Source organism: Mesoplodon bidens (genome assembly GCF_964165515.1).
Source record: "Mesoplodon bidens genome assembly, chromosome: 7".
Lineage (NCBI taxonomy): Eukaryota > Metazoa > Chordata > Mammalia > Artiodactyla > Ziphiidae > Mesoplodon > Mesoplodon bidens.
Window position 1 is genome coordinate 75,278,731 of NC_138164.1, and position 144,179 is coordinate 75,422,909.

Here is a 144,179-nt window from a genome sequence, read left to right on the forward strand (position 1 = left end):
TACTGGCATCTCTAGTTGCGGCGCGCAGGCTCTAGAGTGTGCGGGCTCAGTAACTGTGACCTGTGGGCTTAGTTGCGGTATGTGGGATTTTAGTTCCCAACTAGGGATCGAACCCAGGCCTCCTGCATTGGGATCATGGAGTCTTAACCACTGGACCACCAGGGAAGTCTCTAGATATCTTTTCAAATTAATGTTTTTGTTTTCTTTGGGTAAATACTCAGAAGTAGAATTGCAGGATCATATCATATGGTGATTCTATTTTTAATTTTGGGGGAGTTGTTTTAATTACAGGTGAACCGCCCTTTCACTCAGGTGAGATGCCATGTCCCAGTGCCTACAGAGCAAGGTTCCAAAGCAATTTTTAAAGTGGAAGGTAAACAGGAATCACCTCACTCTAAACTCTGTATTTATAGATCAGTTTTAAATTTGATTTCACCAAAACTAATGAAAACTAAAGAAAATGCGATTGTCCATGAAGGTTGTCTCCTTGGCTGTATTTTGTCGGAGTAGGGCAGGGTCTCTTCAGGCCAATAAATTGCAAGGACAGAATCTTTCTTCTCTGAGCAATTCAGAAAACACAATGTTTTGATGTTAAGATACTGACTTTATAGTATGCCTGCTTACCACACAAAGATGACAATTACCAGGATTATGGTCCTGGGATCCAGCTATCTTCCAAATTGATTGGAGTTGATTTTTTAAAATATTTTTGAGGAAAAACTTGTGATAATGTACAGTTGACTATAATCATCCTTTCATTTTTTTGACACATTCAAAGTCCAGCTTTACTTATTCACTTAGTTCTAGGGTCTTTTATCCTATTTGCAATATGCAAGCTACACTAAGATATTTTGTTCCAGCATAAAGAAATTTTTAAATTGTCTGTGTTGGTTAGAGATTTAGTTTTGCTGTGGAAGAATGACCTGTGTCTTAGGAAATGGAATAGATTTGTTGTTAAAATTTTGGTCTTTGTGAAAGCCAGAGAGCATTCATTGAGCATTATTTCACATCCCCTTGGACCACACCATGGATCTCTTACCCTTTGGCTCTTCTTCCCTTTATCTTTTTCACCCTGTGTATGAACCAGAGTCTGCAATAACTTCACCACTTGATCATCTGAAAACCTCTTTCACTTATTCACGAATAGCCTTACTATAAGAAAAAAAGGCATTCTGCATGAAATCTTGTAGTAGTGAGATGCCTGCAAATGTCTGACAGCCTTTCTCAGGGTGGTCTGAGATTTAGAGAGCAGAGAATAAGCACTGAATCATAAATATTGTCAATGCAGTTTAGGAAAATATAGGGTTGACCTTTATTATGGATAGGGCTTGCAGAATATGAATTAGGGCTTCCCTGGTGGCACAGTAGTTGAGAGTCTGCCTGCTAATGCAGGGGACATGGGTTCGAGCCCTGGTCTGGGAAGATCCCACATGCCGCGGAGCAACTAGGCCCATGAGCCACAACTACTGAGCCTGCGCGTCTGAAGCCTGTGCCCTGCAACAAGAGAGGCCGTGATAGTGAAAGGCTCATGCACCGCGATGAAGAGTGGCCCCTGCTTGCCACAACTAGAGAAAGCCCTCGCACAGAAACGAAGACCCAACACAGCCAAAAATATTAATTAATTAATTAAAAAAAAAAAAAAAGACGTGCTGCAGCATGAGCGAGCAAGAACAAGTAACAGGGCTTCCCTGGTGGCGCAGTGGTTGAGAGTCCGCCTGCCGATGCAGGGGACACGGGTTCGTGCCCTGGTCCGGGAAGATCCCACATGTCGCGGAGCGGCTGGGCCCGTGAGCCATGGCCACTGAGCCTGCGCGTCCGGAGCCTGTGCTCCCCAATGGGAGAGACCAAAACAGTGAGAGGCCCGCATACCGCCAATAAAAAAATTAAAAAAAAAAAGAACAAGTAACAGGTGCCCTTGCTCGCTCCCCAAGTGTGGAGAGCAAGCTGGTTCCTTAAAAAAAAAAAAAGAATATGAACTATACTGCTATTGTTATGAGTTATACTGCCCTTTATCACTCTAGCTGGTCAAGAAGAGGTACCAGTCTCAGCTCACTGAAGGAAAAACATGAAATAATTTTAGCCTTTCCAACAACTGCCTCCAATTATAAAATTGTTGAAAACTGATTTTTTGTTACTTTGTCTTGTTTGCAAGTCTTGGACAGTACTGTAGAAGAAGGCCAGGAATGCTTTTAGCCACTGGCCATTTACCGATGCCTTCATCTGTAGGCATATGGACATACTACACTAGCGCTGGGAGAGCACAGTACCACAGGCCTCCCTTTGGGATTGTCTGGTTCTTTGTGATGCTGGTGATCTCTGCTGATGTGGTTGTTTCCTGGTCTGTATGCACTTGGTCTGCATGTGTTTCCTTAGTGTTGTCTTCCCTTGAAGGGAGGCAAGCTTCAAAAGCTAGATCAAGTAGGTTTAGTTACCACTCTAAGAAGTCTGAATTTTGTTTTTAAGTTTAATGAGAAAGCTTTGAAGGATTTTAATAATAACATGATCTGATTGACTCCATAGAGTTTTCTTCCTAAAGTAACAACAGGAGCAACAGTGGAGGAAGAGCCCCACTAGGGGTCTGTTGCTACGATTAGATGAATATTGGTGGAGCAGCTGGATTCATGATATATTTTGATTTCAGAGCCAATAGAACTTACTGGTGGATTAGATGCAAGATGTGAAAGAAAAGGAAGAATGAAGGGCCAGAGGTACACCAAAAATCTACAAGACAGTTGTTAAAACCATTGCAGAAGGTGGGAGAATATCTTGGTGCTCAACTGGGGACAATGATGTGAATAAGAAGCAGATGATATAATCAGAGGTTAGTAACTTCAAAAGAGAACACCCAGTGATTTATGATGTCACAGCAAAGGTCCATCCTTCCTTTCTGACCCCATGAGTCCCTATGTGAATCATTCCTACTTCCCCATGAAGTAGATTTTTCTCTGGTTTTAGGACAAGGGGTATCATCAAGTAAAAACAGGTGTCAGGTAAGATGGAATAGAGGAAGGGCTGTCAGAAGGAAGATCAAAAACCTGGAGAGATTTATTCATAATCTAATGATAGGGAAAGTACACAGGGACTGAGGATGTAAATGAGGATAGAGGATGAGAGTGTTGGAAGAAAAAGCATGAGTGGTCCCCTGATCCTAACACTATTATATACAAGCTATCATGGAAAATAGGCTGAATGTACATGTTAATTATAAGGGATGAGAAACACTGGATAGGAAAACATGGTTTAAAGGCCAAATAAATATAACTTACCAGCGCCAAGGTACCACCTGGAATGTTAGCATCATGGTACACACACCCTATATTGATAGGAGGACATGGGTGGCAGCCCTCTCTCTGTTTTACACTTTAACTTGGTGGATCTTTTCTAATTTCTACATTTACTGTTGAGTAGAGTAATTGTGACATCAGGAGGAAATCATCCAATCATGGTTTTCTGCTTTTCTTTTAGAATTTCTTCTCACTACTTTTATTAGTCTTTTACACTTTTCACACTATACTCCTGTCTCACTTCTCACCTGCTTTATGTGTTATGGTTTATTGTACAATATACTAACATTCTCACATCTTAAGTTTGAAACTAATTTTGGACAGTTTTTGGACCCAGGGTTTTAGAAATACTCAATTGGAATGTATTTGTTGTCATGAATCTCAGCCATCATGACATTAACTTTTCACTTTTTTGGGAAGAGAATGTTGCTATCTCGATGACCAGATCATCCTATCACCTTGTGACATCATTAGTGGAATCATGTCTATATCTGTACAGTGAGCATCTAGGCGATCCCTCTTTTATGAAAGATAATGCAACATCTTCAGGGAAAATGTGAAATTTGACACTAGATATTATTTCTTCTCTATTAAATCTTAATTATTGGTATGTTTATTAAGAAACTAAGTATACTGCTTTATTAGTACACAAGTCACACTTTGTTTTCAAACCTTGCTGTGACCCATTTGATAGGATTTAGACTTTGAAGTTACAAGATTGCCTCTTCTAGGATGTGAGAGGAGAAGGGAAAAAAAGATTCTATAAGAACAATTTAACTTCATGAATGGAGAAGATAGTGAGATCCTGTCATGTTAGAGACTCTGAATACTGAGCAGATCAAATGTGTTAAATACTTTTACTGAGAGATTGATTTTCCAATACTAAAATTTCCTATACAGTTTTTAGCTTTGCAGGAAAGACTGAAAGGGGTTGGCATAAATCAAACAATGTTGCTTTGTTAAGTGTGCTTTGTAAGATGCAAATATCTTCTAAGATGCTAATAATTAGAAACTGTGATAGCAGCATTCTTTTATATGCTTAATTAAGAAGATGAAATAATGACTCTGTGTCTATATTTTTACAAAGGTGAAAGGCTTGCTGAACCAGCTAACTGGACTATTTACAATGGATTGCCAAGATAAAGATTGTAGATGCCACCTATTAAGGCAGCGACAACCTTCACATTTAAGGTAATACTGCTCCTTCTTAGAACTTCTTACATTTAATTACCTATTCAATATTTGCCTTCTCATTGTTGTAGGCTTCCTAAAGGCAAGGACCATATCTTCAGAATTTTTCACAATGTCTGGAATGCTATAGCCTGGTTGAATGAACAAATAATCTAATTTTAATTTGGGAATATTAATCAAGTTGGGAAACTGTGTTAATTAATACACTGATCTCTTCTATTAGGCAACATATAATTAGCTATAAAAATTGAGATAGGAGTAGGAAAAAAAATTTCACAAATAACTTAGTCATTTTTTTTTAAACATGTATAGATGGGAGAGAACCAGAAGAATTGAGTAATTCCCCCAGATGGCCAAAACCCTCACCTTAAATACCATCTTTAGCTAAAGACAACAGGGGGAAGTAGTTTGGGACTTCAAAGGGGAGGAAAGTAATTCACATGGAGATAGAAAGCAGATGTGTAGTAAAAAAAAAAAGTTTGCTTAGCCAGGCAGAGACAATGGGACACAGAGAGGAATTTTAACAGATTTTTACAGGTTCCTTCCAGTGTACCAAACCTATTCATCCTATAGTTATCTGCTTGATAGCTCCATTCCTGCAACAGGTCCCCTAACTACATTCTTTTAGGCAGTTAGGAGGAAGATCAAAGTTTATTCCTGAGTCTTTGGGGCCTTGACTGTTTTCATCTAGAAATAGTACCCATGCCAAAGAGACATTTTGAGGTGGCAAACTTTGCTCTACTACAGTCTTGCCTTTGAAACTTCTTTTAAGAGATTTCACAGTCCAGAAGTTGGGTTGATAGATTGCTTTATCTCACTGAGCCAGTTTCTTAGTTCTGACAACAGGTCAGGTCCGTTACTCATTTCAGGAGGCAGTGATGCAAGTGGGCTCTCAAAGTTAGCCCTATAGGGTGTAAGCAATCAGGTATTTAAAAAGATGCATTTCTACGGAGACAAAAGATAAACAAAGGTTAATGGTTGGAGCAAATTGTAAACCCAGTGTCTCAGTCATGAGAGTTGCCAGTGGAGAAGATTTCTAGATCTTAAGGTTGAAGCATCTTTTGTAGTTTGAAATGTCTCTGATGATGTCATCAGGTGTTCAGGTAAACTTTCTGAGTGGCTTACAAAGTGACAGGCACAGAGATTGTCTAAACATGGGCTATTGTGATGATCTCTCTTAAGTTTATATCAAGTTGTTCAGCTTTAGTTCTAAATGATTCCAAGTCAAAAGGGGGAGAAAAATTGGAAATATTAGTTTGAACAGTTGTTGCCAAATATTTGAGGAGACTAGAAGAATTCAGAACCCAGTCCAGTTTTTAGGTGGAAGAGCAAAACTTCAAAGATGATTGATAGAACTCAAATCTAATATTCATAACTGTGTATTAGAGTTTTTGCTGAAACGCAATTTTTCTCTTTAAAATCACTCTCATTTCTACCAATGAAAGCCAAATTAAAACTAATTTGTTTGCAAAATAAGTTTAGTTTCATTAAAATTGGCCGATTATTTACTTAAGTCCAGCAAGAATAGCAATTGAGCACATAGGCTCTTTTTTTGGCCACACAGCACAGCATGCAGGATCTTAGTTCCCCAGCCAGGGATCAAACCTGTGCCCCCTGCAGTGGAAGCATGGAGTCTTAACCACTGGACCACCAGGGAAGTCCCAGACTGAATTTTTAATAGCTCTCAAGGCCAGCAAACCAGGCCAAGTATTTGCCATCACACTTGCATGTAATACCTATAGATTTGGGTGAATTTCTCTCTTCTTGAGGTTCCCAAAATATCCTGAGGTTCTTGCATCTGCCAGGAAGTGACCATTCTTACCTGGTAAGGCTGCTGGGAACACTGTAAGTAAGCAAGGTACCAGGCTGGTTTTCTAAGGGGCTTTATAGCTTCATAAAGTCGATCTTAGTTCCTTAAAGCTGTCTGGTCATATCTTATTCAATGCATATTCTCAAATATTGCCTTCCAGTCAAAGCCTTGTTAATGTAAACAATGTTTCCAATTGTGCCCTGTTACAAGGAGAGCAGATTATTAGTGACTTTATGTAAATACAAAGGTATTATACAAAAGTATGATTTACTAAGTTGCTGTATGTCATTACACAAGAGGAAAGGTTTCCTCATATCTGAAAATGAAAGATTAAAAAACCAGTAATATTTCAAACAAAAAGTCATAAAAATTAAAATAATATTCATCAGTTCATTCAATCATTAATGTAATTGATTCTTGTTGATCTTGATCTGTTGTTAGCAGTTTTAGGAAGCCATCAGTTTTTCAATTAGAGTTCTGTAATTTGTTACCCAGTTCAGTAGTATGGTCTGAAAGTTATCAGAAACCTATATTTCTTCTACAAAATTTCTGAAGGAAAAACCATTAAATACATTTATCAACAGTTGCAGTGCAAGAAAAAGAAATTAGACTCTCCTGGCAACTTTTTAGGAGCAAACCTTATCTAAGATTATCAGGGCCTCAGACAATGCAGTGAAGATTGGGGGTATAACTGTTATTGAAAAAAGTTCATGTGCCTGATACACGGTGAGGCCAAATAAACTGAAACGTCAGAGTTTTGGAGCAGAGAAAGGTTTATTGTAGGGCCAAGCAAGGAGAATGGATGGCTCATGCTCAAAAACACCAAACTCCCCAATTGTTTGGAGGGAGAAGTTTTTATAGGTAAAATTTGGGGTGAGGGCTGCAGGGTATGTGGCTTTGTTCCCATTGGTTGGTGGTGAGGTAACAGGGCAGTGCTGCAGGAATCTTGCTCTTAGCCTGAAGTTGCCATCCTCTACCTGGGTGGGGGCCTGAGTTTTTCAGAAGAACTCAAAGATATTGCTATATATATTCCCTCAAGAGGAACCAGGACACTGCCCCAAGGCTGCACTGTTGTTTCTTGACTGCTCCTCCCTAGTTTCTGTGTTACTTCCCTTCCCTGACTAGCAACTGTTTGAACTTGCCCTTTGGAACTCAGGGAAGGTCAAGGAGGCTGAATGAAGCCAAACAAGAAATGAGCGACACAGAAAGGATTTGTACCGGGGAACCCCACAGGGTCCTTCTCAGTTTCATAACCAGACATGTACTATCCTGTTCATATTCCACCCAGTAGGCACCTTTGCTCCGGCTGCAAAATTGCTTTTGGTTGGATAGGAGGAATCCAGTCATGAATTGCTAAAGATTTCCTCCAGGGTAAAAGGGATGGATAATGGTGTCCTATTTACAAGTACTGCCTTGTAAACCTTTTAATCACTTTTAAAAAGAAATGCTGAGGTAAATGTGACAGGAGGGGAGCTTAGGGCGGATGACATTTGTTGAGAAACCACCATCAGTTAGGGTGCAAGGCACTTTCAGTGGTTAATCTTATTAATTTGAACCTACAACATTCTAGTGAGATAGGGAAAAACCCCAGTTACAGAAGAAGAAACTGACAGTTTCAGAAATTTGGAGACTTGTTTGGGTAAAGGAAGACAAAAGGGCCCAATCCCATCAGTTTTTTTTTTTTTAAAGACACATTTATTCAGCATCATGATCAGACTATTACATTTAGCAATCAACAGCATGGGTGCAAAAAAAAAATCTACATTAAAACCCTTTGTTGGAATGCTTTACACTTTCCACAGAACAGAAACTAAAATAACCTGTTATGCAATTAGTCACAAATACAGTCCTCGAGTCTTTTTACCCATACACATGAGTATTGTCTAAAACATGTCTTCTTTGTAGCAGCTAGACCCTGCCACCACTGTGCTTGGTTGAGTTCACAAATCTGTTGAAACCTGTAGTTTCCCTGTCACTTCTCTGGCTCTCCTCTCCTGCTAAGCTTTGTTTCCTGGCAGTAATCAAAACCTTCTGCCACTGCCATAGCTACTGCTGCTGCTGGAACCACCATAGCCACCTTGATTTCGGGGTTTGGCAAAGTACTGGCCTCTACCACCATAGGGGCCAGAACTTTTGCCTCCAAAGTTTCCTCCTTTCATGGGTCCAAAAGTTGAAGATTGATTGTTGTAACTGCCAAAATCATTGTAGCTTCCACCACCTCCAAAACTGCTTCCATCATTACCAAATCCATTATAGCCATCCCCACTGCCACCATATCCACCACCACCGCGGCTGCCACCAAAGCCACCTTGACCACTGAAGTTTCCTCCATGACCAAACTTGTCATTCCCACCAAAACCACCTCCATGACCACCACCAAAGTTTCCAGAACCACTTCGATCTCTTTGGCTGGATGAGGCACTAGCCATCTCTTGCTTAGATAGGGCTTTCCTTACTTCACAGTTGTGGCCATTCACAGTTTGGTATTTCTGAATGACAATCTTGTCTACAGAGTCATGGTCATCAAAGGTTACGAAAGCAAAGCCTCTCTTTTTGCCACTACCTCGATCAGTCATGATTTCAATCACTTCAGTTTTCCCATACTGTTCAAAATAATCTCTCTCTTTTTTTTTTTTGCGGTACGCAGGCCTCTCACTGTTGTGGCCTCTCCCGTTGCGGAGCACAGGCTCCGGACGCACAGGCTCAGCGGCCATGGCTCATGGGCCCAGCTGCGCCACGCATGTGGGATCCTCCCGGACCGGGGCACGAACCCGTGTCCCCTGCATCGGCAGGCGGACTCTCAACCACTGCGCCACCAGGGAAGCCCCCTTCAGTGTCTTCTTTAATGCCACCAACAAAAATCTTTTTCACAGTTAAGTGGGCACCAGGTCTTTGAGAATCTTCTCTTGAGATGGCCCTCTTTGGTTCCACAGCTCTTCCATCCACCTTGTGTGGCCTTGCATTCATGGCTGCATCCACCTCCTCCTCAGTGGCATATGTGACAAGCCCGAAGCCTCTGGAGCATTTGGTGTTTGGATCCCTCATTACCACACAATCTGTGAGCATTCCCCACTGCTCAAAATGGCTCCTCAGACTCGCATCCGTTGTTTCAAAGCTCAAACCTCCTATGAAGAGCTTCCGCAGCTGTTCGGGCTCTTTGGGTGACTCTTACTTAGACATGACGGCAGTGGAGGCGGGGGGGAGACGTCAACGACGCTTACTCGGCGTCCACGAGCACAAAGGAGTAATATATGGAACGTATCTCCCATCAGTTTTGAGGCTGTATGTGGTTAAGAAACTAATGTGTTATCCCAGAGCAGCCAGGACCAGAAATGCTGCCCAAGTGTGACCAGTTATAAATTAGTCAGAATCTGGCAGCAGGGCAATAAACAGGGAAGAAAAAGCTGTAGTTAAATGCATCTGGCAACTCCTGGAATGAGGGTGGTAAGTAGAGTTCTTTAGGGAACAAGTAGGGACATTTTCAGTAGTCCCCCCGAAACGCAGACTTTGTCCAGGATCAATGGACGTTGCCTGCCAGCAAGCAGAATGTGTCCTCCTCCTGCAGGGCTTCCTCTCTCCCCTCGAGCCCCCCTGAGGATCGCAGGAGCCAGGAGTTTGGGGCCGGTTTCCATTCGCCTCTGGACCCACCTGGAGAGCAGAGGCAGGGCTTTGAGGAAGGTCAGCGGAGGCCACGGTCTGCCGCAACCTGGGCGTTCCCCGCGTTCCCGTGCGCGCTCTCTCTGTTCGCCCTCATTCCCGAGGCTCGCTCCGGTAGCCAGCGCCTCCTGCTCAGTCCCGAGAAAGCCATGGCCAAGTCCAGGGGTCGTCTGTACCTTTGGATATGCTTGGTTGCAGCTCTGGCATCTTTCCTGGGTGGATTTATGGTGGGTAAGTGTACCGACCCCTTCCCCGGATCCCTCCAGCCTCCCCGGAGAAAAGCGGGAGGGCCTGGGGCTGAAGAGCTGGGCTGCGCGCTGGGCGCCGGGCCGGCTGAGCTCCGCCAATTTCAGCCAAACCGGAAACTGAGTGGAATGCATTTCGGCCTTCCTAATGAAGTGTGCCAGAAATTCAAATTTATTGAATGCTCGCTGAGTTCAGGGTACTGTTAAGGGCAGTTGTTAAGACGATTTAGAGTTGCCACTATCCGCAGGGGTCAAAAAGATGATTTCATTTCCAAGACCATTAATGAGTGAAAACTTTCAACTGCCCTTCTGTAATCATTTATTACATAAATATTTGTCGAATGCTCCCTGTGTGTCAGGCACTGTGCTATGAACTTAACCCTTATGGGAGAACAAGAAAGATAAGGACCCGTGCCTTGATGCATAACTCATGGGAAAATGAAAAGAATAGCCCTCACCTAAAACTCGTTTAACCAACTCAAAGTTACACATCAGAATTTGAAGGTTTTCTGCATTTGGTATGAATTTTTTGTAAAGCTCACCATGATCTGCTTCTTAGGTAAGGGCATTTTTTTCCCCCCTTCTTCCCCTTTGGCTTCTAGTTTTTATAAAAGTCAAAAGCAATTTCTCGTGTATGTAGTATGCATATGTGTATGTATTCTCCTCCCAGGCTGGCTTAGTAAGCCTCTCAAAGAAACAGCCACTTCAGGGGACACTCACCAAAATCTAAGGTGGAAACTGGTGTCTGAGATGAAAGCTGAAAATATTAAATCATTTCTTCGGTAAGTTTGTTTTGTATACTTGATCTTAAAAATAGTGTTTAAAATATTGCAGAGTGAGAACTGTATGAAAACTGATTTTATTCATGTGGGTAACCTTTGTGTGAAATTATATGATATCACATTAATTCATGGTAGTTTAAATGTTCCTTTATCCCACTCTTAGAGTAAAATCTACTTGAATGTTGAAGGAGCCTTTCTTCCCCAACTTCATCTGCAGAAAAAGTATCTGGTTGCTTTATTAAGAGATGTTTCAACTTCACGTACTTTGGACTGCAACTCAATGTTATTCTTTGTTCCCCGTGCCTGGGTTTAATCAGGAATTTTATTTAAATGTCATATTCTGCCAGGAAGAGTAAGATGGTTGTAAACTCTGATTTAGAGGAAAGGAGATTAAAGTTTCAGATTCTGTCCACTACAAATTAAACCTTTATCCTGTGTTGCAAATTTAAGTAACACAAATAGGACAAAGTGAAAGCAAAAGGATCAGTGCAAACCCACCAGTTTCTTAGCAAGAGGAGGAGTGACATTCATTCAGGGGAGTGAGTAGGAATTCCTTGAAGGCAGTTATGACATTTATTTCTATATTCCGACTCTTTCAAAGGAGTATCATTAAAAAAATTTATTGAATTATAATTTACATAAAATAAACTGCATCCATATAAAGCCTATGATTTGAGAGTATTGACAGATGCACAGTATACTCAGCAAACCACCTCCTCAATTAAGATACAGAAAATTTACATCATGCCTTTGCAGTTTATTCCTCCCTTCAACTCCCTTCCTTTGGACTCCTTTATATTTTCTAGAACATTATATAAATAGAATCATGCTTTTTTGTGTCTTTCACTCAGCATAATGAATGATTTGGAATTCATCCAGGTTGTTGCATGTATCTGTAGTTTATTGCTTTTTATTGCTGAGTAGTATTCTATTGAATGGAGAGACTCCAATATGTAGTTGATGGATCTCGGGTTGTTTTTAGTTTTTGATTATTGTGAACAAAGTTGCTATGAGCATATGTTTACATATGAGTTCATTTCTTTTTGAATGTTGGATGATAAGCATGTGTTTAACTTTTTAAGAAAATGACAAACAGGTTCCAAAAGTGGTTGTACCATTTTACATTCCTAACTTAGTATTGTCAGTTATTTTCATTTTAACCATTTTAGTGGGTGTGTACTAGTATCTCATTGCGGTTTTAATTTGCATTTTCTTTTTTTTTAACATCTTTATTAGAGTATAATTGCTTTACAATGGTGTGTTAGTTTCTGCTGTATAACAAAGTGAATCAGCTATACATATACATATATCCCCATATCTCCTCCCTCTTGCGTCTCCCTCCCTCCCACCCTCCCTATCCCACCCCTCTTCTCATGCACTTATTGGACATTTGTATGTCTTGTTTTATAGGGTCTCTGTTCACTTTTTAAAAAATTTTTAAATTGTTTTGATTTATTATCGAGTATAGGAGTTCTTTCTTTATACATTCTTTTGTCAGACATTTTTGTGAATATTTTTCTTCTGTTCTATGGTTGGCTTTTTTTGTTTTCCTAGTGGAGTTTTTGAAGGGCAGAGATATTTAATTTTGATAAATTCCAGTTGAACAATTTTTGTCTTATGTTTCATACTCTGTGTCCTATCTAGGCCTATGAGAAGTTGTGAAATTTTTCTTATATTATTTTTTTTTAGAAGTTTTGTAATTTTAGCTTGCACATTTAGGTCAATGATCCACTTCAAGTTAATTTTTGTGTGCGGTATAATGTAAGTTGATGATTTTTTAAATACAATGATTTAATTATTCCTGCAAGATTTGTTTAAAAACTTTTCTCTCCCTGTTGAATTCCTTGGTACTTGGTCCAAAATCACTTGACCATAAATCCGTGGCCTGTTTTTTTGATTTTATATTTTCTTCTATTGATCTATTAATCTATATATCTCAGCACCACACTGTCTGGTTTAGTCTACCTTAATAGTAAGTCTGAAAATCAGGTAGAGTTAATCCTACAAATTTTTCTTTTTAAAAATTGCTTTGACTGTTTTAAGTCATTTGCATATCCAAATAAATTTTAGAATCAACTTCTCAATTCCTACCAAAAAAAAAGCCTGCTGGAACTTTGATTAAAATTGCATTGAATCTGTAGATAAATTTGGAAGAGTCTTTCAGTCTCTTCATTCATCATAGGGATGTACTACAGTTTAACTTTTCACCCACTGAGGGACATTTGTTTTGCTTCCACTTGTTGGTGGTTATGAATGAAGCTGCCATTAACATTCATGTACAGCTTTTATGTAGTCATAGGTTTTCATTTTTCTGGGATAAATACCTCAGAGTGAAAATTGCTTGTTTGTAGGAAAAGTACACTTTTAGTTGTTGAAGAATCTGCCAAACTATAGTATGGCTATATCATTTTATATTTTTCATTGGAATTATTACTCTTTTTTTTTTTTCTTTGGTGCACGTGCCTCTCACTGCTGTGGCCCCTCCCACTGCAGAGCACAGGCTCCGGACGTGCAGGCTCAGCGGCCATGGCTCACGGGCCCAGCCGCTCTGCGGCATGTGGGATCCTCCCGGACCGGGGCACGAACCTGCGTCCCCTGCATCGGCAGGTTTTAATTTACATTCCTTAGTACCTAATGATATTGAACATCTTTTCCTGTGCTTATTTACCATCTGTATACCATCTTCAGTGAAATGTCTATTCATGCCTTTGACCTATTCTCTATTTGGATACTTTTTTTTTTTTTTTTTTTACTGAGCTTTGAGGGTTCTTTATATTTTCTATATACAAGTCTTTTGTTGGCTTTGTGGTGTACAGATATTTTTCCTAGTCTGTTATTTGTCTTTTCACACCTTAACTGGGTTGTTTGCACATCAGAAGTGTTTAATTTTAATAAGGTCTAATTTATCAATTTTTCATTCTATAGATCACGCTCTTGGGTTCATGTCTAAGAACTTTTTGTCTAGCCCTAGATCCCTTTTCTCCTCTTTTTACCCCCAAATTTTATAGTTTACATTTTACAATATATTTTGTGATTCATTTTAGAGTTAATTTTTGCATAAGGTGTAATGCTTGGTTGAGGGTCATTCTTTTTTTACCTGTAGATGTCCAGTTGCTCAAGCCCCATTTGTTGAAAGGCTATCCATTGCTTTTGCTCCTTTGTCAGTAATCAGTTGGGCATATCTGTGTGAGTCTCTTTGAGTTCTCTGATGCTCTGCTGATCTATGTGTCTACTCCCTGCCAGTACCACATTGTCTTGATTACTGAAGTTATGTAGTAAGCCTTAACAATGCATAGGATGATTCCTCCCACTTTATTTTCTATATTTTCTATATTTTATATGAATCACTATTCATATAAAATATAGAATAAATATATCTATATCTAGAAAAATCCTTGATGAGATTTTGATAAGAATTGCTTTAATCTTACAGAGCAATTTAGGGGCACTTCGCATTTTTACTATGTCTCAACTTTCCATCCATGATTATGGTAAGTCTCTACAATTATTTAGGTCTTCCTTTAACAACATTTTGCAATTTTCAGGATGCAGATCTTGTATATGTATTGTTACCTTTATATTGAAGTATTTCGTTTTCTTTGCAGCAGATGTAAAATCATTTGTGTTTAATTTCAGTTTTCACATGTTTGTTGCTAGTATATAGGAATACTGTTGATTTTGCATTCTGTGGCTTGTCTAAACTCATGTGTTAGTTCTAGGAGTTTTTGTAGATTCATTAGGATTTACTTTCTGTGTAGAAAATCAGGCCATCTTCAAATAGGGACCATTTTATTTCTCTGTTTTCAAACTGTATACCATATATATATATATATATATATATATATATATATATATATAGTCCTTGTTGTGCTGATTGTAATTCCAGCACTGCATTGAATAAAAGTGATGAGAGCAAACATTCTTTCCGTATGTCTGATCTTAGTGGGAAAGCATTCAGAGTTTCCCCATTAAGTGTGATGTTGTATGTAGATTTTTTGTAGATATTCTTTACTGAGTTAAAGAAATGTCCCTCTATTCCAAGATTGCTAAGAGGTTTGTTGTTTTTGTTAAAATCATGAATGGGTATTAAATATTGTGTCAACTGGAAAAAACAAAAGCACAACATGAGAGAGCTGTGAGTTCAGTGTTATTTAGGGACTTACAGAGGACGATACCCAGGATACATTCTCTCAGATAGATCTGCAGAACTTCTCCCAAGAGGTGAAGGTGGAGATGGGTGGAGGTCCATATATATATGATTTTAGTGAAGGTGGTGCATGCAATCAAGCACACATCTTGGTACATGGTTGCTACTAGTAACAAGAAGGTTGCTGATAGTTACAAGGAGCAGATATCTCCGTTAATAATTTTAGTGCTTTTCTGTGTATGAGAAGATACAAGAAATTGGGTAAATAAAATTTTCTCCTGAAAATATCTAACTATCTGAAGGCCTGTTCTGCCAGTTTTTCCCAGAGCATAGAGTATCTCATTCCTGATCTCCACCCTGAATTCCTTTCAGAGTGTGTTGGAGGTCAGCAAATGCAGTGGCTAACGAGCTAATCCTTGTAGAGCCAGATGGCCAGTGACACACTTTAGTTGGAAGTTGTAAAATGGTTTTGCTCCCAAAATCTTGGCTCCCTGTACATCAAAGCTGAGATGAGATACAGAGGCAGAGTTTTGGAGGAAAAAGAAAGGGTGACTTTATTCTTTGCCAGGCCAAGAGGGGAACACAGCAGGCTAGCACCTCAGGAACTGTGTCCCTCTCCCTGGGGAATAGGGAGAGCTCTTATTGTCAGGGCTCCTGGTCAGGGGTATGCTATAAGGATCAAGGCAGTAACAGTCCCGCATTCTTCTTTCTTCTGCAGAGTTTCAAAAGGGTGAGGTTGCTGACAAGATTAGGGTGAGTGCAGGGCCTCAGGTGGTTTCCTGGCTGCTCCTCCTTTGATTTGCAGCTGTTGGAATCTGCCCTTCGGAAGCCGTAGGGCCCCGCTCAGTTTCAGTTTTTCTACAACAATTTATATGATCATATAACTTCTCTTGTTTTCTGCTTTAGCTGATTAGTATGTTGATTCCTTTATTTCTTCACTGACATTTTTGGGGGTATCAAATTCTGTCAAGACTAGTGTTACAGGCTTCCTTGGTGGCACAGTGGTTGAGAGTCCGCCTGCTGATGCGGGGGACACGAGTTCGTGCCCCGGTCCGGGAGGATCCCACATGCCGCGGAGCGGCTGGGCCTGTGAGCCATGGCTGCTGGGCCTGCGTGTCCGGAGCCTGTGCTCCACAACGGGAGAGGCCACAACAGTGAGAGGCCCGTGTACCAAGAATAGTGTTACAATATCCTCCAGGAATGTGAAATTGTCTATTTTTCCCATTAATTCTGTTAATTTTTGCATTATGTATTATGAAACTCATTTATTAGGCATATACACATTAATATTATGTCTTCAAGACAGAACTAACCTTTTATCTTTGTGAAATGTTCTTTATCTTTGGTAATAATGTCTATATTTAAGCATATTTTATTTGGTATAAATTAAGCCACATCAGCTTTCTTACACTTACATTTGCATGATATGTATTCTTCCATCCAGTTACTTTTAAAATGTACCTTCTATAGAGAGCATGTAGTCGCCACTTGCTATTTTATTAATTTTGGAATTTGAGCATTTAGTCTGGTAACATATAATGTAACTTGATATGGTTAAACTTAGGCCAACCCCTTTACTGTTCTCTGTTTGCTCCCTTTATTTCTGTTCCTCTACTTCTCATTTTCTGCTTTTTTTTTTTTTTTTTTTTTTGGTAGTGGGGAGAGTATTTGAAATTTTATTTCATTTCAATTTATCTTTTGGCTATACCTCTTTGCATTGATTCTTTTTTCTTTTCTAGTAGTTACTCTAGAGGTTACGTTATACTTGTCTGACATTTCACTATATTTTTAAAGTTACTACTGTACCATTTAACATGAAACGCAGAAAACTCACATTTCTGAATGTCCATTTACCATCTTTCTATCATCCTTTATATGATAGTTGTTGAAAGTATCATATACACATACAATGTAAACCTCACAAAACAATGTTATAAATTTTTCTTTGAACAGTTATACCTATTGAAAGCCAATTAAGAGTTAAATATCTGAGAAATGTAAAATACTATTTTTTATTGTTTCCAGTATCTTTATTTGTTTCTGAAAATTTATGTTATCCTGTGGTATATCTATTTAGTCTGAATAACTTTCTTAAGCATTTCCTGTAATGTTGGATCTGGTGTTGACAAATTCTCTTAGTTTTCCTTTGTCTATAAAACATTTATTTCATCTTAATTCTTGAAGAAAATTTTTCTTGGATATAGAATTCTGAGATCACCTTGTCTTCTCTCCTTTCAGAGCTTTAAATATTTTTTTTTTTACTGTCATCTGGCTGGTAGTGGCATCAGATGAGCAGGCCACAGTTATTTAAGTTATATAACATATATCATTTTTGTCTTTAATTTTCAGCAGTTTAATATGTGCCTAGGCATAGTTTTATTCAAATTCATTCTATTTAAGTCTCTCTGAGCTTTTATTCCTTTATTTTTGACCACACCACATGGCATGCGGGATCATAGTTCCCCAACCAGGGATTGAACCCATACCCCCTGCAGTGGAAGCGTAGAGTCTTAACCACTGGACCACAAGGGAAGCCCTCTCTGAGCTTTTTGACTTTGTCTTTCACTACTTTTTGTTCATTCTTTTTTTTTGAAATATTTATTTATTTGTTTATTTATTTGGCTGCTCCTTGTCTCAGTTGCGGCATGCAGGATCTTTTAGTTGCAGCATGCGGACTTCTTAGTTGCGCACGCGAACTCCCAGTTGCTGCATGCATGTGAGATCTAGTTCCCCAACCAGGGATCGAACCTGGTCCCCCCACACTGGGAGTGTGGAGTCCTACCCACTAGACCACCAGGGAAGTCCCCTGTTCATTATTTCTTGAAAATTTTCTGCAGCATTCTTTCTCTTCTCTCCTTTTGAGACTCCAATTAAACCCTAGAATCAAATGAACAAGGTGAAGTTCATATGGTATAGTATATTTCCTCCCCATCTGTCCTGTGATTTGATGTGATCACAAAGTTCCATCTTACTTTTGATGGATGAACTATAGCAAGCTGAAGTAGAGGAATGAAAACAGCTATACTCTTTCTTAGAAATTTGAGCTGATTTATGACTGAGGCACACAGGTATCAGGAAAGCTTAATCAAAATGTCTGTTTTGAGGGCTTGTTTGGAGATATAGGAAAAGAATCTATAGGCAGTAGGGTGGATGTCATTTGAAGAAAGACTCATTCTATATTTCTCATGCAATACATGAAAATAGCCAATTGTCTTATCAAGTAAGACAGAATGCTTATATTTTAAAATGTGGAGAATTCCCTGGTGGTCCAGTGGTTAGGACTCAGTGCTTTCACTGCCATGGCCCGGGTTCAATCCCTGGTCAGGGAACTAAGATCCTGCAAGCTGCTCAGAGTGGCCAAAAAAATAAATAAAATAAAACAAAATAAAAATGTGTAAAAGACCAGGTAAAATGTAAACACTGTTGAACTCTGTCTGCAGCATATCATAAAGTGTCCAGAAGAAATTACCTAGAAAGTTATCAATACATGAGGTGCCAGAAGCAAAACTTGGTGATGCTCTTGACCAAACATTAAAATTTATGTCTGTTTATTTTCCCTCTCCTTTGCTTTAATGTATAATATAGCATAAGGTGATAAGTTATGTATGAATAGTTTGCATGATGTTATCTTGTTAGAGTTGGCTTTTCTTTTCTTTACATCCAACTGAAGACAGAAGTTACATACCAAGAATTATGACAAGAATTGAGGTAGAGTGAAATGCATTGAATTAGGAGCCCAAGACTTTAGTGAGTGAAGAGGGAGTGAGCCACATTTTTGACAGCACCTAGAAGGCATAGTAGGTGGTGACTTTTGGTATGAGTTTTAAAAGAGTTGTTATTTTTGAGAGAAGATAAAGGAAAAATATTTGAAAGAGACCATGGAAAGTAAGAAGGACTCCTCCTCAATGATCATCTGGGCCTGAGGTATGTGGAAGCATGAGCAGGGTCCCCCGAAGAAACCAGTTAAGGCAAGGAAGTCAAGTAAACATTCAGGAACGGGCTGAGGAAATAGAATTGGTTGATTATAGAATAGAGATGTATGACCAGTGAAAGAGTCTCCCAGGGAAAGGAAGGTTTCAAGATTGGTTTAAAGGGATTAATGTAGTGGGAAAAAGTTGATTTCCCCCCAGCCACTTCCTTTTTGACAGAGCCTCAACTGCTCATGTTCACACTCCTTAAGGGGGACCTGTGTTCAGTGAGGGATACCTTCTATTCAGCCCAATAATCTGGTCTATAATCCAATCATTATAACTTCCTTCTGACAAGGGTTAGTTGGAGAAGGGGTATATGACCCTATTATGCTTGATGAAATGGGAGAAAAATTAAGCTGAGATCCTCTACAAAAAGTTTTCCTTTGTTAAAAGAAACACAAAAGAGGAAATAGCTGTTCTTGTTTGTACTTGCTTCTCCTAAATGTTGCAGCATGAATATATGATGCCTGGAGCTGCAGTGTCCCACTTGGGACCATAAGGAGAAACTCAGTAAAGTTATTCCCTGTTGCTTTTTGTTTTTTGCACTTCTGTCTTTCATTTCAGTGGGTTGCCTAAAAGATGGGAGGCAAAACTTCATGGTTAATCCTCCATCTTAAATGAAGGAAATATACTTATTTTTTCCTAATTGTAAGAATATTATTTGCTCACTACAGAAAATAAAACAATAATGAATTATATGAAATAGAATTTTATTTTTTAAATAAATTTATTTATTTATTTGTTTTTATTTTTGGCTGTGTTGGGTCTTCATTGCTGAGCACAGGCTTTCTCTAGTTGCGGCAAGTGGGGGCTACTCTCTTCACTGCGGTGTGTGGTCTTCTCATTGTCGTGGCTTCTCTTGTTGTAGAGCAACGGCTCTAGGCCTGTGGGCTTCAGTAGTTGTGGCACGTGGGCTCAGTAGTTGTGGCTTGTGGGCTGTAGAGCACAGGCTCAGTAGTTGTGGCGCACAGGCTTAGTTGCTCCGTGGCATGTGGGATCTTCCCGGACCAGGGATCGAACCCATGTCCCCTGCATTGGCAGGTGGATTCTTAACCACTGCACCACGAGGGAAGCCCTGAAGTAGAATTTTAAATATCCCTAGCCTCAATGGTTTTACTATGAATGTAAAATAACTTCTGTCAAAAAAAATAAATAAAATAAAATAACTTCTGTCTACAAACACATTAATATTTTTTTACAAATATTGTACAATATTAAATATCAGTAACTTGCAGCTTTGATTTAATGATATAGAAGTGGAAAGCTTCACAGAGGAGAATATGCTTGAAGAGTCCTAATGGATGATTAATAGCTTACAGGTGGGGAAAGTGAATGACTAGGAGTGGTGATACAGGGAGATTCATGTAAATAGGATGATATTTATGTCTGAGAGAAGATCTTGTGCAAAGGCTAACAATGGTGGTCATTTTAGGAGACCAATTAGCATATTAAATGATATAGGGTGAAGAAGTTTATAAGGTGAGTGGTGGGAAATGAAGCTGGAAAGGTGAAACAGTGGATTAGTTGAAAAAGGGCACAAATGCCATGCCTCATGTGAACTTTATAATGTAGAAGATAGAAGGGTTTTAAAAGCAGTTGATCAAAATGATCAGATGAATGATTTAAAAATAACACAATTTCTCAAGGTCAGACAACTGCAATTTTCAGATGCTAGCCCTGGCATTTAATACTTAGGAAATTATGGACAAGGTATTTAACTACTCTCTGTTTCCTTATTTGCAAAACGGGACAATGGCAGAAGGGTGGTGAGGATTGAATGAGAAAGCCCATGTGAAATACCTGGTCCAGTTCCTGGCATATAGTAAGTTTTCAATAAGTACTGGTTTTTCTTTACTGTCTGTCTTTTTTGGTTGTACTATGGTTGATTAAAAAAACAATCTACAAAAGTATCATTACCCTATTTATGGAGGGAGAGGGTTTGGGAAACTTTTAAAATATTGTTTACCGCAAGCAAAGTGAATTTCATTCAGAACTATGTTTGTGAAGTCATTTCACTGTTCCAAATCACTTAGACTCAGAACCTAGAGAACATTGCTCAAATTCAGTTCAACAAACCTGTATTGTGTAATTCCTGGGTAACAGGCAAGTACTGAGCATTAGGGAATATACAAATAAAAATGCATGGACTCTAGCTTCAATGAGATAAATAGACAACTGCATACACTAGGATGAAAACAGCAGTAGAAGTGTATGTTAACAAGACTGCCCAACTGGTCTCTGGCAAACATTATGATCTTTTTTTCAGAATGTCCTCATTTCCTGTTAAGCAGCAAGAAGTTAGCACCACTGATGCAGAGGCATGCCATCCTTCCAGCATTTTTTCTCATACCTGAACCTCTGCTGATTGCATGTGTTCACGACGAGATGTGTTCTTTTCTGTGGGAACATAGTGTGAAAACTGCAGTTACACACAAATATTTTAAAACTGGCATATCTAGAAAGCTCTAGCTGGGTTTTTTATATCTCTGTTATAGAAATGATAACTTAATGCCTAAAATATGAGTTATGCATCTAGAATAGTTCTTAGGCACATTTTCTGAATATAGTCTTTAACTCCTCCTTTTATTTTCATTTTAGTTCTTTTACAGAGCTACCTCATCTGGCAGGAACAGAACAAAATTTGCTGCTGGCCAAGAAAATCCAAACCCAGTGGAAGAAATCTGGACTGGATTCAGCCAAGTTGGTTCATTATGATGTTCTCCTATCTTACCCTAATGAGACAAATGCCAACTACATATCAATCATGGATGAACATGGAAATGAGGTGATTGTTTTACAATATTGTGTTACTTTCAGGTGTATAGCAAAGTGATTCAGTTTTTTTTAATATATATATGTATTTTTTAAGATTATTTTCCATTACAGGTTATTATAAGATATTGAATATTGTTCCCTGTGTTATACAATAAATCTTTGTTGCTTATCTATTTTATATATAGTAGTGTGTATCTGTTAATCCCATACTCCTATTTTATCCCTCCCCCTCTTCCCTCTTTGGTAATCATAAGTTTATTTTCTATGTCTATGAGTCTTTCTCTTTTGTATATAGATTCACTTATATTATTTTTTAGATTCCACATATAGGTGATATCATATATTTGTCTTTCTCTTTCTGGCTTACTTCACGTAGCATGATATTCTCTAGGTCTACCCATGTTGCTGCAAATGGCAATTTCATTCTTTTTTATGGCTGAGTAATATTCCATTGTATATACAAACCACATCTTATTAAAACAACCATCTGTTGATGGGCACTTGGGTTGTTTCCATGTCTTGGCTATTGTAAATAATGAACATTTGGGTGTATGTACCTTTTTGAATTAGAGTTTTTGTCTTTTTTGGATATATGCCCAGGAGTAGGATTGCTGAATCATATGGTAGCTCTATTTTTAGTTTTTTAAGGAACCTCCATACTGTTCTCCATAGTGGCTGTACCAATTTATATTCCCACTAATATAGGGGGAATTGTAGTGTAGTGTAGGGGGGGTTCCCTTTTCTCCACACCTTTTCCAGAATTTTTTTTTAATTTTTAATTTTTTTTGAAGTATAGTTGATTTACAGTGCTGTGCCAATCTCTGCTTTACAGCAAAGTGACTCGGTTATACGCATAGAGACATTCTTTTTTTTTAATATCCTTTTCCATTATGTTTTTTTCATATGTTGTTTGTAGACTTCTTGATGATAGCCATTCTTACCAATGTGAGGTGATACCTCACTCATCGTGGTTTCCACTTACATTTCTCTGATGGTTAGCAATGTTGAGGATCTTTTCATGCGTCTGTTCAACATCTGTATGTCTTCTTTGGAGAAGTGTCTATTTAGGTCTTTTGCCCACAAAATGCATTATTCCTTAATAGCAATCTGAAATAATTCTAACTTCATGTGTTTCAATTCTTGCTAGATTTTCAATACATCATACCATGAGCCACCACCAGATGGATATGAGAATGTTAAAAATATTGTACCACCCTATAACGCCTTTTCACCACAGGGCACACCAGAGGTAAAATAAAAGACATTTTTTACTCAACTCTTTAAAACGTTTTTAAAAAATCCTACGTAGAGGGCTAAAACCAAGATTAGGTGGATAATACATGCTAATTCATACTTTGAGGTTTGATGCTATATACAGCCTTCCTAAAACTAATTTTTAAAAAAGAAAAAGAAAAAAAATAAAGAAAAAAAAAGAAAAAGAAAAAAATAAAGAAAATAAATACAAGAAAATTGGACCCTGATAAGCAGATGCCACTCTTTGAAATAATTAAAAAACTGCTTTAATTCAGTAAGGGCAATAGATAGTTTTCAAGCTTTTTTCTTTTGTTCATAGTCTGACTATGTTATAGATTTATAGATCTGAATTTATAAATCATACCACAGAAATTCTTAAATTAATACCATGGTTGGAAATCAAACATACTTAGGATTTTAAAAATTACTTTTAGTTATCCTATTTCCCATGGCTCAGGATATGCTAATAATTTCCTCAAGACAGAGCACACTGTCTAAAATGTTTTACGTATTGTCTTTTTTTTTTTTTTTTAACTTTCAGGATACAGAATTTTTTTTTTTTTTTTTTTTTTTTGCGATACGCGGGCCTCTCACTGCTGTGGCCTCTCCCATTGCGGAGCACAGGCTCCAGATGCGCAGGCTCAGTGTCCATGGCTCACGTGCCTAGCCGCTCCGCGGCATGTGGGATCTTCCCGGACCGGGGCATGAACCCGTGTCCCCCGCATCAGCAGGCAGACTCTCAACCACTGTGCCAGCAGGGAAGCCCTGAAATATTTTTAAAGACTTCTACAGAATTAGCATGGATCTGTTTATTAAGCCCAAGACAGGAAAGATAACTTTTGATGTTGCAGTATTGCGGAGCAAACTTATTGTTTGGTTTTCTCTTTAATTATAGCAGTATTGTGTATTTTTTACTTTGTTTTATTTTTGTTTTCCTACAGGGGGAGCTTGTATATGTGAACTACGCTCGTACTGAAGACTTTTTCAAACTAGAAAGAGAGATGAACATCAACTGCACTGGAAAAATTGTTATTGCAAGATATGGGAAAATCTTCAGAGGAAATAAAGTATTGTGTTATTTGCTTTTCTAGAAGGAAAGAGATAGGATATAACCTGTGAATATAAATGATCAGCTTGCATTATGGTTTCCAAAATTGCTCTCTCTCTCTCTCTCTCTCTCTCTCTCTCTATATATATATATATATATATATATATATATATATATACATATATATGTAAATTTGCTATTTTCATGGCTGCACAGAAAATCCTGGTTTATTTTTGAGGTTTTTTTTTGTTTGTTTTTTTGCTACCTCACATATCTAGAAAGGGAAATTATTCTTAATAGTTTTATTACCAAAGCAATGTTACTTTTTATTTAATTGAAGAAATTTTATATAACCTAAAAAATGAAAATCTCCCATGTATCACTCAGTTTCATTGCCCAGACATAATCAATCTTAACAGGTCTTTCCAGGCCTATGAAATATGAATATATTATATGAATATAAGTATATGTCTCCATATACTCATATTAAATAATTTTTTTTACAAGGAGGGCATTAGATACTATATATTGTATAACTTTATTTTTTCACTCAATAATAACTCAAGGGTATTCTTCCATGTCAACACACTGAGAGATGTATAATAAAGTGGTTAAGAGTATAGGTAGCTAGATCCATACAACCTGGCGTCTGATCTGGTCTGGGCCCCCTATTCTCTAGATCTTTTCCTGTGAGCAAGTTAGTTAACCACTCTGTACCAGTGTTTCCTCATATATGAAATAGGAATGCTAATAATAACACTAATCTCTTAGAATCCACAGTAGGATTAATCGACTTTAAGTTTGAAAGCGCTTAGGGTAGTTACTGGTACTTAGTAATTTCTTGGTAACTGCTTATCAAGTAAATACCTCATTACTTTAGATGGCTATGTAGTATTTCACAGAATTGATAAGCAGTTTATTTAACCATTGCTCTGTTGACAGATCCTTGGCTTGTCTTAAATTTGTTACTATTACAAATAATTATATTGTTAGCATCTTTGTCCATATGTACTTGAACATTCGTGTGAAGATTTTTGTAATATAGATTCATTCCTAGAAGCTGAATGACTAAATCATAATGCACAGTTGACTCTTGAACGACACAGATTTGGATTGTATGGGTCCACATATACGTGGATATTTTTCAATAATAAGTTGTACAATACTACATGGTTGGACGTTGGTTAAACCCGCAGATGCAGAGGAATGGCGGCTACAGAGGGCCAACTATAAGTTATTCTTGGATTAACCCTGCATTGTTCAAGGGTCAATTGTATATTATTTCAAAAGTTTGATGGGCATCATTGAGTTGTGCCAGATTTTGCTCTTTCTAATATTATAAAAGAGTGTTTTCTGAATACTGGAAAGTGTTTAAGTTGACTGATAGTTATCTATCTTTCGCTATAATACTTTTGGTAATAAAGAATTCAGTATCTTACAGGAGAGATTTCCCTATTTGTGGTCAGTTTGAATTGTTAGAAAAAATGCTTACAAAACACTATGGGCAATGTTTCACACACTATGACTGTTCTGTGTAGAATTTTATGTTTTATGTTATATTATGTTATGTTATTTATTTTTTGACCACACGGCGTGGCTTGTGGTATCTTAGCTCCCCAACCAGGGATTGAACCCGGGCCCTCTACAGTGAGACTGCGGAGTGTTAACAGTGGACCGCCAGGGACTTCACCTGTGTAGAATTTTAAATTAGTTTAGTTCCACAAATATTTTCATCATGCTTACTCAATGATGTACTAAATATTGGAGGGTAGATAGTTAAAAGTGAGTAAGACAGGGTCCTGTTCTCAAAAACAGCCTCAATGTAGTAGGGGAGAAAGATGTTTAAAACGTATTTTATAATGCTTTAATCCATCTTGTAATATAATTATATACAAAATATAGAAGACGTACCAAGAAGGGAGACATTAATTTTGCAGTTTTAGTGATAATAGGAATGCTTCACAGAAAAGGCAATAACTTGTTTGGAGTTATGTTGAATAATGAGAGTTGTTAATCTACCAAGACAGAAATTGTATTCAAGGCAAAGAGAACTGAATGTGTAAGAGTGTGATGATAAAACAGTGTGTAAATTTCCTTATGTCATTAAATTGATTTTATCTTAGATTGGTAAATCAGTCATTTTCCATTTCTACATTATGGATTGCACATTGCCCCTGTAGGTTAAAAATGCCATGTTAGCAAGAGCCAAAGGAATCATCTTGTACTCAGATCCAGCTGACTACTCTGCCCCTGGGGTACAGTCATACCCAAAAGGATGGAGCCTTCCTGGAACTGCAGCCCAGAGAGGGAATGTGTTAAACTTGAATGGTGCTGGTGACCCGCTCACTCCAGGCTATCCAGCTAAAGGTAATAGATAAGCCTGTTATGGTCCACTCATTTTTGCAAAAATATTACTTGCCCTTATAGAAGGCATAAAAGCAAGCAGGCATCTATAGAATAACATTAAAACTGTGTGCAATTATATTTTGGATTGCTATTGCTAGGAATTCAAAAGCATTTCCCTTTTATTTCAGTTTTAAATTTTCATGAAGTGTGGACATGGAGAGGGGAAGGGGTCAGTTCAATTCTCTCTCTAACTTTAGTAGAGGTTCAGAAACACAGATTCTTATGTCCAAAGTAATATTACTCTTACCAAACCAGAACTTAGGGTTTCTGAATTGTCTAATGATTTTATTCTTCTGTAGGTCACATATTTCTATTTTTTAAATACAATGGGTTTTTTGTGTTATTTAATATATGAAATGTGAAAAGTTTTGACATCTGCATAACCATATCCACGAACAAGATAATGAACATATCATTACCCAAAAAAGTTTCCTCTCATCTTTTTGTAAAGCCTTCCTCTCAACCCTACCCCCTCCCTGCCAATCCCTAGGAAATCATTGATTTGCTTTCTGTCAGTATAGTTATTTTGAGATTCACTTATATAGATGTCTGTGTCAGTATTTCATTTCTTTTTTTTTTCTCAATGGTATTCCATTGAATGGATACTCTACAGTTTGTTTATTCATTTAATTTTTATTGGAAATTTGGATTGCTTTAAGTTTTGGAGATATTACACATAAAGTTGCTATGAACAGTTGTATGCAAGTCTTTATATGTACATATGTTTTTATTTCTCTTGAGTAAATACATAGAAATGGCACGGCTGGATAATATGATAGATGATTTTCAAATTGTTTTCCAAATTGGTTGTACCATTTTATATTGCAGCAGCAGTGTATGAGTGTTCCAGCTGCTACACTGTTGTCAACACTTAGTATGGTCAATCTTGTTAACTTTACGTTCTAATAGATATGTACATCCTCCAAGTTACAATTCTTTTTCAAAGTTTTGGTTGCTATTCTAGGTCCTTCCCATGTGAATTTTAGAACCAACTTATCAATTTCTACCAAAAAGTCTCCTGGGAGGTTGATTTGAGATTGAATTAAACCTATAGATCAGTTTGAGCAGAATTGACATTTTAAAAATATTGAATCTTCTGATCCATGAATATGGCACAACTCTCCATTTACTTAGGTATTCTTTACTTTCTCTCAGCATGTTTGTAGTTTCACTGTACAGACCATGCATGTCTATTTTCACATTTATCCATAATAGTTTCAAAGTTTTATGCTGTTTTAAATTACATTTTAAATTTCAATTTCCAGTTGGTCATTGCTAGTAAATAGAAATGTTATTTTATTTTTAGAAGAAATATATTGATCTTGTATTATGAAAACTTGTTAAGCTAATTCATTCTACTAGGTTTTTGTGGATTCTATCAGAGTTTTTGCATAGATGATCATGTCATCAGCAGATAAAGACAGTTTTATTTCTTTGTTTCTAATCTGGGTACCTTTTCTTTTCTTTTCTTATTGTAGCATCTAGTACCTCTAGAACATTGCTGAAAAAACCTGTTAGAGCAGATATCCTTGCCATGTCCCTGCCCCAAAGACTGTCCTAGTCTTTCTCTGTTAAGTATGATAGTAGCTGTATATTTTTTATAGATTCTTTTTATCAGATTGAGGAAGTTCACTTCTAAAGTGCTACGAGTTTTTATTTTTTGTTGTTGTTTTTTGTTTTTGTTTTTGTGGTACGTGGGCCTCTCACTGCTGTGGCCTCTCCCATTGCAGAGCACAGGCTCCGGATGCGCAGGCCCAGTGGCCATGGCTCACGGGCCCAGCCGCTCCGCAGCATGTGGGATCCTCCCGGACCAGGGCATGAACCTGTGTCCCCTGCATCGGCAGGCGGACTCTCTACCACTGCGCCACCAGGGAAGCCCAGTACTACGAGCTTTTATCTTAGCACATTTATCTCATTTCACTAGCAATATGTATTGGATTTTGTCAAGTGCTTTTTAAAATTTTTTTTATCTTTGGCTGTGTTGGGTCTTCGTTGCTATGCATGAGCTTTCTCTAGTTGTGGCGAGGTGGGGTTACTCTTCCTTGTGGTGTATGGGCTTCTCATTGCAGTGGCTTCTCTTGTTGCGGAGCATGGGCTGTAGGCATGCAGGCTTCAGTAGTTGTGGCTCTCGGGCTCTAGAGCACAAGATCAGTAGTTGTGGCACACGGGCTTAGTTGCTCTGTGGCATGTGGGATCTTCCTGGGCCAGGGCTTGAACCCACATCCCCTGCATTGGCAGGTGGGTTCTTAACCACTGTGCCACCAGGGAAGCCCCTTGTCAAATGCTTTTACTGCATCTGTTGAAATGATCTTAAGCTGTTCATATTTATGTTTTTTCAATTACACAGATTGATTTTTTTTGCCCATGCTGCACAGCTTGCAGGATGTTCTGCGACCAGGTATTGAACCTGGGCCATGGCAGTGAAAGCCCAGAATCCTAACCACTAAGTTACCAGGGGACTCCCCAGATTGATTTTTGAATGTTAAACCACAACATCCTGGGACAGTCTCTATTTGGTCACAATGTATTATTCTTTTTATAATGTTGGTATATTATTGGATTTTTGCTAAAATTTTGTTAAGAATCTGTCTTTAGTAATAAGGGATATTGTTTATCCCTTATTGCTATCAATTTATTTCCTTGTAATATCTCTGTCTCATTTTGGTAATAGTAGCGTTGGTTTCATGGAATGAGTTAAGAACTATTTCATCTTCTTCATTTTTCTGCAAGTGTTTATATAGAATGGGTTTGATTTTTGTCTGTGAATGTTTGTAGAATCCTTCAGTGAATCCATATGGGCCTGGTGTTTTTTTCGTAGGAATGTTTTTAACTACAAATTCAATTTCTTTAATAGATATATGGCTCTTTAGGTTATCTATTTATTCTTGAGTGAGATTTGGTAGTTTGTGTTGTTTAAGAATTTTGTCCATTTCATCTAAGTTATCAAATTTATGGGTTTAGAGTTGTTCATAATACGTTCTCTCTCTTTCTCTTTCTCTTTCTCTCTCTCTTTTCTGCAGGTACGGGAGTGCTATTCTCGTCTTTATTCCTGATATTAGCAAGTTATATCTTTTTTCTTCTTCTCCTGATTTGTCTTGCTAGAGATTTATCAATTTTATTAATCCTCTCAGAGAATCAGCTTTGGATTTCATTGATAATCTCCATAATTTTTCTGTTTCCTATTTCTTAGATTTCTGCTCTGATGTTTAGTATATCCTTTCTCCTGCTTATTTTTGCTTTATTTGCTCTTCTTTTTTACTTTCTTAAGTGGAATCTGATGTCACTTGTTTGAAACCTCCCTTTTTTCTTCTTCTTTTTAAAAAATATTTATTTATTTATTTATTTGGCTGCTCTGGGTCTTAGTTGCAGCATGCAGGATCTTCGTTGTGGCATATGGGATCTAGTTCCCTGACAGGGATCAAACCTGGGCCCACTGCATTGGGAGCTCGGAGTCTTAACTACTGGACTACCAGGGAAGTCCTGAAACCTCCCTTTTTTCTAAGATAGTGGTAATAATGCTCTAGAGAACTCTATTTTGGCTGAAAGCCGAAGTCCCAATTAGGATTTAAGCCTGACAATACTTTTCATCTTCCTTTAAGGAGAATATTGTTACTGTTTGAGTAAGAACCTTATCACTTATTCACAATATCTCATAAATACCCTTTAATTTTTTTTTTTACAATTCTTTCTAGTTTCAGAATCTGGGATGCATTTTCCAGGTATCTGGTTAACTGAAGCTTCTTTAAGAAGGATTTGAGATATCCTTGAGGAAATAAAATATTCTTGTAAAATTCAAGAGAATTATATGAAATGTCAAAACAAGTTGGGGAGTCTGTAATCCCTATAACTGATTTTACATTAAAGTGTAAATGATTTAATTTCTTACTGTCAAATTAAATAGACCATATTAGATAAACCAATAATTGACTTTTGGGGAACTTTAAATTTTGAATATAATTTCAAACATATAGCTAATCTGCAATAGTAATAAAATAAATTCCTTTATACCCCTTGCTCAGATTCTTCAATCGTTTTCCTCTTATGCAATTGATTTTTGCAGAGTACACCTTCAGACTTGATGTTGAAGAAGGAGTGGGAATCCCTCAAATCCCTGTACATCCCATTGGATATAATGATGCAGAAATATTATTACGGTATAGTTTTCTAGCTGGATTTGAGAATAAGATCATTTACACTAGTATGCCCATTTTCTCTTCTAAAATGAATAAGTTTTGTATCAGAATGACTCCTGAAATTGGAAAAACAGACCACATCTTTTTTTTTCCATAAGAGAAGAGCAGTCAGTTTAATGACTAAGAAATAATAAGAAAACATTACTTTGTTTGCTACAAATGAAAGTCTCAGAAGCAAAACTATGTCCAAAGATAAAAATACTGATTTGAGATTTTTCAAGTAGTTAGATTTTCTTAGATCTTCATTTGATATTTGTATTTGACCTGCATTTTAAAAGTGTGGTAATGTCCACCACTTACCAGATGTGTGAACTTATACCAGTTACTCAGTCTTTCTCTGACTCAGTTTCCTTCTCTGTAAAATGAAGACAGAAATAGTTTCTTCCTGACAGAGTTATTATGAGAAGTAGATGAGATCATGTATATAAAGTGTCTATAATATGATATTCAATTAATGTTTGTTATTATTGTATTGTATAACTGTGTTGCTTTTCAAATCACCTAACTTCTATTTTTGTTTAATGTATGTACCAATACAATTTGATCATTGCTTTGTGAGTGGCTACTATGTAATCAGCAGCTTTTCTACAAATTTCTTCTCTTTAACACAGTCATGAATTTCACATGTTCAGGATTTCTTGGACCTAATACTTCCCTATGTAAATAATTAAAGTCAAAAGTAGAAAGGCTGATGCTTCCCATTTCCCCTCACTATCTTGGTTGGTTTTTTTCTCCTTAGCTCTTTTTGTTTTTTTTCCCATGCTGTGGGGCTTGCAGGATTTTAGTTCCCCGACCTGGGACTGAACCCAGGCCCAGGCAGTGAAAGTGCCGAGTCCTAACCACTGGACTGCCAGGGAATTCCTCTCCTTGGCTCTTATCAGTAATATATTAAACATTTTCCTTATTTATCTCAGTTATGGCTCTCTCACTAGAATGTAAGCTCCACAAGGCAAGGAAATTTTACAGTACCTGGCACTTAATAAATCCTCAATATATACTTGTTAAATGAATGAGTGAAATATCTCATCACCACATTTTATGATTTCTTCTAAGAAATTGTGATGCTCAGCATTTATCTGTCATTTTTGTGTTCTCTTGACAGCTATTTGGGAGGAACTACTCCACCAGATGAGAGCTGGAAGGGAAGTCTTAAGGTGAATTATAATATCGGGCCTGGCTTCATAGGGCACGATTCTTTCAGGTAATTTTATGTTACTTTAGTATCCTAGAGAAGGTTTACATGTTTAATGGAAAAAGTCAAGATAAATATTCTGCCAGATATATTTTGCTTATCTTCTTTTTCTCATTTTTCATAATGAATAATTATTTTATATTGCTTAAGAATTACTTATGGAATGATGTAGTAAATTCTTCTTGCAACAGTGATATCACAACATTTGTTTTGTAAATCTCAAAAATTACATTTGAGTTATAGGTTTAATATTTTAACTTCCCTCTTCACCTAACCTTTTTAAGTTTTTCAGATAACTGTCAAAACGCTATGCATGTGAAGCACTAGGTTAACTTGAGGGAAGGAGTAAAAGAGAAGAGAGAAAGGAGCCAACATTTGTTGATCACTTCCTGTGTGGGTGGGTTAGATGAGTTAAAATGGGTAAGCAAGTAACTACTGTAAGGCTCAATACACTTAGCATTTTGGGTATTATTGTTATTAACCCATGAGAGCACTTCGAGCAGTGATCACAGAATATGTGTTCATTGAGCTTAATTCTACAGAAAAAATAAGTTTTCCACTGTATCAAGATAGGCAGGAAATGCTAGAGGCAGAGAACAGCTTATACAGAGTTACAGAACATCATGACATGATCAGAACTTTAAGTACTTTGATTTGCTTGAAATGTAGAGAGGAAGGAAAACTTAACACTGATAAATCAGAGAAAACAGAGCTGTTTTTATTAAGCTAAAATGATTAAATCAGTCTTGTTTGCTAACAATTTACTTTAACAATGTGAAATTTTATTCTTAGAATGTTTTTTAATTTCTGTAAGTTTTTTTTTATTTCTGAACTTTTAAAGTATTAGAAGTTCAATTTTATTTTATGAGGATTTTAGAAATATTTTTATATAAGTGCTTATTTATCTCTATCTCTCAATTAGAATGGAGTTCTTTTAATATAAAAGACTTTATTGTCTAATTATTAATACTCTCTAGAGGCACACAATGAAAGATATAGGCCTTTCTGATTTATAAACAGAAACATACAAACAGAGAAATCAATAAACATATAGCTTCAGTCACAGTTCAAGAGTAAACTCAGAAACAGAACATTTACTTGGTCAAGATATCAAAAAACTGTTCACCTTCACCATGGGCACAAAATCCTATTTGATTTTAACTAAAAATGGGCAGATACACAAATTTTTTTAAAAATTGCTAAAAACAAGACTATGTATGTAATTTCTCACCCAAAAGAGATCTTGATAATCTATGGATCCATTTACAGAGATTACCAAATGACAAGGCATGAAACCTTAAATTCTTAAACATTGCTACCACAAATAGGGAATAACTTACCTACTGTAAGCAAACTAGAAACATAAACAAAGCACAGAATCAGTAGAAAAAAATTAAGTTATAGATACAGAGTTTCAGCAAAGTTAAGATTATATTGCTGCTTGGGATTTATATCTGAGAGCCAAAAGAAGACATGTCTGTTTTTAAGCTGCCCATTCTTGGTTCTTCAAGCAGAGTCCATGTACATCTCAGTGGGACTTCCAAAAATGATAAAGGATTTTTTTTAAGTAAAACCATAATTCTCATACAAATATAAATTGAACATGTATAAAAATTTTATTTAATGCATTAAGTAATAAGGGGACCAGAAAGGAGTTAAAACTACTTTGAAGGAGAATTCAAAGATGATACAAAAAAATGAGCTCCTTAGGAATGCTGAAATGAGTGTGCTTAATAGCTGAAAAACTGATTTCTTCCACATTGGGGGAGGGAAGTCAATTGAACGTTCACTAGAGAAATTGTGCATTTCAGTGGGCATGAATTATTTGTATTACTACATTACTACAAGTTAAGTTCTGTCACTACAGAGTTGTAAAATAGTCTAGTCAAAGATAATGATAGGCAGAGGTAACTCTCATGGTTGAGCTAAGGTTGTTCTCAGTTTTTCCATACAGGAGTATATTCATTCAATTCACAATTATTTACTGAACATATACTATACCCCTGGTACCATTCTGGGTACTGGGGATTCAGCAGTGTACAAAACAGGCAAAAATCCCTGCCCTGTGGAGCCTACATTCTGAAGTTTAGTTTATTTGGAACATGATGAGTTTGAGGTGATAACAGGACAAACAAATACAGTTGACCCTCAAACAACACAGGGGTTAGGGGCACCAGCCCCCCGCCTGTCAAAAATCTGCATATTACTTTACAGTTAGCCCTCCATATCTGAGGTTTCACATCTGTGTATCCAAACAGCTGCGGATCATGTAGTATTGTAGTGCATATTTAGTAAAAAATATCCACGTGTAAGGACACTTATGCAGTTCAAACCCATGATGTTCAAGGGTCAACTGTAGATAATTCTTTTTTTTTCTTTGTGCATAATCTCTATTTCAAATATTTGTTAAAATACCATTAGGTTAGATCAAGAACAAAGACAAGGGCAAAGACCATCCCCTGCAGAAACTTAAGAACTACGTACAGAACTTTAAGGAATAGAGGACAACACTTTAGCTGAAACCTGCCTGCTGACCAGAGAAGGGTGTTCTGAATGGACTCAGCAAAGAAAAGGAAATCAGGCTGTTACCAAGTCTAAGCTCTACTGCTCGCTGTACGATCAGCCAATAATTGAGAGATGAGCTGCTGGGGCAAGGAATAACTACTTTATTCAGAAAGCCAACAGACCAAGAAGATGGCGTGCCCCAAAGAACCATCTTGCCTGAGTTAGAATTCAGGCTCCTTTCATACTAAAAGGGGAGGGAGTAAAGTCAAACATTTCTTGGTTCCTGTCAGCCTGCAGAGGGGATGTGTTAATTTCTTCCTCCCTGCAGTCATTCACTGGTGGACCTGGTCAGGTTGTTTCCTTTGAGCTTAAAAAAAGGTACTTTAGTTGTTTTTTTGTTTTTTTTTTTTTTTGTTTTTGTTTTGTGGTACGCGGGCCTCTCACTGTTGTGGTCTCTCCTGTCGCGGAGCACAGGCTCCGAACGCGCAGGCTCAGCGGCCATGACTCACGGGCCCAGCCGCTCCGCGGCATGTGGGATCTTCCTGGACCAGGGCACGAACCCGTGTCCCCTGCATTGGCAGGCGGACTCAACCACTGCACCACCAGGGAAGCCCAAGGTATTTTAACTTAATGTTCATTACCTGGGAAGCAGGGTTCCCAGAGCTGGGCCATTATCTATAATTTAAGCTTATAGGCAACATCCCCTAATGAATAACTTGTAATAAAGTACAAGAAGTTCTTCTCTATTACAAGGCAGGGAAGGAAATGTGCCCGTGTGAATCAAACTTCAATTGCCATCAGGGCAAGTCGTGTAATGGTCACAGATGGGAGGCACTGTGTTTGGAAGGTTCAGATACAGCACAGGGGTTCTATGTGTTTTTACGGCTACACCCCTGGCTGAGGTGCCTTTAGGTCATTGTCACTCAAATCCCTGGCCAGGGCTTCCCTGGTGGTGCAGTGGTTGAGAGTCCGCCTGCCGATGTAGGGGACACGGGTTCGTGCCCCGGTACGGGAAGATCCCACATGCCGTGGAGCGGCTGGGCCTGTGAGCCATGGCCTCTGAGCCTGCACGTCCGGAGCCTGTGCTCCGCAATGGGAGAGGCCACGACAGTGAGAGGCCCGCGTACCGCAAAAAAAAAAAAAAAAAAAAAAAAAAAATTCCTGGCCAGCCAAACTCCCACAGCAAAGAGTCCCAAACTGAGGATCAAATTCCTCTGGAAGTCATTCCTATTGGTGGTGAAGCAGTAGACGCCCCAAAGCCAATCTCCCAAGTTGTCCGGAATTTCAGAATTTCGGGAACTTTATTTGCTGAGCCCACATCGTTCACACCAACCCCACTGGAAGCCATAGCAGCACCTCTCTAGATATTTCTTTTAGGTACTTCTGGAGTCAATGATACTAAAAACCAGGAAGATATAAGGATTAAAGATGTAGATGAGCTTCTTTGAGGATCTGAACAGATAGCCAGTTTATTTTCATGTTTAGATTAAAATAGATTTTTTTCCTCATTCCTCATTGTTACAGTATCCTTTACTTAATTTTCTTCATTTAATGACAACATCAATGAAGCTGGCTTTCTTACTAATAGATCTTAGGCTCATATACTTAGAAACACATGCTAAAGAGTATTTTTGCTATTAATTTTTATCATTCAGTAGTAAAAATAAATCTTTTACTTACTGTCGTAAAATGCAAGACAACACCCATTGATTAGTTTTCCCCCAAAGGCACTTTTAGTTGGATACTGCACATGAATTACATATGCATTCAGAAGCACAGTGTACTTTTAGGGGGAGAAAAACCAGAATTTGCACTTAACAATATACAGGATTTGACTTGTTTGTTCTTCCATTCAGAAATGAAGTACTAAGTAGGTTTCCTGCCCACCTCCTGTTAAGCCCACCATAGATTAAAAACTTTTGTTCCTTTGTGAAAAAGAGGCTCAACACTTTCCCATGTCATTTTGGATTTATAAAATGTGAATGGCATTTTTTTCTGACTTTCTGAGCTTGATTGTACTTTCCCGTGAATTCTAATTTGGTGAATTATAATTGATGAATGAATATTTAAAAGGCAGGCCCAAATCAGAATCAACAGTGATGACCTGGAAAAGTTTCATTGTATAGTTGTCTTGTACATTTTAGCAGGTGCTTCTCAAATTGCCATTTAACAATAGAATTTATCATGTTTCTTATAGGCAGCATTCAGTCAGCTCTTTAACAATGTACTGATAGACTATTTCAATAATCTTGGGAAATGTTACTGAATAGCAGGAATTAATATAAATATAAAACACATTAAAAATAAGCTTCTTTGACCTTTAATAGATAATGGGCTGTCTCCCTTATTTTTGTAATTGTATAGAGTGTATTTAAAAATTTTAGAATGAATACCCAAGACATGTTTAATAATAGAATATTTTGAACTTTAAATAAATATCAACAGTAGAGCTATGAGGGAGGAAAAATATAAAATATTGATATTTGGTTTTTAGAATTTGGCTTTAAGGAGCATGCTTAAGTACACAGGAGTGACCTGTCATGATGTCTGCAACTTCCTTGCAAGTGATTCAACAATATTACAATTATTGAATTTATGTGGTGGGTATTTGGGAATTTATTGTCCTACTATACAGTTTTCTGTACTTTTGAGATTTCTCATAATAAAACATTGAAAGAAAGCTGTTAGACATAATGTTCTATGTGAAGTAATTTGTTCCCTTTGAAATTCTAGGAAGGTTAGAATGCGTGTTCATAACATCAATAAAATCACAAGGATTTACAATGTAATTGGAACTATCAGAGGATCTGTGGAACCTGGTGAGTTGGTGGATTATTTTAGACATTTTGTTTTTACAAAGATTACAAGAGTAAGAGAAGATAAATTTTAGTCAACAATTGATTTTTTTCTGGCTGATGTGAAACAACTAAATTTGGAATAAAAAAGTATAATTCTAAAAGAAGACTCTACCTTATGGTGTTGATTATTTTCTATGGGGAAACTCAAGCGAGAGGAAGTTTAATTTAAAAACATAAATAACTACTCTTTATAATGTATTCAAAGTTGTAGTTCTTTTGAACTCATTTTTTCCCCAGACAGGTATGTTATTCTGGGAGGTCATCGGGACTCCTGGGTATTTGGAGGTATTGACCCAACCAGTGGGGCTTCTGTTTTGCAAGAAGTTGTTCAGAGTTTTGGCAAACTGATGAGTAGAGGTAAGTAATGTTTCCTTGGTAGGTGATGACAAAAAGTGACTCGCTGAATTTTCCTTTGTTTTTAGGCAGGTGTACCTAACTATGTATGTTAACAATGATTACAGGCTGGAGACCAAGAAGAACTATCATTTTTGCCAGCTGGGATGCAGAAGAATTTGGACTTCTGGGTTCCACAGAATGGGCTGAGGTAAATAAGACAGAGAAGTTCTTATTTTCTTGGTCAACAGGGAACAAATATATGTATCTCTGGATAATCGCAGATAGGTTCCATTACCTAATATGGTTTTAATTTGGATAAATACCCAAGAGAATTTAGGAATTAGAGTTTGCTTTTACTATCATATCAGATTGGCAAAACAGAATATCCTCTTAATTATTGGGCTACAAACAAATTTATTTATTATTGTCAAAATATTTTAGTTTCTATTTGTATTTGTTTTGTAAAAAATCTGTTAAGTTCCAAAAGTAGTTAAAACTAGCAGGCTGTTTGTGACAAATGAATTAACTTATGTAAAAACTGATACAGATACTTGGAGTTAATTTTCAAGCTTCTGAAGTTTCCTTGGAGTTCTTCCATCTAAGAGAACATAAGATGTTCTGTTAAGGTGACTATACTTTGATTGTAACTTCACATTTATAGATTCCATGTATAACTGTAACCATAGGTATATTTTACCATTCACAAAAGTTCCTGATTGTTGAGTATAGTATGATAATTTTGTAAATTGAATTACAATTTCAAGGGTTTATTTTTCCTTCAGTTATGATTAATTTTTATTTGCCACTGGGTCTTAACGCTTAGTCTTTAAGGGTCTCTCCTAGGCCCCCTCTTTTATCTTCTTCCCTTAGCCTCTCTGTTGAGTATCTCTAAGTTCTTAAATGTGCAAGGTAAGCTTGTGAATTTTTATAAAGGCAACTGCGCCATAAAGCACTTTCCCTCCACCATCCTCTATTTATCTTTTATAAGTCCAGATATTATAGAATTGTTTTAAAGTATGTCTTATAATTCTTGCCATTGTGTCTAGTTTTTAAATGCTTTCCTTCTGACTCCTTTCCTCTTACTTTACTTTAAAATAATAATATGAAATAAATAAATATGGGAGTAAAATCACACATATACGTCACTTGTATCACTTATGCTTTATTCCATTTATATTGCGAGGTTTTACTATTATGTTGGTATTATGAATATGTATTTTGGAATAGACTGCTAATTTAGATGAATCAAATTTCATTAAGGTCATTTACTTTTAGAAATATGTAATTTCTTATGAATACATGTATATATAAATACATGTCTCTGTTCCTATAATTTCTGCAGCTTAAAATAAATACAAGATATAATATGCCTTGCATTAATTTAAATACATGTGGGTTAAAAGACAATTTCAATACTGTTTCCAGTTTTCTACCAGATTCTTGATCACATTCACATTCGGATTCTTAACCATTGAGCCACCAGGGAAGTCCCACCTTCCTTAAATATAGTTAAGGAACCTTTATTTCTACTGTAAGTCTGTTATAATGGGAACTCTGACTCTATCTACAGCAGAGTCAGTTGTGATCTGGCCTGTGTGGGCAACTGTAGAGGCAAGAATCCTCATTTGTGTGATAATCACTCACAGCTTTAAATGATTTTATTGTAACATGTTCTTATAAGGTACAAAGCTAGAGAGAGAGAGAAGTAAAGTGGTCTCTCAGCATATTCTCATCTGAGTGTGATGACATTCGTTTTTCTCTGATTTATTTTTCTTGGATGTGTGTGTGTGTGTGTGTGTGTGTGTGCGTGTGTGTGTGAATCAGAGAAAGAGAGAGAGAACATCTTTTTTTTATTGTCCATCCTTCTTTCCCTCTTATTTTTTCTCTATTCTCCTGCTTTTTTGTTCTTTTTCTTCATCATATCTTTAAAAAAAATATTTAGATACATGGAAATTTCCAACTACTCACTTTTAAAATGATAAATTTACATGGGTGTCCAATTTCAGTGGATCTCACACTTTAATGTATGTAAGGGTTGCCAGGGATACCTTTTAAAAATTATAGATTTCCAGGCCTTACTTTGAGCAATTCTTATTCAGTAGATCTGGGGTGGGACTGAGATTCCGTGAGGTTCACCCTTCATATTCTGCTGCAGGGGATCAAGGAACCACATTTTCAAAATGCTGTTGCCTCAGGGCTCACTGCTATTGCTATAAACAGTAGCTACAGCATCATAATATTTTTCTTACTTGTTTTAACTGAATTAATGTTGTCAACCAATCAGATAAATTCTCAGAAATTATTGTCAAAGGCATAGGTATTTGATTTATAAAGGTATTTGCAGACCACTCTTATACTAAATTATTTTTTTTACATTCTCACAATTGTAAATGCTGTGAGTTAAGTAACAACTTTTGCTTCAACTATAGGAGAATGTAAAATCACTTCAGGAGAGAAGCGTTGCTTATATCAACTCAGATTCTTCTATAGAAGGTAAATTTTATTTTGGGTTGTTATTAAATAGTATACCATCATTTAAGTCTGTAAATTCAGCTTGTAAACTTTCTAAGATTATCCTCTCCTATGAGACACCTCGATATACCTCAATTTTCCATTTTTACCAGAGAGAAACTCATTATGATTCAAATGAATCAATATGATTCATAACTAAGCTATTGATCCTAATTCCTTTAGTATATTTACCATTTGCCTATCTTGGATTACTAGTTAAAACTCTAGTACTTAATTACATCCTTCATGTGGAGATAGTAAAAGGATTGGTCTACAGAATATTCCATACAGAAATACTTCCTGTATGTACTGGAGCAAATCTGAAGTGAATACAAACTACAGACTTCCTTTTGACCCTGACATGTGACATTTATATCTATAGGCTTTCACTGTATTATTCTAGACAAATGTCAAAGCACACTTACTAGCTACTGACATGCTGTAGTCTAACGTCTTGATATATACTATTGAATTGAATGAATGAGGGAATTCCCTGGTGGTCCAGTGGTTAGGACTCAGCGCTTTCACTGACGTGGGCCTGGGTTGTATCCCTGGTCGGGGAACTAGGATTCTGCAAGCAGAACGGCACAGCCAGGGAAAAAAGAAAAAAAGGCTGAATTGAATGAATGAAGAAAGAATACTGTGGCCTTATCACTTCCTTTGCTAAAGTCTCCCTAAGTGATACTGCCTTACTGAAGGATGAGAGCTGCTGTCTTAGCAGCAAAATCCAACTATGCCCTCCAATGTCCTAAGTGTTTACCGCAGCCTCTCTCACCCCTGAATAATTATTTCCACACTATTTTTAATTCTCTGGGAATGATACCTTCAATTTGAATATCTTATTTATAATTAGAAAATAAAGTTAGAATTAAATAGATTGGAGTTTCATTTGGAAGTACTAAAATACTCTGCCTTATTTATTTTTCAGGCAATTATACTCTCAGAGTTGACTGTACACCCCTTCTTTACCAATTGGTGTATAAACTGACAAAAGAGGTATATAAGTAGTTCTGTCTTAATGTTTTCTGATGAATAGTAAGTGAATAACTTGTTTTCTAAATTAGTGATATTTATTTTTAAACTGGCGACACATAGCTGATTTGTATTGATATAATAACTAAGCAGAACAAAATCTTTAATATAATATTTACTTATGTGACATAACTATGAAAATAGCACTAGTTTTTGTCCTAATAATAGTTCTTAATAATTGTATACATTTATTATAAAGTATGGGGTCTGTCATTTCGTCTGGCATAGGCATTTTTATATAACAGAAAGAACGCTGAGCTGGAATGGAAAAGCCTTGGTTTCAAAGATTGCCTTGGCTACTCATTCATTCGTTCATTCAACAAGTGTTTATTACGTGGTTACTATGTATCAGGCCCTATAAAATGAATGAATTCTAGCAGCAGCAATGATAAAAGGAAAAGATTACTGAATCCAAATACTTTGTAATCTAGAGAGGATACAGACCTATAAACGAGGAACTATATATATTTCACTGGAATATTGGAAATATTGGATACTATATACAATGGAGAACAATTGTGGAACAGAGAAGCTAAAATCCTGTGGCAGCTGGGGAAGTGGGAAAACATTAGAGGATGTTTCCTGAAGAATTAATGGTTGGGCTGTAATATGGAGGGATGTGAAGGTAAGGGAGACACTTTCTCAGCAGAGGATGCAGTACCTAAAAAAAGATGTGGAGGTATGAAAGAACGTATTTCTTGACCTGTAGGTAACTTAGTGTGACCTAAGCATAAGGTGTTGGTGAAAGGCTGGTACAAAATGGGGCATGACAAATAGGTCAAGGGGTTCAGAAATTTGGTGATGGAGAAGTTCAAGAATCTTTAACAAGGTTGTGCATTATCATATTTATTCATTTAGAAAGATTACTCTGTATCAGTGTAGTGAATAGGTTTAAGCTGCAGTAAATCTAAAAGCAAAATGGAAATAATTCCACATGCTTACTTAGCACACAGGAATTTTATAAATATTACTTATTGATATATAAAATACTCTGAAAACTCCAATGTACTCTGAATCTCTAAAAATTATGTAATCTGTTCATTAAACATCTGTGTATATCATTAAATAATTACTTGTTATAGGATTTAACTATAGACGTATTTCTTTCAAGTAGGTATCACGTAGATGACAATGTGAAGTAGGTATCAATTTTCTGTAGGTACTATTTCCCAATCTTCCTTAATCTTGCCCTTTCCTTTTCACTGTTAGTGTCTTTAACATCTTATTCTCCCAAATGAGAGTCCTCTCATTATTCCCATCATAACTGTCTCACTGTATTGGGTAGCTTATGTCCTTGATCCTTTCATTGGAATGTCCCATAAAAACATCTCATCTGAAAGCAAGTTGTAAAGACAATATTGGGAGAACCCTCCTCAAGATATGCATTCATATTCTGTCCTACAGAGGTGGCTCCTGCCTTTGATGTGAGGGATAATAATAATTTCAGGGCCAATAAGCAGAAGTTTCATTCTATCCCCACTTTGTACAAAAGCAGATGCTTATCTGTGGCCAAAAAAAAAAAAACCCAGTAGAAAAAGGAGACTTTTATCCTCCTAAACTGTTTATTACCATTTTATCAACCCCTAGTGTGTGTTGGCACGGTCAAACCATGCTGGGGAGTGTGGTGGAGAGGGCTGAGCTTAGAGAGAAGGGAACCTACCTGCCTGATAGAAGCAGGAAATGGACAAGGTGTTGAAATAATGGGGGAGAACCAGCAATTATGACAGTGCATATAGCTGAAACAGAAAATTCTGATCTTAGCTGTACAGGCCATAGGGACACAGTTCTGGCTGGTGCTAGACCTGGATGGTATGATTCCGGAAAATGAAGAGGATTTTGCAGGGAATTCAGTTCAAGCAGTTTGTAGGAACTGGAGCAGGATCTCAGCTGTTGCAAATTGGCAGAAGCAGAGTACAGAGTAGAACCCAGTCATTTGGCTGGAAATGAGCAGAACATCCCTGAAGCTTCCACAAGCTGGTGGGAAGGGGGTGCCTTTGTGGGGTGCTGAGACTGTTTTTAAGCTGAGGACCTTGTATGCTATGATGAGGGAATAACCAACTCTGTATAAAGGCCTGAGAAGATATCAGAGAAGATATTGTTTGGATTAAGATGGGTACCATTTTCCCCATTTCCACATATGGGAAACTAGGGTTTAAAGAAAGGAAGCAATACACCAAAAGTTATAATGCTTTCAGCATTTCATAAGTAGGGTCTGTCTTTGGTCCATTTTTGAACAAAGCAGAGCTGTAAACCAACAAACAAATAAAATGCAGCCAATATGTATGATGATTTTTTTTTGCCACCACATGCTTCTGCTTTTCTTTTTTTCTTTTTCTTTTCTTTTTTTTTTTTTTTTTTTTTTTTACGCGGGCCTCTCACTGTTGTGGCCTCTCCCGTTGCGGAGCACAGGCTCCGGATGCACAGGCTTAGCGGCCATGGCTCACGGGCCCAGCCGCTCTGCGGCATGTGGGATCTTCCTGGACCGGGGCATGAACCCGTGTCCCCTGCATCGGCAGGCGGACTCTCAACCACTGCACCACCAGGGAAGCCCTTCTTCTGCTTTTCTTAGAGTGGAGAAAGAAAAGGAAAGTATAAGTTTGTAAGTATATGTTTAATGAGGGTAATAAAAAATGTTTATGTATATACATAAGTTCTTAAAATTCCCAACTAGAAACCTGAGGTTATGTAGTTTTATTAAAACCCATCAAATTCCAACATTGTTTAAACACTGACTTTCTAAAATAACAGTTCCTCCTCATCCCACCTGCACTACAAAGCCAGGACTCATATTGACAATTTCAAGCTCAGCTTCATAATGTCTGTCTCCTGCCCTAAGGCCTCACTGTAGGTCATCTTGGACAAAAGCAATTTACTAAAGTAAATATTATATATATAAAGTTTTCTCCCAGTGACTTTCCACTGAAAGAAATCTAAGCTGCCCAACATTGAAGTGATGACACTTGTTAAAAATCTGAAATGCTATTGAAAAGTTTACCAGTATAAGCAAGAAATTTTTTCCTAAGGACATGGCAAAATTACAAGTAAGTGGGAATTATAAATGAACAAGAATTTGGGCTGGATTTTTTTCTTGCAATTTGCAAAAACATATTTTTCTGTAAAGAATATGATACACAAATGTTCATGGAGATAAACGTAGAAGTCGATATTAACTAACATGTGGTTTTATATTAGCGTAAATTTAGTTGTTCTACCTCTTATTCCCAATATTTGATTTATCTTTCCAGATCTCCAGCCCGGATGATGGTTTTGAGAGTAAATCTCTTTATGATAGCTGGTTAGAAAAAGACCCTTCATCTGAAAATAAAACTTTGCCTAGGTAAATTACTTGTATGTACATTTTCTACCACACTATCAGTTGAGTTCCCCTTTGCCCCTTGTTTCTCCAGACAGGCAATTCTCAGATGTCTCAACAATTTGAGAGTATTTTTAGTAAAAATTATTAGCCATTATTTTGCATTCTTGCATAAAATTACATTAAGATATGTATTAAATACATTAATAAATACAATTCAAATGAACTAAAAAAAACAAATGATGGGGCTTCCCTGGTGGCACAGTGGTTGAGAGTCCGCCTGCCGATGCAGGGGATGCGGGTTCGTGCCCCGGTCCGGGAAGATCCCACATGCCGCGGAGAGGCTGGGCTCCTGAGCCATGGCCGCTGAGCCTGCGCGTCCGGAGCCTGTGCTCTGCAACGGGAGAGGCCACAACAGTGAGAGGCCCGTGTACCGCAAAAACAAAAAAAACAAAAAAAACAAAAAAAACAAATGATGGATTATTTCTTTCTAAATTTATTAAGGTGCATTATCAGTAACTACCAAGTTATGTCTTTACCTTTAATTAGTTTAGATTTTATGTAAGAATTAACTTTTACTTCTCATTTATACAATAGCAGCTTTCTTGTATTTATTTTCTATTTATATTTGTTTTCTACTCCTATACTATTTCTAAAACCAGCTGGTGGTAGCAATTTATAGTTTCATTCCATATTGCAAATAAGTCTTGTGAAAGTTTAAATGTATCTCCACTATGTATTTCTTTTTTATTACAGGAATTTTTTCAAAAATATTTATTTATTTATTTACTTACTTAATTTTTGGCTGCATTGGGTCTTAGTTGCAACACATGGGATCTTTCGTTGTGGCACGCAGGCTTCTCTCTCTAGTTGTGGCGCACAAGCTCCAGAGCGGGTGGGCTCTGTAGTTGTGGCATGTGAGCTTTCTAGTTGTGGCTTGCATGCTCAGTAGTTGCGGCACATGGACTTAGTTGCTCTGCAGCATGTGGGATCTTAGTTCCCTGACCAAGGATGGAACCCACATCCCCTGCATTGGAAGGCGGATTCTTAACCACTGGACCACCAGGGAAGTCCCTCCATTATGTTTTAAATACTTATTCATAAAAACACTAGAGTAGAAAAAAAGATTTAGAAAACATCCCAAGGTCTCAATCTCAAAAACAAGTCTAATAGTTTGGAAGTATATAGTTAGGTTTTTAATGCATATGTAATTTTACGTTCTGTTTTGCTGACTTATTTTTGAATGAAAATCTTCTATGACATTATTTTTTTTTAAGTTTTTATTTATTTATTTATTTTTGGTTGCATTGGGTCTTTGTTGCTGCGTGTGGACTTTCTCTAGTTGCAGCAAGTGGGGGCTACTCTTCGTTGTGGTGCGTGGGATTCTCATTGTGGCGGCTTCTCTTGTTGCGGAGCACGGGCTCTAGGTGTGCAGGCTTCAGTAGTTGTGGCACGAGGCCTCGGTAGTTGTGGCTCACAGGCTCTAAAGCGCAGGCTCAGTAGTTGTGGCTCACGGGTTTAGTTGCTGCGCGGCATGTGGGATCTTCCCGGACCAGGGATCGAACCCGTGTCCCCTGCAATGGCAGGAGGATTTCCAACCACTGCACCACCAGGGAAATCCGTCATTACATTTTATATGTATATATTTATATATTATTTATATATATGTATGTATGTAGTGGCTTCTTAATTATATGCAAAGCAATATATTATAATTAGATTTATTTCTGAAATAAACTAAGGCACTTTTAGAGTCTTCATGATCTTAAATGTAGACTTTCTCATGGCAGTTATCTTACTAGACTATAGTTCTCTGAGGGCAGAGACCGTATCTTATTTGTTTTTCCCTCAAAGCAAATACCATAAATGCTGAAGATACGGAAGATATCATAGTTACCAGGCTGCCATATTTAGTGTCACTGCCCAACTCTGGTTTTAATCCGTTCAGATTTATAGGTTTATCACACATATAAATAGGTGTGATAGGAAAGTGTTTTGAGGGTGGTATACCTTTTCTTAATTTTTATAAATGTGCCATACAGTTCCTTGCAGTTCTTGGGACAGGATTCATGGTGCCATCTATTTAATTTTATATTATTTATTTATGCATTTATTTCTTCGTGTGTGTGTGTATGTGTATCATATTTTACATTTAGAATCAACAAGCTGGGATCTGGAAGTGATTTTGAAGCTTATTTTCAGAGACTTGGAATTGCTTCAGGAAGAGTCCGGTACACTAAGAATAGGGTAAGCCATTTTATTATTTTGGATACATAGCACTTCATCCACATTCTCTCTGTTAGGAATTCTGTCATTTAGTTGTTGGGTACCAGGCACCGAGTGGACATGTGGCCTGGGAAGAATTTCAGGGATAGAGATAGCCTGCAGGTCCCTTTGTAGACGGACTAGGAAATAATTTGTGTTATTTTGTGAATGTTCACTGCCAGGGTTATTCAGTGAAGTGGTAGTTGATAGAGTAATGCCAGGTACTTAGCTGGTTATCACTACCAAGAGGTTTGCATCCTTTTCCTGATGCGGGCTTTGTTGGAAAATCTAATTCTTCTTTTCTGATCTGCATTGCCTGCATTGCACCATTGCCACTCAAACACATTGATGATATGTGAGTACATGGGTTTCGAACCTATACTGTATTTGTCTGTCTGTTATAAATTATGTCATAAACCATACTGAAGATTACATCAGGAAACTAAGATTTGTCACAGATTTTAATAATTTTCTAGTCATAATTGCAGTATGCCAACATCTTGCTTGTCTAGAATACATATCCCTTGCAAATTTGACTATCCAGAATACAACTAACCAAGAAGTAAGCAAAAACAGCTTCAGAATAACCCATAATAAATGCATAAATCTGTATACTAATACTCATAACACTTCATACATAAAAGATGCGCTTTACCTCTGTCAAAGCCTGCTCACTTTTATACTGTCATCATTCTGAACAAAGTTATCTAATTTCTAAGACAATGCAGATTAAAAGCAGAATATCAGATAGAGGGAGAGAGACTGATACAGGGATGACTTTTAGTGATATTAAAAGCAATAAGAATGATAGCTTTATGGCAAAGTAGCAGATAGGTAAAAACTAAAGTTAGGAAAGGCAGACCTAAGAAGTAAAAACTATTCATGTGGAGTACCACCCTGTAATAATTTATGTTTATAATGGTAATCCTTAATTTTGTAACAAAGGTTAAATGGCTTGTGGTTATATACTGTTTGGAAAGGGAGGGAAGGGGCTGAAATGTTGACCTTTAAACAACAGGGGTGCCAACCCTCCCAGCAGTTGAAAACCCACACATAGCTTTACGATCGGGATCATGCAGTTCTGTAGTACATATTTATTGAAAAAAAATCATGTATAAGTGAACCCCTGTAGTTCAAGCCTGTGTTGTTAAAGTGTCAGCTGAATAATCCTTCAGCTATGATAATACTTAGCTGCTCAGAACCTTTCATTCTCAATCAGTTGATGGATAATTTTAAACTGTGCTGGTATGCAATTTGAGTATGTACTCCTTAATTTAATTGTCAGCAAAGCAATAGGGAAAAGTTTCAAGAAGCAGTGTTTTGAACAAAGATTATATGAATTATAAAATGAATAATGGTAAAATTTTAAATTGGTGAAAATTTGGTGGTGGGTTTTAGTTAATTAGACTTAATTTTTTCACTCATTGTGATAAAACTCAGGGTGCCATATGGTTATGTTTTTTAATACAATCATTTTATGATTCCATAAAATATTATAATTTGAATAGTTAATGTTTGTATATTCTCGGTCCCCCCCCACCTTTTTTTTTTCAGAAAACAGATAATTACAGCAGCTATCCAGTATACCATACAATTTATGACACATTTGAATTGGTAGAGAATTTTTATGACCCCACATTTAAAAAACAGCTTGCTGTAGCTCAATTACGAGGAGCACTGGTTTATGAGCTTGCAGACTCTAAAATCATTCCTTTCAACATTCAAGACTATGCAAAAACTTTGGAAAACTATGCAACAGGTATCTACAGTTTATCCAAGAAATATGACCAACAATTAAGAGATCATCAAGTATCATTTGGTAAGAAATGGCTGGACAGATATTTTATAATCATCAAGTTAGAGTTTTAAGATATCACCTCCTATTGTCATCCATGCATACCATTTCATGCTAGAAGTTACCCCTGCCTCATTTCTTAATCCTGACTTATAGAAAAAAAACTTTAAACACCTATTAAAGAATGTGATTTAGTTTGATATTTGTAGGATGAATCCATTTTGCTAAGTTAGTGCTACAAACATTGGGTTGGTAAATATTTTCCCCATATTGCTGCCTTTAAAGATGTTTTGTTATAAGAACAATACTATTAAAATGTAACAATATTACACAAAGTTTGGAAAGTAGAGAAAGCCACCACTTCCACTACATTTATGTAGTATTACATTATTATCATCATTACTGCAGCATTTACCTATTAATGTTTTTCTACATGGAGGATTTTTTACATGGTTTTAAGCATTTTTTCCTTTTATATCTGGCCATTTTGTGGTTGTTATTCCACATCATGTATCTCCTGCAAAGCAGAAGTGAAATGTGATGTAGTGTAGTGTAGGAGCATTAAGCATTGGGTCTGGAAGCAGTTTCCTGGTTCAAATCCTGGCTCTAATATTTAGTCATTGTGTGACCTTGAGAAAATTACTTAACCCCTCTATGTGTCAGTTTTATTATGAGTGAAATAGTAAAATAAAATGTTTCCAAGATTGCTGTGGAGATTTCATTTGGTTGGTACATGGAAACAATGGTGACTGTCACTTAGTGCTCATAACGTTAGCTGTTATTACTGTTTTATTGCAACCATTTTCTTTTATTATTCTGGGAGTACATATTCTTAGTATATATCAAAGTTATCAAATATGTACTGAGTGTCTACTGTGTACCAAGTGCTGTGTTATTTCCTGGGAGATATAAGGAAGATTAAGAAATAGTCATTGTCCTCAGAGAGCTTAAATTCTCATGGGGAAGGAGAAGACAAAATTCAGGGGATAAGCTATTAAAGGGGTGCACAGAGAGTACTATAGAGGTGCTGAGAATGAGTAGCGGGTGGTCAGTAAAGGCTTTGGAATATAATTACATAAGAATTAGTAACCTTCAGAAAGTTACAATGAGCAGCAGGCACTAAGATCTAGAAACTGAAGCAAAGAATATTTAGAAAATTGTGCTTAGATCTATATGAATAGTTGTCCCAATAGTTGTCCCAATGAATAAATAAATTAATGCTGGGTTTCTGATAAATTGAGTTAAAAGGATTTTTTATGTCTTAAACTCTTGAAATTTGTTATTTCCTTAGGAACCAATTTTGCCATCTTCAATTTTATACATTATTTCTTTGTTACAATATTTTCTAATAATTTCCATGGATCTGAAAGAAGACTCAGTAGAAAAATAGTTTCAACATCTATTTAGTCACAGCAATCTGGAATGGGGGGGTTGGAAAATGAACCTTTGAAATATGAAGCACTCATGCTTACTAATTTCCCTACTACTTTTCTATTTTTTGAAATAGATTCCTTATTTTCTGCTGTGAAAAACTTCTCAAAGTCTGCTTCAGATTTTCATAGAAGACTTTCACAAGTTGATCTGAATAAGTAAGTTTCAAATGTAAAGCTCCCTACTGTTTTGAAAAGCAGTCTGGTTACTGGAATGAACTGGGTACACTTATAGAAGCAATCAACTCTGAATCATTGCTACTCAAATTATGGTCTGCCAGCCAGTAGCATCAACATCACCTGGGAACTTATTAGAAAGGCAGAATATCAGACCCCATCCAAGACCTGCTTTATTAGAATTCTGCACTTTAACAAGACTCTCCAGGTAATTTGTATTCACATTAAAGTTTGAGGGGCATAGATGTTGAATGGTAGACTAAAAACTCATCCCATGGCAAGGGCCAAGGAGACATGTCTTTAGAAGTTTGCGTGATAAGAATTCTGACTATTTCTGGTAATTCATAGTTCTATGGGTTTAAGTGCATTTGTAGCATATTTTACTACAGTCACAATATTCCTGTGAACGGTGTAGAAATTCTTTCTTTACTAATAATTTTTTTGCATTTCATTTATCCTCGTGCCATTGTTAGGTTGAAAAATAATTTAAAACTTATACTCAAAGCATTATTTAACAAGCATAATTTGTTCCACCTTACAGTCCATGTCACATTTCTTAATTTTTTTCAGATTTATCAGAATAAGCTTTCACACCTCCCATCCGGGCAGAAAGCTGTATCAGTCATTGTGAGGGGCCCCTCTTTCCCCTAGGTTGTAGGACAGCCTAGGGAATTTTTGCAGCACCCCAAAAGAGAGTTGGCAGATTCCAAGTGTTGAAGGGACTCTCTGCCCATAGGAGCAGCTCTCTCCCTCCTTGCAGACTCCTGCAACTTCCCTTCATTCTGTCTTGTTTAGCCTTTACTCTGCTCCTTTCTTCCACAGTAGAATTAACTGGTTTATCAAGAACAACTTGGTAGTCCACCCTGTCTACCTTTGCAGGAGGCCTGTCTCTCCTCCTACAAAGAATTACAAATGTCTTTCACTTCTTTCTGGTCTGTGATCTTGAAAAACAAAACAAACCATTTCCCAATCAGTCTCTCTGCTTATTATAAATAATAGAAAGATGCCCCTGCTGTTATATGTAGCTTACCATATGAGCCTTACTGTGTGTTTTATATGCATTTTCTTTAAAAAATCTATGAGTTTAGCAGGTTATTTCCTCATGCCTTATCCTTATTTAATATTTTAAAATGTGGTTGCATGGTAAGGGTTTTAATTATCTATTTCTTATTCTCAAAGCCCCACTGCAGTGAGAATTATGAATGACCAACTGATGTTCCTGGAAAGGGCATTCATCGATCCCCTTGGTTTACCAGGGAGGCCATTCTATAGGTAAGGAGGCAACAGCTGTTCCACTAAATGACACCAAATATGTCACTGTGACCAAAACCAGCATACCCAAGGTGTGCTTCAAACTCCTGCTATCAGAGAAGTGGAAAGTGGATATGTATACTGAAGGAAATATGGGTGAGATTATGCATAACAGTATAATTTGTACTATCAGAAAAGTTAATTTCATATTGTGTATTGCTTTGCTGCAGATGTAAATGGCAGATGATAGTTGAAAAAGAACTCTTGTTAACAAAATCGAAAAGACACAGAATCTTAAAGGGGATCTGAGAGCTCATGTAGTTCAATTTTCTACATGAATCTTTTCTGTAGGATCTCAGAAAAGTAGTTATCCAGCCACTGTTTGAATCTTCCAGTGAATGGAAGCTTACTACCACATGAGGAAGTTCGTTCTGTTTTAGGAAAGGTCTACTTAATAGAAAGTTTTCTTCATAAAGATATATTTCCCTGTAATTTTCTCCCTCTGACCCTGTTCTGCTCTCCAAAGTAAAAAAGAATTAGTCTAGATCTATTTCCATATAACATTTCAGGTTTTTGAAGATGGATGCCATAGTTTCCCCTAAAGAAATATCGTTCTTTTTTATCTCTATCTATCTCAGGTTTTCTTTCAGTATCTTGGCTGCTTTTGGATAGCCTCCAGTTTTTTGAGGTACATTTTAAGCTGTGGTTTCTTGGTAAAAATTAGAAAAGTCCTAGCATTTAGAGTCAGAAAATCTATGTTCTAGTTCACTTGCACATGTGTGATTTAGAGCAAGTCATATCTAGGGTTTGCTCATCTGAATTAGGATGGTGATAATTGCTATTTTACAAGGCTGTTTATCATCAAATGACATATACAAAAGATATTTCTATGTTACCTTTCTTATAAATATTAGTAATAATTTAACTGATTACAAGCCCAGGCATTTAGAGCCTAGCTCTGCCAAATACTAAGTGTGACCTGGGCAAATTTACTTCTCTAAGACTCAGGTTCCTCAGCTGTAGATGGAGATTACAGTGCTTTTACCCCATAGGTTTGTAGATTTAAGGCATGCAGAAGATTTAGCTCAGAGGGGGTATACTCAGTAAATGGCTGCTATTTTTATAATAGTTTACATAATGTAGGGATAAATGTTTATCAATACAAATGAAATAGCAGCCATCAGTTAAGTATTTACATAAATCAAATCCAAGGTTGAAAGCTAATCTACACGTTAATCCTCTCTTGCCTATCATTAGTCCATCTTTTTTTTATTTTTTAAAGGTTTTTTTTTTTAAATATTTTTTTTGGATGCATTGGGTCTTAGTTGCGGCACACGGGATCTTTTGTTGCAGTGCACAGGCTCTTCGTTGCAGTGTGTCGGATTCTCTCTACTTGTGGCGTGTGGGCTCCAGAGCTGACGGGCTCAGTAGTTGAGGCGCGGGCTTAGTTGCCCCGCGGCATGTGGGATCTTAGTTCCCCAACCAAGGGACCGAACCGGCGTCCCCTGCATTGGAAGATGTATTCTTAACCACTGGACCACCAGGGAAGTCCTTATTTTTTAATTTATATGATTTATAAGCAAAACATCTCTTTTTCAAATTCAAGCTCTATACAATTATATAGAATAAAAAGGGACAGTGCTAACACCCGGACATTTCTATTATTTCCTTCAGGGAAAATCAGTGATGAGTTTGATGTTAAATTTTGAATGCAGTTATGTACACATGTATAGTTATTTATTTATTATTTATTCATTTCTGTTTACATAAATGGGACCATATATCACTTTGCAACTATTTTTGGTAAAAATTTATCTCAGAGATCTATGTCAGTATATATAACTTTATTTTTTACTTATTTATTCCTTTGGCTGTGTCGGGTCTTCGTTGTTGCACGCGGGCTTTTCTCTAGTTGCAGCGAGCAGGGGCTACTCTTTGTTGTCGTGCATGGGTTTGTTGTGGAGCACAGGCTCTAGGAATTCCGGCTTCAGTAGCTGTGGCTCACAGACTCTAGAGCACGGGCTCAGTAGTTGTGGCACACGGGCTTAGTTGCTCCACAGCATGTGGGATCTTCCCAGACCAGGGCGCAAACCCGTGTCCCCTGCATTGGCAGGCGGATTCTTAACCACTGTGCCACCAGGGAAGTCCAATATATATTTTAGCTCTTCTCATCTGCTGCATAGTGTTCCACTGTATGGCTTTCATGTGTAATTTTTTTAGTCCTTATTGAGTTTTTAATTAGATTTTGCCCCCCAATTATTTAGTATTATGAAAAGTACTGCTATAAAATGTCCCTGAGCCCTACTTGAACATTTGTTTTAATATCTCTATAATCAGTACCTGAGCTTTCAGGGTCAAAAGGTAAACACACTTTTTGGAACTATTAATTGAACATGAAGACTATATTCTAAAGCCAGGGAGAGGTGGTTCAAGATGACAATGTAGGAAGATACTGAACTCACCTCTCCCAGACATACCAAATCTACAGCTACAGATCGGACAATTTCTTCTGAAAAAGACCTGACAATTACCTGAGGAACTCCTTCACATCAGGCAAAGGAGAAAAAGGCCACCACGTGGATGTGGGTAGGTGAGGCTGAGGCCCAATCTTCCCACAAAGCCCACTCCTGGGGCAGCAGCCCACAGCAAAGGGTTTGTACCCAAATCAGCCACCTCAACTTTTAGGACTTGTGCCTGAGAGGTAAGCCTCCCAAATATCTGGCTTTGAGAACCAACAAAGCTGCTGCATCCCTAAGACCAAAGGGATGTACAGAACTGAGAAACTGCTCAGGCTGAAAGGACTCGCTGGAACTCATCTGCACAGGGCCCAGCACAGAAGCAGTCCTTAAAAGCACCCAGATTTTATGTGAAAGAGATTCATTTGCTGATCTTAAAGCACCGGCTGGAGGGGCAGGGGCCTGTTGGGATACTCTCCGAGATGGGGGCCGGTGGGTGCCTATTTCCGCTCTTGCTCTGCCTTGCTAAAGCTCGTGGGCACTATCTTTCTTTCCCTCCTCTTCCCTGAAGGTGATGATCTTCATGCATTCCCTCTGCTGATCTCCAGAGCACCAGTATCTCTGGAGGGGAGCTTTTATTTGCAGCTGGTACTCTGCCTTTTGCATCTGGTGTCCTGGTTTTTGTAGCTGTCGCCAGGAGACACTCCTTGATTGCTCGGCTCAGGGTAGGGGGTAGGAGGGCTTGCATTCCTGCATCCCATGAGGCTGTAACAACTGGAGAGACAGTTCTTGGCAGACTACCATCCCCAAGGTACAAGCAGACTGAAAACACCCCCAGTCTTTCTGAGAAAGAGGCTCATTTGCTTGTCCAGGAGCTTTGGCCTAAGGAGAGGGCTTTTGTTCTGGCGCACTTCTCAAAGCCTACGGAGTGCTCTCGGGGAATGGAGGCTGGTGGAAGCACTCTTTGCGCTCTCCCTCTCCCTCACTCCAGCTTGACCTTATCTCTCAGAAGGGAGCTTATACCCTTTTCTGGAACCGTGATTTTTGAAGTTGCTGCCGGGGATACCTCTACATTGCCTGGCTCTGGTGACCAGAGGGGATTATGCTTGCGGGTGTCATAGGAATAGATATTAAACAGCTACCACTGTCAGGCACAGCAAGAGAGAGGCAGCAGAACCAAGGGCTGTCTTCCAGGGAAAGAAGCCTTATAAGCTTATAATCACAGCTACAGGCTGAGAGGCAGGATTCTGATTAAACACATTACCCATCTAAGGGCTGACTGTAAACTGTACCAGAGACGTAGGAGGGCAGGTGCTGTCTTCATGCTCTCCCTTTGCCACGCTCCAGAGAACGAGCATCTCTCAGGGAAACTCTTACACATTTGATACCTCAGCTTTTGCGGCTGCTGCCCAGGGGATACCCCTTCATCCCCTGCCTCTGGTGGCCAGGTGGGATTGCTTTCCTGGGTCCCACAGGGTTACAATGATCTGAGAGTCAGTGCTTGGGAGGCTGCCACCTTCAGGCCACTGCACAGATAGCAGGCGGAAACACCCCCCACCTTTCCATAGAAGAGGCCTATTTGCCTGTCCTGGAGCTTCAGCCTGAGGGGCAGCCTTCACGCTTGGCACACATCTAGAGGCCTGTGGAGCTCCTCTCAGGGAACACGGGCCGGGGAATGCCATCTTTACATTCTCCCTCTGCTTTGCTACAGCTTGCTAGTATATTACCAGAAAGGAGCTTATACACTTTTCTGGAGCCCCGACTTTTGACTGCTACCCAGGGGACACCTTCATATGACCTGGCTCTAGTGGACACCAGACCTACTCTTGTGTTCCACAGGATGGTATATATTTGCATACTTTAAAAGCTGCTGCCTGAGGGCCTGGCTTCCAATCATCCTGAATCTAAGTGCTGACTGAGATATTCCCCTTTGGTACACTGACAGGTCTTGGCACACACTCAGCTATTGGGAGCTATTAAAAATTGGTGGCTTGGAGAATCACAGAGGTTTGAGAGACAACCAAGAGCTAGGGAAAGGTTGAACAATAAGGTTTATCACATGAGGCTACTCCATCAAGACTGTTGGTTTCTATGCATTAGATGAAACAGCCACATCTTCCAGAGAGTCAAGCAAAATAAGGAAACATGGGAATACGTTACAAACAAAGAAAAAAAGACAAAACCTCAGGAAAAAAAACATTTAAACAAATATAAGTAATCTACCTGATAAAGTGTTCGAAGTAGTGGTCATAAAAGATGCAACTGAATGTGAGAGAAGAATGGATGAACACAGTGAAAACTTTGAGAAACTTGTAGAAAATATAACAAAGTACCAAATAGAAGTCATGGTGTTAAAGAAAGAATACAATAACTGAACTGAAAAATACACTAGAGTGGTTCACTAGCAGACTAGAAGAAGCAGAAGAATCAGTGACCTGGAACACAGGTAGTGGAACTCACATAAACAGAGCAACAAAAAGCAAAAAGGATTTTTAAAAGTGATGACAGCTTAAGGGACCTCTGGGACAACATCAAGTGAAACAACATTTATGTTATAGAGGTCCCAAAAGAAAAGAGAAGGAGGCTGAAAACTTCCCCAACATGGGTAAGGAAACAGACACCCAGATCCAGGAAGCTGAGACAATTCCAAGTAAGATGAACCAAAAGATACCCATCTAAGACAAATTATAATTAAAATGGCAAGGAAGGTAGAAATAAGGAGAGAATCTTAAAAGCAGCAAGAGAAAAACAACTTATGAACAAGAGAATCCTCTTGAGACCATTAGCAGATATTCCAGCAGAAATTTATCAGGCCAGAAGGCTGTGGCATGATGTACTCAAAGTGCTGAAAGAAGAAAATTCCCAACCAAAGTGAATAAAAATCATATAATCATCTCAATAGAGAAAAAACATCTGGCAAAATTCAACATCCACTTATGATAAAAAGTTTCAACGGGACTTCCCTGGTGGTCCAGTGGTTAAGACTCCGTGTTCCTACTGCAGGGGGCATGGGTTCGATCCCTGGTTGGGGAACTAAGATCCCACATGCTGCAGAGTGAATTAAAAAAAAAAAAGTCTCAACAAACTGGATACAGAGGCAGTGTATCTCAACATAACATAGGCCATATATGACAGACCCACAGCTGCCATCATGCTCAATGGTGAAAAACCCAAAACATTTCCTTTAAGATCAGGAACAAGACAAGTATGCCTACTCTCACCACTTTTATTCAACATAGTACTGGAAGTCCTAGCCACAGCAATTAGGACAAGTAAATCAAAGACAACCAAACCAGGAAGAAGTAAAACTGTCACTATTGCAGATGACATGGTACTATATGTAGAAAATCCTAATGATTCCACAAAAAAACTATTAGAATAAATTAATTCAGTAAAGCTGTAGGACACATAAGCAATATACAGGGACCTATGGCATTTCTACACACTAATGATCAGAAAGAAATTAGGAAAACACCCCATTTACAATTTCATCAGGTTTACTTGATTGCTGTATCAATAATATTGTACTATACTCTCCCTTTACAATTCTCCAGAAGACGGCATGTATAGTAAGGAATACCTATGACCTGTATCTCTAATCTCAGCTTATATATGTCAGAATACTAATGTTTATAAACAGTTTAGCACATATACCTGTTTTAATAAGAAAGATCCATTTGAGGCCATACTAAAATTTAAAAGCCAAGAGCAATAAATTCTGATGTACTTTGGGAAATCTAAATGATTACATTATAAATTTCTCTTTGATCATTAATATAGTGACTTTACATAGAGTTCCATATTGTGTCCTACAGTAGATTTACAGCTTGAAGCAGCTCTAGGATTTGACTGTTGGGCCTAATTCCTGATAAGAGTGTTTAATAAAATATGTACATTTGTGGAAGGCAGAGTTCCACACACTGTGGAGAGAAGTAACTTGATCTCTTGAGCTACTTATGAGGTGAAGTAGGAAATCAACTGCAAACTTTCCTTCTAGATCAAAAAAGTGTCTTTGTGGGCAACCCATATATAGCCATTTTACCTTTGTGGAATGGGCTTTATTATCCTTACCACTTGTGATATTTTTGTAATACAAGCTTCTTTAATTATTGCTTTTTAATGTCTGAACAGTACTGGGAACAACTGTCATTCTTGTTGAATCTCTAAAAAAGGCAATAAATACAGCGGTAATTATTTTTTTAATCTCTTATTAAACATATCCATAAATTATCCATGCTTCATGGATGTCAGTTTGTGGATGTCTAGGCAGTTAGACAACTAATGCCCATAACTTACAGGAAGGAATCTACTTACTTCCAACTGCATGGGTTGGCAACATATGATTCACGAGATGTGTCTTATCAACTCCTTTCTTTGCTTAAAGTTATACCATTAACTAAGGATCTCAAACCAATTATATATGCTTTTATTTTGGAGTAACAAAAGTAAATGCCAGGAGTAGACACAGAATACTTAGTAAGATATGGTCTAACAAAGCAGAATGAATAAAGAAAAAGCATATAAAATGTAATATATGTATACACTTCAGTTCAACCTGTCCTCTTTGTTTTTTTCTACTAGGCACATCATCTTTGCTCCAAGCAGCCACAACAAATATGCTGGCGAATCATTTCCTGGCATCTTTGATGCTATATTTGATATTGAAAATAAAGCAGATCCTCGTTCAGCCTGGAAAGAAGTAAAGAAACACATTTCAATTGCATCCTTTACAATTCAAGCAGCAGCAGGGACTCTGAAAGAGTTGTTATAGTAAGGTCTCAGCCAACTAGCTGACATTAAAAGTCTGAGGATAAAATCCTTCTTTCTTTCTGATAACACATGAAGCCAGAGCATGCTAAAATCTTGCTTTTCATGTCATGTTTTGACTTTAGACTTCCACCTTGTTCATCTTCAAAGAGATTTTTGGCTCTTTGAAAATTCATAACTTCATCATCAAACTGCTAATCCAATAAAACAAACCAAAAAACCTCTAGTCATATGGAGAAAGAGATAAAGTAATTGAAAATTCCGTAAAATGAAATATGGCAAGGAACTTGAACTCTTCAGACATTGGTGGCCAGAAAGTAAAATAGTACAAGCACTTCGGAAAACAGTCTGGCACTTTCTTATAAAGTTAAATATATACTTATATTATAGCTCTAAAATTCTACTTCTAGGTATTTACTAAGGAAAAGCAAAAACATGATCACCAAAAGACTGTTGCATGTTCATCGCAGCTTAATGTGTAAATAATGCAAATGCCCATCAATAAATGAATGGATAAATTGTGGTATATTCACAATGGAATACTACTCAGCAATGAAAATGAAATAACTGCCAATACATGTAATATTATTGGCAGACATTGTTGAGGGAAAGAAGCCAGACACAAAAGAATGCTTAGTATGAGATTCAATTTATATGAAGAAGCAAAACTAATCTATGGTATTAGGAATTAGATCAGTGATTGCTTGGGTCAAGTAAGGGGCAGGCAGGGAGGAAATCTGCTACAAAGAGGAAAGTTTCTGGGATGATGGGAGTTTTCCGTATCATGATCTGGATGATGGTTACACAGGAATATACAGTTGTCAAACTTCATCTAACAGTAAACTTAAAATGTGTTAACAATGATACCTCATAAATAAATTTGATTAACAAGAAAAAAAATGTCTGGCAAGGAGACTGGAATAGCACACCTTCTCTTGTGAAACCATCATGGAGTATAAATGGAAAGGAAAAGTGAGTAATAGCTATACTTTTGATAACTTCAACTCTACTGAATAATATATATCTGATAGGTGAAAACAGTTGACCCTTGAACAACATGGGGGTTAGGGGTGCTGACCCTCTGTGCAGTTGAAAATCCATGTGTAACTTGACAGTTGGCCTCTCCATATCCTTGCTTCTGCATGCATGGATTCAGCCAACCATGGATCATGTAGTGCTGTAGTACATATTTAGTGGAAAAAAAATCTGTGGATAAATGGACCTATGCAGTTGAAACCTGTGTTGTTCACAGGTCTACTGTAGTTGCCACAAATCTTCATACTCTGACTCCTCTTGAACAGAAGTATATCAGCATGTGCAAACTTTCATGCAGAGCCTAATGATTCAGAATTGTGGGTAATCTGAGATGAAAGCTTCAAAAAGCTTGGTTGTTTAATTACTTTGCCAAAAAGAGTTGAGAATCAAAAAAATGAGCCCTCATAGGCAGGCACATTAACTACAATAAGAAGCTTTAAAGGGCAATAAAAGATATTACTCATGAAGTATAAATAAATGTATAAAGCATATTAAATTAGACTTATGTGAAAAGTTTGTTTTAGCAAATCTATGAATTTAATTTTCTACCATACTATATATTACCTTAACATAAGACTTTATTTTAGGATAGAGGAGTAACTATATTTTAACTTTTGACTTAAAGCATTGTCTTGTAGAGACAATATTGGGTTTTCTACTGTCCCAACTGAGTAAATCACTACATAATTTTGGGCATCAGTTTCTTCAAGAGTAAGGATTGTTAAGGTTCCATCTAACTCTATTATATCATTTCTAAAGGGGACAAAATACAAAAATTTATAAATCTCTTTTATGTTTTTCCTACCAGCAGCTTTCCAGAAGATATTTATTGCTAAAATAGCATGTATGGTTAGAAATATGGGTTTAGAGAAAAACAGTAACCTTTTCAACTTATTGTTTACTTTAATTGGTAAGTTATTTAATTGGTAAGTTAATTGGTAAGTAATCAACAACTGATCATTTGAACAGAACAATGATTATGTGGTATGCACTGTAATAAACTCAGGATATTAGAGAATATGTACTACCACAAGTTCAACACACAGAATGTGTTTGAACTACTTTTTCAGTCTTTTCCCCGTAGGATTATTTTATCTCTAAGATGTTCACTCTTGGTAACCACATAGCAAAAATCTAGAGAAGTCATGAAACATAAAAAAAAGGGAGACTGTGCAAATCACCGTGGAAAATCACCACTTTACAAAGGTAGACAGAAACAGAGGGAAAAGCAAAGAAAGGAGATACAAAACAACCAGAAGACAAATGATAAGATGGCAGTAGTAAGTCCTTACATATCAGTAATCACTCTAAATAGAAATAAACTCAATTCACTAATCAAAGGCACAGAGTGGCTGGATGGATTAAAAAGACCTAACTATATAATTTCAGCTCTAGAGATACACGTAAGCTCAGGGTGAAGACGTGAGTGGATGAGGATATTCCATGCAACTGGAAACCAAAAGAAAGCAGGTATAGCCAGACAAAACAGACTTAATGCCAAAAATGATAAGAGACAAAAGGTCATTATATAATGATAAAAAGGTCAATATATCCAGAACATACAACAATCATAAATATATACACACCCAACATTGGCATACTGAAATATATTAAGCAAATTCTAATAGATCAAAAGGGAGAGATAGGCAATAATGCAATAATAGTAGAGGATTTCAATATCCGACTGCCAGCAATGACCACTGATTATCCAGGCATCAAATCAATAAGAAATGTTGGAATTTGACTATACTGTATAACAAATGACCTTAACAGACATATCCAAAAGTAGCAGAATATACATACTTCTCAAGTACACACAAAACATTATCTAGTATAAATCATGATATGAGAAGAAATGAAAACAACACATCTCAACAAATAAGAATACCGAAATCACACCAACTATCTTTTCAGATAACAATCTATGAAACTAGAAATCAACAATAAGGAAAGCTGGAAAATCTACAAATATGTGGAAAGTAAACAAGACACTCCTGAACAATGAGTCAGAGGGAAAAAAAGGAAATTAAAAAATTATCTCAAAACAAATGAAAATGGAAATACAACCTATCAAATCTTATGGAATAAAGGAAAAGCAGCTCTGAGAGGAAAGTTTATAGCAATAAATTCATATATTGAGAAATATAGAAACATCTCAAAAAAAAAAAATCCCCCTAACTTTTACACCTCAGGGAACTAGAAAAAGAAAGCAGGAGGATCAAAGTGGAAATACATGAATAGAGACCAGGGAGGAAAAAAACAGAATTAACAAAATTAAAGCTGGCTCTTCAAAAGATAAACAAAATTGACAAACCTTTAACCAGACTAAGAAAAAAAGAGAGAAGACTCAAAATTAGAAATGAAAAAGAAGACACTACAGAGATACAAATACTACAGAAATACAGAAGACATATGAGACTATTATGAACAATTATATGCCAACGAGATAACCTAGAAGAAATGCATAAACTTCTATAAACACAAACTACCATGACTGAATCAGGACAAACAAATTCTGAACAGACCATTAATGAGCAAAGAGATTGAATCAGTAATCAAAAACCGCGCAACACAGAAAACCTCAGGACCAGATGGCTTCATTGGCAAATTCTACCAAACATTCAAAAGAGAATTAACAACAGTCCTTCTCAAACTCTTGCAAAAACCTGAGGAGGAAATACTTCCAAAGTCATTTTATGAGGCCAGCATTACCCTGATTCTGAAGCCAGATAAGGATACTTTAAGAAAACAATAGACTAATATCTCTGATGAATGTAGCTGCAAATTTTTCAACAAAATCTTAGCAAACTGAATTTAAGAACACACAAAAAGGGTTATACATCATGACCAAATGGGATTTATCCCTTTGATGCAAAGATGGTTCAACATGTAAATCAATAAATGTAATATATCATCACATTAATGAAAGATAAAAATTACATAATCATCTCAGTTGATGCAAAAAAGCATGTGATAAAATACAACATCCTTTCATGATTAAAAAACGCTAGGCAGACTGGGTATAGAGGAACATACCACAACATAATAAAGGCCATATGTAACAAACCTACAGTTAACGTGATACTCAATGGATAAAAATTGAAAGCTATTCCTCTAAGATCAGGAACAAGACAAGGATGCCCACTTTTACCATTCTTATTAAATACAGTACTGAAGTACTAAATTGCTCAATATAGAGCACCTGAGCAAGACAAACAAAAGGCATCCAAATACAGAATGAAGAACTAAGTGTTGATATTTGTAGATGCTACAATTTCATATATAGAAGATCCCAAAGACTCAACCAAAAAAAAAAAAAAAACTGTTTGAACCAATTAATGATTTCAGTAAAATTGAAGGAGACAAAAATCAATATACAGAAATCAATTACATTTCTATACGCTAAGAATGAAACATCTGAAAAGGAAATAAAACTATCCCAATCACAATAGCATCAAAAACAATAAAATACTTAGGAATAAGTTTAACCAAGGAAGTGAAAGATTATTGCTGAAAGAAACTGAAAACAAAAGTAATAAATGGAAAGATAGCCTGTGTTTATGGATCGGAATAAGTAATATTGTCAAAATGTCCATACTATCCAAAGCCATCTATAGATTCAACACAATTCCCATCAAAACACCAATGGCATTCTTCAGAGTAGAAAACAATCCTCAAATCTGTATGGACCCACAAAAGACCCCAAATAGCAAAAGCAATTCTGAGGAAAAAGAACCAAGCTCGTGGTATCATACTTCCTGATTTCAAACTATATTACAAAGCTATAGTACTAAAAGTGTATTACAATAAACAATATAACCATACACCTAAAGGAGGTAGAAAAAGAAAAACAAAACCCCAAAGTTAGTAGAAGGAAATAAATCATAAATATCAGAACAGAAATAAGTAAAATAGAAACTAAAAATAGAAAAGATCAATGAAGTTAAGAGCTGGTTTTTAGAAGAGATAAGTAAAACTGATAAACCTTTAGCCTGACTCATCAAGAAAGAAAAGAGAGGGCCAAATCAATAAAATCAGACATGAAAGTTATAAGAGACACCAAGGAAATACAAAGGATCATAAGAGATTACAATGAACAGCTATACACCCATAAAATGGACAATCTAGAAGAAAATGCAAGATTCCTAGAAATGTATGATCTCCCATGATTGAACCAGGAAGAAACAGAAAATATGAACAGACCAATTACCAGCAATGAAAGCAGAACAGTAATAAAAACTATCAGAAAACAAAAGTCAAAACCAGAAGGCTTCACAGGTGAATGCTACCAAACATTTAGAGAAGAGTTAACACCTATTCTTCTCAAACTATACTAAAAACTACAGAGGAACATTTGTGAACTCATTCTACAAGGCCAGCATCATCCTGATAACAAAAACAGACACCACAATAAAAGAAAATTACAGGCCAATATCACTGATAAACACAGATGCAAAAATCCTCAATAAAATATAATCAAACCAAATCCAACAATACATTAAAAGGATCATGCACCATGATCAAGTGGGATTTATCCCAGGGATGCACGGATTTTTCAATATCTGCAAATCAATCTATGTAATATACATTAACAAACTGAAGGGTAAATACCATATCAACAGATGCAGAAAAAGCTTTACAAAATTAAGCATCCATTTAATATAAAAACTCTCCAGAAATGGACATAAAGGGAACAAACCTCAACATAATAAAGGCCATATATGACAAGCCCACAGGTAACATCATATTTAATGATGAAAATCTGAAAGCATTTCCTCTAAGATCAGAAATAAGACAAGGACGCCCACTCTCACCACTTTTATTCAACAGAGTTTTGGAAGTCCTCCCCACAGTAGCCAGAGAAGGAAAAGAAATAAAAGGAATCCAAATTGGAAAAGAAGTAGTAAAACTGTCACTGTTTGCAGATGACCTGATACTCTACGTAGAAAATCCTAAAGATGTTACCAGAAAACTACTAGAGCTCATCAATGAATTCAGTAAAATTGAAGGATATAAAATTAATATACAGAAATCTGTTGCATGTCTATACACTAACAACAAAAGGTCAGAAAAAGAATTTAAGAAAACAACCCCATTTACTATCATATCAAAAAGAAAATACCTAGAGGTCTACTTAAGGAGGCAAAACACCTATACTTTGAAAACTGTAAGACACTGATGAAAAAAATTGAAGATGACACAAACAAATGGAAAGATATACCATGTTCATGGATTGGAAGAATCCATATTGTTAAAATGACCATAATACTGAAGGCAATTGACAGACTCAATGTAATCCCCATCAAAGTACCATGGGCATTTTTCACAGAACTAGAAAAGAAAATTTTAAAGTTTCTATGGACACACAAAAGATCTTGAATAGCCAAAATAATCTGGAGAAAGAACAGAGCTGGAGGAATCACACTCCCTGGCTTCAAACTATACTACAAAGCTACAGTAATCAAAATAATATGGTACTGGCATAAAAACAGATACATTGATCAATGGAACAGGATGGAAAGCCTAGAAATAAACCCATGTACTTATGGTCAATTAATCTATTACAAAGGAAGCAAGAATATACAATGGAGAAAAGACAGTCTCTTCAATAAGTGGTGCTGGGAAAACTGGACAGCTACATGTAAAAGAATAAAATTAGAACACTAACATCACATACAAAGATAAACTCAAAATGGATTAAAGGCCTACATATAAGACAGAAAATCATAAAACTCCTAGAGGAAAACATAGGCAGAACCCTCTCTGACATAAATCATAGCAGTATTATTTTGGATCTGTCTCCTAAAGCAAAGGAAATAAAAGCAAAAGTAAACAGATGGGACCTAATTAAACTTAAAAGCTTTTGCACAGTAAAGGAAGCCATCAAGAAAATGAAAAGCAACCTAGTGAATGAGAGAAAATATTTGCAAATGATATGATCCAAAATATATAAACAACTCATAAAACTCAACATCAAAAAAACAAACAACCTGATTAAAAACTGGGCAGAAGACCTGAATAGACATTTTTCCAAAGCAGATATACAGATGGTCAACAGGCACATGAAAAGATGCTCAACATCATTAATCATCAGAGAAATGCAAATTAAAACCACAGTAAGATATCACCTCAGACCTATCAGAATTGCTATCATCAAAAAGAATACAAATAACAAATGTTCATGAAGATGTGGAGAAAAGGGAACCCTGTACACTGTTGAGGGAATGTAAATTTGTACAACCATTTTGGAGAAAGTATGGGGGAGTTCCTTAAAAAGCAAAAACAGAACCATCATATGATCCAGCAATACCACTCTTGGGCATATATCCAGAGAAAACCATAATTTGAAAATATACACGCACCTCAATAGCATTATTTACCATTGCCAAGATATGGAAGCAACCTAAGTGTCCATCAGCAGATGTATGGATGAAGATGATGTGGTACACACACACACAGACACACATATACACAATGGAATACTACTCAGCCATAAAAAAGAAAATTTTGCCATCTGCAATAACATGGATGGTCTTGGAGGGTATTATGCTAAGTGAAATAAGTCAGAGAAAGACAAATACTGTATAATATCACATATATGTGGAAACTAAAAATACAACTTTTTAATGAATAAAAAAAAAAGAAACAGACTCACAGATACAGAAAATAAACTAGTGTTTACCAGTGCAGAGAGGGAAGGGGGGGCAATACAGGGGTAGGTGATTTTAAAAAAGGGTTTTTATGGGATTATATGAAATCATGTGTGAAACTTTTGAAAACTGTAAAGTTCTATAGAATTTAAAGAATGTTCAATTAAAAACAAATAAATAACAATAAAATGAACTAGTGAACATAACTAAAAAGAAACAGTCACACAGGTATACAGAACAAACTAGTAGTTACCAGTGAGGAGGGGGAAGGGGCAAAATAGGTGTAGGAGATTAAGAACTAAAAACTACTCTGTATAAAATATATAACCTACAATGATACATTGTACAACACAGGGACTATAGCCAATATTTTATAATTATAAATGGAATATAACCTTTAAAAATTGTGAATCAGTATGTCGTACTCCTGAAACATATAATATTGTACATGAACTATACTTCAATTTTTTTTAAAAGTATTATACTGGCACAAAAATAGACACATAGACCAGTGGAGCACATTAGAGGGCCTAGAATTAAACCTCTGCTTATATGGTCAAGTAATATTGGATAAGGGAGTCAAGTGCACCCAGTGGGGAAAGGAATAGTCTCTTTAACAAATTGTGTTGGGAAAACTGGATGAACACATGCAGAGCAATGAGAATGGACCATTATCTTACACCGCTCAAAAAAATTAACTTGAAATATATTAAAAATTTAAACATAAGACCCATACTTTAAAATTCTTAGAAGAAAACATAGGGAAGAAACTCAACACTGGTGGTAGTAATGATTTCTTTGGATATAACAACACAAGCAAAAATCAACAAATGGGACTACATCAAATTTAAAAGCTTTTGCACAGCAAAAGAAACAACAAAATGAAAAGGCAACCTACAGAATGGGAGAAACTTTTTGCAAATCACATATATAATAAGGGGTTAATATCCAAAATATAGAGAAGTCAGAAACAAAAACGCAAATAATTTGATTAAAAAATGGGCAGAAGACATAAAAGACATTTTTCCAAAGACATACAGATGGCCAACACGTACATAAAAGCTGCTCAATATCGCTAATCATCAGGGAAATGCAACTTGAAACCACAGTGTGCTATCATCTCATACCTGTTAAAATGGTTATCATCAGAAAGAAAAGAGGTAAGAAGTGCCGGTGAGAATGTGGAGAAAAGGGAACCCTTGGTACACTATCAGTAGGAACATAAACTGGCACAGCCACTATCGAAAACGGTGTGGAGGTTCCTCAAAAAATTAAAGATAGAACTACCACATGATCCAGCAATTCCACTTCTGGGTTATTTACCAGAAGAAAATGAAACCACTAACTCAAAAAAAAGTGAACCCCAATATTCATGGCCACATTATAATAGCCAAGATGTGGAAAAAAACTTAGTGTCCGTCAATGGTTGAATAAAGAGAATATGGTACATATATAGTGGAATATTACTCAGCCACGAAGAAAGGAGGGTATCCTGCCATTTGTGAAAACATGGATGGCCTCAGCACATTTTGCTAAGTGAGATTAAGTCAGATAGAAAACAAGTATTGTATGATATTGCTTGTATTTGGAATTTTAAAAATTCAAACTTGCAGAAACAGAATAAGATGGTGGTTAGCAAGGGCTAAGGGGTGGGGGACAAGATTAATGTTGTTTAGGGTACAAATTTACAATAAGTAGTAAAAAATCTCTAGCGATATAATGCACAGTACAGGGAGTACAGACAATAGTATCGTGTTACAATCATCAAGCTTGTTAAGAGAACTTATTCCAACTACCAAAAGAAGGATAACTATGTAAGGTGATAGAGGTGCTAATTATCACAATGGCAATCATATTACAATATATAAATGTATCTAATTAACGTTTTCCACTTTAAGTTTACAGATTACATATCAGATATATTAAAACCAAAACCAAAACAAAAAAAACTCTAGAAGAGATTGAGTCCTGTACACCCAGAACAGCACCTCAAGTCTCATTAAGCATCAAACTTACACATAGAGAACATACAATAAACTCCCATTTATCCATCTCCCAGCTCAAAGAATCATCCCCCCAAAAAGAAAAAAATAAAATAAACCTTTTTTTCCCCTAAGCATACCCTATTCCTTGGTCCATATCCTGAGTAAGAGATTCTCATAAGGATACTTGTGAAATAGCAAAGAAATATTTTGCTAGAGACAAATGTTTTGCCTGTTTTATTACTGACATTTTGTTTTGGCTGTGCAGCGCAGCTTGGGGGATCTTAGTTCCCTCGACCAGGACCAAAGGTTGAACCCAGGCCATGGCAGTGAAACCACTGAGTCCTAACCACTGGACCGTGAGAGAATTCCCTGTTGCTGACTTTTAAAATCAAATTTAAATAAGCCGTAAATTTCTATTATAATGCAATAGTTTGATGATTTAAAAAATCTAAACATGTTGCTTATATTGAATAATATAAAAGTAAACTAATAAAAAGCATGTGAAATGGAATATAGGCATATACGTTAAATTCTAAAAAATTATTCTAGAGAAAATTGGAAAGAATGCCAATATTTGTGACAAAGATACTTACTGCAACATTTTATCATAGTAAAAAAGTAAACTAAATATTCATCAATGGGAAACTGCTTAACTTATGGTATAATAGTCATAAAGCTGATAAACTGATAAACATTTTTCATTTTTTGGTAAGTTGTCCATGAGTTATTGTTGAGTTGGAAAAAAATATGTTGATAAAACTGAATGTACAGATATCACGCAAGTATCAGCAGTACTTATTACACTGGGGTGGTGGACTTTTAATCTTTGTACTTTTCTGTATTGCTTTAATTTCTTACATTGGAATATATTCCTCTTATAATAAAAACTACAGTAAGGCTGTTTTAACTTTGAAGAGAAAAAAGTACACAAAGTTCTGGGTTGCAATAAAGTTCAAAAATACAAACCTCTTTTTGTATCTTTGTAATTTACTAGTTCTTCTCTTCTAAGGATACAAACAACACTCACAGATGCATACATGGGCTATTTTAATATTTTTCATATTAGCTCAGAATTTCAAAACTATCAATTGACCTTCCAACTTTCAAGTTTAGATATGGAGATGAGATACAAGAAAATAATTCTCCTCCAATCCTGACTTTTGAAGTACAGAAATGAGTTTGGTAAAACAGTAACGTGAGAAATAATTACCACACTGTAACGGATTTTAGTCTTTGTATTGTCATTACTTTTTAACTTTAGTGCGTCATTTGCTCTGTTTCCTCTCTTTTTAGTAAGTCTGTATTCATCCACTTCTTTCAATCCCAAGTGTGATTATTCTAAATTCACGCCAACAATATCTTTCACTTAAATGATGTAAAAACTTCCTTTCAAATCACCCAACTTCCTTTCCCCTGTTGGATCACAATCATAGTAACTTCAGCCAGAATGATCTTCCTAAATGGAATCATGCTACACTCTATTTACAGATTTTCAATAGGGACTTCCACACTCCCAGGAATGATATAGTAGGTACTGGCAGGCAATCACTCCAGTTCCAGCTACTAAAAAAAAATGTATTAAATGCACAATATTTTTAGAGATATCAAAAAACTGTAGAAGCAATGAAAACTAAATGTACTAAAAGTCTCCAAATACTGCTGAGAGCAACAACTGTTTACTTCCTTGGGGACATTTGCCAATTCTAGGCATGGGCTAAAGGTCAGATTCGTCCTAGACTAAGGCACTTTAACGGGAATTATCAGCAGAGTTTCTGATGGCTGTATGAACTACCACGATGTACTGGAATCTAGAGGAACCTAAAACCAAGGCTAAGATGTTTGCTTAGGGGCGAGGGCAAGATAGAAAGCTTTGGGGCTAAGCAGACTAACAAGAGTTTTCTTAAGAGGCCATTGTCATCTCTCAACTCTAGTTCTTTTCACATCCTTGTCTTTCTCCCTCCCCCCTCCTATTTGGTTAACTCCTACCCATTTTTTTCAGGACTCTAGTGTCTACCCCTCCAAAATTCCATGTATAAAATCTACCAAACATGCTCTCACAGCAACTCTTTACAGGTTGATCTTTAGCATAGTTTTTATTTGATGACCTTTTGCTTTCCTTGCTGGAATCTTCTTTGGAAGCAGAGGCCACAGTGTATTTGGTAATTATCCCCAGCACATACGAAGTAGCTAAAAATGTTTTATTGAATGAAATGAAATAATTAAGCAAAGGGATGACTATAATAATTGAAGATGCTCACAAACTTTTATCTCTTACCAAAAACATTAATATGTAAATTTCACACCTACCAACTCAGAACAATTCCTTTGGGAGAAAAAAATATTAAGAAACCTAACCTCAACTAGCATCAAGATTACCTGGCAAACCATAATAATATATAAAAAGATCACCCATGCAGGCTACATATCTCTTTGGAAGAAGTGTCCTATAATTTATAACATAATAATTTTACATGTGGTTCTTGATTCATTAAAACACTCTAGAGCTCAGGTTTAAGTGTCTTTCCTTGTACTTTGATGGGGACATCTTCCCTAACTTTTCACAAATGAAAACTTCAATCATGTAAAACTAGGTTAAGAGTGAATTTGTTTGCCTAATGCACTAATACTTAATTTTAATGCATTGCTCCTTTCACCCCATTACAGTGACATGTTATTTGCCTATGTACATTGTCTTCCAATCATCAACATCTAAGAACAAAGATGTAGAAAACTGTTCCAGATTCCAAATGATAGTAAGTCCAAGGTTACTTATATGCACAAGCCTTTAGAACAAACTGCCTGCCTTCATTGCCATGGGCCTTTTGCAGTCCCGCAGAAGCCATCCCTAATTCTTGTCAATAGCCCATCAGCCCTATAGAGGTCCTTATCAAGAAAGTCAATGGCTCAATTAACTACTGCAAAAAAGCACATTACCTTTTCACGATAATTCACTCACTTGATACTAAGGAAGAAAAGACTAAACACTAATAAAGAAATAGCAGTTCCAATTTTAGGTTTTGCATGGTGACTCAGATGTCTTCAGTGTCATGGTGGAGAGTTTAAACAGGACTTTGAAGTTGAAGGCCCTCATTTAAAAATCCTTTTGCCATCTGCTACCTATTGTGACCTGAGGCAAGCTATGTAGCTTCCTTTGCCTCTGTTTCTCTATCCATAAAATATGGATAATATATAATCATGGGGGTATTCTGAAGATAAAATGAAAAGCTATCAAAAGCACTTAGCAAAGTGCTTAGCACGCTTGAATCGCCAAGCTATTGAATAAAAAATTAGTTATCGTTATGTCTACAGTTCTGAATTACTTGTAACTAGTACTTCCTAAATTCCTAAGCCTAGATCAAACAGAATTTATGAAGTATTTTAATCTGATCAAGTGAATTATAAAGCCCTATTACTATACATCTACTTAAATGGGACAAGAATTCCACCTAAGTATCTTTCAATTCTGATTTTCATCATCCTGACATTGGCTTTCTGCTTCCTTAAACTGGTTCCCCTCCTTTGTGTCCAACTCAGCCTTTTAATGATAATTTAAGTAGCATTATGGGCAAGGGAAGCGGGGGCTGGAAGGAATCATTAAGGTAACGAAAACAGTCCAACTTGGTTTCAGGCCAGTCTGGGATCAGTCTGTTATCGGAATCCAGCTTTCATAATTAGGAAGCCTTTTAAAGTTTACAAACAATTGTAATTATAAGGAAGCCATCAATTCTAATAAGCCTAATGCATCATTTAAAATTTGTGGATTTTATTTCTAACAAATAATCTTTACATTTTCCTCCACCATAAGAATATATTATGCCTAACACTAAAATTGTTTAATGATCATACTGACAGAATCAAGGGTCTGTGGTGAATTTATGTTGTTTTTCATCCACCCAGCCTTCCTTCCGCATTCTTCTGGTAAAGAACTTTTCTTTCATCTAGGGGACCCATTACAGGTGATTTAGGTGGCACACTCTGCATATTCCGGATGTAAGCCTCAACACTCCTTTTTCAGGCTTACTTATCTCAATGCCTGTGTACTCCTGCATGATACAAAGGACAGGAATTGTCACTGCTTTTGGATTAAAGCAAGATGCTCTCAAAAGTTCAGAACAGTATCAACTTTGTATTCTCAAAGTTAGCTAAATGGTATATTTACATTACCGCCTATTTACTTATGACTTCCAAATTCTGAGAGTCAGACACGGCCTCACTGTAAGCATCAGAACTTACCAATAGCTTGGACTACTTTACCTGGGCATTATAGATTCCTTGGACTCAAGAGTCCTCTGTAAAAAATCACGTCTTCCAAAATTCCCTATCTTGTTTAGGTGCTCCTTCTGTTTCAAAATCTACGAGTCATCCTTGAGATTTCACCCTCTAATCCCTAATTCCTTTGAGTTCAAGATAAATCTCTTAATTTATCCTCTTCTCTTCCTACTGCTTCTGGTGTATTTCATGCCCTCATCCTAAAGGGTCTTCCTCTTTAAAACACTTCTAACTGCACCTTTCATTATAATGATTATTTTATTTTTATTTATTTTTGGCTGTGCCGTGTGGCCTGGGGATCCTACTTCCCTGATCAGTGATCAAAATTGGGCCCTGTGCAGTGGAAGTGTGCAATCCTAACCACTGGACTGCCAGGTAATTCCCTACAATGATCTTTCTAAAATAAAATACAAGCCTTATTACAAATATATGAAAAAAACTCAAAGAAGTGAGGGGGAAAAGGTGCTCAGCTAACTCTGGGACTGTAGGAGTCTAGAAATGTTAAGATTACAGGTAAAAAACTACCTAAGCACTACTCCAGTTGATAAATCTGTTTCCTATAGATTAGGTTAAAAATTCTGATACTGCTGTATATGTATACTGAAACTGAACAAGTAAATGGATAGTGGATGACAGAAGCCAGGTTTTTACTGTAGGAGTGGGAAGTTACACATAAGCTAGGGGAGGAGGCTGCAGTGATCTGTGTGGTAACGGACTAGCGTTGGAGATCTAAGTGTGAACTCAGGTTCACCTTACTATAGATAAAAACAGTTACTTACAGAAATATTTATAGATATGTGTATAGACAGGTTAGTATACACACATATTTCCTTACTATCAGCTTGAGTGTACCTAGACACAAAGATAAGTCAGCAATGAGTACACCTAATATCCAGATATTGGTTTCTAATACCATTTTCCAATAAAAAGAACCTAGAATCTTTGGAGAAATGACTGCCTGGAGCATGCTGGAGTGCCAGAAGGTAAGAAAGTGCTAAGGAACAACACCAAAACAAAACCAAAAGTAAACCCACAATGATAGGCCAAGGATATGACAAAGGGACACACAGCCAACTGAAAGGCTACAATAACCAAAGCTGGGACAATCTGAGAAACAAAGTAGCACTGGATTATAATTCAAAGTATAAAAGCGAGTCTACACTGGTATAAATACATAAATAAATAAATCAGGAGAAGAAACAAATCTTCCACACAACACAAAAATTCTAAATAATTTACATAGATACCCCACCCTTCAGAGGTGGAACATAGCTCCCCCACCCCTTTTTAAGTGTGGGCTGCACACAGAAGGAACTAAACGATAGAAGACAGGACAAAGAGTAACTTTACAGTTAAAAAATTGACAAACACTACCTTAGCCAGGAGATCAAAATGGTAAGCCATGTTGACAGTACGTACCCTTGACACCACTAATGAGAATGGCACTTTACCCCTGTGGTTTTCTTTCTCAAAACACATAAATTTAATCCTAAGAAAAACACCAGACAAATCCCAATTGGGAGACATTCTACAAAATACCTGACCAGTATTTCTCAAAATTGTTAAGGGTTTTGAAGAGAGTCTGAGAAACTGTCAAAATCAAGACGAGACCAAGGATAGACACATGATGACTAAATGAAATGGGGTGTCCTGGATGGGATCCTGGAACAGAAAAAAGACATTAGGTAAAAAACTAAGGAAATCTGCATAAAGTATGGACTTTGTTAATAATAATGTATCAATATGAGTTCATTAGTTGTAATAAATGTATCATACTAATGCAATATATTAAAAATAGGGGAAAATGGGGGTGGAATATATGGGAACTCTGTACTATCTTCACAACTTTTCTTTAAATCCCAAACTGTTCTGAAACAAAAAGTTAACTTAAAAGAAATTAAGTTGATAAAAAGAAAAAAAGAATGCAAGCCTAATTAGATTTCCATGCTGCTAGTGTTTCCGAAACTTATCGTACAACAGAATAAAATGGAAATTCTTCTGCAAACTTTTGGATATCACTCCAGAGTTTCTGATTTAGTAGGTCTGACAGGTTGGGGACCAAGAATTTGCATTTTTAACAGATTTCAAGATGCTGACACCTCTGGTCTAGAAGTGGTATTTTGATAACCAATGGCCAGGTCTACAAGATGAAAGCCAACAATTCAAATGATCCTTTGCTATTTATCCCCATGTTTACAATCTTATCTGTCCTTCCTCTGCATATGTTATGCTCCAGACATAAGATTGCTTTAACCAGCTCTCATATTAATGGGGAAAACAAAGGTAAGTTTGATGCTGTTTCATTACACATTTTATCCAACACACAGATACCAATTCCTATCTACAAGCTATATACAAAATACATCACTATCAAAATGGCAATGGAAACTTTCTTGAACTGAGGATTCTGACATTTCTTTGGAAGCTGTTTAGAGAAACTAGAGACCGTAAGAGTTGTCAAAACATAAATGATACGTTTTTAATCCAGCTATTATTATAACCAAAACCGTACAGACAGAAGGACTACATACTTTATTTTATAAATTTACTTTCTAACAAAACATGTGAAAGTAAATTCGTTCCTGGTAACTAAACACAGTGTTACTAGTTTTCCATGCTATGTGCCAATGTTTTACGGAACCCACTAATTCAACTGACAGACATAAGCAGCATAAAATAGTAGTTAAGAGCACAGAACAGAAAGCCAGGTGCCTGAGTTTGAAATCTCTCCTCCACAACTCACTAGTTTTGCCACTGGGCAAGTTACTTGTGCCGTAAATCAGTTTCCTTGACTGTAACAAGAGAACCTACCTCATGAGGTTTAAGGCCAATGAGGATTAAGATCATATTCATAAAACTCCTTAGAACAGTGACAGGCCCATAACAAGTGCTACGTCTTTATATTTACATGTGCCAACCAACATGCCAAATACTGTACTAGAAAATGGGGACATAATTGTTGGCCCAAACACAGTCAAGGTTGTATGTGGTCTATAAGAGTATACGAACATTAACAAATTAATCATATAAATAATTAATAAATATGGAACTATAAACTGAAATGAGCAATATGAAGAAAAGAATCATAGTGTTTTCAAAAACATTAATATACTCAGCTAGTCTCATTTTTGGAGGAGGGGAAAGTACTACAGGTTCAGGGAGACTACCCTATCCCAGGCTTAATCAGTAATCTTACTTCTATTAGCAGTCTTAAAAAAGATAATTTAAGGACTGAATTACTTGAACACTGTATCTGCTTAGTCAAAAAGGATTAACAAATAAAATTATTTTGACACACAATCTTTAAGCAACATAAAAATGTTTAAGGCTGCAAGTTTTATTTCACTTCAGTAGACATTAAATGTGGCCTGCTAAATTGGAAAACTAAGAAAAGGCATTATTTAGCATTTAATAAAAACATGCTCTTTAGAAAAACTGTTTTTCAAGGAATTCTTCACAACTAAGAATTATATAAAAACTTAAAATCAAACAACTATGCAAAAAAAAAAAACCACAAGAAAACCTTTGCAAGTCCAGTATTTTAGAGATAATGCCAAATGTTTAAAGCAGCAGGTTTCTATCTACACTTAAATAAAATAAGCAAGTCATGCAACAACTCCAGATGAGTTTAAGTTGTACTTGGGAAGTAAAGAAGCAATCAGGTAAAAAAACAACTTCCCACCTACCCAACAAACAAAAGAAATGAAAGGAAACACCTATTAACAAAATTTAAAAACAAGCTGGACTTAGCTTGCATTCCATAATTGAGGCTATGGAATTATAACATAGGCAAAAATAAGTATCAAATATGAATGCCAGGTCAAAATAATCTGCAATGAAACAAACCAAAAACCTTTAACATTCTGATAACTTAAAAGTACCCGGCCATTAAAAAAAAATGTTACAGACCTCATAAGTAAGCTTCTAAGCTTCCCTCCCCTCCCCTCCGGCCCCCCGACCCCTTGCAGTGGAAGCACAGAACCCTAACCATTGGACCACCAGGGAATTCCCACTTTTAAGTGAATTTTTTTAATATGGGTATATGTATGACATGCATTTTCGGGTTGGGCAATGACTGATTTTTTTTTTTTTTTAAAGCAAGGGGTGGTAAAGCAATAACCAAAAGTCACCTTAAAATATTTCCAAGAACTCTTTAAGGTTCTCTTCACCCTTAGATGGTTGAACTGTCTAAAGAAAACCAAACACAACAAGTTTTACTTAATAAGAATTAAAATCTCTGGCATAAAATATAAATTTTAATAAAATAGATCATTACAGTACTTTGCCAGTATATGGTTACAGCAAGAAGTTACAACACTGACTTATAGATGTCTATGAAAGGTTGATTTCAACTTATATTTTTAATGGCTCATAATTACTGACTTTAATTACTACCAAAATATTAGGTCTCAAGAACTACTCTTTAAATCGTGTTCTACTAAAAACAAATGGTCAAAATTAATGTTCCTCTTTAAATCGTGTTCTACTAAAAACAAATGGTCAAAATTAATGTTCAACTTTAGTTAACAGCATTGTAACAAGGCTAATTCTTAGTTTTGTAAATGTTCTACGGGTATGTAAGATTTTAACGTATAGGGAAGATTAATATAGTATATAAAAAACTGTACTTTTTTTGCAACTCTTCCGTAAATCTAAAATTACCTCAAAAATAAGAGGCTAAAAAATAATAAAAGTTCAAATTCTTAGCACTTTTCTCCTTTATACTAGTAAACGTGCCAGGCAAGAAAAATGGTATTTTATGTTTCCCATGTTGAGTCAGCTGTCAGATTAGTTGACTGCTTTACTATAGTAATTACTATGAATGCTAAGAAAGATGAAGCATTTCTAGAGAAACAACTTAATAAAGTTAATATGCATTTTTTTGACAGATTATATATATATATATACACACACATATATATAAAAAGGTCAGTGTTTTGTAACTAACTCTTAGGTGAATAATATGCTTGCTTTAAATAGTTCACGGGCACATAACATATAAAGATACTGCTCAGGGGAAAAAGCCTCAAGAAGGAATCATCAAAAAAGGGTCTACTAGGGCTTCCCTGGTGGCGCAGTGGTTGAGAGTCCGCCTGCCGATGCAGGGGACATGGCTTCGTGCTCCTGTCCAGGAAGATCCCACATGCTGCGGAGCGACTGGGCCCGTGAGCCATGGCCGCTGAGCCTGCGCGTCCGGAGCCTGTGCTCCACAACGGGAGAGGCCACAACAGTGAGAGGCCCACGTACCCCCAAAAAAAAAAAAAAAAAAAAAAGGGTCTACTATCATTACCTCAAATCAAATCAATTATCAATCCTTCCCCTAAACAATACACAAGATTTCATGTCTCCAAATGAACCCACGTTCCAAAATTATGAAAGATAACTTTAAAATATTTAAATACAACCCCAAGTACTAGAAACATATACTCTGAGTCCAATCTTCACTGCAAAAATTTCTTGCCATGGTATTTTAGTGTCATGAAAAGCTGGCTGCCAATTTTTCTGTCTTTATACGTTAACGCAGCTAAACCGTTTAAGAATTATATAACTACATCTAATAGTTACCTGTTAAGGGTAGTAGACTGAGATATGCTATTAACTAAAATTGTACTTCTGCAAACTTTTCTGTATAAGAAGTCCATTAATACCAAGAAAAGAAAAACACTCAAGGAGCTTAAGAAAATAATCATTTTAATCTATATAAACATAATTCACACCCAAACGTATTAAGTTCTGCCAGAGTTTCGGCTTTCATAACACGTCTTAGTATCAGTTTTGTGAGCTCTGCACTGCCTCAAAAAGTAACTATCCTTTAAAGACTTCAATTAGCCTAAACAATCTAATTCTGTGATACCTATATTTAATCAAATACAATATATAATCAACATTGTATCACCTAGAATTGTCAAGCTGCTCATGAAAGCCTTAAAAAAAAAAACTCCAAAAGAATAAGCTATTTTGTTTATTTAACATGTAATAACTGTCATAAAGCAAAGCTTAAATATTTACTTTTCTGATACCCTGATGTATTTCCATAAGCCTTTTAGTCAACAACTTTACAGACACTTTTCCATCAGGGAGGCCAGATCTTTGTAACTAATAAAAGATTCTAAGAGAGTGTAGGCTATAAATTAGGTACAATTCAGTCATAACACCATACAAAGACCTTATAAATAGTCAGGAAAAAGATGTTTAACATTATTGCTTAGTCTGATAAAATGGTGACTTCTAACCAAATTGATACCTTTATACTCTATTTATAATGTTTCCTATACTCTTAAATCATACTGCTTAGCCAGTTATATAGGTACTGATGCAATTTTTAATCCAATTAGTTGTAAATGAATTGAAATTTGTTAATCAATGCATATATTCCCCGTTACTACTTACTACACTACCTCAAGTTAATCCCCCCACAAAACGTTAATTGCTGAGTGGAAAAAGCAATGCAGAGCTTCATCTCTTCCTTAAAGATTTTCAAGTATCATAGGAACACAAACTCATGAATAAACTAATTAAAAATTTGACATTCCATCTTGCTTTACTAATTACAGGATAAAAGAAAGAAATGTAAAAACAAATGTTTCTTTACATTTCTCTGATTAACATAATATACTATGAAATGCTGTAACTGCTGTGAGCTATTTTCTAGCTGCTTCAAGTATAAGACACAACTACAGTTCTATTAGTGAGGAGAAATGAATAATCAGTCTTAGGTAACTCAAAAGGGATACGGGAGGCACAAAAAGATAAACTGACTTTGGCTTGGACCTACTGTAGACCCTGAAATGCCAGATTCATCAACAACAACAACAACAAGAAAACAAGAGTACAGCAGCAAGCCACCACTTCACCACATATTAAGAATTCTGAAATAGTCAATAACTTTCTTTTCCTTCTCAACTCATTCTGTTGTATCTTCTTTTTGCTTTTCCTGGTTTTTGGCTGCAGGCAGTTCAAGGCTTGCCCATTGCATAGGTTCAGCTTTTCTCATGGTAATTTCAATCTTTGTTGCAGTCATAGTTACATAACTTCGCTTTACATCAATCACCTGCAACATATCAAAGAGAATTACAGTACACCTGGCTGCTTTTATTAGTTTTAGAAGCAAGTAGGTTGAAACGATAAACAAGATTTCATGTCTATGCCTATGAGTATTGCTAACAGTCAAAATTCCAAGCTTCTAAGGCCATTTCTATCCCTAAACTTTTTGGTAAGAAATAATGGTAAGTTATATAGCTACTTTGCATCAATGCTTACTAAAGTACTGTCTTTTATTATTTACAATGGTATTTTAAAAATTCTGCTGGAATCATAATACTTACACCCCATAATTTCACATTTTGATGAAATTCCTTCTCTCCTTCAAATACAATGTGCACATTTAACTGAAAAAGAAAAAGTTGATTAATTGATGAAAACCAAAGTATAGATTTATGATATAAAACACTGATAATAAAAATAAGAAGATACTGATAAAAATCATTTAAGCTATTTTAAGGAATTACCAATATTGTACTTTTTTTATTTGGAAAAACCATTAACCATTTTTAAACCATTAAAAAACCAATATTGTACTTTTTTTATTTGAAAAAACCATTAATTACCAATATTGTACTTTTTTAATTTGAAAAAAAACCAAGAAAAATTAACTTGGAGTTTCATATTGAGAATTAAGTTCCATTATTATTTGATATTCTAAGCTACTACAGTATCTCCATGCTTCAGAAATAACTACTATGCAGAAACTTTCACTTAAAATAGTTTCTGTGGGGCTTCCCTGGTGGCGCAGTGGTTGAAGGTCTGCCTGCCGATGCAGGGGACACGGGTTCGTGCCCCGGTCTGGGAGCCCCACAGAAACTGGATCCGTGAGCCATGGCTGCTGAGCCTGTGTGTCTGGAGCCTGTGCTCCGCAACGGGAGAGGCCACAACAGTGAGAGGCCCGCGTACCACAAAAAAAAACAAACAAAAAAACAAACAAAAAAAACTTCCTGTGAAAGTAATTTCAAACTAATTTTCAAATGGGGAAAATTAAAAGATCTTAAAAACAGCTCAAACAAGATCAATATTTTATAAGACATTAAGAATAATGTATAATTTTTACTCAAAGATATTTAGTGTACTTACCAATGTACTGTTTGCTACTACTTGACTAAGTTCCGGAAGTGAATTTTTAGCATATACTGAAATGGTGACTTCACCCCCTGTCTGATGCCAGTCATGTCTACAAGGAACAACCTTTTTCCCCTGTAATGTAAGAGAAACTTCATGAATTTACAAAGTGCCACATAATTAACCTCTTAAAAAGAGTAATTTGACCCATCTAAATTGAGAACAAAAATACCACACAAAACTGAGCCCTTAATGCTTTTAAGCACAAACAGCTTCTAAAGCTCCCATCAAGAAGTTAAACCAATAAAATAAAATACAAAGAATCTTATAGTTTTATGATTTGAGAACACACTTTTGAAGACTGAAGTGAAAAACACATTTGCTTAGCAGGATAAACCAGACAACATCTTAACCTCATGCATAAGAACTTTCCACTTATTTTCTACAAATTGAAATTTGGAAAAAAATAATTGATTAGTTATAACTATCTGTTGTTGTTATTGAATACTTTCCTCTCATAATATGCAAAAAAGGGTGAGAAATTGTGGAAGTAATCTTGTGATTACTATTATGAAAATATTATTACCTATGAGTGATACACTGCTATAACAATAACTATCTGAAAGACAAATTGTGATGTGTTCTATAACTGAGGGTAATTTAATGCAGGAAACTGCAAGACACTACTGTTTTAAAAAGTAATATTTATATTTTCGTACAATTATACTAACTGAATTTAAAATTACTTATATGACTTACATTTTTTTGCCCTTAGCCACCTGGCATAGACACTCAATACTTGATAACTACATGCATTAAAAAATAACAAAAAATGTGTTTCATCAAGGGTCATACTATGAAAACTTTTGTGCATAAAACAACATTTTATTTTTTCAAAGCAAAACTTTCAAACTTTTGAACCTTGGAGAAAATACAGGGAGATTTCACTTTTTACTAATAAAACATTCCTAGAAGTTTTGTGGTAGGTAAATTATTATAACTTAATGGATACATTTATAATACATAAACCCATGTGTTATTAAAAAGCAGAAACTATAAAATATACAAATGTAGACTAAATGAATTCCTAAAGTAATTTGAACATAAAGACACACATACTGAAAAGGTTCATTGTCTTGAGGTTATTAGTGCCAATACAGCACATAAAACTAATTTAAGATACATTAATAATAGCTAACAAATGTTTATTTAGCAAATAATTGCTTGCCTTCTTACAATTTAATGGGATTTGGGGGGATTATTTACACAGACACAAGTCTTTTAAAAATGCTGTCAGGGAAGTAGGTACTGATGCTTTCTCTTTTCTTTTGATAATTTCCTGGTAGCAAGCAGAGGCTTTCAAAACAAACCCAATGAAACAAGTGCACAATCCTTCTCTTCGGCCACTAAGAGTATTTGTACATCTGTACATGGTTGAATGATGTTAAGTGGCCAAAAGAGAATCAGAAGTCTAAATGATTAATAACATCAAATGACCAGAAAAGTGATTTTTAAAAAACAAAAACTGGGAACAAGGTATGGAATTACAGAAAAATATGCTTCAATTTAGACTAGCTTGACTATTTCACAAAAACCTACATATTTGCATCAACATACATAATGGCTATTTTGATCAAAGAGCAGTGCTTTGAGAGAGCTTGACTCAGACTAACTTCAGTTTTTAGGCTCATCAAACTTTACTGTGTGACGGAGAGAAAAACTTGCTTTTTTAAATCTAAAGACAGAATAATCTCAAATCTCTTCAAAATGACTCAGATAAATACACTCCAATAAGTTATTTTTAAAATGCTACTTACAGCATCCTTTTTAGTCCACGTGTGTTTCCCTGTTGTACAGCCCTCTTGGGCTAAGAATGTATTAAAATCAGAAGTTTTTCTCCTACAACAGCTCCAGTATTTCATCCTGTAAATTATTATAGAAAAATTTCAGCAATAAAATCTCACAATCAAGTTCAGGAGTGTTAAGTGATAAGTGACTTAACCAAAAAAGAAGGAAGTGTGTAACTTTAGTATCTTACAAGTGTCTAAATTACTAAACAATTAAAACTGCCAGAAGACTATGAGAACCTACTGTGTAGCACAGGGAACTCTACTCAATGCTCTGTGGTGACCTGAACGGGAAGGAAATCCAAAAAAGAGGGGATATATGTATATGTACAGCTGATTCACTTTGCTGTACAGTAGAAACTGGCACATTATAAAGCAACTATACAATAAAAATTAAAAAACGAAAAACAAACAAAAAAACCCAACACCCCCGCCCCCACCCAAAAAAACCTTAAAAAACTACCAGAAGACTAAAGTTAAAACCAGAATGCCATTTAGTATAGCAGTTTTGGAGTTCCTGAGTGAAGATGCTTAAAACCATCACAAAATCCAAAATCAGCTTTTCATTGATAGTTTACACTCCAGTTTCCTCATGAAGCTACCATGAAGTGGTATGACCGAAGATTGAAAACATTCGTATTTTAATAAACCAGCAAAGTGAGAACATACAAACAAACTAAAAATAACTGTTTACACAACCTGTGATGGTCAAGCCCAAAGTAGGTAAAACCCACTATTATTTACTTGAGAAAAATCTAACACTGGAAGACAAAAATTACAGTAAAACTTTGGGTTTGAGTCCTGAAGAATATGGTAACAGAGTGGAAGATTTCAATACAGTACTGCGTTTCTATAAACTACAGCGTAATATATTGAGAGGCTCTCAACTAAGAGCTGTGGAAAAGTATGGGTTTTCTCAGATGCCACAATGTTGATGTCTTAGTGTCCCAGGGCCCAAAATTCCAAATGTCCTACAATGCACAGCACAGTCTTTCAAAGAAAAAAAAAAAAACAACAACAAACACCTGTTTAGCTCAAACAGAAAGAGTATCACACTGTAATTGAAGGGAATACGGAAAAAACATGAGGTTTGAATCACAATGGCCACTTCTCTGTAATCTTGTTTCAGTTTTCCCATGTGTAAAAAGAAGACAAAACCCACATTTCTAGGTTACTGTAAAAATTATATGACAATGTAAGTAAAATACCTAATATTGCTGCATGGCATTTAATGTTTGAAGGCATATTAACATTTCTAACATCTACCATAAAGTTTTAATTAGTCTGCTATAAGTTACCCTTCATGGAAAATAGGTACTCCAGAATGATACACACAGACTTCTTCTAGACTCTGTGGACCCTGATATGTCTAAAAGAGAAAAAGAGATGAAAAAATTAGTTTCACATCTCAATGTTACATTTCACATATATTTGCAAGTACTGGTGACCTCTATGAACTATGAAAATGCCCAAGAGATAACAATTACCTAGAACATTCATAAATTCACCTCAGGCCATTCCAATAAGGAATGAAAAATGATTCCTTTTTGGATATGCTTAAGTTTCAGTTCCCTGTGAAAAAGGCAAATATAAAAGTAGGCAAAAGGATGTATTCAGATACTTTCAGACTTTTGCATATGAGGACACACCCAAATACATTCAGGTATGTTCTATAAATTTACAGAACAATATTGAAACCAAGAGATTAGTACTCTCATCAGAAATAGTTATAGGATGATTTATGTGCATAGTAAACTCTGTGTGAACATTATGAATTAAAATGGAAAATCTAATAAGCAATTCTGGAAGTCCCAGATGATGATTTCTTTTTCCTGCGAAGCGTAAAATGAGCTGCAGACCTATATATATATCCAGGGTTTGTCTGGAAGATCCGGGCCCCATTGCTGCTGTAGATGAAGGCTCTACAGATGAATTCACAAAAAGTTATGTTAATAAAACATAGATGCAGCCAGTAGTATATTTTCTGTCTATTTTGGTATTTACAGCAACCATTCTACAGTTACAGAAAGTAAAATTCTGTACATTTACTTTTTGTAAATTCAAATTACGGGGTGTGTGTACCTCCTGAAGATATTCCATAGGCACACAAAACTCAATATGTTAGATTCTGAACTTACATCACTACTGCCCCCCAAACCTCCTACTCTTCTTCCCATCTTATTTGATGGCACCATATCCACTCAGTCTCTCAAAGCAAAATTTCTGTAAGTCCTCTTCAGTTTCTCTTTACCCTCTACCCACATGTAGTCTATCACAAAATCCCGTCAATATGACTTAAAAATATGTATCAGTTTAATTTGCTAAACTTCCTCATGATCACTAGCAGATTTTAGGCAATGAAACTATGCTAAAAGATTCTAATTAATTTCTCTGCCTTCAATTTCTGGACTATACTACCTAATTAAAACATGTATCACTCTCTTGTTTAAAGTCCTTTAATTACATCTACCTCACACCATATATAATAATCAGTTCCAGGTCATTTGCACATTTAAATGTGCCACTGTATATGAGAAAATACTCATGGCCCTAAAATAAACAGATATCTTAAATAGGACACAGAAAGCCCCAGTCTTAAAGGAAAAGATGAACAAGATGAATTTCATTAAAATTGAAGAGACTGTTTATCAAAAGCCATTATTAAGACAGTGGAAAGGTATATAGCCTCTAGGACAAAGGACTTGTAGCCAAAACATATAAAGAATTCCTAAAATCATTAAGAAAATGTCAATTTAATAAAAAAACAGATAAAAAAGATTTTGGACATGTCACAAAACAGAATATCCAAATGGCCATAAACATACAAAAAGGTAGTCAACATCGTTATCAAGAAAGTGCAAATTAAAACCACAATGGGGGGGCTTCCCTGGTGGCGCAGTGGTTGAGAGTCCGCCTGCTGATGCAGGGGACACGGGTTCGTGCCCCGGTCCGGGAAGATCCCACATGCCGTGGAGCGGCTGGGCCTGTGAGCCATGGCCACTGGGCCTGTGCGTCCGGAGCCTGTGCTCCGCAATGGGAGAGGCTGCAACAGTGAGAGGCCCGCATACCGCAAAAAAAAAAAAAAAGCCACAATGGGAACATTCCACATCCACCAGAATGGCTAAAATATAAAACTGATATTACAAAGTGTTACCAAGATGTAGGACAAAAGGAACCAGCCTAATATGTTGCCGGTAAGAGTGTAAATACAACCACTTTGTAAAACTATGTGGGAGTATGTTAACGCTAAACATACATACACACACAAACACACACATGCACACACACACACACACTCTATGAACCAGCAACACCATTTCTACACCATTTCTAGTCATATACTTAAAAGAAATGTGTACATGTATCCTAAAAGTCATGCACAAAAATGTTCACAGTAACATTAATCAAAAAACTTTATAGGACAGTAGAAAGGATAAATTGATTGGTACATTCAAACAATGGCATGTTTTAAGCAATGAACATGAACAAATTAGAGCTACATGAAACCAAGATAACCAACATTTTATTAAGCAAAGGAGGACAGACACGAGTACCTGTTCCATGATTCTATTTACAGTAAGTTCAGAAGTAGGCAAAATTAATCTATGTTGATAGAAAAAAGTGGTTCCCTTTGGAGAGGAAATAATGAATGAGAGGAAGCAGGAGGGCTCTGCTTTGTGAAAATCCCTTATGCTTACATAGAATTAACATATTTATATATATTTAATGTTATATTTCAATGGAAAGACTTTAAAAAAATGTCTTCAATGGCCAGCATGACCTAAAGTAAGGTTTTGAGCAGTATAAAAGCCTTTCAGGATCTAGACCCTACTTATCTCTTTTAAACTCAACTTTACATCAGCAAATTTTGTACCATTGTTATGGACTATTTTTTGTTTTCTTTAATATTACTGCTATCACCTCTGCCTGGGATATCCTTTCCCTTTTTGTCCATTTATAGAACTGCCATTCACTTCTCAAAGTTCACCTGGGATACCTTTGCTCTGATCTTCCTCCATTACCCTACCACTTGCACGATATCTCCCTCACCCCAAGAATTAATCATTCTCTTTTATCTACTACTTCTACCTTATACACATGTGAATGCATTCATATTTCCATCTCTAAATGAGCAAGGTCATGTCAAATTTAACATGAAGGAAGACTGCAAACCTGCCCCCAACCCTAACTCCATTTTCTCCTTCTCAGTTAATGGTACACAAATCACCTATATCAGGGGTCCCAAAACCCCAGGACTCGGACCGGTAGCAACCCGCGGCCTGTTAGGAACTGGGCCGCACAGCAGGAAGTGAGCGGCAGACAAGCGAGCGAAGCTTCACGTGCCGCTCCCCATCACTCATGTTACTGCTTGAACCGTCCCCCCTGCCTCCACTCCGGTCCGTGGAAAAATTGTCTTCCACGAAACCAGTCCCGGGTGCCAAAAAGGTTGGGAACCGCTGACCTAAATGCTTCACTTCCAGTTTATTAGCAAGTCCTGCTAATACTTCCAAATATCATCCATTCCACATGTGTTTGTCATGTGCCAGGCATTGTTCTAAGCACTCAAGACACAGCAAAGAGAAAACAAATAACATTCTTTCCTTTTAACCTTAGTTCAAAAGGGGAAGGGAAGGGAAAGTTAGATGGGATAGAGCATAAGCAAAATAAATATGTAAAACAAGTAGTGTGTAATAAGGTGGTAAGTGCTGTGGAGAAAAAAGGAGAGTATGGAATGTTGGAGGGTGTGTAATATTATATAGAGTAGGCAGAAAGAAGCCTCACTGAGATGTCTGAATACATCCTACATTTAACCACTTCTCAAAAACATATCCTAATGCCTGGTCTCCAGAGTAGCACCCTAGCTGGTTTTCCTTCCCGATTCCACTTCTGCCCCATTAAATTTGCCACTTATCAGCCAAAGACATCTTTTTCAAAGGCCCTCCTTAAACAGACAATGGCTTCCTATTATACTTAGAATAAAGCCCAAACCCCTCACTGTAGCTTATAAGGACGGACCTCCATAATCTTGCCTGCCTCTCATACTCCCAACTTTCGCACTTATCAAGCCCCCACTGACCTTTCTCATAATTTCTCGAGTAGCCAAGCTCTAATGCCTCTACACATACTACTCCCACATCTACTCCAAGGTTTACATAACTCAACTGCTATATTATTCAGAATTCTGATTTAGTGTCACCATATCAGAAAGGACTTCCCTGACAAGTGCACTTAAATACTTTTACTCTGTCTCCTTGTCTGCTTAATTTTCTTCAAGTCTACCTAAATTCACAGCATTTAAAAACTTATTTGTTATCCTTCCCCCCAAATTAGAATATCAGCTCCATAAGAACAGAGATTTTTGCTTTATTTAATGCTATATTCCCAGCCCCTAAAACAATGTCTGGCACACAGTAAGTGCTCAGTAAATGCTGACTAAATTAGAACTATTTATTCCCATGATCTATTAGACACGGTGCTCCTTAGAGACAGTCTCTTATCCATGTTAATAGCCCTGCTCCACGGAATAGTACCCAACACATAAAAGGCACCCAAATGTTTGTCTAATTAAGTCAATTACTCTTTTCTCAAAATTAAAAATTTACTTCCATGACACAACACAAATTTTACAATATATACCTTTGAACACCCTCCATTTTTACATGAGGTTCCAATCTTAATTTCATCACTGTCTTCTTCTACAACAAAGAAAAAAACCAAAATAGAAACATTAAAATAGAACAGTTTACTATAGTGCTATTCTTAAAAAGTAAACTATTCCATAACACAAGTATTTAATAAAATAATCTAAATACAAAAAAAACTGATTTTTAAAATGATTTTAGATAACTAAGTTTTCTGTGTGACCTTTCATGTAATACACTTAAAAGCTAATAAGAAACCAATTATCATAAGTCTTGCCTATATCCCCAAACTGATATATGACATGACACATTTCTATTCTACAATGCAATACTATATACAATAACTTAACCTTATGTAAAAGAGAAATCATGAAAGGGTTATTTTTTTCCCCAGATACCAGTTGTAGGTCAGAGAATACTGAATACATTTTATATCACGCACAATGAAACGTTTACAAGTATCAAAAAATTTTAACTCACCGTTAAAAAGTAATGAATAGAAGAAAAAATTTTTAATTAACAGGTTCTCATTTTTATTAAAGGCAAAATGGAATAATCCACATATTCATTTTGTGGTTTTACCAGCATTCAGTAAACAAAAATCAAAAATAAGTTCTTCACTACAGTGTACTCCTTTTTTTTTTTTAAATTGGTGTATAATTGCTTTACAATATTGTGTTAGTTTCCATTGTACAATGAAGAGAACCAGCTGTATGTATACATATATCCCCTCCCTCTTGGACCTCCCTCCCGCCCCCCTCAATCCCACCCACCTAGGTCAACACAGAGCACCAAGCTGAGCTCCCTACACTATACAGCAGGTTCCCACTAGTTACCTGTTTTACACATGGCAGTGGACATATGTCAATCCCAACCTCCCAATTCATCCCCCACCTCCGTCTGAGTCTACATGTCCGTTCCCTACGTCTGCGTCTCTGTTCCCGCCTTGCAAATAGGTTCATCTGTACCATTTCTCTAGATTCCAAATATATGCGTTAATATACGATATTTGTTTTTCTCTTTCTGACTTACTTCACTCTGTATAACAGTCTCTAGGTACATCCACGTCTCTACAAATATACTACAATGTACAATGTACTACTTTTTCGTGTTTATATACAGAAAACTACACTGCTCCTGTCTCTTTTAGATAATTGGTTAATTGAACAGAAAAAATTATAAAATACAAAACAAAATCTTACCTTTCTTATTTTCTTCATTCCCCGATGACAGTTTAAGTTTATCAAGTGCTTGTTTTAGGGAGGCAGATATTTTTAATTCCAAATTTGTCATTGGTTCATCCGGGCTGGAGAATTTGGAAACTTTATTACCATTACTGATGTACCAAAATATTTCTTTGTACTAAAAATATACTTAAGACTCTACTTATGATACGCCAAATGCCTTGTCAATCAAGGTTTTCTCTTTAAAAAGTATTTTACAATAACTGCTATTAATACAGCTACATTTCTAAGTCTTAGCAGAAAAAGTTCTGATATTAAATATCAAATAATCATGCTATTGTCAACACATTAAATTATTAATCAGTAGGGCTAATGGGAAGGAAGTAAAGAGTAAGAATACAAATTTGTTAAGATGAGCAACTCCAAGGAAGGGACTGCGAAGTACCTTTACATTCCATGCCTAAGCAAAACACTGAGCATGTAATAGGCAATAAACAGGTACTAAGTGAATCCATATCCCTACTGGTGGAGATAGTTCACTTTATGTGGACACTAGTACATGCATCTATACATTCAGGTACAATTATATCACAAGGCAGTTTTAGTAGGGTTAAAAAAACAGTAACAATATCCCCTAACATTTCACAATGGTTTAGTGTTATATGTACAATCTGGTTAAGGCACTCAATAAGTATTAAGAATATTAATAAATGTAACAATAAAACTGAAAATCCTAGGTTATTCATTCTACATCCTTAATGAAAAACCTACTGATATAGGAGGCACTAACAAAGTACACAAAAACCTATATCCTCAGTCTCTACAATACTATCTAATGAATTTATGATAAAATATTTAATTTCTCTCACTTTCTCTTAAGTGAAATTAGCAGTAGTCCATAATTTAAAAAAAATTAACTCATCCTGTCAATTATAGTAGACTCCACTATAATATTTAATAATGAGCCATGCCAAAATTCTTGGTTTTTTCTGACATTTTTTTCCCACTGGCAAATCAGCCAGTAAGGCATTTGATAAAATTTCTCATGATATGAATAAGCAGGATATAGAATAAAATCATCCTAAGTAGTTTGGTTAAAAAAACAAAATAAACATCAGGAAGTCTCTTTGGGTTCTTATCTTGGTCGGGTATAATTCAAGATGCTATAAATTTATTTACATAAGATCAATAAAGAAAAAGCTGGGAAAATCATGAGTCTACAGTGTGAATAAAAATATCAACAAAGGCCATGTTTGAGGCCAAAAACCGTGTTTTTTTAAGTCCTGTATTTTGGTTCTAAAACAATTCAATACTCAAGTGCAATATGAAGAAGACCTGGTGTAACAGTGGTACCCAACATGCATGTGTGGAATTGTAAAATAGAGTCTAGTGGATCAGGAGGTGAGTATGAAGTACCTGTGTAATTCTACTGCAAAATGACAAAAAGCTATTTTAAAAGTACTTTAGGGCTTCCCTGGTGGCGCAGTGGTTGAGAGTCCGCCTGCCGATGCAGGGGACACGGGTTCGTGCCCCGGTCCGGGAGGATCCCACATGCCGCGGAGCGGCTGGGCCTGTGAGCCATGGCCGCTGGGCCTGTGCGTCCGGAGCCTGTGCTCCGCAACGGGAGAGGCCACAACAGTGAGAGGCCCACATACCGCAAAAAAAAAAAAAAAAAAAAAAAAAAAAAAAAAAGTACTTTAACAAATATGCCATGTAAATTGAATACATTAAAAATTGATCACTAATGAGATTAACAGTTTTTAGGCAAACAAAAGATGAGTGACTAGGCTTGTTCTAAGTGGCAAAATATGGACAAATGAAAGAAACAGAATTTGACTCAATACAAGGAAAAGTTAAATACTGAGTTAGTAACATTAAAATGAACTGCTTTAAAATAGAAGTAAATTCTTCTTCAATAGAATTATTAGAAAGGAAATTAAATATTTTTCTATCAAGAATGTTCTAGAAGTTATTTAAGAAACAGTGGTAGATTGGAAAGGAAAGCCTCTAAGTTCTTTTTCAACTCAAACTGATTCCCTGACAAGGCCGATTCTTTTACAGAATTCCACTATGCCACCGTGAAAAAGATACACACCAAGGCACAAGAAAGATGTGTGGCTCCACTGCCCTTAGCATAACTGAGTACACAGTGAACAAATCTGTACTGCAGTTCTACTGTGTATATGCCCTCAAGGGAATAGAAATGAAAGGTATTAGCTAAGAGAAAACCAAATGGTTCAAAAGTGGGTGAACTACACAGTAGCTGCAAATGATATTACGCAAAATCAGAAGAGGAAATACCAGGAACAAATGCTATTATTCAAGTGTGACAAAAATATACAACTGTATAAAGTATACCTTGGCCTTTTTATTGCTTCTATTGGTTTAGGGGCTTGAATGATATGCTCCTGAAATTTGGGTTTCAATTCAGATAGTTCTTTCTTCTCAGTAGTCTTGACTTCAGGTTTGACTGGCGCGGGTGGCTTCTCACTATTATGTCTTCCTTTCGTACAGCCCTATTGGTGGAGGTATTCATTCACTGAGAGTTAGCCTATTATCTACTTCACATGCCATGACAGAAATACTATTTTTCAATTCTTTATTAATAAATTCAAGGGCATGTTTTCTCCACTTTTAACACACTGACTTATTTTAAGAAACTAAAAATAGAACTCTAAACTTTATATATTTGTAAATGAGTTCTTACATGCGAATAATGCATTAAAAACAGGCCTTTAGGGCTTCCCTGGTGGTGCAGTGGTTGAGAGTACGCCTGCAGATACAGGGGACACGGGTTCGTGCCCCAGTCCAGGAAGATCCCACATGCCATGGAGTGGCTGGGCCCGTGAGCCGTGGCCGCTGGGCCTGCGCGTCTGGAGCCTGTGCTCCGCAACGGGAGAGGCCACAGCAGTGAGAGGCCCGCGTATCGCAAAAAAAACAAAATAAAAACAAAAAAACAAAAAAAAACAGGCCTTTAAATTACACTTAATAAATATCTACTATACTTATTCTATTAAAGGTGCAACATAAACTTGTTTACAGAAAACAAATTTTGGAGATCTCACACAGAGAATTCTACAAATTATTTATACAAAAGGGCCCCAATTTGCGTCTCAGTTCTCCTACTACCTACCTATATGACCTTGAGCAAGTTAATTAATCTTTTTTTTGAAACCACAAGTTAAAACTTTATTTCTTTCTAAATCACAAAGAATAAGGCATAATCATTTTACAGAGAAATTAATAGTTTAAATGTTTTACTTCTATTAACAACAAGGGTAGTTGATTTCAACAGATCTCAAATTCCAAAAGAGTTCATATATAGAGAGAGACATACATGGCTCCAAAAACTTTATGACTATTATTTTTAAAATTATTTTTAATTATTTATTTTTTAATTGGAGTATAACTGCTTTACAATATTGTATTAGTTTATACTGTACAGCAAAGTGAGTCAGCTATACATATATATATATATATCCCCTTTTTTGGATTTCCTTCTCATTTAGGTCACCACAGAGCACTGAGTAGAGTTCCTTGTGTTATACAGTAGGTTCTCATTAGTTATCTATTTTATACATAGTATCAATAGTGTATATATGTCAATCCCAATCTCCCAATTCATCCCATCCCCCCTCTTTCCCCCTTGGTAGCCATTCGTTTGTTCTCTGTGTCTGTGTCTCTATTTCTGCTTTGTAAATAAAATCATCTATACCAATTTTTTAAAATTCCACATATATGCATTTACATATGATATTTGTTTTTCTTACTTCACTCTGTATGACAGTCTCTAGGTCTATCCATGTCTCTACAAATGACCCAATTTTGTTCCTTTTTATGGCTGGGTAATATTCCATTGTATATATGTGCCACATCTTCTTTATCCATTCCTCTGTTGACGGACATTTAGGCTGCTTCCATGTCCTGGCTATTGTAAATAGTGCTGCAAGGAACACTGGGGTACATGTGTCTTTTTGAATTATGGCTTTCTAAAGTCAGTTTCCTCATCAGTAAAATGGAGGCAATGGCATTCAGATATTTTTTGAGAGGATTAAATAAAACAGTATAATACTTCCCATATGTGGCAGGTGGTAAACATTCAATAAATGCTAGCTACCTTTTCTATATTCCATTGAGTTATACATACATTTTAACATCCTTGAAATCATAAGGTAAATTGTATGTCATTTAATTAACAACTTTAGATTTCTTTCTTAAGGGTACACAAAATAATAGTGCATCTCTATGGTATCTTAGATATGATAAAAATTTACTGTTCCTAACTGAAAATGCTTTAAATTGTTATGTTCCTTCTTTTTGATGGTCTTTTAAGACTATTAACATCAAACAACAAGAACCTACTGTATAGCACAGGGAACTATATTTAATATCTTGTAATAACCTATAATGGAAAAGAATCCATAAAAGAATAGGTATATATATAACTGAGTCACTCTGCTATACCTCTGAAACTAACACAACATTGTAAATCAACTATACTTCAATAAAATAAATAAATAAAAAGCTAGAGGAAAAATAATAAGCTGTAAGAAAAAATTCTAGCCTGTAATTTTGATGTATATAAAGGAATAAAGTACACTAAAAATAAAAAAAAGGCTACTATCAAAAATAAACCTAAACTGACAAGTGGTTAATTAATATCTTGAAACTTTAATCTCAAAAACAGATAAATTCCTTATTTTAAATGCCATAGAAGGGAGGTGAGTAAAAGAAAGGTACTATCTGTGAGTTAACAGGGACTAGTCAATAGATGTCCAAAATCAGACTCCTCAACTCTGGAGCTCCCCATAATATGTATTTTTTGGGAGATAATCTAGGGGAAAAGAAACCCATTAATACTTACTGCAATGCTTAAAAAATCAGAAAAATCAGTTGTTCTTCTCTTACAGCAAGACCAACCCTAAGAAACATATGAGGGAAAAAAAAATGAAAACTCTATTTGTATGAGAACCACAACCCACTAAAACACTCTATTTGGATTTATCTCCTTGAATCCCGAAGTAGCCTGTATACACATAATTTTATAGTTTTTAAGTGTTATAAATAATTCACCTAATCAAGTGAAATGATTATTTTGACTTAAAAGAATGAATTAACCAATATTAAAAGTGATTTGTGCTGTGACCCATCATGAAAGGAAGCACTTTGAAATATGGAAACAGAAATTGCTTCTGTTTTCAAGAACAGTACTTGATTTTTATAAGAAAAGCAATCTATAATTTCTAAAAACTATTTTAAAGGATCTAGGGAGTAAGTGAAGTGCTTTACTTTAAAAATCCATTAAGTTAGAGATAATAATTATAATAATTCAGTTTCTAAACAAACTCAGCATAGTTGTTCCTCAACAATAAGCATTCTATTTTCAGAAAAACATTAATTCATATAGTAGCTTAAGCACTGTTAGATCCTTCAAGGTTAAATGATCTTTTCAGCTAGAAGCATACAAATATAGAAACTGTAATGCCGTATGAGATTTCTGAACAAAGTATCAAGTAGCTAAACAATAAATGGCTTTAAGTTATCACCTATAATTCCAATGTAGTACAAAGAATAAGGAAATAAAAATGTAGCAGTCTCAAAGCTTGGGATGTCTCAAATTCGGACTAAGAGTCAGCTTTGCACATATCCATCTGGGCCTCACTGTTTTTCTCAATGTATGCGTGAAGAATTTGGTAGTGACTTTTTTCACAATATGCCCTTAAAGTTTTTAAAAAGAAAATGTTAAATATTCTACAATTCATATTTTCCTTTATTCTGAAATTTAATTTTCTTTTACTCTGAACTGAAATATAGATCAAAAATTACTAATTATTACAAAATTAAATATAAGGTTTAATTAATATAGATAATATTGTCACCAGTAAAGTTATTTTATATGAAAAAAGCTTTATTGTCTTAATTCTATATGAAGAATTAGGTATTCTGGGAATATTGGGATACATACATGACATAGATTGTTCCCAACTGCCGAGCTGAGATCTATGGAAGTCCTCAGTAAAATGTGAAAAGGTAAAGTATGTAAACATAAGGTTGCAAACTGTCTTTTTTTAAGGACTGCTCTTTTCCTTGAATATGCCTTTTCTAATTTAAATATTAAAATGTTTTTTTTTTCTGTTAACGCAATGTTTAAATTCTCACTTGGTTAAATAGAAAACTGACAACAGTAGACACCATACTGATTTATGTATTTTGCCTGAAATCTACCGGGCTGTGAAATTCAGTAGGCTTGGAAAGTAGGCTTGGAAAGTCTAAGTCTTCAAATGTTTATAGAAACAATAATAAACAGTAGAATCGGAGTAGAGAAACAAAAACACTTCAAAGTAAAATCAGTAAGTTTAATTAATCAGAGTAATTAACAGTTGGGTAGTAAAAAGAGGAGCAATGGACTAAATGACTAGAAAGTTAGTGATATCATTACTAGCAGCAGCAAACTTGAAAGGCAGGCTATTTTTGGAATAAGGGGTCACTTTAGAACTCATCTGTGCTTGCCAATGACACAGATAAATGAAAATAGGTTGTAGAAGTCACTGGCATAGAGGTGACAAGAATAAATTAAGGACAAGAATGAATGAGCTGAATGAGAGAAAACAGGAAGCCAAATCTGAGAAGTGAAGTATGCCCATGGTTAGGAGACAGGAGGAAAACATCATAGGAAAACAAAATACAACAAGAAAAACAAACACAGAATAAATGGCAATTTAGGAAAGATAAAATCCCCTCACCCCCAGCAAAAATAAGTATTCCCACAGAACCACAGTTTCCATCACCATAAAAGCTTGTAAAGAGGCTAAAAAGATGTAAGGAAGAGTCAGATCACAATTTGCCCTACTGAACGCTTGTTCTGTTTTTCTCAGTCAGAACTAACCATATTAACATAAACTTGCTATCTGCTTGTACATCATTGTTTATATGTGGCTAACAGTTAAAAACCAGAAGGGTCCAACTACTCCCTGAAAGGTAAAATTAGAAATTCAAAGGGCATTGATAATATATAAACACATAGGACTGTTTATGTTCCTAAGAATACCTAAAACCATGGCAGCCACACTGCAACAGTTTCTTTTGAGATATACGAGGGAACATTTACCACATAAATTTTAAAATATCAATAAATCCAACACAAAAAACCTGATCAAACAATATTCTATTATTTCTCTAAATCTACAGAACATCAAGGAAAACAGGTGGCATCTCTTTTCTGTATGGTATTACTCTAAACTTTCATATTTGTCCCAAGAGTGGCACTGTTAAGTATTTATAATAATGGTCCCTAAAATTCAGAGCTGCTCTTATTAAACAGCACCTGCCTGGTATATTGAAAGATTAAGAAGTGTTATGGCTTCTACAATTGCTTTCATTTCCCCTCAAAGTGAAGAAATGAGGGGCACTGAAAGTGAGAGTTGGGATATAAAAGTAACAATTTTATAACTGGAAAAGCCCTTAAGATCACCATCTACTGTCCTCTTTGCCTTTAGTGGAGCACTTGCTCAAAGCACCCCAAAATGGTCATTAAGAAAGCAGAGAGTCACAAGCTGAGGAAAAAAAAATGAGAAATTCAAGATTTAGTATTATACCTCTGAGTTTACTATACAAATGTGAAAAGACTGAAATGTATCAAGTTCCTACCTTTAATGCATCATGAAAGACTGGAACGCCTGGGTGGTATGTGCAAGCATCTGGTCAAAAACAAACAAACAAAAAAACACTTTATAATGAAGAAAAATCATCATTTCCTTCAGTGTTAACATATAATACATTTTCCACATGCAGGTAATACTTTTCTTTTCCTTAAAAATTCAGTAATGCTCGAATTTGATGCATGACACACAGTGCTTAATATAACATTGTATTAAAATAGTAAAGGTTAAAATTCTAATTTGAGTATGAAAGCTATAAATAAAAACACAAATAGTTCAAGTATAACAAATTATATTTTGTATTCCTCTAATCTTCGTTGTAAAAATTTTTAGTACCCGAACTTCAAGCTCCAAATTTTGACCATCATATTCGGTTTTTACAAAAATACTATCAAATTTAAATGTTCTTATGGGCATCGATCCATAAAGGTTGCCCAAGAGATTACCAAAAAAAGATATTTTGGAAGAACAGGTTCAAATTTTAAGAAACCGATACAATATCTAATTGCTAATTTAATTTTCCTACACAGGTGTCAATTCCTAGATATAAACCTCATTAAAAAGAAGTTTAAATTCTACAATCTATTTTCAGGCTTGTCAATGACTGTTAGTCTATTATTTCCCTACCCCTTCCCCATTACACCACCACGTTTTACTTAACTTTTATGAAAATGGACTTATTATAGTCACCAATATATAGAATTACATTAAAAAAAAACAAAACAACAGATAAGAGACACACTTATTCCCTAGCTAGATAGCACCATAAGCTCAGAAAAAGCAGGTCAGCTCCACACCTGTGCAATTTTCTTATAGGGCTACTTTGCTCAAACTTTCACGTCTGTTTAGCTCTCAACTGTCTACAACCTCTGATTCCTGGTGTCGCAAAATGATTAATTTCTGGTACTTTTCTCCCTATGGCTGTATTAAGTCAGTATGTTTTCTTTCCTTACTACCTAGAGACCATTCTAGCTAATGAAGAAAGAAAAGTGTCAGGTATTTTCATGGTACAGTAAGTAAGTCCAGTTTAGGAAGATGCTATTAATTAAGGGTAGTAGTGGAGCTGAGGGCTGAAAAAGGAGATTCAAAGTAAAAATGAATATGCAGAGGAATATGAAGTTGAGAGGGGAATCAAAGTAGAGAACAGGAAGAATATTTTCAAATATCAAATTTACATACAGTCAGAGGCATAAAACACATAATGTCTGACAGAGTAAGAGGCATGATCATAATAATGGACAGTTCTGGCAGAATGGCAGCAGGAGTGAGTCAGGTCTTAACCATACAACTAATATAAACAAAGTTTGAAAATCACTGCTAAATAACAAGCAGATGGACATTTTCCTCTTTAGTATTTCTTTTCTTTTAAAATCAGGTTTGCCAGTTTTGCCCAAAGTAATATTATGAGCAAGAAGCTACAACACAGTAGCGATTAAGAGCCAAGGGCTTTTAACATTGAGTCCGACACTGGCTCAAATTCTGACTCTGCCTCTTGCAGCTGTTTCAGTTTCCTCACACGTGTGGATTGAATAAAATACTGTTTGTGAAGAGGTGTTTCTTCCAGAATAGCTGTTTTTAACATATGCAAGTTACCATGTCTCTTTAAAACACTCATTTAACTTCTGTTTCAAATGAAAATGTCCTATCATCTTAGAAAGGAGTCTTCTTATTTTAGTCAATACACAAGGTCAAAACCTCTCCCATCCTATAAAACTTTCTCCTAATCAAGTCCACAGTTTGCTATTAGCTCTTGTCTTTACTCCCTAGCCCCATTTTCCATCAACCAATTCACTTGGAGTATTTATTCTAATTCTCTAATATAACCCCAATTTTGCTAAAGTGGATATACTTTCAGCAACCTTAATGGAACTCTCTGCTAAATTTAGTACGGCTGATGCTCAATGCTTGAGACTGTCTACTCCTCTGATTTTTCTGGCTTCCCCCATCTCTTTCCTGGGCACTGTACCATTTCACACATACAAAGCTGACTTCCAAAAAAAATTGGCTGTATCTCCCCTTAAAATTAGGCTAGTACATAACACCCTATAAATAAACATATTGTCCCATTCAACAAAGCATCAGTCTTCCCTTTAATATTAAAGTAAAATATGTACAGATACTAAAGCAATTTACTTTTTACGCAGGCTACCAACAGTAAAGGGCTTTGAAACCCCTCATTCCTCAATGTTTTCATCCACTTAAGCCTCACAATTTTCTACCTGAACTTCATATTAATATCATAAAAACGATTAAGCTTATCTTTTCCTCAGAATCCTACCAAAGATCTTATCATTTTAAATTACGTCCCCAATTCACCTGTGCACCAAAATAAACATTAAGACATCTCAAGAGGTGAAAAAGATTTTTTAAGCATCAATTTTAATCTCGTACACAATGAGGAACCACGTTGCTACCATGCTGAACTGTGCTTCTCTATTAAATGCGTATCACACTACACACTTCACAGAGTTGCTGTGAAGGTTAAATGAAATAACATAATAAAGTGACAGACCAATGTCTGGCATACAGAAAACATACAATAAATGCTAGTCGAATTGAGAAAGTGTTACAATGCCTACAATTTTCAAGGATTCAACTCACTTCTTTATCCCATTCACCTATCAAAATTCAAATCCACTGGTCAGGTTCTATTGTTCACCTAATCACTAACTTTCACCTTACATCCTTAACTCTACACCTGGGTGCTGTAGAGGACATTCAATCCCTGTATCCTATAGACCGCATGGTACTAAATGGAAAGGCCATTGCAAAAATACCCAACAAACATGGCTACAAAGTAAAGGATGAGGAATGTATGTCCCATTTGGGCGGATGTATCAAAACTTAACAGCGTAAAGATACAAAATAATTTTCTTAACCAAGAACGTTTTAAAGAGTAAGGTTAAAACAGTGAGTGGGTCGAATGAATAAATCGACAGCAGGCTTTCAGACAAATACACTTCTATACTAATAGAAAGAGGCCGAACTTAAACGCTAGGATAACCCGCCTGCCGCCCAACCCTCCAGGCAATGTCGGTCTGTCTCTGACACACGGACACAGCAAATCAACCGCAAAGCGAGCCCAGAGCACCTGGTTAACTTTTGATTCCTTTAAGAGACGCTGTGGGGTGGGGGTGGGGGGCGAGGATAAAGATGCTCTAAATTCCAGGCCAATTAGAGAGTGAGCGGACGACTTGGGCAAACACGTGCGCCCGAGGGGCAGTGGGTCCGTGGGTCCGGAAGCTGCAGAGGGAGGGGTTCAGACATCGTTGCCTAGGCGCCCCCAGAGCGGTCCCGCGCCCTTGGGCGGACAGGCAGGAGGGGCGGCCGGGGTGGGGGGGCAGCGCGGTGCCGGCTTGCGCGGAGACTCGGGATGCCCTCCGGCCCCAGGGCGTCCCCGGGAGGAGTTGGAAGGGAGGGAGGGCCGGCGGCGCGCTTCTCTTACCATCGGAATTGGTCTCGGGATCGAAGCGCTGGCCGCAGCCTCGGTTGTAGCACAGCAAGGCCATTTTCTCTTCCCACCGCTCCGCGTCAGGGCCAAACGCCCGGAACCGCCAGACACTGCCTTTACAACTCCCCTGTCGCAACCACCGGTCTGCGGACTGGGGCGGCTGCCGGTTTCCGGAAACGGCCAGTTCCGCTTCAGGAACCTTCGCGAATTTTCCGGTCGCGCAGGCGCACAGGCGATGGGAAGAGGCGGAGGAAGCGCGGGCGGCCGGCCGCAGGCGGGGGCTCCTCTAGGTGGGACTACGAAGGGTAGGGGCTCGGGGTCGGAGATGCAGCCAGGATATTTGCCGGAGAGAAACCTTAAAGGCTGGAAATGTAGGCATCCGGGGCACTGATGCGCTCTCTCCGGATCTCCTCACTCATTGGCTGCGGGTATCTCGCACAGCGAACGGACCGCCCCACCCTCTCGGCCCCCGTAGCCCGTCATCCTGCTTCCTTTCGAGACTGTAATTACCCCTAAAAGCCTGGTCGATATGTTTGTTTGCTCCTTAGCTGCCTGAGAGTGAGTGTAGAGTCGTACAGTATTTCCGAATCCTCCTCCTGGAACGTGGTTGCTTAATAAGTGATGAGGAGGATGGTGGACTAATCTCCCTCTGTGTCTCCACGGGCCTGATCTCAGAAGCATTGAAGAAGTGTAGGCATCGGGAGCAGTTTTGATAACGAAATAATTGAGGTCAAATCACATTGAAAATACAAAGCACTTGAAAATTAGATATCAAGGAGAAATGTTGCTCAATTACAGCGCTAAAATGGTCACTATTGCTCTAAGACGCTGGGGTAATTGTTATTGTTTCGTGTTAGCTTCCATTTAATCAGTTTGCGATGCTGAATTCTCCAGTCCTGGATCATCTGGTAAGATTCTATCAAGAGCATCTTAAAAAGTGTAGTGATACATTAATGGGCACACTCAAACAACCCTAGTTCCAACTTGTATGTTTACCAGACTTGGTGTATTTGAAATAAAAGCAAATGCTTCTTGATAAGAGGTATACTGAACAAAATGGTAATATCAGTATTTGTCAAATAGAAGTAAAAAGCTATACAATATTTCTAACGATCCCAAGTCTGTTCATGAGAAATGAGTTCAGTCCTTCCACCCCAATAAAGAAGACTTTTCATTTTCATATTCCGTTCCTCCGTACCTAGAAGTATTAAATTTCTATGTAGTCATTCTAACATAGATATATATACAATGTTGTATTCTCCTTTATTTTACCTAAGGAGTATTTTTCTGTTTTGTTTCATAATCACATTATGAATGATAAGGTAGATTTCTGATGAATAAATGCACTATAACCATTCTTCATTTAATCTCACCAACTTTATTATACAATAAGCTTCAGTGATAAACTTATTGTATGTTGTTTTTCTTATTTTAGATTTTTGAGAAGTAGCAGTAAGGTGTATGAACTGAAAAAACAAAACAAGACAAACCCCCACAACATAAGAGCTGTGAGTTGAATTTTATTCTGAGTATTATAGAGGACTTACGCCCAGAGCAGCAGCTCTGAGGAGCTACTCTGAAGAAGTAGGGGGAGGAACCAGTGTGTGTGTGTGTGTGTGTGTGTGTGTGTGTGTGTGTGTGTGTGTGTGATTTTGGATAGGGAATACATGCAGTCAAGCACACATCTCAATAAAAGGTTATTGCTAGCCAGGAGGAACAAGTATCTCAGTTAATGATTTTAGTGCCTTTTTTTTTTTTTCCATGTAAGGGAAGATGCAAGATTTTGGTCTCATTAAAATTCTTCCTGAGATATCTAACTATCTAGAGGACCTATTTTGCCAAAGCACAGAGTGCCTCATCCTGTTCTTCCTCTGACTACAGTGGCTAATGACTTGATCCTTGTAGAAGTGGATGGTGTGCGAATTCTTTGTTTTGCAAGGGCTTAAGCCTTTTAAAATAATTTTAGGACTTTAAAGGTATATACTGTCAATTGTTTCCAAAAAGGTGGTATTAATTTGCTTTTTCACCAGCCATGGATGTGAGGAGGAGCCATGAAGAGGTTTAAAAAGTTGGTTGTGGCCAAATCCACTTTCTGAGTAGCCTAGCATTATCATAACATTGCACTGTTTATCAGTAAGCTAACTCATTTAAATAGCTTTAATGTTTATTGTCAGTTTTTTCAACTATAGCATTTTACAATCAGAAAATAATAAATGCTTATAATAGATAATTTGAAAATATAGAAATGTACGAAAAACAAATCAACAATAATTCTACTTCTCAGCAATAAGTATTGAGATCACTAAAATAACTGATAAAATTATTTCCAGTTGTTCCCCCCTCCCCCCAGGCAAGTGTTGGTATGAATGTTCAAAACAAAACAAAACAGAACTGGAGTCATAGTGTCTATGGAAGTTTATGTTCCTCTTTTGGGTATTTTAATAAACTACACAATTAAATCATTCTTAGTAAGAAAAGAAAGTATAGAGACAGTGCATTCCACTTCACCCCCAACGCTTCATGTCCATTCCCACACTCCAGTGCTGACTACCAGGAACTGTTCAAGAAACTTTGTGGTGGTAACATGCATAATTTATATAGCCTTTAAATCCAGCTCCCACCTGCCTGCCCCCCAACACACATGAACTATTACATAGTATCTTGAGATTTTTCCCATGCTATGAGAGCAGCGCTGTAGAATAGCTGAAAGTGGGAAGTGGACCTTTGGAGTCAGACTGGGATTCAAATCTTAGCTCTGCAATATAGTGCCTAAAAGACTTTAATCATTTCAGGAAATCTGTCTAGACTTCAATTTTCTCTTCTGTCAAATGTATATCATAATAATTCTTTAGAGATCATGTAAATGTTGCTAGTGTTAAAAGCATGGAAATCAATTAAAGTGTGGAAATCACTTGTAAAGCTCTTTAGTGCATTGCCTTGTGCATGGTAGGTGCTCAATAAATGACAACAATTTTTACTTTGAAATGTTCTACAGAAATAGCATGACCAAATGGTATGCAATCCTATTGCCACAAATACCAATATATTCTTAGATGACATAGGCATTCTTTGTTGTTGCACATAGATGTGGCTTCCGATATTTTTCTTTTGTAAATAATAATATGATTAACATCCTTGTATACAAATATTTGTATCTCCTTTTTTCTCAGCTTAGATCCTTGAAAGTGGAATTTCTAGGTAAAATAATATGAACATATTTAAGATGAAATATACACCTATGCTACTTTCCAGATAGATTGTACAAATTTACACTCCCAACAGCAATAGATGAAAGTCCTAGGTTCACAGCATGCTTCCAGCCTTAAATACTGTAACTTCTAATAATTTTGCTTTCTTTGTGTTTTGTGAATTCACTCCTCATATCCTTTGCTCATTTATCTTTTGGAGAAGTAAAGATTTTTATTTTGGTTTTGAAGAGATTTTTATAATTTTAAAATATTAAAATAGACATTTTTGAGATATTTATTTCATAGTTGACCTTTCTTATCATTTTTGATAGTACAGCAATATTTACTTTTAATGCAAATTTATGCATATTTTCCTTTGTGTTTTGTTTTCCCAGTGCTTTTATACATAGGATCATTGAGTCAACTACTCCCGTAATACTGTGTATGCACACACATGTATATCTACTCTGGTTTATTTCTGGGCTTTCTATTCAATTCTATTAAATTATCATCTACTCTGTTTCACTTATTATTTCACCTGTTTTCCTTAATTTTATTTGTTCTTTCTTTTTTAAGGTTAAAAACCTTAATTTCTTTTTTTCCCCTTGTTCACAGATGAAATAATTTAAGGCTATAAATTTGCCTTTGCATACTTTAGCTCCATTTCATAAATTATGTAGTCTTATCATTCTGCTATTTTATTAAATAGCCTAAAGTTGTGGTTATGTATGTATTTTCGTATCACATATCACAAGAATCTGAGGACTAGATATTTAAGTATTTGAAATTTGCAGTGGTAACATAGCTTTTAAATATTATACACATTTTATACAAAAGATTAGATGGTAACTATGAATTTTTTTGGAGTACAACATCATGGCACAAACTGTTCTTATCAGATTAAGAAATTAATGAAACAGAAATGTACTTGGGCTTAGTTATGGTGGTTGTACAATTTTATTTACTTATGCTATGATGGTGTAAGAATTACATTAGAAATCTGATTGTCAGAATTTACAAATATTTTTTACATGGAATAACAACTGAATTCTTTTTTGTGGTGAAGCCTATGTTGAATCAAAAAGAAAAAAAAAAAAGACCTAATCATAGCAGTACATGTTTTACTTTTTGCTTCCCTGCGTCAGTCACATTTTTAGAAATGTCCTGAATTTATTTCACTACTTTGTAAACCAGTATAAATGCCCTACAATAGTGTTGCATATTTTGTAAGTGAGTCTTCCAAAATTTGGTTAGTTTTTTTCTTTCAAAATAAGCTGAACATCTTTAACAGAAACAGTTTATAAATTTGGATTACCAGAAACCCTTCAGCTTTTGAAGTCCTTTGAAAATTGCAATTTTAAAAAACAAAGATTACAAACAAGAATACATTGAAATTTATCCCTACAAAACAAAGGAGGAAATAAAATATACATAATCAGAGAAACTAGAAATGATAATTTTGTAAATTAAAAAACATAGGTTTATGTTTATACTCTTTAGCATGTGTGAGATTTTTGAAGAATACAACTTTTCATAGTGTTACCCATATTTGAATTTCCATATAGGCTGCAATCCTAATGGAAATAATTTATTAAATTCTCATATCAAAATTGGAAAGTACTTTTTCTTATAATAAATTCTTACTTATTTGTTTTTACTTTTTAAATTCCCACCTAAGAGGGTGTCCTTATTAGTTTTAACAGCATCATGAAATGAGAGGTGAGAATTGTACATGTTTCATGCCCCACCTCACATTCTCTTGGCCCATCATTTTACTATACTCATTGTGGATGTAACCTAATGTCTCATTTCAAATGAATCATATACCTTTTGTTCTCTATTCCCAGATTTCTCTGGTGCCAGTATGTATTATAAAATGTCCAAGAGAATCCAGTCAGCCCTTCTGATGCTTACCAAACCTGAAAGTGGTAGGAATAAACATGTAATGGTACAGCCCTGACCAAGTGTTGGATGGGGACTAGTGGGTAAGTGCACCTGAGTCTGTGTCTCAAGTGGACAATTCTGAAATGTATCCTATGAGGCTTCTTAGAGGGATTGAGCCCAACTATTTACTGCAATAATCATACTGCTCAATAAGATATCCTAGGATTCAATTTTCTTTCTCTCCTTCTCTTTGCAGTTTCCCACTCCTCCTCTTTGGGGTGACTTCCTAAAATAGACTGTCTGTTAATAAGCTTTTGTCTCCAGCTCTGCTTTTGGAGAGGACCCATGTTGAAACAAATTGAAAGATGTTGAAATGTGTGCATTCTCACTGAATATCTTTTTTTTTAAATTAAACCTTCAAAAAATGAAATTCATCATATCTCAGAATTTTTTTTCTTTTCAAATTGGGCACTGTCTCAATTATCCTTTATTTGTAGTTTACCTTGAATTACTCTGGTAACCTATTGAGGTTTTTTTTTTTTTTTTTCTCCAATTCGTGCTATCTCGGCGCACGTACGTGTCACCGGCTCTTTTTAAAAATTATTTATTTATTTATTTATAGCTGTGTTGGGTCTTCGTTTCTGTGCGAGGGCTTTCTCTAGTTGTGGCAAGTGGGGGCCACTCCTCATCGCGGTGCGCGGGCCTCTCACTATCGCAGCCTCTCTTGTTGTGGAGCACAGGCTCCAGACACACAGGCTCAGTAATTGTGGCTCACGGGGCCAGCTGCTCCGTGGCATGTGGGATCTTCCCAGACCAGGGCTCAAACCCGTGTGTCCTGAATTGGCAGGTGGACTCTCAACCACTGTGCCACCAGGGAAGCCCCCATATCTCAGAATTTTATGGACTACATGCTCTACTAATAGAAAAAGAAAAGACAATTTTACAGGCTGTAAGTTTGAAGATGTTGTCAACTAGGAACGATGATTTCCTTGTGCAATAATTACTGGCATCAAATTACATTTTTACATTACATTGTCTAAAATGCAAGCCTTTCTAAACAATTTCAATTTTCATTAAACTTTGACACTTTAGATGATGCATGTGAGCGCTAAATGACTTATTTTGCTCAGATTTTAATAAACTAATCAAAATTGTAAAATTTGTTGCTAAGTCATTTATTTGTAGCCCGCTTTTATGTCATCTTATATATACAGAAATAATCACGAAGACTTACAGTTTCTAAGTTCCAAAATTTTATATTCATGGTCCTAATATTGGAGTATCCTAGACTATATTTTTTTCCAAAAAGAAGTCCCATTTTAGAGATAGTTTCTTTTATATCTTCCTTGCTTCAAAATTAGAAACTTTTATGTAGTTTGTTATAGTGTATAACAAAGATGTTTTCAAGTATCATCAAGACAAACAAATCCACTTTATATATCTAACTAAAATGTAAAATCCTTGAAAGCAGAGCTTTTTGTCTATTTATTCACTAGCATATCCTGAATGCTTAGAAAAATGGCAGACACAAGATATGCACTCAGTATATATATATATATATATTTTTTTTTTTAAATTTTGTTTTATTTATTTTTTTATACAGCAGGTCCTTATTAGGCATCAATTTTATACACATCAGTGTATACATGTCAATCCCAATCTCCCAGTTCATCACACCACCACCCCCACCTCTACTGCCGCTTTCCCCCCTTGGTGTCCATACGTTTGTTCTCTACATCTGTGTCTCAATTTCTGCCCTGCAAACCAGTTTATCTGTACCATTTTTCTAGGTTCCACATGTATGCATTAATATATGATATTTGTTTTTCTCTTTCCGACTTACCTCACTCTGTATGACAGTCTCTAGATTCATCCATGTCTCTACAAATGACCCAATTTTGTTCCTTTTTATGGCTGGCACTCAGTATATATTTATTAAATAAATTGAATGAATGAACTCATATGTACTCAGTAGAAAGGAAAAGGTGGTAAATTCATAATTAATTTGTAGCTGATGTTTTTCTTTAGCTTGTAGAATTTGGAGCAAAATTGAAAAAATTTAAATATAGAAATTAATTTAGAGATATTTATATTACAATTAACAAAACAAAATTAGACTCCAGAAAAGATATAGATTAAAAAGTCCATGTAAATTGAAAAGTCAGTTTGCATGAAGGCAGAAGAAGGAATACTTTTAAATGTGAAGGGTTAAGTTGAAATTTATTAATTTTTAAAAGACAAAGTAACTTTAAAAAACCAAATTGAAATTTATTATTATTATTATTATTATTATTTTTTGCGGTACGCGGGCCTCTCACTGTTGTGGCCTCTCCCGTTGCGGAGCACAGGCTCCAGACGTGCAGGCTCAGCAGCCATGGCTCACAGGCCCAGCCTCTCTGCGGCATGTGGGATCTTCCCAGACTGGGGCACGAACCCATGTCCCCTGCATCGGCAGGCGGACTCTCAACCACAGCACCACCAGGGAAGCCCTTTATTATTATTTTTAAAGACTATGGATAATTACAGGTTCAGTAAGTATTGCAAAGCTTAAACATTGTTATAAAGTATAAATTTTGTTCCACAAGATGACAGCAAAGATTTATTTTAGAATAATTACACAACCTCTGTCATCATACCAAATGATGTACATCTTTAAAAGCTATAATGTATAAGGAACGTGGGGCATATTTTTTCTTATTCCTTGAAGGTACCACTTTATCAGGAAGGTTCTCTCATTGGTGGCTAGAGTTTCTGTGATACCTTATACTTGCCTCCTCTCTTTTAAATGCTCCACCTCCATTTCACTTTTCATATACTTCCATATTAACCTTAAATTACAAATCTGAACATGTCACTCATTAACTAAAAAACAAAATTCAGTAATTCCCTAAACCATACAAAATAAAGAATAATGCTTTTAGTTTATTCAATCAATCAACTCAGTAACTATATTCTATTTACAAAGCACTATGATAGGCCCTAGGAAAAGAAACAAGATAATGCATGGAACTTTCCAGTTTGGGAATTACAAATATGTAAAGATAGAGGAGATTGGTTCAAGATGGTGGAGTAGAAGGATGTGTGATCACTCCCTCTTGCGAGAGCACCAAAATCACAACTAACCACTGAACAATCATCAACAGGAAGACACTGGAACTCACCAAAAAAGATACTCCACATCCAAAGACAAAGGAGAAGCCAAAATGAGATGGTAGGAGGGGCTCAATCACAATAAAGTCAAATCCCATAACTGCTGGGTGGGTGACTCACAAAATGGAGAACACTTGTACCACAGAAGTCCACCCACTGGAGTGAACGTTCTGAGCCCCACGTCAGGCTTCCCAACCTGGGGGTCCGGCAACGGGAGGAGGAATTCCCAGAGAATCAGACTTTGAAGCCTAGCGGGATTTGATTGCAGGACTTCAATAGGACTGGGGGAAACAGAAAATCAACTCTTGGAGGGCACACACAAAGTAATGTGTGCATTGGGACCCAGGGGAAAGAGCAGTGACCCCATAGGACACTGAACCAGACCTACCTGCTAGTGTTGGAGGGTCTCCTGCAGAGGCAGGCGGTGGCTGTGTCACACCGTGAGGACAAGGACACTGGCAACAGAAGTTCTGAGAAGGACTCCTTGGCGTGAGCTCTCCCAGAGTCTGCCAATAGCCCCACCAAAGAGACCGATAGGCTCCAGTGTTGGGTCACATCAGGCCAAACAACCAACAGGAATGGACCAAGCCCCACCCATCAGCAGACAAGCAGATTAAAGTTTTATTGAGCTCTGCCCACCAGAGCAACATCCAGCTCTAGCCACCACCAGTCCCTCCCATCAGGAAACTTGCACAAGCCTCTTGGATAGCCTCATCCACTAGAAGGCAGACAGCAGAAGCAAGAAGAACTACAATCCTGCAGCCTGTGGAACCAAAACCACATTCACAGAAAGATAGACAAGCAGAGGACTATGTATCAGATGAAGGAACAAGATAAAAGCCCAGAAAAACAACTAAATGAAGTGGAGATAGGCAACATTCCAGAAAAAAAATTCAGAAAAATGCTAGTGAAGATGATACGAAACATTGAAAAAAGAATGGAGGCAAAGATTCAGAAGCTGCAAGAACTGTTTAACAGAGACCTAAAAGAATTAAAGAACAAACACCTAGAAGTATTAAAGAACAAACAAACAGAGATGAACAATACAATAACTGAAATGAAAACTGCACTAGAAGTAATCAGTGGCAGAATAAAGGAGGCAGAAGAACAGATAAGTGACCTGGAATACAGAATGGTGGAATTCACTGCCACATAACTGATAAAGAAAAAAGAATGAAAAGAAATGAAGACAGCCTAAGAGACCTCTGAGACAACATTAAATGCAACAACATTTGCATTATAAGGGTTCCAGAAGGAGAAGAGAGAGAGAAAGGACCCGAGAAAATATTTGAAGAGATTATAGTTGAAAACTTCCCTAAAATGGGAAAAGAAATAGCCACTCAAGTCCAGGAAGTGCAGAGAATCCCAGGCAGGATAAACCCAAGGAGAAACACGTCAAGACACATAGTAATCAAACTGACAAAAATTAAAGACAAAGAAAAATTATTGAAAGCAACAAGGGAAAAATGACAACATACAAGGGAACTCCCATAAGGTTAACAGCTGATTTCCCAGCAGAAACTCTACAAGACAGAAGGGAGTGACATGATATATTTAAAGTGATGACAGGGAAGAAGCTACAATCAAGATTACTCTTCCCGGCAAGGATATCATTCAGATTCAAAGGAGAAATCAAAAGCTTTACAGACAGGCAAAAGCTAAGAGATTTCAGCACCACCAAACCAACTGTACAACAAATGCTAAAGGAACTTCTCTTAAGTGGGAAACACAAGAGAAGAAAAGGACCTACAAAGAGAAACCCATAACAATTAAGAAAATGGTAATAGGAACGTACATATCGATAATTACCTTAAACGTGAATGCATTAAATGCTCCAACCAAAAGACACAGGCTCGCTGAATGGATACAAAAACAGGACCCATATATATGCTGTCTACAAGAGACCCACTTCAGAGCTAGGGACACATAGAGACTGAAACTGAGGGGATGGACAAAGATATTCCATGCAAATGGAAATCAAAAGAAAGATGGAGTAGCTATACTCATATCAGATAAAATAGACTTTAAAATAAAGAGTGTTACAAGAGACAAGGAAGGACACTACATAATGATCAAGGGAGCAATCCAAGAAGAATATATAACAATTATATATGTACCCAACATAGGAGCACCTCAATACATAAGGCAATTGCTAAGAGCTATAAAAGAGGAAATCGACAGTAATATAATAATAGTGGGGGACTTTAACACCTCACTTAAACTGATAGATCATCCAAAACGAAAATAAATAAGGAACTAGAAGCTTTAAATGACACAGTAGACCAGATAGATTTAATTGATATTTATAGGACATTCCATCCAAAAACAGCAGATTACACTTTCTTCTCAAGTGTGCATGGAACATTCTCCAGCATAGATCACATCTTGGGTCACAAATCAAGCCTCAGTAAATTTAAGAAAATTGAAATCATATCAAACCTCTTTTCTGACCACAACACTATGAGATTAGAAATCAATTACAGGGAAAAAATGTAAAAAACACAAACACATGGAGGCTAAACAGTACGTTACTAAATAACCAAGAGATCACTGAAGAAATCAAAGAGGAAATCAAAAATACCTAGAGACAAATGACAATGAAAACATGATAACCCAAAACCTATGGGATGCAGCAAAAGCAGTTCTAAGAGGGAAGTTTATAGCAGTAATAGCCTACCTCAAGAAAAAATAAAAATCTCAAATAAACAATCTAACCTTAAACTAAAGGAACTGGAGAAAGAAGAACAAACAAAACACTAAGTTAGTAGAACAAAAGAAATCATAAAGATCAGATCACAAATAAATGAAATAGAAATAAAACAATAGCAAAAATCAATAAATCTAAAACTGGTTCCTTGAGAAGATAAACAAATTTGATAAACCATTAGCCAGAATCATCAAGAAAAAGAGGGAGAGAACTCAAATCAATAAAATTAGAGATGAAAAAGGAGAAGTTACAACAGACACCACAGAAATACAAAGCATCCTAAGAGATTACTACAAGCAACTCTATGCCAATAAAATGGACAACCTGGAAGAAATGGACAAATTCTTGGAAAGTTATAACCTTCCAAACCTGAACCAGGAGGAAATACACAATATGAACAGAGCAATCACAAGTAATGAAATTGAAACTGTGATTAAAAATCTTCCAGCCAACAAAAGTCCAGGACCAGATGGCTTCACAGGTGAATTCTATCAAAAATTTAGAGAAGAGCTAACATCCAACCTTCTCAAACTCTTCCAAAAAATTGCAGAGGAAGGAACACTCCCAAACTCATTCTATGAGGCTACCATCACCCTGATACCAAAACCAGAGAAAGATACTACAAAAAAAATTACAGACCAATATCACTGGCGAATATAGATGCAAAAATCCTGAACAAAATACTAGCAAACAGAATAAAACAACATATTAAAAGAATCATACACCATGATCAAGTGGGATTTATCCCAGGGATGCAAGAATTCTTCAATATACACAAATCAATCAATGTGATACACCATATTAACAAATTGAAGAAGAAAAACCATATGATCATCTCAATAGATGCAGAAGAAGCTTTTGACAAAATTCAACACCGATCTATGATAAAAACTTTCCAGAAAGTGAGCATAGAAGGAACCTATCTCAACATAATAAAGGCCATATATGACAAACCCATAGCAAACATCATTCTCAATGGTGAAAAACTGAAAGCATTTCCTGTAAAATCAGGAGCAAGACAAGGATGTCCACTCTCACCACTATTATTCAACATAGTTTTGGAAATCCTAGCCATGGTAATCAGAGAAGAAAAAGAAATAAAAGGAATACAAACTGAAAAGAAGAAGTAAAACTGTCACTGTTTGCAGATGACATGATACTATACCTAGAGAATCCTAAAGATGCCACCAGAAAACTACTAGAGCTAATCAGTGAATTTGGTAAAGTTGCAGGATACAAAATTAATGCACAGAAATCTCTGGCATCCCTATACATTAATGATGAAAATTCTGAAAAAGAAATTATGGAAACACTCCCATTTACCATTGCAACAAAAAGAAAAAAATACCTAGGAATAAACCTACCTAGGGAGACAAAAGACCTGTATGCAGAAAACTATAAGACACTTAGTAAAGTAAATAAAAATGATTCAAACAGATGGAGAGATATACCATGTTCTTGGATTGGAAGAATCAACATTGTGAAAATGACTATAAAGCAATTTACAGATTCAATGCAATCCCTATTAAATTACCAATGGCATTTTTTACAGAACTAGAACAAAAAATCTTAAAATTTGTATGGAGACACAATAACGCCGAATAGCCAAAGCAGTCTTAAGGGAAAAAAATGGAGCTGCAGGAATCAGACTCCCTGACTTCAGACTATACTACAAAGCTACAGTAATCAAGACAGTATGGTACTGGCACAAAAACAGAAATATAGATCAGTGGAACAGATTAGAAAGCCCAGAGATAAACCCACACACCTATGGTCACCTTTTTTTGTTGTTGTTTTTGCAGTACGCGTGCCTCTTACTGCCGCGGCCTCTCCCATTGCGGAGCACAGGCTCCGGATGCGCAGGCTCAGCGGCCATGGCTCACAGGCCTAGCTGCTCCGCGGCATGTGGGATCCTCCCAGACTGGGGCACGAACCCATGTCCCCTGCATCAGCAGGCAGACTCTCAAGCACTGCGCCACTAGGGAAGCCCTGGTCACCTTATTTTTGGTAAAGGAGGCGAGAATATACCATGGAGAAAAGACAGCCTCTTCAATAAGTGGTGCTGGGAAAACTGGACAGCTACATATAAAAAAATGAAATTAGAACACTCCCTAACACCATAAACAAAAATAAACTCACAATGGATTAGAGACCTAAATGTAAGACTGGACACTAAACTCTTAGAGGAAAACATAGGAAGAACACTCTTTGATATAAATCACACAAAGTTCTTTTTTGATCCACCTCCTAGAGTAATGGAAATAAAAACAAAAATAAACAAATGGAACCTAATGAAAGTTAAAAGCTTTTGCACAGCAAAGGAAACTACAAACAAGATGAAAAAAACAACCCTTAGAGTGGGAGAAAATATTTGCTAATGAATCAATGGACAAAGGATTAATCTCCAAAATATATAAACAGCTCATGCAGCTCAATATTGAAAAAACAAACAACCCAATCCAAAAATGGGCAGAAGACCTAAATAGACATTTCTCCAAATAAGACATACAGATGGCCAAGAAGCACATGAAAAGCTGCTCAACATCACTAATTATTAGAGAAATGCAAATCGAAACTACAATGAGGTAATCACCTTAACACCAGTTAGAATGGGCATCATCAGAAAATCTACAAACAACAAATCCTGGAGAAGGGGTAGAGAAAAGAGAACCCTCTTGCACTGTTGGTGGGAATGTAAATTGATACAGCCACTATGGAGAACAGTGTGGAATTTCCTTAAAAAACTAAAAATAGAATTACCATGTGACCCAGCAATCCCACTACTGGGCATATACCCAGAGAAAACCATAATTCAAAAAGACACATGCACCCTAATGTTCATTGCAGCACCCTGATGTTCATTGCAGCTATTTACAATAGCCAGGTCATGGAAGCAACCTAAATGCCCATCGATAGACGAATGGATAAAGAAGAGTGGTACATATACACAATGGAATATTACTCAGCCATAAAAAAAGAATGAAATTGGGTCATTCGTAGAGATGTGGATGGATCTAGAGACTGTCATACAGAGATGAAGTAAGTCAGAAAGAGAAAAACAAGTATTGTATATTAATGCACAGATGTGGAACTAGAAAAATGGTACAGATGAACCAGTTTGTAGGGCAGAAATAGAGACACAGATGTAGAGAACAAATATATGGACACCAAGGGGGGAAAATGGTGGGTGTGTGTGTGGGGCTGGTGTGATGAATTGGGCGATTGGGATTGACATGTATACACTACTATGTATAGAATGGATAACTAATAAGAACCTGCTGTATAAAAAATAAGTAAAATAAATTTTTTTTAAAAAAAGAATAAAATAAAGATATAGATGCAGCAAAGTACTCACCTAGAGAAAAGTATGATTTGGGTACTGTTGAGGCACAGAAGAAAGATGGGGGAGTGAGTTGACTGTGACTATGGTCACCCTGATCTGTAATTCAGGGGAAAAATTGGGGCTTGAGGGAATAATTAATATACAAGTATAATTAAACAGCACATAAATATTATTGGTGAATTTTTAATTCACTCTCCAATTTTAAAATTTATACATGATAATTGCAAAAGCATTAAAAAACTATAGAAATGATTAATGTGAAATTCACCCAGAATATATCCATTGCCTACATTTTGGTATATATATATATTTATATTTAGACCTAGCTTACACAGATACAACTTGTACTTGCATACTCTTAGATATCTATATATACAAATATATCATAAATGGGTCATAATACATATTCTGTTTTTATAACTGCAATTCACTTAATGGTAAGTCATGAAGGGGGACCTGGAGGGGACAGCAAATGAGACTAAAAAAAAGTGGTCAGGAAGCAGTATAAGAATGGGGAGAGAGGTGGAGAGTGGCGGGCGCCACTCCTTCCCCCCCACCCCACCTCGTGTGCCTTAGGCATCTCCTCCTCCTCCCCCCTCCCCCCTCCCCCTCCCCTCCCCCTCCTCCTCCCCTCCCCCCACATGCCCCGCTTTGGGTCCGTGGTCTTCCACGAGAGACAGAGGGGCTGCCCCGAGCTGACACTTTCTCAGCACTAGACCTGGACTACCACCCGGTGCCGGAATACAGTCGCTTTGAATTGAAGATACATGACTTGCAAGAGCAAACGATGAACAGCAGCATGAGATCTGCGTCTTGGTCGGTCCCTGCAAATGAGTGAGAAGAGGTTCTTGTATGTCACGGCCTTGTTTGATTATGACCAGACTTGGGAACGCTGCCTATCGAGCCAAGGCCTCAGCTTCTCCTTTGGTGACATTCTACTGTCATTAACGCCTCTGATGATGAGTGGTGGCAGGTGAGACTGGTGACCCCACAAGGAGAAAGTGAGCAAATCAGTGTGATCCCCAGTAAGAAGAGGGTGGGAAAGAAAGAAAGGGCTCGACTGAAAACAGTGAAGTTTCATGCCAGGATGGGGATAATTGTGTCTAACTGGTCCATCAGCCACTATGGAGAACAGTGTGGAGGTTCTGTAAAAACTAAAAATAGAGCTACCATACGAAACAGCAATCCCACTACTGGGCATATACCCTGAGAAAACCATAATTCAAAAAGACACATGCACCCCAATGTTCATTGCAGTACTATTTACAATAGCCAGGAAATGGAAGCAACCTAAGTGTCCATTGACAGATGAATGGATAAAGAAGATATGGCGCTGGTAAGATGGCGGAAGAGTAAGATGCGGAGATCACCTTCCTCCCCACGGATACACCAGAAATACAGCTACACGTGGAACAACTCCTACAGAACACCTACTGAACGCTGGCAGAAGACCCCAGACCTCCCAAAAGGCAAGAAACTCCCCACATACTTGGGTAGGGCAAAGCGGAGAGATTCCCGCACAGAGGATCGGTGCCGAGCGGCACTCACCAGCCCAAGAGGCTTGTCTGCTCACCCGCCGGGGCGGGCGGCGCTGGAAGCTGAGGCTTGGGCTTCGGTCAGAGTGCAGGGAGAGGACTGGGGCTGGCGGCGAGAACGCAGCCTGAAGGGGGCTAATGTGCCACAGCTAGCCGGGAGGGAGTCCAGGAAAACTCTGGAGCTGCTGAAGAGGCAAGAGACTTTTTCTTCCCTCTTGGTTTCCTGGTGCGCAAGGAGAGGGGATTAAGAGCGCTGCTTAAAGGGGCTCCACAGACAGGCGCGAGTCGCGGCTGAAAGCGCGGAGCCCAGTGACGGGCGTGGGACGCTGGGGCTGCTGCTGCCGCCGCCAAGAAGCCTGTGTGCGAGCGCAGGTCACTGTCCACACTGCCCTTCCAGGAGCCTGTGCAGCCCGCCACTGCTGGGGTCCCGGGATCCAGGGGCGGCTTCCCTGGGAGAACGCACGGCGCGCCTCGGGCTGGTGCAACGTCACACCGACCTCTGCCGCTGCAGGCTCGCCCCGCACTCCGTGCCCCTCCCTCCCGCCTGGCCTGCATGAGCCAGAGTCCCCGAAGAGGCTGCTCCTTTAACCCTGTCCTGTCTGAGCGAAGAACAGACGCCCTCCGGCGACCTACACGCAGAGGCGGGGCCAAATCCAAAGCTGAGACCCAGGAGCTGTGAGAACAAAGAAGAGAAAGGGAAACCTCTCCCAGCAGCCTCAGAAGCAGCAGATTAAAGCTCCACAATCAACTTGATGTACCCTGCATCTGTGGAATACATGAATAGACAACAAATCATCCCAAATTGAGGAGCCATGAGTCAGTGCTGTGCCTCTGAGGTGGGAGAGCCAACTTCAGGACACTGGTCCACAAGAGACCTCCCAGCTCCACATAATATCAAATGGTGAAAATCTTCCAGAAATCTCCATCTCAACACCAGCACCCAGCTTCACTCAACGACCAGGAAGCTACAGTGCTGGACACCCTATGCCAAACAACTAGCAAGACAGGAACACAACGCCACCCATTAGCAGAGAGGTGGCCTAAAATCATAAAAAGTCCGCAGACACCCCAAAACACACCACCAGAGGTGGACCTGCCCACCAGAAAGACAAGATCCAGCCTCATCCACCAGAACACAGGCACTAGTCCCCTCCACTAGGAAGCCTACACAACCCACTAAGCCAACCTTAGCCACTGGGGACAGACACCAAAAACAACGGGAACTACGAACCTGCAGCCTGCAAAAAGGAGACCCCAAACACAGTAACATAAGCAAAATGAGAAGACAGAAAAACACACAGCAGGAGAAGGAGCAAGATAAAAACGCACCAGACCTAACAAATGAAGAGGTAATAGGCAGTCTACCTGAAAAAGAATTCAGAATAATGATGGTAAAGATGATCCAAGATTCTATTTCCAAGATCCAAAATCTTGGAAATAGAATAGACAAAATGCAAGAAACAGTTAACAAGGACCTAGAAGAACTAAAGATGAATCAAGCATCGATTAAAAACACAATACATGAAATAAAAAATACTCTAGATGGGATCAATAGCAGAATAACTGAGGCAGAAGAACGGATAAGTGAGGTGGAAGTTAAAATAGTGGGAATAACTGATGCAGAGCAAAATAAAGAAAAAAGAATGAAAAGAACAGAGGACAGTGTCAGAGACCTCTGGGACAACATTAAACACACCAACATTCGAATTATAGGGGTTCCAGAAGAAGAAGAGAAAAAGAAAGGGACTGAGAAAATATTTGAAGAGATTATAGTTGAAAACTTCCCTAATATGGGAAAGGAAATAGTTAATCAAGTCCAGGAGGCACAGAGAGTCCCATACAGAATAAATCCAAGGAGAAATATGCCAAGACACATATTAATCAAACTGTCAAAAATTAAACACAAAGAAATCATATTAAAAGCAGCAAGGGAAAAACAACAAATAACACACAAGGGAATCCCCATCAGGTTAACAGCTGATCTCTCAGCAGAAACTCTACAAGCCAGAAGGGAGTGGCAGGACATAATTAAAGTGATGAAGGAGAGAAACCTGCAACCAAGATTACTCTACCCAGCAAGGATCTCATTCAGATTTGATGGAGAAATTAAAAGCTTTACAGACAAGCAAAAGCTGAGAGCGTTCAGCACCACCAAACCAGCTTTACAACAAATGCTAAAGGAACTTCTCTAGGAAAGAAACACAACAGAAGGAAAAGAACTACAATCACAAACCCAAAACAATTAAGAAAATGGGAATAGGAACATACATATCGATAATTACCTTAAATGTAAATGGACTAAATGCTCCCACCAAAAGACACAGATTGGCTGAATGGATACAAAAACAAGACCCATATATATGCTGTCTACAAGAGACCCACTTCAGACCTAGAGACACATACAGACTGAAAGTAAGGGGATGGAAAAAGATATTCCATGCAAATGGAAACCAAAATAAAGTTGGAGTAGCAATTCTCATATCAGACAAAACAGACTTTAAAATAAAGAGTACTAGAAGAGACAAAGAAGGACACTACATAATGATCAAGGGATCGATCCAAGAAGAAGATATAACAATTGTAAATATTTATGCACCAAACATAGGAGCACCTCAATACATAAGGTAAATACTAACAGCCATAAAAGGAGAAATCGACAGTAACACAGTCATAGTAGGGGACTTTAACACACCACTTTCACCAATGGACAGATCATCCAAAATGAAAATAAATAAGGAAACACAAGCTTTAAATGATACATTAAACAAGATGGACTTAAATGATATTTATAGGACATTCCATCCAAAAACAACAGAATACACATTTTTCTCAAGTGCTCATGGAACATTCTCCAGGATAGATCATATCTTGGGTCACAAATCAAGCCTTGGTAAATTTAAGAAAATTGAAATTGTATCAAGTATCTTTTCCGACCACAATGCTATGAGACTAGATATCAATTACAGGAACAGAGCTGTAAAAAATACAAACACATGAAGGCTAAACAATACACTACTTAATAACGAAGTGATCACTGAAGAAATCAAAGAGGAAATTAAAAAATACCTAGAAACAAATGACAATGGAGACACGACAACCCAAAACCTATGGGATGCAGCAAAAGCAGTTCTAAGAGGGAAGTTTATAGCAATACAATCCCACCTTAAGAAACAGGAAACATCTCGAATAAACAACCTAACCTTGCACCTAAAGCAATTAGAGGAAGAAGAACAAAAACATCCCAAAGTTAGCAGAAGGAAAGAAATCATAAAAATCAGATCAGAAATAAATGAAAAAGAAATGAAGGAAACGATAGCAAAGATCAATAAAACTAAAAGCTGGTTCTTTGAGAAGATAAACAAAATTGATAAACCATTAGCCAGAATCAAGAACAAAAGGGAGAAGACCCAAATCAATAAAATTAGAAATGAAAAAGGAGAAGTAACAACTGACACTGCAGAAATACAAAAGATCATGAGAGATTACTATAAGCAACTCTATGCCAATAAAATGGACAACCTGGAAGAAATGGACAAATTCTTAGAAATGCACAACCTGCCAAGACTGAATCAGGAAGAAATAGAAAATATGAACAGACCAATCACAAGCACTGAAATTGAAACTGTGATAAAAAATCTTCCAACAAACAAAAGCCCAGGACCAGATGGCTTCACAGGTGAATTCTATCAAGCATTTAGAGAAGAGCTAACACCTATCCTTCTCAAACTCTTCCAAAATATAGCAGAGGGAGGAACACTCCCAAACTCATTCTACGAGTCCACCATCACCTTGATACCAAAACCAGACAAAGATGTCATAAAGAAAGAAAACTACAGGCCAATATCACTGATGAACATAGATGCAAAAATCCTCAACAAAATACTAGCAAACAGAATCCAACAGCACATTCAAAGGATCATACACCATGATCAAGTGGGGTTTATTCCAGGAATGCAAGGATTCTTCAATATACGCAAATCAATCAACGTGATACACCATATTAACAAATTGAAGGAGAAAAACCATATGATCATCTCAATAGATGCAGAGAAATCTTTCAACAAAATTCAACACCGATTTATGATAAAAACCCTGCAGAAAGTAGGCATAGAGGGAACTTTCCTCAACATCATAAAGGCCATATATGACAAACGCACAGACAGCATCGTCCTCAATGGTGAAAAACTGAAACCATTTCCACTAAGATCAGGAACAAGACAAGGTTGCCCACTCTCACCACTCTTATTCAACATACTTTTGGAAGTTTTAGCCACAGCAATCAGAGAAGAAAAGGAAATAAAAGGAATCCAAATCTGAAAAGAAGAAGTAAAGCTGTCACTGTTTGCAGATGACATGATACTATACATAGAGAATCCTAAAGATGCTACCAGAAAACTACTAGAGCTAATCAATGAATTTGGTAAAGTAGCAGGATACAAAATTAATGAACAGAAATCTCTGGCATTCCTATATACTAATGATGAAAAATCTGAAAGTGAAATCAAGGAAACACTCCCATTTACCATTGCCACAAAAAGAATAAAATATCTAGGAATAAACCTACCTAAGGAGACAAAAGAGCTGTATGCCGAAAATTATAAGACACTGATGAAAGAAATTAAAGATGATACAAATAGATGGAGAGATGTACCATGTTCTTGGATTGGAAGAATCAACATTGTGAAAATGACTCTACTACCCAAAGCAATCTACAGATTCAATGCAATCCCTATCAAACTACCACTGGCATTTTTCACAGAACTAGAACAAAAAATTTCACAATTTGTATGGAAGCACAAAAGACCCTGAATAGCCAAAGCAACCTTGAGAACGAAAATTGGAGCTGGAGGAATCAGGCTCCCTGACTTCAGACTATACTACAAAGCTACAGTAATCCAGACAGTATTGTACTGGCACAAAAACAGAAAGATAGATCAATGGAACAGGATAGAAAGCCCAGAGATAAACCCACGCACATATGGTCAACTTATCTTTGATAAAGGAGGCAGGAATATACAGTGGAGAAAGGACAGTCTCTTCAATAAGTGGTGCTGGGAAAACTGGATAGGGACATGTAAAAGTATGAGATTAGATCACTCCCTAACACCATACACAAAAATAAGCTCAAAATGGATTGAAGACCTAAATGTAAGGCCAGACACTATCAAACTCTTAGAGGAAAACATAGGCAGAACACTCTATGACATAAATCACAGCAAGATCCTTTTGGACCCACCTCCTAGAGAAATGGAAATAAAGACAAAAATAAACACATGGGACCTAATGAAACTTCAAAGCTTTTGCACAGCAAAGGAAACCATAAACAAGACCAAAAGACAACCCTCAGAATGGGAGAAAATATTTGCAAATGAAGCAACTGACAAAGGATTAATCTCCAAAATTTATAAGCAGCTCATGCAACTCAATAACAAGAAAACAAACAACCCAATCCAAAAATGGGCAGAATACCTAAATAGACGTTTCTCCACAGAAGATATACAGACTGCCAACAAACACATGAAAGGATGCTCAACATCTTTACTCATTAGAGAAATGCAAATCAAAACTACAATGAGATATCATCTCACACCAGTCAGAATGGCCATCATCCAAAAATCTAGAAACAATAAATGCTGGAGAGGGTGTGGAAGAAAGGGAACACTCTTGCACTGCTGGTGGGAATGTGAATTGGTACAGCCACTATGGAGAACGGTATGGAGGTTCCTTAAAAAACTACAAATAGAACTACCATATGACCCAGCAATCCCACTACTGGGCATATACCCTCAGAAAACCATAATTCAAAAAGAGACATGCACCAAAATGTTCATAGCAGCCCTATTTACAATAGCCCGGAGATGGAAACAACCTAAGTGTCCATCATCGGATGAATGGGTAAAGAAGATGTGGCACATATATACAATGGAATAGTACTCAGCCATAAAAAGAAATGAAATTGAGCTATTTGTAATGAGGTGGATGGACCTAGAGTCTGTCATACAGAGTGAAGTAAGTCAGAAAGAGAAAGACAAATACTGTATGCTGACACATATATATGGAAATTAAGAAAAAAAAATGTCATGAAGAACATAGGGGTAAGACAGGAATAAAGACACAGACCTACTAGAGAATGGACTTGAGGATATGGGGTGGGGGAAGGGTAAGCTGTGACAAAGTGAAAGAGTGGCATGGACATATATACACTACCAAACGTAAGGTAGATAGCTAGTGGGAAGCAGCCGCATAGCACAGGGAGATCAGCTCAGTGCTTTGTGACCGCCTGGATGGGTGGGATATGGAGGGCAGGAGGGAGATGCAAAAAGGAGGGGATATGGGAACATATGTTTATGTATAACTGATTAAATTTGTTATAAAGCAAAAAAATAAAAATAAAAAAATATACAAGATGTGGCACATATATACAATGGAATATTACTCAGCCATAAAAAGCAACACAATTGAGTTATTTATAGTGAGGTGGATGGACCTAGAGACTGTCTTACAGAGTGAAGTAAGTCAGAAAGAGAAAAACAAATACCATATGCTAACACATATATATGGAATCTAAAAAAAAACCCCAAAACAAATGGTTCTGAAGAACCTAGGGGCAGCGCAGGAATAAAGACACAGATGTAGAAAATGGACTGGAGGACACAGTGAGGGTGAAGGGTAAGCTGGGACGAAGTGAGAGAGTGGCATGGACATATATACACTACCAAATGTAAAATAGATAGCTAGTGGGAAGCAGCCACATAGCACAGGGAGGTCAGCTCGGTGCTTTGTGACCACCTAGAGGGGTGGGATGGGGAGGGTGGGAGGAAGACACAAGAGGAAGGGGATATGGGGATATATGTGTATGTATAGCTGATTCACTTTGTTATACAGCAGAAACTAACATACCATTGTAAAGCAATTATACTCCAATAAAGATGTCAAAAAAAAAAAAACGTAAAAAGAGTTTCTGCCTCTCTCAAAAGTTTTCATTTTATAAGAGCAAAGAAAACATGGTATAGGAGAACAGTGTCCAACACCAGTGACGTGAAAGCAGTTCCAAAGGACAGGAGGATGCTATTTTGTCATATGAGCCAGTGACACAGCAAGAATTTCTCTATGCAAGGCCTGTCATCATCCTGGGCCCAATGAAGGACAGAGTCAACGATGACCTGATTTTGGAGTTCCCGCATAAATTTGGATTTTGTGTACAACATACTACCTGGGCCTCAGCGTGATGATGAAGTGGATGGGCAAGACTACCACTTTGTGGTCTCCTGAGAACAGATGGAGAAGGATATTCAGGACAAGTTCATTGAGGCAGGCCAATTCAACGATAATCTCTATGGGACCAGCATCTAGTCAGTGAAGGGAGTTGGGGAGAGGGGCAAGCACTGCATCTTAGATGTTTCTGGCAATGCTATCAAGAGGCTGCCGCAGTCACAACTTTATCCCATTGCCATTTTCATCAAGCCCAAGTCCACTGAAGCGCTTATGGAAATGAACTGATGGCAGACGTATGAACAAGCAAATAAGATCTATGACAAAGCCATGGAACTGGAGCAGGAGTTTGGAGAATACTTCACAACCATTGTACAGGGTGACTCACTGGAAGAGATTTAAAACAAGATCAAAGAAATCATTGAGGACCAGTCTGGGCACTACATTTGGGTCCCTCCCCTGAAAAACTCTGAAGAATCCCCTCCAACCCTTCTATTGTGAACAGAAGAAATCGATTCCCCCTTCCCTCCTCCCTCTTCATTCCTGTCCCCATGGGGAGAACAAATGACCACTGTTCTTGTCCCCTTTTTTAGATATGTCCAAAAAATTGAGTTTTCTAGTCCTGTTCTGTTTTTTTAAATTTTTGTTTTGTTTTAGTTTATTTTGGGGGATGATGCCATCTTACTCATCATGTGACTGTGCCCATTCCTGCATCGACCTTTCCCAAGCACTAGCACAGGTGCAAATCCATCAGAGTCATTGTTTGCATAAAACCAAGCTGAAGCGAAGAGAAGAAAGGAGGACTGATGAAAAGACAGACTGGACTGCTGTGCGGCTTATGAAGTGAGCCCCGTGCACCCCGTGAGGAGAGGCTCCCAGGCTTTGCTACGATCTGTACACTGCCTTGAGGCTTGGGACGGCGCAGTCACGGTGATAGCAAGTATCATATATATATATATATATATATATATATATATATATATATATATATATATATAATTTATATAATATATAGAAATTATTATATATATTATATACTCTCATATAGTTTATTATATATTTACACGCATTTGGACTAGAAAATCTATGGAGATTTCGTCAATGGTACTGTGTTATTAGAGAAATGCTTTACTTTTCATATTCCAATCAGATGGCATGTTATATCCCAACTGGTTGGGGAGGGAGTGAAAGTGGTAGTTAAGTGCTGTATGGAGGGCACCTGCATTAGTCATTTTCTTGAGAGCTGGGCTTTTCTTTAGGAGGGGTCAGCTGGAGGATGGTGAGAAAGGGCTTTTGCCCAGGGGCCAGAGGCTTGGAGCTGTGACCCTAGAGCCAATGCTGCCCTTGGGGCACAGTCAGGCCCACGAGTGGGGAGTGAGAGAATGGCTAAGGGTGCTCCCATGGTATTAAATTGCAGATTGTTTTATGCCACCTGATGTGTCTGCATGAGATGTTTCCTTTTTGTTCATTTTTAAGCTGCTCTTAAACCAAAACCATGTTGTGCTACTGTGTCAGCCTCTTCATTCTTCCAAATTTTACTTTTACTATTTAAGTGAATGTGTAGAATCCAATTTGACCGTGTTCTAAAAGCTCATGATGTTCTGGAGGAGCTGGGCCTCATGGTAGACTTGGCGACCCGGGCTTGGCCATCCCGTCAGCGGAAAGGGAAGTGGGGGCAGGTGAGAACTGACAGGAGCTGGGCCTCCTATTGTAACGTGTCCCTTCACTCACGTGTCAGGGACATGCTGGGCTCAGCTGAGGCCCTGTCATGGGGCCCACTGACAGGGACGGAGAGTCACTTGCCTTTCAGCTCTGTGCAGAGACAGTGGGACGGCCCTGAGCTTGGCCAGCCACATAATGAAAAGTTTGATTTGGGTTTTTTTCGCAGCTGCTTCATATGCCCTACCTACCCCAATCCCTCACCAACAGCTGGTAGCTTACTATTTCTTCAAGAAGAAAGTAGACTTTAATGCTGTCAATTTGAGCTGTAGAGCTGAGATTCACTTACTGTTGAGATGTGAAAACTTGTTGCTTTTTCCCAGAGTCAGATGGCGGTGATTGTGGTCAAGAGGGTTTTTCTCTGACCACAAATGCAGGCGGCAGGTGTGGCCTGGGCCCCGCTCCACCATGCCCCTTTGAAGCCACCATGCCTCCCTCAGCTCCACGCTGGAGGCACGACCCAGGGGAGAAGAGTGTGGACATGCTTGGCCCCAGGGTTGAGCCTGTTGTTTCCTAGCCCACTGTGTTACAACCGGTGCAAAGGATACATGTTGAAGATGCTTTGAGTGCTACCAGCCAGATTTAGGAAGTCTGTTAACAGTTCTCCTACCAGCATGATGAGGCTAACTGTAAAGTGTGGAGCCCAGAATGTGAGTAAAGAAAGGGCAGCAGCGGGCTTCCCTGGTGGCACAGTGGTTGAGAGTCTGCCTGCCGATGCAGGGGACATGGGTTTGTGCCCCGGTCCGGGAAGATCCCACATGCCGCGCGGAGCGGCTAGATCCGTGAGCCATGGCCGCTGAGCCTGCGTGTCTGGAGCCTGTGTTCTGCAACGGGAGAGGCCACGACAGGGAGAGGCCCATGTACCGCAAAAAAAAAAAAAAATAGGGCAGCAGCTTTACCTGCGCAGTACACTGGATTGAAGGCAAGAGGAGTAAAGTGGTGTCCGATTATGACTCTGGTGAGGAGATGGTGAGCTGGGAGTGTTGTTGATTTCTCTGATGTTAAAGTACGTAGTTTGAATGATGCTCACCCCTCTACCCCTCCCAGGGAAGGAAAGCAGAGATTCAAAGCAAGCATGACACTAGTTGGTTTACCAGTGTTTCGTCCAAGGAGGCATATATATATATATATATATATATATATATATATATATATATATAAATTTTTTTTTGAATAAATGATAGTTGAAATAAAAAAAAAGAACAGCGAGAATAGTTCCATGTATCACAAGAACTGAACAATTTTTAGGAATAGAATAGTTTAGTGTCAAATTCTGCAGAGTGATTAACTGAGAAGAGAACTCAGATGAATTGATTGGATTTGGCAATTAGTATCCTGGATGGTGACCTCTGCTAGAACAGTGTTAGCCCACCTTCTGGGGGACAGGAGGCATGAGATGCAAAGAAGGGGTGAACTATTCCTGTGAGAAGATTCCTTTCAAAAGCAGGATGGTAGCTCCATAGAAAGTCTGAATAGAGGAAGAATATTTATGGATTGCTTTGTTTATTTTAAATGGAGGAGATTAGAGCATGAATATAATTTGTGAAGAAACAAGCTGGTAGACAAATAGAGGGCTAAAATATAAGAAAAGTAGGGAATAGCTAATAAAACAAGATTCTGGAAATGGTCAGATGTGATCAAAAACTAGATGAAGCATTTGTTCATACATGGAGAGAGTATTACTTTTTTTTCTTTTGGAGTCTGAAAGAAATGATGTAAAAATGAGTGTAAGTATAGTTAAGTTTTTAGGTATAGGGTGGAGAGCTTGCATTCAAGGATCTTCACACCATGGTCTCTATCCTTTATTAGTACATTTTGCCTGACTTATACATGAGTCAAACTGGATTACTTCCTCTTGCCCTGATATGTCCCGTGATTTCCATAATGCTTTGTTTTCTTTAATTCATTCTCTCTTTTCTAATATCTCCTTGTTTAAAACTTATACATTTTGGGCTTCCCTGGTGGTGCAGTGGTTGAGAATCTGCTTGCCAATGCAGGGGACACGGGTTCGAGCCCTGGTCTGGGAAGATCCCACATGCCGCGGAGCAACTAGGCCTGTGAGCCACAACTACTGAGCCTGCACGTCTGGAGCTTGTGCTCCGCAACAGGAGAGGCCATGACAGTGAGAGGCCTGCGCACCACAATGAAGAGTGGCCGCCGCTCGCCGCAACTAGAGAAAGCCCTTGCACAGAAACGAAGACCCAATACAGCCAAAAACAAAACAACAACAACAAAAAAAACTTATACATTTTTAAAGTTCCAAACAAATTATACCTCCTACTTGAAGCTATCCTCACCAGTTCAAGTGTGAGTTCTCATATCTGAAAGTTACAGGTTAAATAGTCAATGATACCTCTCAAAACAGAACCAGTATAGAATACTGGAGGGGAACAAGACGTGTGTGTGTGTGTGTGTGTGTGTGTGTGTGTGGTGATTAGGGAAAAATCTTTCAGCATATGATCTTTTGTGGTCTGAAAACATGAGAATCTTGTAGGTAGTGGAAGGGGTTCTTTGTTTTCATCTGGCTCAGTAGTTTTAGAAAATATATTTAGCTCTCTTAAAATTTAATTCAATTTGCTGCTTTTTGAAAACACAAACTTCACTCTTTTTTATTAAATGTAAAATGTGTATTAGATTTGATTTGCTGAAAAGTAAGGAAATGTTTATTTTTGTTTTGTTTCTGTTTGTTTCCCAAAGGTAATTCTAAAATTTTATTAAATTGCTTATATAAGCTGCGAGTTTTTATCAATATATAAGAAAAATAAAATTAAAGAATATAATAAAAAGTAGTTGGATATCAATATAGTAATCAAAAACAAGTAATGAGAAGAGCCTAAATTTGGAGTAAGAAGACCTGACATTGAATCCAAATATATAGCTTGAGCATATTGCTTCACTTCTCTGGTTCACATGCTTTCTAACCTAAAAATAGGTTGTTAGGAGGATCAATTGAAAAAAAATTTTGAAAATGTGTTGTGAACCATAAAGTCTTGTAAGTATATTAGTACACTTTTTAGAAGCATTCATGTAAAAGTATGTCCAATTTTTATTTAAGAAGCTTTACTGTATTTACAGTATACAATTCTCTATAAGTTTTACAGATTTTGAAATCCATATTCACAGCAATTTGCTTCTTATAACTAAGCACATGTTGACAATTAAAAAAGTCCCTCAGCAAATTTTTATTAAATGAATTAATAGTGAATAATTGGTTCTATCCCAAGTCCTATCAAAATAATTTATTTTTATTTTTAAAAATCAGAAGGTCTTTATTATGTTTTAAATATAGATACAGAATATTTTGATCTGTTTTCAGCAAATAGGTATTTAACTTTAGATTTTGATTCTAAGATCATTTTGCTTTTCATTCACAAAAGTAAAATATTTTAATCAGAGTTATAACAAAAATTGATTTGTTTTTGGTGAAAATATTTGGGGGAAAATAAAAATATTTTGGCTGGATGGATGTCATTATGTCAGTTTAATCTGTTGACCAATTTTCTTTCACAGCTAGCCATTCACAATTTTGCCATTTCATTTTAAATGTACTGAAGTTATTTTTATTAATATTTTTTTAAAATAAAATTTTAAACTAAGAGTTGATCCATTTATTGTTTTTTGTCTGCATAAAATGTTATCATTTATAACTCATACTATTGGGAATTTTATTTGGTCACCATTATTTCTACCAAATCCAATGTGCTTGCATTAAATTTTATATATCATAATGTTATACTTGGAGTTTTATTTATTTATATATTTATTTGTCTTATTCGTATCAGTCATATTCACCAAAATTTCAAAGACTAAAAGGGTATATTTATTTCTTGGTTAATCTTAGAACAATATACAGAACAATTTCCTTCAGATAATTTAAGATTAAGCTAATGTCCAGGGCTGGGGATAGGCCAATTATTCATAATTTTTCAATCATTCTGTGTCCTACCAATGTTTCTTTTTTTAAAAAATACATTTATTTATTTATTTTTGGCTGTGTTGGGCCTTTGTTGTTGGGTCTTCATTGCTGCACGCAGGCTTTCTCTATTTGCAGTGAGTGGGTGCTACCCTTCGTTGAGGTGCACAGGCTTCTTATTGCTGTGGCTTCTCTTGTTGTGGAGCACGAGCTCTAGGCACGTGGGCTTCAGTAGTTGTGGCATGCGGGCTCAGTAGTTGTGGCTCGAGGGCTCTAGAGCACAGGCTCAGTGGCTGTGGTGCACGGGCTTAGTTGCTCCGTGGCAAGTGTGATCTTCCCAGACCACGGCTTGAACCCATGTCCCTTGCATTGGCAGGCAAGTTCTTAACCACTGCACCACCAGGGAAGTCCCACTACCAATGTTTCTAATTCAATGTTTTACTATATTTATAACATACATTTTCTTTCCTTAAAGTCTTCAAAATGAGTCAGCTTAATAGATATCATTTAATAGACATTTAAAAATTATATATTTGATCAATTATCTATGGTTCTGAATAATATATGCTTATGCTTTTCTCCATTTATTTGAATAGCTGAATTAATATAAATTATTTTATGGGAAATATTAATGACAGAATACTCAGTTGGTCATGAGATAATTGAGTGAGGAATTCATAAAAACCAAAGCAGAATGTGTTTAGAGGACTGAAGGAAAATAAGATAATATTGTAATATAAGAATATAAAGTTTAAATAGAGTTTCAGGAAAAGTGTTCTAATACTAAAGTCATGCTATGAAATATCTTCCCATGGGAAGTGTGAATACTTCAGTTTTTCAAAACCAGTCTGGAAACAGCATTAAAAAAATATACCCTAAGGTGTAATTTTATACAGTGGTTGAGCCAACCAGGAGCCTAATAGGCCTTTACCATATCTACTTGGTATGACCAGTAAAATAGCAACTTTTATATAGTACTTGCCATTGGAAAGGAGAAATTAAAAAATAACGTGACCAGCACAGGTAACATGATTCTTTTAATAAAATGCAGTCACATTTTACTAACCTATAAAATAATAGGAGTAATGATTTTCAAATAATTTTGAAAATAAAAATGTTATGAAGTATTCTCAGGTTCTATTACATATTTTATTGACACGTATTACTTCTCTGGAAAAAGAATTCTATAAGCTGGAAAGTGGGAAAGAAAGGGAACTAATATAGTGAGAAGGAAAAAATAAATAAGAAGGAAAGGAGAAAACATCTGCTAGGCGCCCTAAATGGCATCAGGCTGTAATGGGGCCAGCTCAAGGATATTATTCATACTAAGATAAAAAAGAAATCCAGATGTTTCTCTGCCAAATGTGTTAAAGTTAACATTCTCTATTTTTGTGAATAGTGACCTTCTACTGGTAACATTATCATTTTCAAGATCTCATGTAAAAATATTTCATTGGTTAAACTTTTGAATATCTGTTTCATAATATTTCAGTTCATTTTTCATCATTTAAAATAAGTATGTCTGAAAGACAATGATGTAAACTACAACTCCAGAAACTAAGAGTACAGTTGACCATTGAACAACACGGGTTTGAACTTCACAGGTCCACTTAGCAGATTTTTCAATAGTCAACACTACAGTACTACACAATCTGAGGTTGGTTGAATCCAGCAATAGGGAACTATAGATGAGGAGGGACCATGGATACAGAGGGCCAACTATAAGTTATATTTGGATTTTTGACTGCACAGAGGGTGGGGACTCCTAACACCCCCCACCACATTGTTCAATGGTCAGTAGTAATTCAATCAGCATATATTTTTGTAATATTTACAGTATTCCATATTTATTTTAACAAATCAGGGGTCTTTAAAAATAGCAAAAGTCAACTAAATAATGTCTAAATATGTGCTTGTTTATGCTTCAGTTGAACCATCTAAATATGATTTCTTAATTTTTAGCAATAGCTGAGAACATGGGATTATTCTGTTCTTTTACATTCATTACTACTTATGACAAGAACAATTCAGTCCTTACTCTGTTCCAGGCTCTTTACATTAAATAATCCTCACAAAGACCAATATGAATACCTTATTAACCCAAGTTTCCATATTAGGAAAATGAGGCATAAAGGAGTTAACTTGCTTTCCTAAGTTTTCACAGCTGGTAGGTCCCAAAGACTTATTTTAAACTCAGGCATTCTTAATCCAAAGCTCATATTCTGAGGCTCTGTCTAAAGCATTTAGAATAAGCTTCTATAGTATCTGGGAGTCATGGAGTTAACACAACAAAGTTCTAATATATTTTGTAGCACTTGTGTAATTAATTCGAAGACACTGTCAGTTGGAAATTAGCTATTACTATCTTCTCAGTAAGTGTTCTCTTGTAATCAAAATTAAGTCTTACTTTCATTCCTACATGCCTAGTATCAATACGATGTCATTATATAGTTCTGTGGATACCTAATACATATTTGTTGAATAAGTTATATATTAAAATCTCACAGAGAAAGTTGCTCAAAAAAGGGTGAGGAACAATATTTGAAGTTACTTTTATTCTATGGAGCAAGCTTTTAAGAAAATTTAATTAAAATTTTATTTTGTGATAATTGAAGATTCACATGAAGTGGTAAAAAAATAAGACTGACAGCTCCCATGTACCCTTTACCTGGTTTGTCCTCATGATGATATCTTGTAAAACTATAGTACAAATACCATGATGAGGAAATTGACATTGATACAATCCATTCATCTTATTCAGATTTTTCCAGTTTTACACATACAGATGGTCCCTGGCTTACAATCGTTTGACTTACAATTTTTCGACTTTACAATGGTGCAAAAGGGATAAGCATTCAGTAGAAACTGTACTTTGAATTAAAAAAAATATTGGAGTATAGTTGATTTACGATGTTGTGTTAGTTTCTGCTGTACAGCAAAGTGGATCAGTTATACATATACATATACCCACTCTTTTTTAGATTCTTTTCCCATATAGATCATTACAGAGTATTGAGTAGAGTTCCCTGTGTTATACAGTAGGTCCTTATTAGTTATCTATTTTATATATAGTAGTGTATATATGTCAATCCCAATCTTCCAATTTATCCCTCACCCCCTTTCTCCCTGGTAACCATAAGTTTGTTTTCTACATCTGTGACTCTATTTCTGTTTTGTAAATAAGTTCATTTGTATCGGACTTCCCTGATAGCGCATTGGTTAAGAATCAGCCTGCCAATGCAGGGGACACAGGTTCTATCCCTGGTCTGGGAAGATCCCACAGGCCACAGAGCAACTAAGCCTGTGTGCCACAGCTACTGAGCCTGCACTCTAGAGCTGCAAGCCACAACTACTGAGCCCGCATGCCACAACTATTGAAACCTGCGCACCTAGAGCCCATACTCTGCAACAAGAGAAGCCACCACAGTGAGAAGCCCGTGAACCGCAATGAAGAGTAGCCCCTGCTTGCTGCAACTAGAGAAAGCCCCCGCGCATCAACAAAGACCCAGTGCAGCCAAAAATACATAAATAAGTAAATTTATTTTAAAAAGTTCATTTGTATCATTTTTTAAGATTCCACATATAAGCGATATCATATGATATTTGTCTTTCTCTGACTTACTTCACTTAGTATGATAATCTCTTTTGATCTTTTCCTAGGCTACCAATATGTGGTAAGATTCTCTAGTGATGCTGGGCAGCAGTAGGGAGCCACAGCTTCTAATCAGCCATGCGATCACCAGGGCAAACAACTGATACACTCACAACCATTCTGTACCCATACAGCCATTCTGTTTTCTACTTTCAGGACAGTATTCAATAAATTACATGATATGTTCAATCCTTTATTATAAAATAGGCTTTGTGTTAGAAGAGTTTGCCCAACTGCAGGCTCATGTAAATGTTCTGAGCATGTTTGAGGTAGACTAGGCTAAGCTATGTTGTTCAGTGGGTTAGGTATAGTAAATGCATTTTTGAATTTTGATATTTTCAGCTTATGATGGGTTTATCAGGATGTAACCCTGTCGTAAGGAAGGAAGATCTGTACTCATTTGTGTGTGTGTGTGTGTGTGTGTATGTGTGTGTGTATTCAGATGTAAGCAATTTTTTCACATGTAGCGGTTCATGGAACTATGATCAGTCAAGATACAAAACAGTTCCATCAATACAAGTGTATCTATTGCCTATTGTACTCCTTTTTTTTTTTTTTTGCGGTACGTGGACCTCTCACTGTTGTGACCTCTCTCGTTGTGGAGCACAGGCTCTGGACGCGCAGGCTCAGCGGCTATGGCTCACGGGTCCAGCCGCTCCATGGGATCTTCCCGGACCGGGGCACGAACCCGTGTCCCCTGCATCGGCAGGTGGACTCTCAACCACAGCGCCACCAGGGAAGCCCCTATTGTACTCTTTTAAAACCACTCCAGCTCCTCCTCCTTAATCCCTAACAACCATGAATTTGGTCTCCATCTCTATACTTTTGCCATTTCTAGAAAGTTATATGAGTGGAATTTTATAGTATAAAAGTTTTAGGTTTTTTTTTTCTTTTTTTTCACTAGGTAAAATTCCCTGGAGATTTATCCAAGTTGTTGTATATATATCAATCCTGCCTTTTTACCCCTGAGTAGTATTCCATGGTGTGTACATGCTATAGTTTGTTTAATCTTTCTCCCACTGAAGGACATTTTAAGTTGTTTCCAGTTTTTATCCATTACAAAGGAAGATACTATGAATTTTTGGCTACAGCTTTTTGAATTAGCATAAGTATTCATTTCTCTGGGATAAATGCCCAAGCATGCAGTTGCTGGGTCATATGGTAGTTGCATGTTTAGTCTTATAAGAAGCCCACAAACTGTTCCACATTGGCTATACTATTTTACATCTCCACCAGGAATGTATGAATGATCCAGTTTCTCTGCATGCTTGCAAACATTTGCTATTGCCACCATTTTATTTATTTATTTATTTATTTATTTATTTATTTTGCGGTACGCGGGCCTCTCACTGTTGTGGGCTCTCCCGTTGCAGAGCACAGGCTCCAGACGCACAGGCCCAGCGGCCATGGCTCACGGATCTAGCTGCTCCGTGGCATGTGGAATCCACCCAGACCGGGGCGCAAACCCATGTCCCCTGCATTGGCAGGCGGACTCTCAACCACTGCACCACCAGGGAAGCCCTGCCACCATTTAAAATTTTAGCCATTCTGGTAGGTGTGTAGTTATATCTCATTGTAGTTTTAAGTTTCACTTCTCTAATGGCAAGCCGTATTGAACATCTTTTCCCATGCCATCAATTTATCCTTTTTAGTGGTATATAGAAGGCAAATTTTATTTACTATTTACATATCCTCTTTTGTGAAACGTCTGTTTGCCTTTTGACTATTTTCTAATTGGATTGTTCTTTACTGGTGAGTTTTGAGAGTTCTTTATATAATCCAGCTACTTATTTTTGGTTCTTTATGTATTCTGCATACTAGTCCTTGTGTAAGGTGTGCAAATATTTTCTCCCAGATCATAATTCATCTTTTAAATTTCTTAACAGAGTATTTTGTAGAAAAAATTTTTTAATTTTGATGAGGTCCAATTTATCAATTTTTCTTTTATGGATCATGCATTTGGCATCAAGTATAAGAATTCTTCCTATAGCTAGAGATCCTGAAGATTTTTTTTCTATGTTTTCTTCCTAAAAGTTTGACAGATTTATGTTTTACATTTAAGTTTGTGATTAAACTTATTTTATTTTTTTAGAAATGAACTTTTGCTGTTTTATTTTATTTATTTATTAAAAAAAGTTTTTTGGCTCTGTTGGGTCTTCATTGCTGTGTGTGGGCTTTCTCTAGTTGTGGTGAGCAGAGGCTACTCTTTGTTGAGGTGCACAGATTTCTCATTGTGGTGGCTTCTCGTTGCAGAGCATGGGCTCTAGGTGTGCGGGCTTCAGTAGTTGTGGCATATGGGCTCAGTAGTTTTGGCACACGGTCTCTAGGGCATACGGGCTTCAGTAGTTGTGGTGCGTGGGCTCAGCAGTTGTGGCACATGGACTTAGTTGCTCCACAGCATGTGGGATCTTCCTGGACCAAGGATCGATCTCACGTCCCCTGCAGTGGCAGGCAGATTCTTCACCACTGCGCCACCAGGAAAGTCCCTGTGATTAATTTTAAATTAATTTAGAAAATTTTATATAACATTTAAGGTCTAGGTTGAAGTTTGTTTTGTTTTGTTTTTTGGCCCATGCATGTCCAATTGCTCTGAGACCATTTCTTGAAAAGATTATCTTTCTTCCATCAAATTGTTTTTTTCAACTTCGTTAAAAAATCTGTTGGACATAATTTGGGTAGGTCTATTTTTTAATTCTCCATTCTGTTCCCTGGAGCTATGTGAAGATTTTTAAAAAATATTTATTCATTTTGTTTATTTATTTTGGGTCTTAGTTGCAGCACATGGGATCTTTAGTTGCAGCATGCAAGCTCTTTAGTTGTGGCTTGCGGGATCTTTTAGTGGCGGCATGAGGGCTCTTAGTTGTGGCATGCGGGATCTAGTTCCCTGACCAGGAGTCGAACCCAGGCCCCCTGCATTGGGAGCATGGAGCCTTAACCACTGGACCACCAGGGAAGTCCCGTGAAGATATTTTAAGATATATTTAATACTAAGGAAAAGTGAAAATTCTAGAGTTGTAGTTAGCAAATATTTTCTGTAAAGATTCAGATAGTAAATATTTTTGCCTTTGTAGTCTCTGTCAGCTCTGTTGTTGTCAGGCAAAAGCAGTCATAAATAGTACATAAATGAATGGGGGTGGCCATGTTCCAATTAAACTTCACTTACAAAAATATGCAGCAGGTTGGATTTGGCCTATAGACTATGGTTTTTGAGGGATGTTGCTTTTGCCAATCCTTCTTCTAAAGAAGAGAGTAATAACTGAGGTAAAAATCTCATTGTCCAGAAACTATTGGATATTTATAAAATACTGCTAAATTCCTTCTAGCCACTACCATGTTTCCCATGCTAATGGCCTTGTTATCATCTTAATCAATATTTCTCACATGAGTAATGTAAGGGACCATTTTAAAGGGAAAGCACTCTTGTATATTGCTAATGGTCATTTAAGTTACTCTTTTCTGTGATATTACTTAAATATGTAAAAACACAGAAATAAGTATAATTTTCTTATGTATTTGTATAAGAAAAACTATGAAACAAATAAACTAACATTAAGAAAATTAATTTGGTGTAATGAATGAATGCCTTGTTCAAAATAAATAATTTTCTGAGGTTGAAAATGGTACTGACTCTCTTAAACAAGGACTACTTTTAATTTGAAATGACTATGTGATGACTCAATTCTCCATAACTTTTGTCTTTGGAATTACTTTGAATACCTTGTTTAGTCAATACACTGATATCATTGGCCTTCACTTGGCACACCTCACTAGTTACATGTAAATGGTCACATTCTTGTTAGACTCTGACAATTAAAATCTCTTCCTTGTACTATTTTTATAAACACCAACTGGGTACTGAATTTATGAAGCCATTCTTATGTTTAAGATGGTTTTCACAAGATCCAGAGTATACTTATGTTAAATATCATATCATATAAATTATATCATAAAGCTAAAAAATCTTATAGACAATAAGCCCCATAAAGACATAAAACATCATAAAACATTATTTGGGAAATGCTGATCTTGAATCTTTCTATGTAAAGCTGGCAGCACGGTCTTTCATGAAAATAATATCTGTCTAAACATATCTATAGGCTTTTGAAGAAATGGGTATATGTAATTTACCTACAGATATTTGCTTTGATATAATTAATTTATTCTGAAGAATTCACATGGAATCCTTGTCATCAGATTCTGAATTCTAATTAGTACTATAATGTTCTTCTGAGATATAACATAATGCATTTTGTGTTATTATTTAACAGGTATTCACTGAATATCTACTGTGCTAGTACCAGAAATGAAAATAAAATTAATGCTTGGTCCCTGCCCCAGAGCAGTTTATTAACCAGTTTAGAAAACAAGCCATTCACACTAAATTTGTAACATCAGTAGCTAACATTTATCAACAGCTTACTATTTTCCACATTCTATTCTAGGGTCTTTACATGTGTTAAATGATTTACTCATACATATAACCTTATAAGGTAGGTTCTGTTTACCTACCTTAAGTAACTAAAGGACAGCTAAAGTAACTAAAGGACAGAGAGTTAAAGTAACTTGCTCAAGATCCCACAGCTAATAATTGCTAAAGTTACCATTCAAACCAGGCAATCTGATTCAGTAGCCTGTGACTTTAATTCTTACTCAGTATTGTTTCCTCCAAAAGGAAATTAGTATCATCTGATTGGTTGATCAGAGCCAAACTTTGAGTCAATTGATTCTACAGGTTGCATTTTACCATCTTACACCCCTTTGCCAATTCAGTCAGTACATGAACACAACCATTTTTGGAAATTATATATAATTGGGGAAAGTATTTGGTCATTATTATGGCCAAATTTGATTACACTTTTAGGAAAAAGCTCCACTACCTAAATATTTTCAATTTTCTTTTGGGAAGCTCCTTCAGAACGGCTGACCCTTTTTTGAACTGCCCTAGGTTGGACTGGTAAAGACATTGCATTTAATGCAAAGATTTTATTTCCTGTCTGACCATGTTGAAGCATAAAAAGAATCAGGAAAACAATGTATTACAATCAAATAAACCTACTAGAGTTGGAAGTTATTTGGCTTATATTGATATATTTTAAAGACTGTTTCTATATTCAAGTCAATTTTGACTGTTGACAATTTTAACATTCATGAATTAGTCCAATCAGGGTTAAGAGTAGTTTTTGTTTTTGATTTTCTTTTGTTTTGTAACTTCAAAACTAATATTAACAAAACAAAAAGACAACCTTCAGAATGGGAGAAAATATTTACACAGGAAGCAACTGACAAGGGATTAATCTCCAAAATATACAAATAGCTCATGTAGCTCAATATCAAAAAAAAAAAAACAAATAACTCAGTCAAAAAATGGGCAGAAAATCTAAATAGACATTTCTTCAAAGAAGACATACGGATGGCCAAAAAGCACTTGAAAAGATGCTCAACATCGTTAATTATTAGAGAAATGCAAATCAAAACTACAATGAGGTATCACCTCACTCCAGTCAGAATGGCCATCATCATAAAATCTACAAACAATAAATGCTGGAGAGGGTGTGGAGAAAAGGGAACCCTCCTACACTGATGGTGGAAATGTAAATTGGTACAGCCACTATGGAGAACAGTATAGAGTTTCCTTAAAAAACTAAAAATAGAACTACCATATGACCTAGCAATCCCACTCCTGGGCATATACCCAGAGGAAGCCATAATTTGAAAAGGTACATGCACCCCCATGTTCATTGCAGCACTATTTACAATAGGACATGGAAGCAACTTAAATGTCCATCAACAGAGGAATGGATAAAGAAGATGTGGTACATATATGCAATGGGATATTACTCAGCCACAAAAAAGAACAAAATAATGCCATTTGCAACGACCTGGATGGACCTAGAGATTGTCATACTGAGTGAAGTAAGTCAGACATAGAAAAATATCATATGATATCGATTATATGTGGAATCTAAAAAAAAGTGTACAAAGGAAGTTATTCAGAAAACAGAAGTAGAGTCACAGATGTAGAAAACAAAATTATGGTTACTGGAGGGAAAAGGGGGAGAGATAAACTGGAAGACTGGGATTGATGTATATGCACTACTATATATAAAATAGATAACTAATAAGAACCTCTTGTATAGCATAGGAAATCTACTCAATACTCTGTAATGGCCTATATGGGAAAAGAATCTAAGGAATAAAAAAAGAGTGGATATATGTATATGTATAACTGATTCACTTTGCTGTACACCTGAAACTAACACAACATTGTAAATCAACTATACTCCAATAAAAATTAAAAAAATTAATAAAACTTAAATTTGATGAAATGTTTTTCACTAAGTGCATTTTTACTATTGAGTAAAAAATTGTAAATATAAAACTTAGTTAACCCCTTTTTAGTGCTGACCTGATAATTTGGGCTTTTTCTTCCTCTAATTCTGAGCCATTTAACTAACAACATATCACTATAATTTTATAATTGCTTGTCCCCATAACTACTAAACCATAGAAACCAAATGCTTATAGGGTGATATCTTAGTTACTCTAATAAAAGTTTTATAGTCTTATTTGTTGTGCCTATTTATTGTTAATATAACAGTGAAGGTATACAAATATGATTTGTTTGGTTATGATTCTCAGAGAAGAAATGACATAGGTTTGGTCCTTTAAAGGAATTACTTATTTAGTCATTTTAAAACCAAAAAGAAAGGTAGCCTGGGGGCAGAAGGAATAATCAGAGTGATAAAATTAGAGGAGAAATAGAATGAATTTCAATAAAATGTGAATATTTATTACTGATATCTGTATGTTTACAGACTGAAGCTATATATCAAAGTTTTAATTACAATATGCATGTTAATGCATGTGAAATGAAATTATTTTGTTACATAGCTTAAGCAACAAGTGTTCAAAATGTTTATTGATTCTTTGCAATTTTAGTAATTTACTCAGCAGATTTTAGTGAAGGACTTTTTTTTTTTTGATTGAGAGATACATTGTCTCCACATTTTAACATTTTGAAATTGAGGTACCTTGTATAATCCAAGGTTCATTTGCAGCCTCAATGCCAAAACTTGGTAAAGAAATAAGTTGCCATGTGGTCCACCCTGCCTGTGAACTTAACTCTGTAGGTGTAGGTGCTTATTTATCTAATTGTCTACTCAGCTAGGTTATTTGCAAATTTGTATCCAAACAGAAGATTGAATTTTAAATTAATTTGGAACCATAATTGAAGTCCAAAATTCATAAAAAATATTATATTAGGATGCAACATTGAAATGGAAAGTACTGGGTTCAGAAGAGCATAACACAGATCTGTAAGATGAAAACATTACAAATTGGGCAAATATTTCTTGCTGTAGCATTATCTGCATGTTTTTAAAGTATCAACCAAGTAATTTACAGTACCTAATGGGAGAGAAAATATACAAGAAGATAAAGCTAAGTTTTATTTTGTCATTGAGACATTTAGAAAAGGATTTCTGGTTACCCTCCAGGCAATGCAATTAAAGATAGGAGAAATTGCCAAATCTCTTGGAACAGATCACAGAATTTTCAAAGCTAGGAAAGGTTGGTGTGATGATTCATACATCATGCAAATCTATTCCTCAGATACTGAGCATGTAACATTCAAAGGCTTCCAGCTGACTTCCAAGAGAAGCTGTTAACTTGCAGGGATACATAAGTCCTGTAGGGAGAAAAGGAAACCTTGAATTTAACTAAATCGGAAATGCAGAGAAAATCTTGATATTCCTTGATATGTCAGAAATTATACAGTGAATCCTAAATGAGATAAAGCAGTCAGGTTCATGAGTGTAGAATATAAAAAGCAATATTTCTGGGTTCTGTAACTGCATATGCCTGGAAGTGATTCAGGAGAAGCTTTGGATTCTGAGTTATTATGAATATTCCTATATTCTCTAGGGATAGGAAGACATTTCACAACTAATGTCCAAAGACCTCTAGCCTATAAATAGGACATCTCTCTTGCCTCCCAAGTCAAGGTGGTAATTCCAACAATAAAAGGGAGAACTAGAGCAAAAGCTAAAGAGTGAGAAGGAGATGCTAAGAGAGAAGAATAAAATGAATAGAGGGCCTGCAGTACCTGAGAGTGATAGAGGAGCCAGCGAAAAGAGGCTGAAAGGAGGTAGACAGAAGGGAGGAAAACAAATGGAATGTAGTGTCATGAAAGCAAAGCAAAATTAATGTTTCAAGGAGGGGGTAATCAGTTTTTAAATGCTGCTGAAATGCTGAGTAGTGTGAAGGCAGAAACGTGTCCACTGAATTTAGTTATACAGTAAGTCCCCTATATACAAACAAGTTCCATTCTGAGAGCATGTTCGTTAAGTCCAATTTGTTCATAAGTCCAACAAAGTTAGCCTAGGTACCCAATTAACACAATCAGTTATATAGTACTGTATTGTGATAGGTTTATAATACTTTTCATACAAATAACATTAAAAACAGACACAAAAAATAAAGAAAACATTTTAAATTTTATAGTACAGTACCTTGAAAAGTACAGTACAACAACTGGCATACAGCTGCTGGCATCGAGTGAACAGACAAGGAGAGTTACTGACTGGAGGAGGGAGAGGAGGTAGGAGACTGTAGAGCTGAAGGACCATCGGCAATAGGAGACGGAGGCCAAGCTGCAATTTCAGTCATGCCTGATGGTGATGGCACAGGTTCTGGTTCCTTGCTGGATTCAATTCTACCTCCCCTCTTGAAAAAACGATCCAGTGATGTCTGGGTAGTAGCTCTTTTTTTCTCGTCATAGATGACATGTTATCCCTAGATTGCATTCTGAACAGCTGCTGCAACCTTCATGTACTGTTCTACGTTTGGGTCCTGTGCCTCAAAAACTAACAGTGCCTCCTCAAATAAAGAAAATCCCCTTGCCATTCCTGCATCGTGAATCTCTTGGGTTCTTCGGGTACTTCTTTTTCCTCTTGTCTCTCTTCGTCCTTTCTCTGGGTCTCCAATTTCATCAGGTCTTCATTAGTAAGCTCCTTGTATTGCACAGCAACAGTACTGTACAGTAAAGTATACAAAAGCACAACCACTTGTAGAGGCTGCATGCACGTGACAATGTACTCCAGACACGTGAACTAACACGTTATCGGACATGCGAATGCACGTTCGCATCTTTGAAAGGTTGCAACTTGAATGTTCGTACGTAGGGGACTCACTGTAGAGAGCTAACTGAAACTTAAGGAAAGTGGTTTTCATGCGGTAATGTGGTAGAAGACAGATTAAATTGGTCTGATGAGTTAATGGGACAAAAAGTGCAGACTAAAATAACTTTTCTATTAAGTCTAAATGTGCGAAGTATATGAGCTGAAAGAGCATTGGAGCTAAAATTTGTTTTTTTTTTTAACTTTTAGATGAAAGAATTTAAAGACAAATTTGTAGAGGAATAGAGTAATTCATTGCGGTTCAAACTGCAGGTTATGACTCACTATTGTGTTGTAGCATTAATTTAGTGAGTGGTGACCAGCATTTTTTTTTAATTTAATTTAATTTATTTATTTGGCTGTGTTGGGTCTTCGTTTCTGTGTGAGGGCTTTCTCTAGTTGCGGTGAGTGGGGGCCACTCTTCATCGCGCTGCACGGACCTCTCACTGTCGCGGCCTCTCCTGTTGTGGAGCACGGGCTCCAGACGCGCAGGCTCAGTAGTTGTGGCTCACGGGCCCAGTCGCTCCGTGGCATGTGGGATCTTCCCAGACCAGGGCTCGAACCCGTGTCCCCTGCATTGGCAGGCAGATTCTCAACCACTGCACCACCAGGGAAGCCCCGGTGACCAGCATTAATTAAAAAAAAGAAAAAAAATATCAGTGTATCATGCATAATAAGGTGATCTTACCTTGTAAAATTGTGTTTTTTTGTACAAATTGTCAACTGCAAACCACAGCGAGATATATTTTATATATTTATACATAATACTTATGTACATGATACTTATATACAGTGCATATGTTACATGTGATAAGTACATATATTACATATGTATAATGTGAATATATTGGGTTGCAATGTAATACATATATTCCTTGTTGTGGGTCTTAGTAAAAAGAAAAAACAATACTCTGAAAGTGAAAGCATTAAATGTTAGCATAGATTCTGAAGAATGTGGGAGGAACTGGGACTCAGATTACATGAAGAAGATTGGCCTTCAAGAAGAGGAGAGACATGCACCTTTTTGTATCAGGAAGGCAGGAGGAGAAGGTTGGTACACATGCAGGTTAATGATAGATTTGGCAGCAGAATATTGAAGGAATTCCTGTCTGATGGCTCGAATCATTTTAGTTAAGTACAATGCAATCATCTGCTAGAGTGAAGTGTATGGACAGGGTATCACAGCTTGTAAAGAATAAAGAACATATGAAATATTTGTTATAGAAATTAGATCAAGATGATTAGAGAATTATATTAAGATTGTGTATAGGTGAAGTTGTTGACTGAATTTATCAATCCATTTATGTACTGTCAATCCATTTATGAGTGCTTAGCTATCTGAGTATAGACATAGATGCAGGTAACAAAGATTGTTGGATTCAGGGTTCGAGCTTTTCTCATTGAAGGCTTTAAAAAGACAAATGGACAAGGGAGGTTAGTACATTGGCACCAAAATTATTGAAGTTAAATATTGTAGAATCAAACAAAGGTATAAGGAGTTTGATATTTGGAAGAAGTGGAGAGGTCAGTGGAGCTGAAGGCTCAAAGACTGAAGAACAGTGAGAGTTGGGGCTCTGAGCAGGCAAATGGAAATTTTCATAAGAGAGTGAAATGTTTATAATTTTGAAAGTGGAAATTTTTTCAGTGATAAATTATAAGGAATTGGTGGAGATGATCTGAAATATACCATTAATGATAAGAAAGTTAGGGAACCATTAAAATACGATGTTGGATAGATTGTCCATGTGGACACTGAATTTCCTGAGATTATGGTAAGAATACAGAAGGAAAGGAATACCCTGAGCAGGGTACCAAAATCTTTAGTGAATGAGATGAATTGGACAGGAGGTTGGTAGGTAAAAATAACAAAGAACAGGAGTTTTTAAAGGTGGCTGAAAGAGCTTCTGTAGAACAAGACAACAATGACAACTCAAGCCCCACTTCTAACCCATGAGAAGAAGATGTTGCCTAAGAGTCCCAGCTCTGGATTCAGACTGCTTGGATTCCACTGCTGGCTCCATCTCTCTATACTTCTGTGACCTTGATTAATGTTACTTGATCTCTCTGTGCCTCCGTTTCACATCTCTAAAATATGAATAAAATACTTACTTTATTGGATTGCTATAATAATTAAAAGAAATAAGGTTATGAAATTTATTCATGAAATAAATCCATGTACAGAATAGGTGTAGTGCTGTACATAGGAAGTGCACAAT

The 144,179-nt window shown here is 36.8% G+C and overlaps 3 protein-coding genes and 1 pseudogene across 5 annotated transcripts; 2 read left to right on the forward strand and 2 right to left on the reverse strand.

Annotated features, from left to right (window-relative positions):
* Window positions 1-7,758: 7,758 nt before the first annotated feature.
* LOC308620164 (heterogeneous nuclear ribonucleoprotein A1-like) lies at window positions 7,759-9,449 on the reverse strand. Its single transcript, XM_081239512.1, has 2 exons — window positions 9,102-9,449; window positions 7,759-8,908 (listed from the first exon to the last, which is right to left on the reverse strand). Exons 1-2 carry the CDS (start codon window positions 9,349-9,351, stop codon window positions 8,307-8,309), a joined length of 852 nt encoding a protein of 283 aa, XP_081095638.1. The 5' UTR covers window positions 9,352-9,449; the 3' UTR covers window positions 7,759-8,306.
* Window positions 9,364-61,086, forward strand: NAALAD2 (N-acetylated alpha-linked acidic dipeptidase 2). Of its 2 annotated transcripts, XM_081239509.1 has the most exons (20): window positions 9,364-9,729; window positions 9,851-10,173; window positions 10,858-10,969; window positions 21,686-21,872; window positions 23,010-23,111; window positions 24,058-24,183; window positions 26,345-26,531; window positions 30,631-30,724; window positions 31,866-31,964; window positions 37,194-37,279; window positions 37,556-37,675; window positions 37,780-37,862; window positions 40,084-40,147; window positions 41,094-41,161; window positions 44,443-44,534; window positions 46,667-46,757; window positions 48,330-48,594; window positions 50,078-50,159; window positions 51,357-51,449; window positions 58,466-61,086. In XM_081239509.1, the coding sequence occupies exons 2-20, from the start codon at window positions 10,092-10,094 to the stop codon at window positions 58,653-58,655; spliced, it is 2,223 nt and encodes a 740-aa protein (XP_081095635.1). In that variant the 5' UTR covers window positions 9,364-9,729; window positions 9,851-10,091; the 3' UTR covers window positions 58,656-61,086. The 2 variants fall into 2 exon arrangements, with proteins under 2 accessions (XP_081095635.1, XP_081095636.1); XM_081239510.1 differs by lacking the exon at window positions 58,466-61,086 and adding an exon at window positions 52,782-52,917 and having other exon boundaries at window positions 9,364-10,173.
* Window positions 61,087-76,826: 15,740 nt separating this feature from the next.
* Window positions 76,827-100,956, reverse strand: CHORDC1 (cysteine and histidine rich domain containing 1). Its single transcript, XM_081239511.1, is given in 12 exon segments — window positions 76,827-79,508; window positions 79,510-79,641; window positions 79,916-79,978; window positions 80,718-80,837; window positions 82,520-82,625; window positions 83,848-83,918; window positions 88,187-88,245; window positions 89,394-89,497; window positions 91,734-91,891; window positions 94,240-94,296; window positions 97,023-97,072; window positions 100,479-100,956. Coding segments are annotated over 12 exon segments (1,131 nt in total). The 5' UTR covers window positions 100,543-100,956; the 3' UTR covers window positions 76,827-79,361.
* A 14,587-nt stretch (window positions 100,957-115,543) lies between these two features.
* Window positions 115,544-123,976, forward strand: LOC308620554 (disks large homolog 3-like; annotated as a pseudogene). Its single transcript has 2 exons — window positions 115,544-115,890; window positions 123,305-123,976. The product of its transcript is annotated as a disks large homolog 3-like (transcript).
* Window positions 123,977-144,179: the final 20,203 nt, after the last annotated feature.

What these genes read in the sequence shown, in the direction of transcription:
- LOC308620164 (XM_081239512.1), bottom strand. Translation starts at nt 9,351, where the DNA reads ATGCTCACAGATTGTGTGGTAATGAGGGATCCAAACACCAAATGCTCC. An exon ending in CACTGAAGGGGGCTTCCCTG is followed by an intron (nt 8,909 to 9,101) that starts GTGGCGCAGTGG and finishes AAAAAAAAAAAG; the next exon opens with AGAGAGATTATTTTGAACAG.
- NAALAD2 (XM_081239509.1), top strand. Translation starts at nt 10,092, where the DNA reads ATGGCCAAGTCCAGGGGTCGTCTGTACCTTTGGATATGCTTGGTTGCA. An exon ending in TCCAGGCTATCCAGCTAAAG is followed by an intron (nt 26,532 to 30,630) that starts GTAATAGATAAG and finishes TGATTTTTGCAG; the next exon opens with AGTACACCTTCAGACTTGAT. An exon ending in ATAGGGCACGATTCTTTCAG is followed by an intron (nt 31,965 to 37,193) that starts GTAATTTTATGT and finishes TTGAAATTCTAG; the next exon opens with GAAGGTTAGAATGCGTGTTC.